Source organism: Plectrocnemia conspersa, unplaced genomic scaffold (genome assembly GCF_051122295.1).
Source record: "Plectrocnemia conspersa isolate PC_06_02 unplaced genomic scaffold, ASM5112229v1 ptg000001l, whole genome shotgun sequence".
NCBI classification, from domain to species: domain Eukaryota; kingdom Metazoa; phylum Arthropoda; class Insecta; order Trichoptera; family Polycentropodidae; genus Plectrocnemia; species Plectrocnemia conspersa.
In genome coordinates this window covers 7966745-8108739 of record NW_028277165.1, presented here as the reverse complement: position 1 = coordinate 8108739, position 141995 = coordinate 7966745, and the positions used below count along the sequence as shown (strand labels likewise).

The window sequence follows — 141995 nt, the reverse complement described above, 5'->3', positions numbered from 1 at the left end:
AGATTTAGTCATTATCAACAAGAACGGTTTAGTTAAGCTGCCTTTCCGTATATATGTATGTAAAATTTTCAAGAATTTTGGTAAGCTTGGAACGTTTCAAGTTATGGATATCAATATAAATTGCTATATGGTAAATTCAGAAAGATAGCACGGCCATATAGTTAAGAATTAACAATTTTATTAGCAGCCCTGCAGAAACAACCCGAAACCCATTAGGATTCCACTCTTTGATGTGCCACTCGCGAGTCGAGGCAAAATTAGCAGACAATCGCGAATTCCGGAAGCCCCTTAACACAACAGCATAGGCGATGAGCCGAAGAGTTAAGCGAGTCTGGTAGTTAATTGTTATCCTGTCAAAGCACCCCGACGGATAATTGCATCCACCGCCGATTAACTGCCTTCAAAACGCATTGGGAACAAATCTGTGGCTCAATTGAGCGAATCTTATAGTACCATGCACTGAGAGGAATTCAGAAGCGTCTACTTTAATTGGAATGCGATTAATATGCTATTTTTGTTTGGTGGATGGAGATTGATAATCCTTGTTAGAAATTTACGATGTACTAATACTTCGTAGTAAAAAATATGAGTCATTTAGTTGGCATCGTTTTATCTAACTGTTAATTCTGTAGTTCATACATAATATGATAAAAACTTTAATGTATATAAATCATTTACATTATTATAAAACTACTTATATTTCAAAATATATCAAATGTGATTTTTAATATACAATTAGTATCAATTACGTTGAAACATCAGCAGTCAGTACATACGCCTAAGCTATAAAGGAATTCCGGCTGGTCGTTTATATACATACATATATATTACAAATATGTTTTTTATTTATCAAAATTTTTCAAGAAAAATGATAAGTAATGAACAATGAAAAGCCTCATCTATTCCTATAATAATGTCATCTACAAATATTTTTATATAATGTTTAAGTACTTTTTCTATATTAGTTGATTTGTATATTTACGACTGAAAATCGTAACGAAATCAGTATCAATAAAGCTTATTTTTCTTGTGTTTTCTATTCAAAAAATGATGAGATTCTCTCTCAAGATCTAAGGAAAAAAGTGTTCAAATAAAACATCTTATTCTAACCATGGTGATTGATACCCTTACCGGAAAAGATGAAAAGCTTTTATAGCAACGCCACGAATGAAAACAAATTATGGGTTCACGCCTATTATCGTAACATAGTAAAATAATCCTTCGTAGTAAAAATAATGAGTCATTTCTCGGACATCGTTCTCGTCTGACTGTTGATTTATTTTACTACGGCATATTATTCGACTATGAGTTATTTCAGCCGCGATAGTCTGCCACCTCCTAGTACGATTCGAGAATAGACTCTTGTAAATATAAGCAGAAGTGAAAGAAGATCAAATTGGACGCTACCAAGAGAAGAGATTTACGAGCTACGAGCGGCTATACAAAAACAAACCGCGAAAGAAGAAAGATCGCATTGTTCTTTCTCAACACAACAGAGAAAAAATAGTAACAATCTATTATAAAACTATTTTTATAATGAACGGCACGTGTCTCTGTAAGAAGGTGTGGTTGCCAAAAGTCAAAACTTTCATTTAACATTCTCGGATTCTACTTATAGATGTTGTTTGTAATATAGTTTTAATAAGCGCTTGGGTTGATTTTCGACGTGAATCAAAGATCAAGGACTTTTTAATTCATATAAATTATTTATATTTTTTCATTGAATTGTATAAATAGAAACAATGCCTTATTTTAAACGAACAATGCTCCTGAAGTTGCTAGACCGTGGCTCGTAAAATATATCTAACAACGAAATAGCAAAAAAAAAAAAACGGAGCTATATAAATGAACTAATTCGACTATGTAATTACAAATATAAATATCTCGCGGCTACCATATAATATTATATTACACTATATAGCAGGGTGCAAAAAATTACTTCTCGAAATAGTATATTTTAAAAGATTAGTTAATCCCAAAATAAATGTTTTTTTCTTAATGAAGCATAAAAATCACTTTTAAATATTAATTTTAATGATTTAAAATATAATTTTATTCCTTTACCTTTTAGGCATGTTTTTATGTCAAAGAGTACAAACTGTTGGAGGCTTAGATGCAAAATAATTCATCGATGGTCCCTTTTTCACATCATCTGTATTTTAATTTATTTTCCATCTAGAACGTTTTGCAACGATCGAAATAAATGGTAGTCGAAAAGAGCAAGGTCTGGGATATAAGTTGGATGAGACTAAAACTTCTGACTTCTTCTCTCGCAAGTCGTTTGCGTTCCACGATAATATTTTGTTTGTTAATTTTGAGGTTAGTTACTAATATGAGATAGTATCGTGTCCCTAATACGACTTATCTTGTATTAGGGACACGAAGAGTGAATCATCTTATGTTGAAGTCACTGTCAGCAAGTATTATCTTTTTATAAAGAACATACTACATAAGTTTGACGTAACTGAATATCCTGAATTTTACTATTCCGAAAGAGTAATGATGCCATAGAATAAAAATTTATTAAAAACCATGTATACATATTTTGCCACATCGGAATTAAATATAACCTAGTCTTAGATATTTTGGTATTGGTATTTGGTAAAATCATTGTAAAATGTCGTCTATTAAATAACATCCATAAAACTACACGTATGTATATAGCGAACGATCTAGGTGACTTTTTTGCTACAATAATGGTTTTAATTTATTTTGCTGTAACCAAAATTTTTCAGCTAAACCGACTGAATCACAATCACTGTCACACGATAGTCGTGAAAGATAGTATCCCCAAATATCAATAAAGAAAAAATACGTTTTATTAGCATTTATATGGTTTGATTGACATTAGTCTCAATCTCAGTATGTACTGAGTATATATTACATGTTCACGTTTAAAACGTGCCTGGTTTAGTCAAATCTAACTTATATGTGCATTATGATAATGTTTATGTATGTATTATAAAAGGAAAAACTCACTTTTCGACCTCGGAAGCCCGTCGACGCAACACAAAATTTGAAGATTTCAACACAAATATTTTTTTATGATTGTTTATATAGTTTAATCAGTGTATTCTTTTAATCCTCGACACATTATATATATAGTTATAGCACTCTTAGATAATTTGCAAACCGATTATTTATATTTAGTCAAATCGAACAACACACATGACGAATTAATGAAAATTATTGTCGCTTAGCAAAATTATTTAATAAATAATAAATATTTACAACTGTTGTCATGTTACTATCAGCCATCTTGTTTTATATTTGAATGCTTGTTTTTCATTGGTCGACAACAAAAGAATTCATTAGGCTCAGAAATCATCGATCCAACTATATTTTTATTAATTATAATTAAATACATTTCCTTTGTTTACGTGTATTTATTATACACCGTTCATACAGGATGATACGATTTATAGAGCAGAAAAAAGTACGTAAAATGTTTCATTTTTAACTGCACGCGTCGGTAAGCGGCTTAGAACAATTATATATAAGATAAACCGAAAATAAAAAAATACTTAATATTATAATTTATTTCTTAATGCATGTGTTTGCATATTCCATTAAGAAAAGTAGCTACATTTTTTTGCGGATTGTCTTCGGAATATTATTATAAAAATTCACATCTCCATACATTATTCCCTTGGCCGTACTCGTTTTCTTATAAAAAACTAACTTAAATTGTCTTTATTTCTAGTATTAAATCTATGTACATCTTTATTTATTATTAAATACATATTAAAATACTCTTGCAACATATTATTTTCTAACTTACATATATATATATATATATATATATATATATATATATATATATATATATATATATATATATATATATATATATATATATATATATATATATATATATATATATATATATATATATATATATATATATATATATATATATATATATATATATATATATATATATATATATATATATATATATATATATATATATATATATATATATATATATATATATATATATATATATATATATATATATATATATATATATATATATATATATATATATATATATATATATATATATATATATAAATTCTAAAACATTTTCAATATTTATCAAACATTCAACCATTCCAATCTATCAATCATACTACAACTAGTAACACTATTTTTATTGAAAACTACTCTCATTGCTCTATTTTGTAATTTTTGCAACATCATTTTAAGCATATCTAATATTTTTGCATATTAATTAAAATGGGGCAATATAAAACAATTTTAGATTCTTTTTTTGTGTTTATATATAACATATTTTTCCTCCTAGATAATATACCTATTTTTAATATGTAATAACAATGTTTTTATCTACAATTACTGCTAAATATTTTATAATTTATTTCTATAATAGAGTTAACTATAACTATCTTTATGTTATCTTTATAATTAATAAGCATACATTTAGTTATATTCTTATTTAGTTTAAGTACATGTTTTTTAACCACATTTCTATTACACTTAATTCATTATTTAAATTATCTACAACCAGTGGCGTAGCTAGGGTATGTGCCGCTCAGGGCGATCCTTAAAATCGCCGCCCCCCCCCCCCATACAATTTTTGCAGGGTCATAAAATCAGCATTTCTTAAAATAATAAATTGGTTATTATTAAGCTCTTGTTATTCGTGGATTTATATATGTTTTAGTGCTTTCAGGGTTAAGAACCACACTAGACGATCTCATCGCGAATATGCCGCCCCCAAGCAAGTGCCGCCTGGGGCGGCCCGCCCCCTCCGCCCCACCATAGCTACGCCACTGTCTACAACTTCTTTAACAATATCACCCCTGCAGTATATTAATGTGTGTTCCGCAAACGTATGTATTTTACATTTCTTTATATTATTAATTATATCATTAATATATAATACAAACAGCAATGGTCCTTATTCAGATCCCTGTGGTACACGGTGAGATATTTTTTCACTTTGGAATACGCATAATTTATTTTAACTTTTAGATTTCTCTTTTTTATATAATTATTAAACCATCTAAGACATTTTTAATTATATTGGATCTAACGAAAAATCATTTTTGGTATTAATAAGAATTAAAATTTATTTATAAATGCAAACCTCCCTATAATTCTGTTTTATTTACTGATAGAATTGAAATACAATACTGTCAATTTATGTAATATCATTTTAAATTATTAAGACCCTTTTCCTTTCTATAATTGCTTTACGATTTCACGGGTCACGTTACATCTTTTTTTAATATCGTCGCTATTTTTTTTTCTTTATATTAATAATATGTAACTAATTGTCTATCACCTATTAACTGATACATTTCCTATCATTTCTTACTGAGCTTTCACCCTTTCGTGGTTTTCACCGAACAGATTTTTTAAAACAAAGTTGCTTATTTTCTTTTTTTATTAACGTTTCTGACTAAGATGAGCCTTGTCATATTTTATACATGATGTTTAATACAATATAAAAATATCAGTTTTAATTAGAAAATATTTTATGTATAAAATCATATGAAAAAAACTAATGCAAAATGCTCTACGAGTTGTTCGTCGTGGTGTGCAATATAGAGAAGCAAACTTTGAGTGTTAATGTTTATAAATTTTACCTAGGTATTTTACTTAATGTATTTAAAATTAGGAGGGGGCTGATAATTATTTTTGCGAAGTTCCGCCACTGTTCACAATACTCTCCGAGTGTCATGAAAATAAAAAGGCCAGAACATTGTTAGATAACAGATTACTGCAGTATACTCCAAAAAGAGTTGGATTTCTGGAATACCACATTAATTGAGAAACAGTCTAGTCAGCGAATTAATCAGCAGCGTCGAAAAGCTGGACACACATGTTCCATCTAACACACAAAACGACCACCAGATAAAAAACGATGACGAATCTGATGACTAAACCAGAATTTCTATCGCCGTAAGATTTCACACATTCGCCGACGAATGTAAAACAATTCTAGGCTCTATGACTCAACGGAGCGCTTTTACTGAAATCTTCACCGCTGTTTACAAGAAGTCATCGACACTACATTTACTGAACACTTAAAGACGTGCACATGTTTCGCGTAAAACACTCCATTGAAATTACTCACGTATTCCTAAGATCGCTTCCTTGAAAGTGCACGAGTGCATCTAATTGAGTCAAGGACCATTTTTGCAACATTCTGTTGCCACGTGATGCTATTCGTGGTTGTTTATGTATTTTTTTAATTTAGTCTCCAAAGTGACAAGGTCGTAAGAATTTAACATGTTTTTTCAACGGGATTGATGTTCTCCAATTTCAAACGTGGTGTTTTTATCAGTCTGTATATAATTATTATGTACATAAAAGTGTATAGTCAAACACAGAAAATAGCCACACATGAAGCGATAAGATTTGTTTATATATGTACTTTATATGTGCAGTATGTAAGTGGGGCAACTGTAATGTTGCAGATAATATTTTTACTAAATATTTTCATTAAAGTCGCGACAATTTATAATAGTTAAAAAAAACACTTCAATATCGCTAATATCACTTGCATTACGATTATGCATGAATTTAACCCCGAACTTGCATCCAGTGAAGTCCATCAAATTCAGAGAAAACAACCACTTCTACTGCAATAGTAATCAATTGCCCTGAATCTTCAAGAGCTTTAAAAATAGCATAATTTACTTTACATTTTTTTCGCCGATAAAATTTTATGATTAATTATATATAATACTACTAATAATTTCTTGTGAAAATATACATATGTCATTTTAAATCGAATCAAATGAAACTAATCGCTATCTGTGTTTCAATACAGATTACGTTTGCATCTCGAATGACAGAATCAATGCAGATGTTTTGAAGCTTTTGTTAGAATCTAATATATGATATGATTTGCTTTTAAACACATTAACAGAAACTTGACACTATTTATTAAATTGCAATAATAACGCGGTATTAATTTATATGAAATATCGTTTAAAAATGATTCATGCATATTTATATGTATGCATCATGCACATTATGCACATATGGCTTAAAATGTAAATTTGTGTGAAAGTTACTTAACAATGTCATCTTGTACCTTATATCGAAAAATTACTATTTCAAAAATCTCACTACAAACTTGAAATATTGTTAAGTTGTTTATTTGTTTTTTTTGTTTATCCTGTAAATTTGTTAAATATGGAGTTACATTTTAAGCCATCAATATGTACATCTTATAGTTAATGTAAAACAGTAAAAGTGCTAAATAATTTATTTTAAAATTGAATGATTTCTTTTGAACATATGTTTTCTTTTAAGTATAAGTATTTATGCGCAGAATTGTGTTGCTTTTTGATGTGGCGGCTGATATGTGTCACACAGAACAGAAAAAAATAATTCCAAAGGCCCAAATTTAAGTTGTCTTTGAGAACGGACATATTAATAATATGTCCGTCCTTAGCTAAAAGACCTAAGGTAATTATCATTAATACACGTGTATCGTATTAAATATTTATTATAAATATGGAACGGTTAAAATAAATAAAGGCCATTAACCAGTCGTCACAACGACACACCGTCAAATTATTGCCGGGCATCTACGCCTTACTTATTCCTGGTTTCTACTACCACAACGCCCCCCTGGAAGACGGGCGCTAAAACTAGGATCTAGGCCGATAGCTGTTTCGCACTATAAGGCATTAGTAACGCAATTTTTACTAATTTCCGCTTTCTGGGAGGAGCGAATTAAAAATACTTGTCACTTTAATCTTTGCCGTTCAACATTGGCCATTTTCACTACGGAGCCGAAATAAATAAAATCGTTTATCTCAGATCACTCCTCGTGCGGCATGCGATCCTTATAAAAAAGTTTTTTTTAGATGTTATCGGTCAAGAAAAATGTGGTAAAAGCTTACCTTTTTTAGATACTGTTTCATTTTCAAAAAAAATATATTATATACATACATAAATAAAATAAAATAAAAATTTATTTCGCACCAAAGATTGTATAATAATGTAGATTATATAAATACAAATCTCGAATCCCGGGAATTCACAGGTTTTATTTAGGTATTCCATGCCGAGAATCAGCATCCCTAGTGTGTGTTTTGTTAAGCTATTTGTCATGAAACTTGGCTATTTCAAAAATCACAGACAAACACAAATTGCGTTTTACATAATATTATACATTTTTATTACCTTGACTATCTGACCTATAAAAATGCCTTAACATAAAAATACCCCAGACCGCATTCGCATTCAGACTGACCACAGTATACAAGCACAAGGAAATATTTTCATCCTCAGATTAGATAATAACCCCAGACGAACGTTCGTAACCTCAGCCGCAATACTAAGGACAATCGTGACCGGTTCGAAAATTTCCGAAAACCTCGAACTTGATCTCGGTTTTTGCTCCGAGGGTGGCCAGTCCCATTAATTATTATAAACTCGGCGAACTCTTCAAGACTTCTGAATAGGCTGTGGGAAACTTATGCGATCGATGGTGCTCCACGTCAATGTCCTAACATGGTCATCGTTGCAGATAGATATAAACGACATGTGCATTCCTTTTGTTTACAAATCGAACCACCTACCGATCGAGACCAAAATGGAAGACGATAATCCCTTTTAAGGCGTCCGGAATGATCAATGAAATCCTCGGGTTCGTTCAGCAAACGCGAGATGCTTACAAATTGAGTTGGAGAGTAAGTAAGAGTGATCTTGATGAGCTATTTCTACTTTGTGACAACAAAAACGTTAGATTGCCGATTAATATCGTTAGAATTATAATGTCGTACAACATTCTATAATCGCGATATCGTCTAAATCAGATTTCCGAGCCTTCCAAGTTTATTGGAAAATATTCATGCTCGGCGGGTATGCTCGGCAAATTCTTAAAGGGCAACTTATCTTCAAGACGAATGTTTATCTCAAATCAGCGTGTCAGTTACACGATTTAAATTCACAATTGTTAGTGAGAGTTGCCCATAAAACTTATTTTCAGCGCACATGTAAATTTATTATCAGGGGTATTAAATAAAAATTATTAGTATTAGTATCAAATTATTGTTTGTATGTACCCCATACATTAAACGTATACCAGTGATTGATACTTATAATATATTTGCGTTAACTTAGTCAGTTCGAGAGCTATCCATTTCATAATTTTTCATAATTTAGAAAGAAATTAGCTCTAAAGCACGCGATACGGATATACGTTCGATATACTTATCATTACTCCGGTTTATTTTTGAACAAATTTATAAAAAAAATCTATAAATGTGTTCAAAAAATAAACCGAAGTATTATATCAAACGTATAGTGTGCTTTAAAGCTAATGGGCATAATATTGTTGAAATGGATAGCTCTCGAACTGACTGTGTTAACGCAAATATTGTGTAGGCGTTTATAACAATTTTTTAATGGATCTGTGAATTTTTAAATTTATATATATACATTTTTACTTTTTAACTAATTTTAATAGCAAATAATAACCATTTTAAATTTTTTTAACAGAGCTGAAAAAATTATTATTCTTTTAAGTCATATTTTAAAACGATTTTAGGATTTATTTTAATTTATGTTTTAAAACGTATTTACGAATTTTTAGAATAGCTGCCATTTTTAAAAAATATAATTTTTATTCTATATTTTAAAAACATGTTTAACCTCTTGACTTTTTTGACAAAGTTGCAATCTTTTTTATGTTTTTGAATAAGGCAAAGATTGTAATTAAAAAAAATATATAATTTCTGTACAAAGTTTTAAGACCACATCTTCTGTAGTAATGATCTTAAAACTTACTCTATCTTCGTTATATTCGACAGATTTTTTTAATACAAAAGCCCACGGCGAATCTCTGACATAACTTACTATCGTGATACTAAAAAAATATATATATATATTAAAAATAAAATAAAAGCAACGATAATATAGCAATCTCGACAATCATACTTTGAGAACAACAAACTAATACTGCCCTGTGTCCTTACACATACCGTTCATCCTTCCCAGCAAAAAAATAAAACAAGGCAAAAATTTAAGAGCTGTAAGACTTACAGAAAAGAGTATTAGAAGTAATTATTTTTAAATTTTCCAAAATGTGGAAAAGTTGATTATCATTGGGAATAAGAGTACGATTAATCATTTCCAATGTAACAGGAGATGAACCAGCAAGAAGTCCATTCAAGCGGTAATTGTGGGTCAAGATTCCCTTCCATTAGGAAACGATGAAGAATAATACTATAATCAATACGCTTATAGAGTTATTTATTATTCTGTTAATCATCTAGATGGGTGGCTCTCATCTTTATTCATTACACCTACTTTTTCTAGTCGAGCTGATGATTGGAATCCATAAAATTATCTCACTGCTGCAACAAAAAGCATCAATAGTCTCTGGAGAGTCTGGAGCAGTCCTCGCTGAATGCAGATCAAATCTGGGCACATTTTCAAAACTGGGGATAAAAAAGGGGATGGCAGATCGCCGTCGGGCGTCACGTGAGCATTGCCCGTATATGGGCCCTGTGGCGATTGTTTTATTCCCCGATCGGGTTTTTGTGTGTAACCGACCGAGACAATGGCCATTGTGAGCCCTTTAAGGAGACGGCCACAATTTTTTACTCGAGCCGGTGGGGACGTGCTCAAGACTTCATTCATTATACAGTGTACTGCTGCTCACTGCTGTCAGTCCGCTTTGCCATATTGGCAAAACTGATGGTGGAAAAGGTCAGCGACCTGAGCAAGGTCAAGGTCAACCATGGGAGCTTTTGTATGAGCTTCTGTGGGGGCATATTAGTAATCTTGAGGTTGCTATAAGAACAGCTTTTATTGATTAGTAGTATTTATATACCTTCGCTTTTAAGGCCCTGAGAATGGAAGGTGATACATAAAATATACTACTAGATATAAAAAGGGCTACATAAAAATGCTAGAAAGTCTTCTTAAAAGAGCAGTGCATTGAGATTAAAGTGCCTGATTAGAAATGACTAATAAAATATAGGAATAAATGGTGTTTTGTAATTAGACAGATCGGTTGCAGCGCAAATTACAACATCAATGACTAAACTGTTATTTAATGTATGACCTATTTTTTTATTTGTTTGCCATATTTGTGGAAAATAAGTTAAAAACTATCTAATAAATATATCCCAAGAAAGAAGCATATAATTGTAGTTTCTTATATTTTTTATTACAAATCTGATCACCGTGACAAATGCGCCATGATGGCCATTATACAAAAAAATATACCAACAAATATTTAAAAAATAACCCTGGTTACCTATTGTTCGTATTAAGATATTTAATAACAATATCACTAATTACAATAAGTGAGAATCGAATAAAGCACATTTAAACCGAATTTTGACCAACAGGAGAGCGCAAAAAACAATTAGCTTTTCTCAGAAGTCAAAAATTCACGTCAAAAGCAATAAAATCGTGTCGGCACCGGGCGTTGCCATTGCCTCGTATAACATTAGCTACAGTTTTAATATGTACAATGAAAATTTTCTAACTGCTAGGCCTAGCTTTAGAAAGCAAAACCAAACATATATCTATTTTTATTTAATACTACTTCCATTGCCCTAATTTTTAATTTTTACAACATCATTTTGTCTAATTTATTTATACATATCTAATATTGTTGCACAATAATTAAAATGGGGCAATTTAATACTATTGTGTATTTTTTGTGTTTATATTTTACATATTATTCAGAATAAAGTATTATTCTATAATATAGTTATCTATAATAATTTTAATATTTTTTATTCAGTTTTATTCTCATTTACTTTAAGTTATTTTTTAATCATATTTCTATTATTGCTAATTCATTATTTAAATTATCTACAACTTCTTTAACATTATCACCCATGCAATATATTAATGTGTCTTCCGCAAACAGGTGTATTTTCCATTTTTTTATGTTATTAATTATATCATTAATATATAATATAAACAGCAATGGTCCCAATTTAGACCCCTGTGGTACACAGGTGATATTATTTTCTCTTTGAAATACGCATAATTTATTTTAACTTTTTGCTTTTTTTAAATAATTATTAAACCATCTTAAAAGTATTTAACTTAAACCGATATTACCTATTTTTTTAAATATTATTCTTTTGTCTATTGTTTCAAAATTTCTCTTGAAATTGAATAAAACTGCTCCGATGATTTTGTTTGTATTCTTGGCTAGCAACCGATCATTTATAACTACTTGTAATGCAGTCTCAGTGGAATGTTTTTCTCTGAATCCCGATTGTATTTATTTCACATACAACGTTTTTATAAATAATGAAATCCAAATCTTCCAAAATCATAATTTAAATTTGTGCACACGTAAGTTTTTTAATTTAGTTTTTCTGCATTCCCTATGCTCTCAGTTAGCTCTGAGTAAATTTCGTAAAAGCATTCACACCAGTTTAAAAATAAAATAAAAATCCTAAATTACAGAATAATTTCAATAATAACGATAATACAATACCAATTGGTTTATTTTTAGCGCCCTTTCATTTTTTCGCCCCGGGCAATGGCTCGCTCTGTGCTGTTGTACGTTTCACGTTCGTGCAAGAATTTTAAATTACATACTTATACACCTCGGGATGCGTATCCTCGATTTCAATTTTACAATTTCTCACAGGCGGGAGCTAAACCTTTTTCTAAATCATTCCACCGAGCAGGCGCCTACAAAGGAGCGTCACTAAAGTTTGATCACCTGCTTTTGGTTCGTTTACAAATGGTGGGCATTCACGAGTGTCGAGGCTTATAAGCGAAGATTTATATATTATTTATGCGTCTTCGGTGAGCAAACGGCTCCCGTGCCGACGGTTAACGAGACCTACCACTCATGGATGAATAAAACCTGTTGGACTCACTAAGCGCGAGTAACGTGGATCGTGGCCAGACTGGTCACTGGAGTAAAGGCAGGTGTGTCAAATTTATTAATAAATAATAATTGTGTCTTTGAATCGGTAGGCTACGCGGTCGAATCCATAAATTACTATATAGCCATAACAACTTATTCCCAGCACTGTTAATCCATATTTTGATTGGGTTTACAAACATGTTTTTAATGTAATACAGACTAGTTTATAAACTTTTACATACTATTTTACCTCAAAATTTGTGGATTAAATTTAAGGGAAACCAACCGATTTTTTTATGTTTTTAATGTGAAAAAGAAAAAAGAAACTATTCGAGTCTAATTAAAATATATTTAACTAAAGATTGAAATGTGTGCTTTGTCATTTGGTGCTTCTATTTTATTATACGATACTAAGTGGGTTCTTGTGGTTATAGTTGTACATTGTATAACTTGTAATTAAAAAAAGGTGTTACTTAAGGTACTCCACATCTAGCAAGCATATGTATCGTGTCGCCCACTCATAACCATCGCGATGAAGCTAACTTGAACAAGTTCAGAATAAACGGGTCATGAGAGTAGGGATTTTTTTCGTTTAAGCATTCTGCACAGTGGCGTAGCTAGGGTATGTGCCACCCAGGGCGATCCTTAAAATTGCCCCCCCCCCCATACATTTTTTGCAAGGTCATAAAATCAGCATTTCTTAAAATAATAAATTTTTTATTATTAAGTTCTTGTTATTCGTGGATTTATATATGTTTTAGTGCATTCAGAGTTAAGAACCACACTAGACGATCCCATCGCAAATATGCCGCCCCCAAGCAAGTGCCGCCATAAATTGGCAATACTATCGCTTTTTAACAATTAAAACCTGAAATTATTAAAGATTTCTAAAAAGGTGCATATTTTAAAAAAACGATTATTTTGACCGATCAATGCATTGTATATGAAGTGTGAGTAAAAAGTCGGTGGATAATAACATTGTTCAAAGCGTGCTATTGTCTACCTTGTAATCGGTCGTTCGCCGGGAGGGATGCACCAGTACGTGTAAGGACATAGGGCAGTATTTTTTTGTCTTCGAGGTACGGTTTTCAAATTTTATATATATTTTAATCCTTGCCTTGCTCTACGTATTTTTTAATATAGACTTATCATGTAACTATTTTAGATTTGTCATAGTTGCACAAACTGACGGACAACGTGCTAGCTAGCGTTTCTCAAGCTTCAAGTATATATTACATTAATTTTAATATTATAGACAGGGAATCTACTTGAGAACGAATAATGTTGCATTTCGCATATTTATATTTTATTCATGTTAATTTTATAATACAAACGTGGTTTGGAATACCTGATCGCAATGTTTGCGTGCGTGGCACGCTAACGTAGTTGGATGCTGCGACGCCGTTGCTAGGAGACACATCCATCTTAATCATTGTGTCCATGATTTATACTGTTGTAATTTATTTTTTAATGAAAATTTATTGTTATCGTTATCGGTTTGCGAAACATCACTATCTTTCAATGCAACTTTATGTCTGCTTAAAATAACTTACGTTCGTACATCTGTATGAACATAATGTTAATAATATGTAAACTTTAGGGTGAATCATTAAAGTAGGAAATATATGTAATTAAGAAAAAATGAGCAACATAACGATCTTACACTCCTTTATCTTTTTTTATAAATCTGGGCAATTTAAAGCGAAACTAGAATTACTTTTTTATATTTTACATATCTTATTATTATATTGCAACTATTTGTGTTTTAGTCCTGTGTTGCATAAATCTGGCAACACCGGAATTTGTAGTTTAATACAATATATTAGTGATTGGTTTGTCCTTTTATTACTTCCACTTTATACAGGCCGCTAAAACGCTGTTTTATCGCACAAAAAATCATTACTTCGTTTATTCGGAACTTGTACAAGTTAGTTGCACAATTTCAATCTCAATTTCATCGCAGCACATCATGGTCATACCAACATTCAGTGTAAACCGTGATCAGACTCGAGCTTCGAGCCGCCCGGTAAGTGAGAGCTTTTTATTTGCCTCGCAAAGCTATTCTGAGAAAATGAACTATGAAAACAAGTCACAAGTCAAGAAGTCTGGAGCTTCGCGTGCTTTTGAAAGCGATCCACATCGGATACGAAAAGGACTACAAGGATGGATGGAGTTAAAAAAAAAGTAACGACGGAACGAGCAACAAATCTACTACGGTGAAAAATGCGGTTCGAATCCGATCGCTGAAAGTATTCAATGAATGCAAACTGTAAAATATTAACGGCTGGTTGTAACATTTGTCGAACATGTTTGGAACGCGATCCAAATCTGGTCGATTTTTACAAAAAATGGTTAAGATCAGTTACATGTGTATTAAATATATATTGTAATATATAATTTAAGACACGCTTTACATTATCTGAATACTGGGTATTGAAGAGGAAGAGCTGTTAAACAAGTAAGTAGAGAGCAAGAAACATCCTATGTTTGTTTGTGAGAGGTTTGCTTAGGTCACGTTGAGAATCGTATTCATATTTGAAGAGGATTGCAGGTATTCTTATGTGGTGATAATTATATTATAAATATATTATAAATAAAATTCTTGAGCCAAAGTTAACAGCTTCTTTCATGATGCTAAGCATCCTCACATTGGCAGCCAGTTGAGTGGCCACTAGCGATATTTTTACAGCTTCTGCGCTTGAATGGGCGAGACGCTGTTTCAGCATTCCTAGAGTAGGCGTCCGTTTTGGTCCATGAATGACTACTCCAGTGATTGACGAGGCATTTCAACTTTGCATTTTTACGTAACCCATCCAAAGACGCGACGCCGGCGTCGTTTTGTCGCGAGTCGTCAACCTTTCACCGAGGCGCAGTATATTTTAAGCACGTGCTTTTATTATCCGTTCCAATTGTCACGTTTGCCCATTTCTTTGTTCTTGTCGGTTCATTGTTTTGCCGCTCCCCTTTATTTATACGACGAGAAATTAAATTAGATCCTATTAGAGGCATGCATTATGGATTTATCGCTGGTCTTTGAATCGGCAATGAAGACGCCTGAGATTTGCTTCTAAAAAATATTCCACCTCAAATTGATGCCACGCTTTTGACATACACATACATAAGAAGATGCAAATTTGTTCTTTGCAATAATGATATTGTGCTTATCAGCTTAAGAAGCTGTCGAATGTGAGGACTGCAAAACGAAATGTGTTATAAATATTTTTTTTCAAATTGTTTCTTAACGGCGCTAAATTGATTGTTTATGCAGATGTCATTAACAGCTAGTTAGCTCCCAAAGAACTATTTAATACACAAGTAATTGAATAAATATAAGTTATATATTTACAATACATATACAGTTGTCAGAAGAGCCGGTTCTAAAACTACGCAATTAAAAAAAATTGATAAAATTCAGCAAGATTAGCTTTGGGAGATAGGAGGGCTTGCGTATTGTGCTTTTTTTCTCCCTTATCAAATATATAAATCCGGCCGACGCAAAATTGTATCGTCTTCGACTCGATCTTGATTACCAATATTTATAGATATATAAAAAAATGATAAATCAATTTAGTGAAAATCAAGTTAAAAAAACAAGCATTGTTTTACTCGCAAATAACTTTAACTAGTGCTAATAATATTAATATTAACAAAAAAAATATTAGCATATTTTCCATTCTATAAATAGTTAGCTGTTAATGCAAAACAAATCTATGAAGCAAATAAAATTTGTACGAATTAAGTAGTGAGATAATTTATACACATTGCCTTTTTGTTTTCTGTGCCAATGGCTTCCATTTGGGTATTGAACATTATCTTCATAAAATAATTCTTCCGAAATCCTAATTGCTCTTCGGTTAAATGTTATTTCTTCTCACAAACTCTTAATTCCACGCAAATTCCCCAGAAATGTGTAATAAAAATAGCGGCGATAAAAAAACTAAATAAATCATTTATCGGTATCGAAATATTTTCAATCGTTTTATTACAGTAATATAATTTTAATGTCAAATTATATATTTGCTTGGTATATTTTCTTTCTTTACAATAGATAGAATTATTTATGTGTACCATTATATTATTTATGTATAACATTGCAACAATCAAAGTCATATGATTAAGATACGGAAAATATTGATAACGGAGGATGTTTTTAAGGACCATAAATATCTTATTACCTTTATGTTTTATATATTATTATTAAGCTATGTATTATTGGTTTTATACCATTAAATAATTGCACTGTTCCGTTCATCCCTAATATATGTTACACACTATCTTGATGGAGTGCCACTAAATACACTTTTATAATTTTTCACAATTTTTTAAAATGCCCCACCTCCTTGGCAATATAAATATATTAATTGATACACTACAGGTTACAATATGTACCATCAATTTTTCATCTCTACAATAAGTATAGCTGAAGATTCAGACCTTATAAAAATACGTAACAAATTTGGTTCCCAAAGCACAGATAATTATTGTCTGCCCACACGCTACACTTTTTAAACCGTCGTCTACTGAAATTTTATAACGCTAATTTAGCAGATTTCTCCCACGATTACCTGCATTTCACGGGATTCCGTCGAATGTTTGATAAGGGTCGTTATGCGATGTCGTGACCGATTTTAAAAACGCATACCTGGACGGATGACCGCGATCGTTAGCTGTTTTTTTCTTATCTTACTCTATCGCTCTTCTCGCCTTTTATCTTCTCGCTCAGCAATAAAAATTATTATATTATTAGTTGAAAGATGTACATGTAAAAATACACGTCGTGGGAGAAATGAACATCGCTTTTCTTATGGAAAATCGCTAAATAGATTTTAGTTTCAATATTAAATTAAATAAAATAATCTGATGTTTTAGTATAATAATAGGTCAGTTATAAAGGCGTGTCTTTAAAACGCAAAAATCTCGACCCTTTTATATGTTTGGAATTTATATTTAATTGCAGAAAACTATTCCGGTATAGGAGCCGTGGGATCTGAGACGGAGGTTGAGAATGTGTGCTATTTGCAGAGAATACATTTAATTATTATGTGTATATTTTTATTATTCATTTATAAAGGACTATTATTTTCGTTGTTCAAAATTTTGTATAAAGTTCTAGTTGTAAATTATATTCCTATATTATATCTCTGTAATATTCCTTAAATAAGCCGATATAAGATTTTGCGTAAATTGAATATTTACGACCGAAAAGTTTTCATTGATATTGTATTGGTGAGTGCCCACACAAACTTTTATAATTATCAGTAGCGTAATTTTAATAATATGATAATTTAAAAATTGCGATTATTTGGCACATTTTTCGATCGCGCGCAAATATGCCAGCTGTACGTGACAGCAGCCACCGTGCGGACATTATTCACGGCCGCCGTCCGGACGGCATATGAAATTTGTGGCAGCGTTGCCGCTACTTGGAAGTCGGCGTCCTCGGTCAACTTCAGTTGAACTTCCAGAGAATGTAGTGCAATCATAAAAGTGATCGAAAGAATTTGCCATGACGAATTAGACCAAGATCTCATTTAATCGTTGATTTATTCCATGCTTTTTTATGTTTTCCCCCTGGGAAAATAAATATATACGCGTCTTATTAGATTAGTAACCTATAAAGGTATAATTTAAATATTATATTATATTTTATTATTATATTTAGCTAATCTAGATAATTTTTTTTACTACTTCGTGTTTTTCTTAATACACGAAGATATTTCTTTATTCTATTGGGGAAACCCGCTAGATTTTATTTTTGGTGAATTGTCCTAGGAATATTATTATACAAATTCACACCTCCGTACAATATTCCTCTGGCCGTACTCATTTTCTTATTCTTAACCATCCTTTTTTAATAAAAACTGGTCGTGTTTATGATCAACAATTAACTTTACACTATTTTCACCTATTGGAGTCTAAAGTTTTTTTGTTCTACACTTCACCATCACCAATAGTAAATGAGTTTCAGAAATGCTAATTAGTCCAGTTCGAATTGCTTATCCTCATCAGCCCTCTTTTCAAGTTGTCCACATTGAGGAGTTTGTTGCCTCGATGTTGACGCGCTGTTGGAGCCTCGCTTCATGTTTAGCAGCAAAACATTTTATAGCACGGTCTTTAACGCGAACATACCATGGAGCATTTTGAAAGTTTTTAATCATTTTAACATGGCACTGTTTGGCACATCAGAGTTGTATGTACCCAAACTAGTTTCAGGATTTGCTTGTTTATCTTGATAGTTTTGTGTTTCTTCCCATGAGCTAATATAGCTTTCTATGTTTTATTTCAAGTTCAAACATCGATCCATATTATTTATTTATTTAGCAAATATAGATAATTGTTTATACACTAAACAAATATAAGCAAAACATACATATAAAATATAATATAAACATAAACAGAATACAAAAAAAAAACACTTTAATATTTTAATTTAAAATGTTGTAATGCATGAAGGTGTTTCTTTATTCCATTGAGGTGTTTAGCTATATTTTTATTTTTGCGGATTGTCCTAAGAATATTATTTTACAATATTCCCCTGGCCGTACTCTTTTTCTTATACTTGTCTTTCCTTAAATTACCTCTATTTATAGTATTAAATCTATGTGCATCTTTATTTCTTATTAAAATACCCTATTTTCTAACAACATTAATATTCAATATTTCTTGAATATCCAACCATTCCAAACTTCAACCAATTATACTTCTACAACTAGTTTATCAATTTTTATTTAAAACTACTCTCATTGCCTTATTTGTAATTTTTGAAACACCGTTTCTTCTAATTTATTAAGCAATTGTTGCATAAAGTGGGGAAATATAATACTATTATAGATTATTTTTTATATTTATACTATACATATTTCTGATCCTAGATAAATATATCTTTCTTAATTTAACTGTGATTTCTGAATCAATGATTTTATTTATATTGAAATTGTAATAATGATGACCAAATTATTGTTTACATTTAACCATAAACTGTATTAATCAATCTACTAGTAGATCCTTTTAATCTTTATAACATGTATATAAGATACATACATGAATATTTACGTACAGTTAAGTCAAAATCGAACTATCTATTACAAATAGAAAACGAATTTGAATGAACCCTCGTCAGATGAAATATTCACTTATTCATATTACACCTCAATAACCTGCCACGGCAGTTGTTGGTGTTTTTTCCTTGCCATCGGCGCCTGTGACTCCACCTGACGTCCCTTTTGTACGTTTCGAGTGGCATTGTTCAATAACGAATAGATGAAAGGACAATGGTGCCAAATGTCCATTTAATACACTCCGCAACCTTTTATGTTCTATTGACTGCTTTTTTTTGTTAAGGCTTTTGGACTTGCATATGCGTCCCTGCTCGGGAGAGCCTCAGTGAACAGGTTGAGCCTTTTAGGTGGATTTAGAAAATATTGAATTAGCAATAAATTTAATAACGTGTGATATTGATAAAAGCTTTGGATTGTGGATATATCCACAGGTTGATGAAATAAAATATTTCATCTATCTGAGATATACCCCTAAAGCAACAAGTCTACACAAGCTCAGGTAGAAAGGCGTCTGGCGCGTATACTACTACTATTACTATTTACTACGAATCTCGTGTGTTTTTTTGTCCTTTACTCATCGACGGGACTCAGAACCCAGACCTTTTTTGTCCCACGGCAAATAATAATGGAAGAGTCCGAGAATTCCTTTCATTTGTAATTTATACACACAGCAAATGGTTTTTCGGTGCATAATGGCGAAGCTATTGTGCCTGTGAAAAAGAACGGCTCATCGTTTGACAATTACATTTTCACCGGCGTTAAAAGGACGCCTACCGGAGATCAAAACAACATTGAAGAAGAAAAAAATATGTCGCCGCTGGCGCCACGCTGTTAAACGAAATTGATTTTCCTTGAATAGTATCTAAAACGATTTTTTTCGGACTTCTTCGGACCGGTCTGCTTTCTCGAATTCTTAAACGTTCGCTTCGAGACGAAGTGGACAGATAATACGCACTCAGAGTCCTAAAAAATCTTATAAGCGTGTTCGAACAATAAAAACGTGAATTGGAATCATTTTGTATCAGAAGGTTTCAATGGACTTTTTTTATATTAATTTTAGTTGCTACCTTTCCCATTAGTTTTTATACATATTATTTGATAATAAAAATTCCTTGCCAATATTTTAGTTATAAAATATAGTACACATTTTTTTTTTTTTTTTTTTATTACAAATCTGTCCATTATGACCTTAAGAATTATAAAAGTAAATATAAAAAATATGGTGCTCACTTAAAATAGAAGAAAATCATCATATATACATTTTTTCAACTTCTCATAGATATCGTTTAAAACAGGGCAGCTCAACCTTTTTGTAGTTGCGATCTACTTTTTTCTATAAAAAATCATCGTGATCTACCAAAATGCAGTGGGAATTAATATTTTATATAACGTTTAAAATATAGAATGTTTATTAAACATTTCAGTGTAAGAAAATACAATTTAAAATATGATCATATTAAAAATTAATAAAAAAAATAGTTTAATTCTGCGTCTAACTGACTAAATAAGTCACACCTTCGTCACGCGAAATCCCGGGGAAAAAATGTAGTTAAATTGTATTTTTTTTTTCTTAATTAATAGTTATATGTATTTTTCTATTGCCCTTAGTACATGAGATATTCGCTCATATTTGGATCACATAATTTCACGATGGTCAAAAAATTGTCAAGATGAAAGCTTCATTCATCGCCGCGTAGTTATTTTAAAGCAAACTGCCATCTTCTTCTTTGTTTACATTTATTAATAACATAACGTTATAAATAGGGTAAGTTTCTTTGTTCCGAAGACATTACCATAATTCATTCTGTTCCATACGGTCCATCAGGACACTAATAATATCAATCTTATCCGAGTATGTTGTTATTTTTCTTGAAACGTTTTACAATAAACTTTGAAGCTATCAACATGACACATCAACAGCACGCAAAATAATATAAAATTAGTAGAATCAATAAAATTCATCGAAATTTAAAACTTTTGCATATTTTATAAATTAAACCATAATTTTTCACACGCTTCGCTACTGAGTTGATTCTTTGAAATTAATTCCAATCGTAAATGTCTCGAATCAGTGATCTGGAATATTCCAATCAAATTCGATATGGAGACGAAATATCCAATCAAGTAGAACTCACTGCACCTGTCGGTGTATTTTAGATAAATCTGCTCAAAAAATTACACGGTCAGGTCAGCGGCACGTGACGCTTCCCGCCAAGTTACGATTCGAAACACGTGTGCGAAAGCATCAAAATGTGTTGTAAATTGCGTCTGACAAACTAAGCAATCCTATTACACATCGGTTGCTACGCCCACTCTACTACTACTATACTACGACCACAGATGCAAATACTACAGCAGCAGAAACAAAGAGCCCTCTACTACTCACGATGACGCATCTTTCAGAATTACACACAAACGAGTTTGTTCCGGGACAAAGTGATACAAGTGATACAGCACAATAATAACACCAAAAGCACATATGAATACATATATCATGTATGTGTACAATATGTCACAGTCCATACGAAATATTTATTACAAAAATAAAATATTATTAGTTAATGTGAAAGATTAAACGTGTACGTATTTTTCTTATAATACTCTATAAATATTTGATTTGACTGTAAAAACTGTATTCCAATAACGGTAGTAGCAACCAATTTGTTTATATATTGCATTTATCACATTTTTTTAGATAAATAGATGGATACAGGTGAGTCATGATTACAGATAACAGAAAGGAAGTAAACAAAACTTCATTCAAATGCTAATTATATATAGTCCGCAGCCTTCAAACATAATCAAATACCACACAATGCCTTACTCTATTTATTATGCTCTTATCTTTGGTGGATCTTAAGCTATTGTGTTTTTTTTCGGTCGTCATATTATAATGAATTTTGGAAATCTTGAATGGCATAAACGGTATAGTATTCATACACTTGCTTATATAAAAGTCTATTATATTTTTGGTGATAGCTAACGTAAGGACAGGGAGGAGGAATTGATTGAACGAAATACTTGTAAATGAAAAAACGCATTTCTTATGTGACGATCTTTAATGGATTACACAACAACAGTACCTTATTGTTCTCCGTATCAAGTATCAAAATTACATTATAGACTCATCGCAAAGTTCATACGAATAATACAAAAAGCAATCCCTTGTTTACACTGATTACTTATCTATAAATAAAAGTTTATATAACTCGATTCCAAATTAACAAATTACATTACAGCAAAATAATTGCGTTTTAATCATATTAAGTTATATAATATTAAAAATACATATATTATAAATCAGAGTATATAACACTAATAGAAAATATAGTAACCGCATATATTACGTTAGAATATTTTAAACCATAACTCGCAGATATACACGTCCGCAGGGAAATTGGTGCATACGTGTTTTACGTTTTGAAACGTCCGCGGGAGGTAAGTGGTTAATATTTTAACAAAATTGCACAATGGCGATTATTTAAATTACGAATATATACAAGCTATCTACCTTATACAAATATGTGATTTATATATAGTATGCAAATATTATGTACATAATATTCACAGGGACGTTATTTGCGAGGAGTGGAACAAGTGGGGACATTTGGCGCCCTTAAATTTGACCAGAAAAATGTATGTCATTTAATGAAATACTATGAATTTCAACGAAATCGAAATATTAAAAAAACACTTTTGCATCATCAAACCATCCCCTTCCCTGGCCATTTATAAAAATCTGAAATTACGTCCCAGATTCTAAACCAAAAATTCTCGGGTTATCCCTAAAACAAAAACTTGAATCTATCCCGAAAATACTTTTTAAAATATGTCATTTCAATGAAATTATATTGGAATACATTTTCACCAGTAAATACATATTATCTGGAAGGTGTTAGTAAAATTATATGATTTCAACTTTTGACCCCTCTCCCCCCCAATACGGAAGAAATGACATTCCTGACTATCCATTAACAAAAAAGCATCAAACTTGTAAATCAATTCTGTGCACATGCAAAACCATTGGATTGTAATAATATTGTTTTATGTTACACACACTTTCTACTTAAATATTATGAACACCCTCCATCGAACTCCAAAATTCTTGAATGAAACATTCTGGTTACAATAAAAACAACATTTGCATTAAATAAAATAGTTTATTAGCCCCAGTTTCCAAGTACAAAAGGTTGAGCAGAAAACAAATATATAACCTAAATAAATTAAGCTCAGCTCTGTATTTTTATTATAATAAAATATAAATAATTTATATCCGGCCAAGTTCCCCCCATATGCTAACTCTTCGCTATTATACGCTACTGTATATAACAAAATACAGCGTAAGGTTTAATTATTTTAATACAATATTTTCATTTCATGCAAATATATATATTTAATTTTGTGTTTAATTCTTAAATAAACACAAACGTAAATTTTATTTTATATTTTTCCTCCTTAGTATTTTCACAAAACGAGTCGTTAACAAAACGAAAAGAGCGAAGCTCGTTAAGCGCGTCGTTTTGGCCAAATGCGTGCTACAAAAAAATACTATACTACGTATTTTTTTTCTTTTGACAGTTCCTTTTTTACGCACGCGCCGTCTCTTTCTAGTTGCGTAGGAACGAAAGAGACGGTACTACGTAAATAAGTAAACAAGTCCAAATGGTGCGCGATTCTGTCGTCGGAACGTGCAATTTTATTTTTATTTCAGCAGAACAACTTTGAGATTATTCTTTATGCACACCGTGTGTGTAAGAGCGATGATGTTTTGATTTACAACTCGTGCGTTAATAGGCGAGATAACGTATAAAGTACGTCAGTATTCAACAAAGCATTGCAGAAGTACAACGTGTCGTGCTGCAAAGAATCAAATATATTTTTTATCATTACGGTTCACTGGTGTCAAATATGAAAGTGCAAACAGGTAATATCATATATTTAATAATAAAAAGTATGATTATGCAATGTAATCATTTTTATCAATGTTGCCATGTTGCTGCACAATCTTAGACGTTATTTATTGATAAAACAAATGTTCTATTTCTATCAAAAGTAAAATATATAGTATGAGAATAAGATATTATCTTTATAATTATGTTTAATCTAGACAGCTTAAAAACGGGGGGGGGGGAAGTCGTCTCAAATAGTTATGGTGGACTCGAGTTAAAACTCTAAGCTTCCGTACATCTCTGATTGAATTCTGAATTAATGAGCTGTACTGATATACTGAAAATGGACCTTTTATCTTGAGCACGTGCTCTGAACCGATGATAATAAAAATTAAATTAAAGTCAGACTATATTTGCAGTCATGAAAAGACTTCTCTAGTGAGAAATATATTTAGATACCTACGATTAATATTATAGATTTTTACTATAGATTATGTTCGATATTTTTGGTTTTATTATTATTATTTAGTTTATTTTACGATTTTTATTGGAGGTGGTTACTGGCTTGAGCTTAAAGCACAATCTAGCCTTGCTGGTGGGACGTCACATGCCACTTGCCTGGTAGGAAAAGGTGCTGAAAAACCAATACATAAAAACGGCATTTTTAGGGTCGTATAAAACTACTTAAATTATTAAAAAGTGTCTAAGCTGTAATGTTAGTTTATAATAAATAAAATATATGTGACTGGTTTTTCACTTTGGTTTAACGCATTGGGTCAACGCCTGCCATTTAAAACGGAAGAATAAAAAATATCTCTTAAAACAAGCGGCTTTTCACAACTGCGTAATTGCTTTCTCTTTCGAGTATAAGAAACCACGCTTAGCCAGCGAGTAGGGTACTTGGGCGGCCAAAAGTTTATATTTCACATTATTGACCATAAATAGAATAATATAAAATACGCTAATTGAACGTTAATAATAATAAAATTTTGTCCGATTGACAATTTGCTTTTGGATGCTCTCATTTCGAGTTGTAAAACATGAGATGACCTGACGTCCTCATCAAAAGTTTTATCCTCCCTTTCTCAATTGTAATCAAAAATTTCCAAAAAAAAAATTTTTTTAAGCTCCTGCATCAATTTTTCCACTTAAAAAAATTTTGGAAATAACAAAAAATCAGAGATGGTTTTTGAACAAAAATTTCATTGACGACATTTTTTATCTCCTGCAGCAATAATAATGTCTTCCTTTGATATTTTCAAAATCTGGTCACCTTATAAAACATATACTGAGAGAATGTCTATATAAGCAACTTTTGGGCTTACTTAAATTTTAGATCGTTTAAAAATCCCCAAGATTCAATTCTAAGACTTCCAAACAAACCGCATAGAAATTAAAAAAAAAACAGGAGCAATAACCGATGCCTTAGTATTACATTTTCATGTTATTGGGAGATCCGCTTTGGTTTTATTTTTGAGAGCTCTAGAATTTTCAGATCAATAGATCAAAAACAGCACTATTTTACCAACAACAAAAAATATTCTTGGAGCAATACTGTCCTCACACATTATTTATAGTTTAAAACTGTTTTTCAGTCTTCTCTGTATTTTCCGATTTCTCTTTCAGTCTTATAATATATATATTTTTTGTAGCAAATGAAATTTTGATTTACAAGAACATTCTTCACTTTATTTTTATCATCATGGCAAATTGCTACGAATAATATTCGTAAACTATTTATCACTTCTGTGAGAATATACTTGGAGGATAACTAAATATAATTATGGAACAATCAATAAATTTTACACATTTGATTTTTTTTAAATATTTCTAGTTCTTGGATCAGTGGCTCCTGATGATTTGGGCTACACGCTAACGCACGAGCATATGTCGATGGACTTTTCTCACTTCTATCGACCTCCACCTCAACATTTAAGCGATAGATTCGAACAAAGCATATCGCTGAACAATGTTGGTTTCGTGAGACAAATGCCGTATTCTTCAAGAGAAAACCTGCAACTCTTCGGCATCGATACTGATGCAGCTGTATTGAACGATGTTATCGCTTACAAAAAATATGGAGGAGGTAAATGTATCAGATATCGTATAAAATATTCTTAATATTAATTTAAAATTATTCATAGGAACAATCGTTGAAAATTCAACTTTCGGGCTCAACGGTAATGTTGCGTTGCTAAAGAATATATCTGAAAATACTAAGGTCCATGTCCTAGCTGGGACTGGATATTATATAGCCGATGTACAAAATCAAACCGTTTTATCTATGAAGAAAGAAGAAATTTATGATCATATGTTGAAGGAATTGACTGTAGGAATGCAAAGTGATGTATCGGTGAAAGCCGGTTTTATGGGAGAAATTGCTAGCGTTTATCCAATAAAAGGTTAGTTTTTATATATTGTAATGAATGTGACTTGTGTGTATATTTTTAATATTTAATGATTCAAGAGTTTGAGAAGCGAACTATACAAGCTGCTGGGGAACTTCAAGAAAATGTTGGATGCGGAGTGAGCTTTCATCCACACAGAGAGCCAGCAGCTCCATTTGAAATCATGCGGTTGTATTTAGAAGCAGGAGGACGAGCAGATAAAGCTGTCATGTCACATCTAGATAGTAATTCTTATTTATAGATCAAAATATCTGTCTCGATCGATTGTAAATATAAATTCTTATTATAGGAACACTGTTTGATGATAATGTTTTGTTGGAATTCAGTAACATCGGTTGCTACTGCCAATTTGATCTATTTGGCACTGAAGTGTCTTATTATCAGCTGCATTTGCAAAGCGATATGCCGTCTGACGCTCAGAGGATTGACAAAATACTGAAATTGATAGAAAACGGCAAAGTTGAAAAGATTTTAATGTCTCACGATATCCATACAAAGCACAGATTGGTATGTTTTAATTTTTTCTGGAATACCCACGAGTTTTTAAATAATTTTTTGTTTTAGATCGATTTCGGAGGACACGGGTATTCCCATATAATCAATTCTGTTATCCCAAAAATGAAAATAAAGGGAATTACCGATTCAGATATTGAACAGATCACAGTTAAAAGCCCTGCAGAATGGTTAAAATATGATTATTAATCTTCATTTTGATTTGAATAAATAAAACATAATCTCAAAGTATACTTAGCATTTTTTATTTTAAAAAAATATCATAGAACAATTTAAAGGTGTTTTGATAAATAATTTACTATGTAAATAAAAATATAAAGTTTGAATTTATAGCTTAACTATTGTTGATTTGGTTCAAGACAATTTTTATAAGCCACAATTAAGATAATATAAATTCTTCCTATTGTTTTGAAAGATAAATATACAACACATATTAACTCACAATATGCATTTATTTTCAATCCTTTTTAATGATTACATTGATATTATATAAGAATCTTATTACATTGTGAAACCAAATTCATTTTGAAAAAACGCAGTATTAATATAATATCATAACGTTTTCGCACTTAACCGACAATAGGACTCCCATTCAATTTTATTTATCGAGATCCAAATTCTCTAACTCTTCATCTAGGTCATCGTCATCCAAGAATAAGTTTTCATTTATAGGTCCCGTGTCCGCTATAACGGACTCTGAGGTTGTGGGATCTGTTTCATTACCGTTGGTAAGCTTATCGTTCTCGCTACTCGGTGAATCGTCGAAGAGTCTTTCTTTAGCAATCGTGCCGGAATCGTCCACCTGAATCAAACCGACGATTAAAATAAAATACATATGACAATTTACATTTGTACAATACTAACCTCAGTCGCTTCCAAAGTGATTAAGTCCAATTGTAATTCTTTGTATTGATCTTCCTCTTCGTTGTCTTCTCGTGCGAATCTAGAAGAGTCTAAAGTCTGACCGCCTTCCTCGTCGTCTTCATCGTCGACGGCTAAGTTAGGATTAAAGCTAAACATTTCTCTTCCGGACAATCCAATATTACGGCCTGCCTTAAATTCGGATCGTTTCTGTTCTTCGTCTTTACACATGGTATCCTGAATTATAAAAAATGTATTAATTTACACAATAGAATACATATTTTACCAACAACCATTTTACCTTTTTCTCTTGCAGTTTCCGTTTCTTCCATGCAATGAACGTTTCTAATGTAATTTTAGTTTGCTTAGGACCTAGAGCGGCTCGCTCCCTTTCGATCAAGTCCACTAAAGAAATCTCATTTTTCTTATCTTCCATCTTCTTTTTGTCTTTCTTCAGAACAAATCCAGGGGGAAGAGCATGCCTGTATATACATTTTGAACTTAATGGACATTCCCAAAACCAACCGTATTTCATTTTTTCGACAGCTTCTAAGAAGTGTTTACAAATCTGTAAAACAAAATGATTATTTTTTTTAATACAATATCAATTATTATATAATATTGATGCAAAATAAACGTACAATATCAGTAGTGGGAACGCTTTTAGCTTGTCCCTGTTTCTTTTCGACGACTTCTTGAAGCTTCTCTTCGTTCCAAGTGTCCATTGTATCTTCGTCGTCTCTCATATCGAAGTACAACGAACGTTTCTCAGCTTTTCTTTCAATTGTCAAGTCGTGAGAGAACTTACATTTTTCACCCTTCTGGCAGAGATTTTGCTTGAAAAAGGCGCAAACAACAGATTTTGGATCAGTACCTGAAAATACACAGATAAATATATATCATTATGGTCATAGATCATTTGTATATATATGTGCAAACTCAGCGTTGTTCTGTCACTAATAGACCAGTAGCTATTATTATTTTATAATATTATTTTTACATTTACAGTACTTAATATCAAAATCGATATGCATATTTTTTAAATTTATATTCATAATCATTTTCAAAATCTCAGAAACTTTACTACCATTTTTGGCCTGGAATCTTCAAAGAGCATTTTTGATGGTATCAATTCCAATAAACACATAAAAGGTATTTATATTGTGTATGTATTTTTCTCATTATAAACGAATGATATCCAAACATCATTGATAAAAATATATACCGTCGAGACAAATAAATAATTGATCGAAATTACAAACGTTTACTAAAAAATATGAATAGTGCGTAGGTAATATTTAAAAATTTTACGATTTTTTATCCCTACTAAATACAGAATAAATTTATATGATAAAATGGAATTTACAAACATGAAATAAAAAATCACAGACGTGTATGCGCATCGATACTAGTGTTAAAGGGTTAATAATTTCCATAAAATGTATAGATTTGTGTCCTTCGAATTTACTAAGAATCGGAGTTTTTATCAGCGTAAATTTTGTGAAAATAAAATAGAATTATCATTCAAATTATTCCACAACAAAATATTGTTGTCAGACGATATATATATATATATAATTAAACTTTGTTTTTCTTTCAACTGTATTTAGATTGTAAAAAAGTTTTAAACAATTACCTTTATCGACCTTTTGCGACGGTAACGGTTTAGTGACCATCCCCAATGCTTCCATCTCTTTTTGTTTTTTGTCTTTTTCTGCTTTCTTCGCTGCCAGATCAGCGGTAGTCAACGGATGGAAGCCGCCAGTTTTGACTTGCTTTTCAACTTGTTGGATGAACTTCTGTTGTTTGGCGCCTTTTTTATTTTTCAAACCAAACGTCTTATCCTGTCAATCATATTAAACGCGTCGATTAGATAGCGGTACTAATTATTAATGGAAATACTTGTGCAATGAAGCGTAATGAACATACTTCGATGATTTTCTCCTTCTTTTTTTGCTCCGTCTTTTTACTTGGCGCCGCCACTGGCTTTTTTGGCGGCATGATTGTTTTATTTGCTCTTCTGGAAATATGTAAACACTTATTAATAATTATTTTATTAATTTATAAGCATAGAGATCATGAAAGATCAAACGTCAGATTGATTTTTCATACTTAGTCGTCTGACAGTTAACGAATTGATTAATGTTACTTTACTAAACATAATAAATTCAATAAGCCAAACAAATAAACTGAAAATATAGTCAAAACACGAGTTACTAAAAATTAGAGCAAAATAGAACGTACCACACAGATGCAAGAAAGTTAGGTTAAGGATCGCTATCAGGGTTACCAACGTATAAAATGCAAACGTGTCCAAGTTAATAAAAAAAATGGTAAAAAATGATATAATCTCGCATCATCTATGAACGCTTTCACCGCGGCTGATATTTTGCGCGCCATTTCAAAATTTGTTAATATGTAAGCGGCACCTATTCATGTCATATTTTTTTAAATATTATGGTTCAATAAATTCAAGTGATTTACAGCCTTAAATTATACTAAATAACCATATTATTAGGCTCAACGGTTTATGGCACTTTTAGCTGCCCAATGAGTACTGGCGATTTTATTGCTGACAAATATAGAAGCCATCCGCGGTAAAAGGGTTAAAATCTGAAAAATTTTCATAATAAGATACTTGTTAATTATATCGGCGAAACCAGATTGCAATAAATATTTTTTTTTGTTTTGCCCCTAACGGTCACGAATGTGACCAACAACGTTTTGCTACATAAATGTTGCTACATTAAAATTTAAAACTGATTTTTTATCGTTGTGCGCGTATTTATTCCCCAAACATCCGTTAAAAATCGTATATTTTTTTACATGCGATATTTCGTCAAACAGTTCTCTTTCTTCTTTATCAGCATCAAGTAAATCTAGTTTATAAAAAACTATGAAGAATATGTAAAACTTTTATCATTTTGAAGCAATTAATGTGTTCATAGTAAGTAAGCAAAGATCTGAATATTAGATTAATTTTTGATAAAAGCTATCAACAGTGGATTTAAATAATATTCTTTTGGTCCAACCATTCTCTTAGCTCTTGAGAAGTCCTCGAAGAGATTAAATATCTTCTTGACGATCAGCCGTTATAGGTTAAATTTCTCTAAGATAGATCAAATAACTCAGGAATAATCGAATTAGATCATCTGAGCAACCGAGTGGTATAGTACTAAATTACAACATGAAAGAACGTTAAAATATTTTAGTTTTTAAAAAAAGAATATTTCATTATAACTACACGACTTTTAATAACCCAATACAATCTTTGTCGAAGGCTTTTTCAAAATAATTTTTCTACGCACTACACATATTGTAACGTATATCTATGTAGTACCATTCTTATAGCTTCGAAAAGTAAAAGAGTGTCATATCTAATCAACGCACAAAGGCCTAATATTGCAGCTAAATAATATGTTCTATTGGAAACTAATTAATAAATATTTAAGTTATTTAAAATCCTAAATAAAAATGGAATTCTTTTATTATTTAATCAAATATTAGGTGCTTGTTCGTTGTCATAAAAATACATGTACATATTTTTTTTATATTTAGCATTTTAATTATTTATATTTATAAGGTAGACAAATATGTTGCTAAGATCAAATATCATTATGAACGCAAACGTCAAAGGCATTGACAAATGTCACTATCTACTTTGTTTTTTGTTGTGTCATGAAATTCTCACCTAATAATGCCAATAGATATAATTATATCAGTGTTCTTTTTCTTAATGCAATTTTAAAATAAAAATATCGTAATTTAGTCGCAAATATGAGTAAATCGTCAGAGTTTGAATCGCAAATAACGCACCTTTCTTTGTTGAGTCCGGAAGAAAACGAAACTGGCGTATCTGCGCTTTTGTCTAAATTCTTCAAGTTCGGTAGAAATTCTCCTGCACCGGAAACCGATGCAGCTCAACCCGCACCGACGGAAACCACAAATTTAAATAATCATAATGATACGACACAAGATGACATTGAGAACGCAGATATGAGCACAACGTCTCAATATTCAGAGGATTACAGCGAAGGACGCAGTCTTCAAAAGGTGTTGAAAAGAATCAGCAGCTTAGTTGCGTTAAAGACAACGGTAAGTCTCGAATGTTAGTTGTTAATTTTCACTTTTTTTACGTTTTTGTTTATTTTACAGAGCGGAACGAGGTATGCCGACACAGAGCAAGCTAGGTATTGGATGCCCGATAACGTGTCGAGGGAGTGCTACGAGTGTGGCGCTCGTTTCAGTGCCTTTCGTCGCCGACATCACTGTAGAATTTGCGGTCAAATATTCTGCGCTCACTGTTGCTCTCACCGCGTTCCCGGTCATGTATGCGGTTGCGCCGGTGGACTCAGAGTCTGTACATATTGTTGCCGAATAGTATTAGGATGCTTGCAATCCGTAGATAACGGCACTGTACTCTCTGACGATTTAAAAGCACTCCAGGAAAATTTAAAAGTACGTCATTTGTGATTTATTTCTTTATTGAGTGTTTAATTTTAATTCGATTATAGGAAAAACTAGCTAAAGATAATTTAGCCGGCTTGGATCAAGGCTTTCTGTTAGGCGGCGGAGGTGAAATTATCAAAGACTCCTCGAGCGATGTCGCCAGTGAATTGGGTCTCGCTCGTAACGTATCAGTCCAAGATACTTTTAGACATCTTTGTCTTTCACTGCCATTGCAACAGCATAGGTACATATAGTCTATTTATTTTTAACAGTCAGTGTACAAAAACAGCGCCAGTCGGTCGCCCTGAGGGGCAGTACCGGTATGTGGAAATGCACATGGTGGTATTGGGTTTTTATTCTTGTAGTATGGATGAAAGGATTATCGTATAGCCCCTTCAACTATTTTATAAATATATATGTTTTATTTATTAAACATGGGTAATTTTTAATTTTATTTATTATTGAAATTATTTCTGTTTTATTTGTTTTTAATTCATCTGTGCGTATTTGTTTTTGTGCATTGACTCTTAAGTGTAGATTTATTATTAAAAATATTTACAGTATAAATATTGCTAAAATATAATTTCAGATATCGATTGGTCAGATATCCTAGCGTTTGGCGTGGCGGTGATATTTTACAATGGCTCACAGAACACGGTAACATACAAACGAGGTATGTAATACTATAATACCATTCGTATATTCAATCTTTTTCCTATATTTAATATGTAAAATACATATTAATATTTCATAGAATTCAAGCCAGCGATCTATGCATGTATCTAATCAGAGAAGGATTGATGGAATGCGTGACAGAACACGAGGCATTCACTGACTATGCTCTCTACCGTCCTATTAATCTACCAGTGTTATCTGCTGCTGAAAATGGTATTTTTATAATGTATTATTATTCATTTAAACATGAAACATAAAAACCAGATCGTCATAACTGACATTGAACAGATCAACAAAACATCAGAGAGTAACGATTTTTGTCCACTAAAGAAGTTGTAGTAGCTGTAACGAAATATTTTGCAGACCAGGACAAAGCAATTGAATAGGCTCGGATAATTGCATAACAGCATTGATACTTGAAAGGATGTTTAAAAAAATACTATAAATCTACCTTTGTACTAAATAAAATACTACAGTTATTCTCATGAGTAATACTTGATTGTGCGGATTTTAAATTGTATGTCGACACATCACAAAAAATCAGTAAAATTTTTGAATAAAAACAGCCTTATAAATATGGGACGTATGGCAACCCTATGTATATACAACAATACGGTTAAGGTTAACAACGTTAACTAATTCTGACCTGACACCCAGGATGGTTCTTCGCCTTCTTAAAGAATCTCCTACACCTCATCCTGTACTACACCATACTTCATTCTGATATTCAACTGTCAGGTCTGTTGTCCAGTAGTGGTTTTGACAGATTCATTCAAGCTGTTTTTTTGTCTATGAATGTAAAACAAAATAAAGCTTCTGGTTTATTGTCTTTTTTATAGCATCATATATCCTGTGAAGTACTATTCTCTTCGCTGATATAATAAATGCTCTTTACTGAGATTCCAATATACATATATGAAGCAATTAACTGACTCATTCAAAAATATACTCATTTATTTTTATGTTTGCAAGATACTGTTCTTATTAAATTAAAACCACCATGAATGTGTGTTTTTTGGTAAAGTTATATTTTCACTAGTTAAGTTCAAATACATTTTCACCAGTCCATATATATTTCTACTAGCGAAAATATAATTTAACTGATTGGCGCTAATATGCTGCTCTAAAATGTCTATGAAGCTCAATTTGACAGTTGCGAAACATTCATTTGCTGTTCAAACCCAAACCTAACCTAATAAAAGTTTTAAAACTAATTATATATAAAGAATGTACGAAAACATTTTTCTGTTTAAGTCTGTTTAATGTATGTGCATTTGCCAAGTTTTACCATAGAAATTAGTTTCTTTGGCACATCTAATTCATCCATGGCAGCAAATAATTCTATATATACATAAATATGTTTCTCAATATTAAATTCCGTATTTAGTAATGTTGTATTAGTATTAAAAATTAACAGATCTCTTTATTTATTATCATGACAGATCAGCCTCCAATGACCGGAAGCACGTCTTCTTATTGTTTGAATCTTAATTTAGCAGAAAATTCTGCACATTTAGTTCGTGGACAAAGAAATGGTAGTATATATTATTTTTATTCAAATTGTATTGAAAATATTAAAATGCAAATATTTCAGGAGATAATAATGAAGAATTACAAGGAGATAACGATAACCATATTCCTCTACAATCTGAAAGTAATCGTTCAATATTTGTGTTATATTTATATCATTAATTAAATAGAATGTTTGATGCATTTTTAATAATTTAGCAGCTGATGATAGTAAATCTTGTTGTGAGAGCGTTGTAGCAGCTGGTGCAGAGCACCTTAGATTATTATTAGTTCAAGGACTAGCTCGAGCCGGTTTGAGCTTATTATGGGCTCCGATCCTGTTGCCGCTGTGTCAGCAAGTTGCCAATATGATAACACCAGGTATATGTGTATTGTATAATAGATTTAATGCAAGTATAAAATGTTCACTAATTTTATTATATTTATAGACGTTAACTGTCCGGAATGGGATATTCGTAAATGCGTTCGCGTAAAGCGAGTAGCTGGAGGCACTATGCAAGAATCAAGAGCTATAGGTGGTGTAGTTTTTTCTAAAAACGTGGCTCACAAAGGCATGGCTAAGAATCTCGTATCTCCGCGTTTGTTACTGTTGCGCGTTTCGTTAGTTTATCAACGCGTTGAAAGTAAGTTAACGTCTCTGGAGCCCATCATAATGCAAGAGAAGGAGTATCTTAAGAATAGCTGCGCGCGAGTCTTGGCTATGGAGCCAGACGTAGTGATCGTTCAAGGAAGCATTTCTCGGATAGCTCAAGATGAACTGAGGAATCACGGTAAAGTTTTAGTCATCGGAGTGCGTGGACCGACTCTCCAGCGACTATCACGCGTAACGCATGGAGATATCCTCACTAGTATTGACGCTCGGGTCGGAACTCCTCGTCTTGGTACTTGTAAAGGCTTTTATCTGCTAAATTGTAAGTTTATTTTTTGTTAATTATATCGATTTTACAACACTGCGACTGAATTTAGTTTATTTATAGATGAAAGTAAGACTTTGATGGTGTTCGAAGGCTACGAAAAAGACTTGAAGGGGTGTAGTATTATATTGAGAGGTGGTTCTATGGAAGAATTAGCCAAAGTGAAGAGAGTCACCAGTTTAGTTTTGTTGGCTGCTTATAATTGGCGGTTAGAGACTTCTTTGCTAGCCGATATGGCTGCCACTCTTCCGATCTCTAGTGCTCCACTGATGTTCATTGATAACTCACTAGAGAATTCGCCCGAAAAGGAAATTATAGAAGACATGTTAGATGATGACAATAAGAAATCTTCGAATGAAGATAATAAGTTGATCTTAAAAGAGAAAGAAATTCATAAGAACGACAACATAAAAGAATCCAAATTGTATTTATACCACTCAAACAGCAATCTAATATTTAAAATATTAAATTATAATTTTGTATTACAGATCTATAGCTGTCGTAGATCCTCTGACTTCTGATTCATTTTTTAAGTCGATTCTTAGTTCGAAAAAGATCGAAAGTGAAAAAGTTTTGAGTTCAGGAATAGCGGTAGACGATTTCAGTGATCCTCTTCGTTCCCGACAAATGTCGATAGACGATGACGTATTCTTACCGCAAGACGTGTCATATAGATGTAATAATTCCACTCAAGTTTTCGACATACACAGTGATACTTTAAGAAATCGGTATAAAACATATTTATTATTTAAAAATATCAATCGCTAATCTGAATATTTTTTTCTATATAGATGGAGCGCTGATGAAGTAGTACTTTCAATGTCACCGCACGTGAGAATCTGCGTACCTCATTTAGAAAGCGATATCGGTAAACGTTGCCTTCTCAGGCAATACTTTTGCACGCCGTTATTTCCGCCTCCCCCAGTAATCGCCCCATCTACTCCAAGATTGGCAAATAAATTCAGAAAACAAAGCATCAAAACTACATCCAAAGATCTAAATTTATTGGTATGTTATATCTTAATAATTTTAGGATCTATATAAATTAATATGAATGAACTATTGTAGAAACCTCATCCGTTCATTGATCGAGCTTTAGTACAAGGGGCTGAGAACGCTGAAGTGCGTAAATTATTAGCTCATTATAGATCCATTGGCGGGCAATTAACATGCGGTAATTTTTATTATCTTGCTATTAAATATTAAGTGAATTATTATTACAGTTTTATCATTTTCAGGTGATTTTTCCAACAAACAAGATTTTGCTAAAGTGTCTGAAGCTAACATAGCTTCCGATGTGTTAAAATCTGATACACCGCCAGATCCATTAGATCCGGATCATCATCAACGAATGTATTTGCTGTTTTATAGTTACAGTAAAGGATCACCGAACGTGCCAGACTTTTGTATTAATCCATCGTAAGATTTTACAAATATTTACATAATACACCCGTTCTTAGATTTACGCGTTTTTCATAATTAGCAAAATCACACGTATGCATTTGTGTATGAATTAACCAATTGGGAGTGCCATTTCACGAAATTGAATGCAGCACTGTGTGGCGACTCTGCACTTATTATATTTTTCAAAGATTAAAAAAGTTAAAAGTATGCATTTTATTTCAGGATTGTAAGGATGGACATGTACGGCAATAACGATCTATCGCTAGGACAGTTCTTGGAACGGCATTGTTTCGCTCAACAATACACCTGTCCTTCTCAAACTTGCCAAATACCTCTAATGCAACATGTTCGAAAGTAAGTTTTACAGATGATCTTTAAAGTGAATTATTCTAATGATTTTACTTTTTCAGTTTTGTACATGGTGATGGATGTATAACAGTGACATGTGTGGCCGTCGAGAACAGTTCAACGTTGAATGGTTCCCAATTACTGGTTGATGATGAAGGAAAACAGGTTCGGAAGATGGTAATTGTTTTATTTATAGGATGAGATTATATTTTACATTAAATTTACAGAACGTTATGTGGTGGTGCCGTTGCATGCAATGCGGAGAACGAGGCGGTGGGGGCGGAAGCTCATGTTTAAGACCGAACTCTCTAGCTTTATCTTTAGCAAAGTATCTAGAGTTGAGATTGAATGCACCGAGATACATCAGAAGTCGCTCTTGTCAGCATTCCCTTCATCAGCATTACGCTCACTATTTCGCTTGCGGTAACGTTACAGCTTGTTTCAGGTATTATAATAAATATTTTATTAATATATATACAGCCTTGGCCATAATAATGGTGCACCCCAATAAATGTGTTATATCTTAAAAAATCGTGAAAATACAAATAAAAAACCGATTAAGGATGTTTAAAGTATTTATTTTTAATATTTATTAGGCACACCCGTAGCTTTAATTACAGTTACAACCCTTTTTGCATATTGTCAACTAACGACTTGTAGGTGGACTGAGCTAATTTTCTCCATTCCATCTGCAATTTTTCTCGCAGTTCAATTTTGGATTTGCAATTAATTGTATTGGGCAACCTTTCCTATCAATTTTGTCCATAAATGCTCTATAAGATTTAGGTCTGGTCACTATGGAAGAAATTCTAAAAGCGTCAAAGCCTTTGACGCAAACCAACCCCTGCTTTTTAGCGAAGAATGGTATCGAGCGTTTTCTTCCTGAAATCCGATGATAGCGGGGTCTGTTTTAGGAAATATTTTCCAGTAGGAATCCATTAAAGTGGACTCCAATATTGAAATATAAATATCACTATTCATATTCATATTTGACTCTTCGACGCACATGTACTACACCAGGGGTCCTAAAAACTTAAAAAATGTTTAAAAAGGTACGATTATTTTAAAAAACTATTGTTTTAAATTTTTTATAATAAATCAGTTTTTTTATATTAACCAATTTTAGTTTAAAATTACCTTAAAGTTGGATTTATCGGATAAAATGACTTCTGCCTAATCTTCAGATGTGCAATCACGGCGTTTTTGGGCCCATTCTAATCTTCGAGTTTTATTTATTTCTGAAAGCCACGGTTTGTGTCGGGCTTTATAACCTCTGAATCCCACATCATTGAGCCTTCTTCTCACCTCGAAAAAATGGATGACCCTCTGCCTGCAGAAACTTCAGCAGCCAGATTTAAAGACGATTTTCGATAATTTTTAAGGGACTTGCGAACCTACAGTCGATCTTCCTGGACAGTTGTTTTTCGTTTTCTTCCAATTATTGGCTTTGCTTTGTAAGAACCACATCAATTAAACCGTTTCAAAGCATTTTGGATAGCGTGCCGTGAACAATTAATATGTTTACTAATTTCCGATATATTCAGTCAATAATATGCGAATGCAATCAAATTATATTCGCTCTTTTAGCTTAACTTAAGTCGCGTTTTTTTTGTTATTTTTTAATGTATTTAATACAAAAAGAATTATAACAAATAAAGGCCGAAATCACACAACTAAACATAACGGTCACTTAAACGAGACTGAACAATTAGACCGGCAATCAGTTTTTAAAATTCAAGTGAGCAATTAAAAACGACAAATTCCTTCGTATAGTTCTCCGAATTACAGTTAAAACTACCTGCTAAAATATTTCGGTCAGACTGCGCTTGTAAAGAGTCACACACCATTTTAAGGGGTGCCCCATTAGTATGGCCTATGGATAGAGGCATGCACTGCATGCCTCTATCTCTCATTCGCTCTAGATACTTAACACGCGAGCGATCGAGAGGGAATGTATTTCACCGACCGGCACTGATATATATATATATATACATATATACACATATATATTATAAATAATATTTTTGAACACATACAGATATAAGAAGATTAAATCGTGGGATATTTGCCTACCGCCGCCGAGTGTTGCAACTCATTACAACACTCGTCAAATAAGAGACTGTCTCATCAATCAAGTCAACGATCTGATATTGAAAGGTCATGAAACTTTCAGCAGTTTTGGTGAGAATGAACACGAGAAGGAACAAACGTTCTTCAAACAACACACCGAAAAGATTCAATTAGATCTGACGTCGTCGAGTTTACAAGAGCAAGCAAATAAAGCTGGTAATTTTTAATGTAAATGTCGAATCCTGTAACACAATTACTTCTGTTTATGTTTATTTAATTCTAGGAATCGTTCGTTCTTTATGGGCCATATCTGATGCTTTGGTGATTGGAGAAAAGATACTCCAAGACTCGATGGAAAAGTATACAGAGAAGCATACTAAAGAAAAGTTCAGCTCTAAAATTACAGTAGAAAATATCGGTTGGTAAATTAATGAAAAATATTATTGTATCAGTGTATATTATTATTTCCTATTTTTTTTTATAGTTGATGGTAAGGTTGAAGCTGACGATAGTTCTCATATGGATGTCAGCTTTTCTGAATCAGTTAATGGTAAGATTTTTTTTATTACATAGCTATATTTTTTGACACAAAAGAGCTTTTATATATATAAAATTACATGTATATTGCATATTTAACCCTTTCGATACTACTGACATCAGCTGTTTTACAAGTGTTTTATTAGATTTAGGGAGTCATATTAAAAAAATAATATAAAGAAATATAGTGCCATTTTTGGTGAAAAGATAAAAAATTTGATATTAGATTTAGGTTTTATATATTTTTATTTTTGTCATGGCGCTTCCATACAAACTTTGCGCATCAGTGTTACCATATGTGAAAAAACTCCGCCAAATTTTTTATCATTTTACCTCAGCCAGTATGCGTTTTTCCTTTGTCGTGACTTTATTTTTGTTTGCAGTGTATATTTTTGTAAATACATTTTCAGTAGTGACTTTTTATATTTTTGTAATTACTTTTTCTAAATATGGAAGGCAGTTTTAAAAGTTGACAGATTGATATAAGAGGATAAAAAGATAATTTCTCTAAAAATGCACGCTTCATTATCACTTATTTTTTAACTTAGTACCCAAAATATATTGATATATTTATTTAAAAGGATAACTAGGCCTACGGCAAAAGGATAACTACGCCTTTAAAATAAATAATTGATTTTGAATTTAGTCATCTATGGTGTGTAAAATGTGACAGCAGTTTTAGATGAAATTGGAGATAAACAATCACCAACGATAAAAAAAATATTATAAAAAATATTAAGCAAATCAATTCACTATATGGCAGCACCGAGCAAAAAACAAATCGCCTAATTATCAGTTAAATATTATGGGTAGACATTTTTAATGCCTAATAAAGTAACATAGAAAGGGTTAAATAACTGAAAACCTAATTTTGCATCCTAGATTATAATTATGGATTTTTTTAAATGTTTTAGTACAACAAAGAGTATTTTTATTGCAAAATGATTACATTTTTATTATTTTATATTTGCATAAAAAGTACTAAATTTTACCAAAAAATGTATAAAAAACGATTGCAAAAAATAGACAATATTATTACAATACAAAAAAATATTACATAGTAGGAAAAGGTTTTTGAGGTGAGAATTCACAAAATACAAATTTCCAAGTTAACTCGGACATGACCGGGAAGGGGTTAATGCATTTTTGCACATTGAATCAAATTATCTTATCGTTGTAGAAATAAATCTAGTTGTTATTAATTATTCATTTACATATTTCAGAGAATAAGTCATTCCATTCAAATTCATTGGATTTGGAAAATATTGGTAATTATTTTATATTATTATTAAAAAATAGTATGTAAAATATCAAAATAAAAATCTTACAATACTGATTAAATATTTTAAAAAAATGATTAATCAATAAATTTAAAAATAAATGTTTTTATACATTTTTATAGTAAGCGAAGAAGATGAGGAAAAGGGAGAAAGAAGAGGATTGCGGACTATATTATCTCAGTTATTAAATAGTTCACAGCCAGCTCACCAGGTAGTTTTAATAATTATATCTGTCTATATATATAGTATATAAATATATTATTATTAAAATATTAAACTTATTTAGAACGGAGTCGTGTTATGTGGAGGCATAGTACCAGTTGTTGTGAGAGCTAATGAAATCAGCTCCTTGATTGCAGCAGCATTAGCGTCTCCTCAGTATCATCAGCAATTACACCAACAATCGGCTCAATCTAAAGGGTAAATTAATACATAATAATAAGGTATTTGGAATGTTTTAAATATTTTTATGTATGGTTGTAGATACTGTACTGATGACGAACGAGAAATTGGTAGTTCTCGCGAGAAGCTAGAAACTGACGGTAAATCTAAGAACTCCAAAAGCTACGAACATATTGATATTCAGCTGCAAGATGGATTGTTTTGCTCTATTTATTGTCCAAAGCAGTTTTTAAAATTGCGCGCTTTACTTTTGTGCTCTTTACAATCGAATCCAAACATAACTAATGATTTTGAGTTAAAGATTAATGAATCGAATACAGAAGCATCTAATCATATGAGCGATAAAGAAAACGATGGCGAACCATCGAAACAAACCTTGTTGTTAGAACGAGACGTCATCAATAGCGTTGAAGCTTCTCCAATTATGTCTTCGAAGAGAATATCGGAAGACAAAAGTAGAAAAGCAGGAAAAGACAATCAAGCGAAGTTGAATAGTAATATAGAAATCGGCGAGATCGAAGAAGCGTTCATCAGATCTTTATCGAGGTGTGTGCCTTGGGCTGCTAGAGGTGGAAAGTCAGGCTCTACGTTTTGCAAGACTAAAGGTTAGTATTTGTGAATGATCATAACATGTGATAAAGCAATATTTAATTATTTTTTTTGTAGACGATAGATTCATCTTGAAAGAAATGTCTAAATTGGAGCTACAACTCTTCGGTGAATTCGCTCCTCATTATTTCAACTATATACAATCTTGCTATCAAAATAATTTACCGACATTATTAGGTATTTTACCAATATCTCAAAAAGCAGTAGTTCTCAACCTGTTACACATACCACTATAATATATTTTTTTACAAAATATTTTGTTGAATTCGTGAATTAATAATTCTGGTTTTCTACGGATTTTAAATGAAGACATTGTTTTATTTCATTTACTTATACAGTTCTTCATTTTTCACTATGGAATCAGTTAAAAAAATTGAGAAACAGTAATAAAATACGGTACATAGGGTCCTTATCTTTCAGAATACATTCACCACGGATGGAGATAGGTCATCTGTTCTTAACTGCTGGTTTTATGGATTTGCTATAATTTATGTATATACTAGTAGTTAAGTCAATTACTTTTTCTTATCTGTCCCTATCTACAGCTTAAGATGCGTGATCTGTTCATACGGAGTCAAAAGATACTACTCTTCTTGCAAGTTATTATTTAATGTATATGTAATTCTAGTAAATACTAATATATTCATTTAATAATTATTAAAATAAATAATTAATTTTTATTTATTTGTCTAGAATTGATTTCTTGTTTGTCAATTAATTAAATAGATTAAATTATATGACATGATTGTTGTATTTAATAATTATTAAATATATTAATTTAATAATTTAAATGTACAGGCGACCCCCCCCCCCCACTATAGCATAGAGATTGGGACTTCGTTATAGGAATACTACGTTATAGGGGACTAGCCACCCATACAAAATTTGAGGTTAGGTTCTTTGAATTTTATTTTGTGAATTTAACGAAACCAGCAAATCCAAGTTTTTTTCCATTTTTATTAAATTATCTAGTATTTAGTTTTTAAACAAGAGCTCGTTCCATATTTTCTTATTGCGACATGTGTGCGAAGAATGTCGTTGATTTTGCGAATTCCAAGGGAGTCAAACGCAAGTTTTTTGAGTTATTTTTTAAAATGCGTAAGCCTACAATAAATAAATAATAAAAAGTAAATATACATTATCTATAGATAATAAAAAGTAGATATAAAGAAAATACAATAAAATTTAAAAACATAAAGTATTGAATTCTAAATCAAAGAAATCGACGTTCACGGGGATTATTATATATACAAGGGTTTTGCATTTAAATTTTAAAATAAAAAATTAGCTAAGTTTGAAAAATTTACGTATTATTTTAAATGCACTAAAATTTGAACATTGGATAAAAAGTGTCTTATATCATATATCTAAATATATATTATGATTCAATACTTTTTAAGATTTGTAGTAGATATTTATTACATAATTAAATAGTTTTGTTATAAAATATTATGCTTCCTCCACACTCTCTGGAAGTAGGCCATGGTTGGGCAAGGATGGAAAATATAATGTGTTAATTCAGGGCTACTTCGGTCGAGCTCGGGTCTGCCCGCTCTAATGTCTCGGCGACCTCGACCATATTCGGTAGACCTTTGGTTCGGTAACTTCCAGAGAGTGTAGAGGAAGCATTAGAATGTTTGAGACCAACTTGAAAAATGTATACATAATGCATTAAAAAACGTGTACATTGCTTTGCTTGATCATAATTTTTTCCATAGCTATACAAAAAGAAATATTTTCTTACTGTATTGTGATAAATATCCCTGGAATGATATAGCGTAGAAGCGTTTCGCCCGTCACAGAATACATTTAGTGAAGTCAAGGGACAAACAGTAACAAAAACTACGCTATAGGACGGACTACCGCGTACGCTATAGGGAGATTTACTGTAATTAAATCTGAAAAATAATTTTCAGAATTGAGGCAAACTCGAACTGGGGATCATAAAGTTAAAATCTTAATAAAAACAACCTATATTTTTATAAATAAATGAATAGCAAATAGTAGCCTTTGAAGTTTTTAACAGGTGGTACAGAAATTAAAAAGGTTGAGAACTTCTGCCATGATGGATTTAATATTAATATTTTCTTTGTTTAATTACCTTATTATTTATTCGCTTTAATAGCTCGTATAGTTGGAGTGTATCGAGTTGGCGGAGTTGAAGGCATCGGAGGTGGAGTTTTAGTCATCGAGAACTTATGGCATGGGCGTACTGAATTGACTCGAAGGTTTGACCTGAAAGGAGCTCAAAGAAACCGTCTCGCTGAGCAAGGAAGTCCCGATGTAGTACTCCTAGATGAAAATTTACTCAATCGTAAGTCAGATTTGATATTGTATAATATGGAATTCTTTTCTATAAATTTCTCTGGCGTTTGGATCTTTTCCACTACCGCATTCGCACATCCCCTACTAAGCATACCCCACTCTTTAGAAAAGGCTTGTACAGCAGCAGACTGAAGTCTCAAAAGGGAATGGGGATAACCTTCATATGGAAAGACTGTTACAAGTTTCAAAGTAAGAACAAGATTACCCTCTTCTTGGTTCTGAAAGACTCGCTATCTCAACTGAGACCAGTAATCCATTTCTCAGTCGAAATCGTGGCCGCACCTTTCAGCGTGCTAGAGCTAAAGACAAGACTGCAGTTTACAACACACAGGGAGGCACGGAGAATTCTGATCAGCCATAGTGAAGTCTGGTGATTCCATGCAGCTAGTGGATTCTACTAATAAATGTCGAATCTTAGTAGACTAGATTTTTTTTAAATTTACCCACGACCCAATTTTCTGTTGTTTAATTAATAAGATAACTTGTATAAAAATGTTTTTTAATATAATATTATAATAATTATAGTGAGATGGGAGAGTCCAATATTCGTACAATCTCATTCAGCCGGCGTTCTATGGGCTGCTGTGGAGCAAGATACTTCATTTTTGACATCACATCGGATAATGGACTATTCTTTATTGGTTGGCTTGGACGAAGAAAGACAAGAGTTGGTTTTAGGCATAATAGGTAATAATCATGTTGTATTATATTATTGTTGCTTACTAATATTGTGTGTTATTTTATAGATTATATCCGCACATTCACATGGGATAAGAAATTGGAGCATATAGTTAAAAAAGGTTTGGGTTCAGGTTTGCCAACGATAGTCCAACCTGAACATTATAAATCAAGATTTTGCGTAGCGATGAAGAAGTACTTCTTGCAAAGTCCGAATCAATGGGAGCAGTTAGATAGAGGTTTGATCTGTGATGCTGATAGTTGACGATAGATTTAAGTTATTGAGCAATATAGAATATGTTATTATTTTTTTTATTATGTAAGTAATGCAATATTATCAATGTACAACATTAGCAATCATACAAAAAACTTTGTTATAATCTAAATTTTTGTGATACCACGGGTAAAATGTGATTGGGAATATTTATTTATTATTTTAAATGTTTATTAGATTTTATATTGTAAAGGTTGATGCATATGAAATAGTGCAATACGATAGTAGTCTAATTTTTGTAGTTGTTTTCAAGTATAAAGAACAAACCAGGCTATTAATTTCAATTAGATAGATAATAAATATATATAGTGATTTAATTTAAATTTGTAAGCAAATTATGCATTCCGATTTTGGCCAGATATTTATTTTATATATGTATTTTTTTCAAAGGATTTTACACTATCTTAGTTGAAAATAGTTTATATTAACCATTTATTAATTTATTCAATGATTTAACTGCACTTTTTTGCCACAATGAATAACTCGATTTATATGAAAAATTACATGTGTGTTTTTAAATATCATTGATTAGGTTATGAAGTAGATTTTTTAAACTAGTAATTCATTTTTTGCTTGTAGTCATACTTTTATTTATTATAGTCGATTGTATCAACAATAAAAAATATTTTTATTATAATAGTCTGCTGTAAAAAAACTTGAAGCTATACATTGTTAAAAAAATAATCTTATAAAAAATCCCATTTAAATTTTTACTAGTTGATTTTAAAATAAAACGACTATTACTAAAAAAAATTATAAATACTAAGCAAAAATAAACGAAATCATCTTTTCATAAAAAGACAATATTTTTGACATGTGAAAAGGTCATAATTATTATCTCAAGCTTAAAAGTCAACTAAAATTAATTAAATATACACTACCTATGTATCATGATACTACATCACAATCAATGATAATTTTTTTTTGTCAAAGCCGATTTTTAAAAACCATAAGTTTTATCAAAAATAAGACCAGCCGTAAGCTGCAAACATGTAAAACGAGTTATCTTATATTTGTTACAAAAATCTATGCCGTGTTGTCTAAACATAAGGATCATATATATTTTCTATTGAATTTTCTAATTTCTTTACTTACACAGACCAATTGTTTACAACAAAAGTTAGTTAAAGTATTTTAATAAATAAATTGATATTTTATTTATTTGTTATTTTTTTAATTATATTATTATGCAATATGTAAATAACTGTTACACACAGTTTATATTAAGTTTAAATCGATATTTCAAATAATGTATGAACAATAAAATAAATACTGATTATTTATTAGCGTATTGTTTTAATTTATTAAGTATGCAGCGTGTGTGTATTTATTTATAGTTTTTATTAAAAAAATCATACAATAAAATTGATTATGTACAATATTCCAGCACTATAAATAATGTGAAAATATATATATTATATACGAACGAGGTGGTATCTAAAAATTTCCGGAATACATCCAAAATAGATTAAATGAGATGCGAAGATTGCTACAGCAGCTCTTGACTAAAAATAAAATAGTCACTCTCTTACCCACCACTTGTGACTTCAATGAATATCGTCAGTTGTAACGTAATTAATTATGTTTGCTGTATTAAATCATATATGTACTCGAAAGGAAGTTAGTTTTAGAAAAGTAATTCTAGAAACTTTCAGATTCCACTTGACTTTACAAGTCATAATAATTGATTGTTGTAAAGTTTTTGTATCATTACTTGGAACTAATATAAAAGTTCTGCAACAATACAGATTTAATAAACGATACTATATTCTACTCTATAGATCGTTGCTCTGTCCTGAAGTTGAGAATAGTAACTACTGTATTATTGTTTTATTCTTACACATTTAAAGCTAAAGTGATTCTGTTTCGAAATAATATATATAAAAATATATTTTTTAGCGAAACACTGGCAATGAAAATATTAGTTGCGTTACGCATTAGTAACATCTTAATTAATAACAAGTTGATTACTTCTATTAAATTTATTAAACGAATAGATATGCTACATATATCTAAAAATAATTTAAAAGACTATAATTAGGCAGAGACAGCAAATTAATCTAAATATACATATTCCATATAATACATTATGAGTAGTTACTATAAACATGCCAGATAAAGCATAATTTAATAAATTCATTTTAATGGCATGAATTAAATAATAATTTAATATTTTTCTCGCGTATAGACTGAAAAATAAATGTAAAATTTGTATCAAACGTTTCAAAGCTGTCTTTGGCATATTTATACACACGAGAAATTTGTCAAATGTTTATATTTTTGCGGAGGAGGCACTGGTCACTTCCTGTCGACATTTGAAGAAACATCTAACGCACAATAAACAGGCTGCCTTATTGAATGTAATAAAAAATAAAACAGGCACTGAGCACTTTTAAACATCGAACGATTGACATCAAGGCGGATCTAGAGAAGAAGCGAGGCCTCTCAATTGATCCAGACCGTTCAGCAGCTCTCTAAAATATAATAATAAACACAGTAACAATTTGTGTAATTATATTAAATTGCATTTGTATTAATTATACCTGAGTGAGTTTTCTGCCGTATTAGTTGCAAGATTCAACGATCTTGCTGCATCACGTCTACTACCGTGCAAATCTTCAATTTCTCTTTGAGCAACAGACAACTCATTCTAAACAAGCAAATTGACAATTAATATTATCTAAAAATTTGCAAAAATGTATCTAGCAAACGACAGGATACAACTATATAACTAATGTCTATGATTAGCAATGAGCATGACGAGACTTGTACAATTTTGTAAACAACCTTCATATGCATTTTTAAGTTAAATTGAAAATATGCTTAAAAATTATACTCCAGTTTTATGGTCTCATTCTTCAGGAATTCTAATTAACTCGGTCTAAAAATCAAATTGCATACCCTCAAATGTGTTATTTGTGATTTCAGCCTTCCGGCATTATTTTCATCGCTGGAACTTTGTTTCTGAAAATCGAACACCAAAACTTTATTATAAGTATATTAAAAAACTAAGAAGTAAATAACAACTACGTATATCATACAGTGGTAAATCTATCATCTTCTTCCACGAGAAGCGGAGAGCTCAACGACGGCGCAGAAGCAACAGCCGCCGCTGACGAACCGCCAGATCCACCCGTTCTTCCGGCACCCCTTAACTCTCGAGCGAGCCTCGTCGAAGCCGCTCTCGTTTCCAACAATTCCCTCCTAGCGTTTTGTTCAGCCGTTCTAGCTGCTTGTAACTCTCGACGTAAACTGGCTGCAGTCTGAAGATAAAATGAATGTAAAAGTTTTGATTCAAGCGATATATTCATCATCATCATTATATTTTAAATGAGAGACCATTATTTTATTTGAAAATATACTAATATTGATTGCCCATGTCAAATAGTGGCAGGTAAACAACACAAAAAGCAGATTTTTATACTGAATTAAAAATATTTAAGAGGATTTTTTTATACTATAAAATCTCACTTGAAGAGCTGCCCGCAGTTCCCTCTCAGCAGCCATTCTCAATCGTCTTTCTTCGGCGAGATCATCCCTGTTGGAGCCGGATGAACCAATATTGCTAGCGCCCGATTGAGAGGGTAAGAAATCAGGGAGACGTGATGATTCACCGCCACCTTAATAAATAAAGTTTAATATACAATTTAAAGAAGAAACTATTTTTCATATATACTACTGATCAAACATAATAATTAATATCATTATTAAAATATAGCTATGCATTTGATTCATTTCATTTAGCATTGAATTATTGAATCGTAAAAAAAAACTGATTTTATAATCAAATATAGTTGGTGAAAAGGGCAATTTTATTGCTTAAACCAGGGGTTCCTAACCTTTTTGTGTCCTAGAGCGCATTTTACAATATCGGTAGGGTGGCGGGCACCACCTGACTCGTCAAAGATTACTTTTTTGCCACTTACAGGAGCTATAATCGGAAAAAAGTCGGCGATCTCGGCCGATTTCAGTTGTAGCTTCGGTTCGGACAACTTCGAGAGAGTGTAGTAGAGGCTTAAGAAATAATTAAAAATAATTTAAATTTTTAATTAGTGTTTGTGAAAAAAATTCTATTGCGGTCGAATAGTGGCGGGCGCACACAAATCGGTCCGCAGGCGCCATGGCGCCCGCGGGCACGGGGTTGGGAACCCCTGGCTTAAACCATGTGCATCTTTTGTAAAAATGCAAAATCACCAATATCGAGATATTTTGAAATTTCAAAAAATCATTCTCCTGACAATTTAGCGAAAAAATATCCTGTAATATACTATACGTCCTGAAACGGATATATTATATACTTTCTCCCATTTTTAGCACTGTATTATAAAGAAAATCCATTTTAAGAATTACAAAAAGGTTTCGAATCTATGAAAATGCATCAAATACTTTTATCAATAATAGTTCTAAAAATATATTGTCATATGTTATCTATTTCTGATTTGTCAGCATGAGTGTTGTTTGAAAATAGGGAATTTTATTAGTACATTTTTTTGTACCATTTATATTCATAACTCTGATTTAAACTTCAGTTTTCTTTATGAAAAAATGTCTCGTTCAGTAGCAGTACCTGATGTAGAATTGTCGTTTCCGGGAAGATCCAAAGGAAACGGAATTCTAGATTGATTATCTCTCCTTTTCAAATTTAAGTGATTCAAAGAGTCGGTAAGATCCAAAGATAGATTGTTGGGTAAGTCCAACGGAGAAGGCCTACATCTTCCCTCGGCCCTTTCGTTGCACTCCGCCCTCTCTTCGATGAAGCTGGGAAGATCTAAAGGAACAGATTTACAACTGGCGATTCTGCGAGCGCCGGAACCGCTCGACGCATTTGTGGAGCATTGAGCGTTGTCATAGTTAGAGTTGAGAGTGAAATCGGGCAGATTGTCAAAGTCCACGGTGAGCGGCCCGTTAGATCCTAGATAAGTCTGCTCCAGCAACAGATGGTCTTGAACGAAGTCGGGTAAGGAAGGTATCCCTAGAGGGGATCTTCTGAACGAAGACACGTCGCAATGGTCCATGTGAAAATAATTATCTTTGGGTTCGCTGTTGGATCCTGGGTTCATTATCATTTCTATGGTGCTGTCCGAAGACGCGTTACCGGGGCCGGCCCAATTTTCGCGCGTTCCTAGCTTGCCGTCTTTGCGATAGTCTTGACTACTACTACTCTGACTCGTCTTCGCGGGCGAAGGATGAACCGTGTTGGAATATATCTTAGGTTTCGCTCCGGTGCTCTCGTAGGACGTCGACGTCGTCGGCAGAGAGAGGTCCCGCTTCAAGAAGTGTTTGAACGAGAAGGGGCTCTCTTCTTTCCTCGGCTGAGCGGGTTCTGTAAATACACTTTTAAATTAGACAATGGCTGTATAGTACAAGGGGTCGTTCGATAAAGGAGTCTCACTGGAGGCGGAGAGCTGTTCTTCGGGGGGGGGCAGCTCCGAGGGACTCGCGTCCGAAGGGAGCGCAGCCTCCCCGCCCTCCCCGCCCTTTCCGCTTTGCTCGGCGCCTCCTTCTTCCTGCGACATCACAACCTCATATTTGACATTTCTCACCGACCAGCCACTTTTAATTACTCGCGTAAAGGTCGTAACGCCATTTTTATCGACCGTTAACTAAAATTTAACCAATAATTTTATCTTTTTTTTAATTCAGTGCCTGTGAGAGTAAACTAATCAATTTTACCAAAAAAATATAAATCTATTTTATGTAATTTACAAATTAAAAAATAGTACTAGTTATATCATTTTACCGTTATTATATTCGCTTAGGTTAGGTTTGGGTTTAAACAACAAACTGAAGTTTCGCAACAGTCAAATTTAAGCGTGGTATCGTGCTAATTAACGAGTACCAAAAAAAAAAGTTTAGAAATACCTTTTTAAATTGATTTATTTTATTTAATCCTTTAGACGCGTTAATTGAAAATAATATTTAATTGTTTATTTTTTTAAATGCAAATTTTACCTTGATACTGTAATTAAATGTTCTGATTTTTTAATTTTTATTTATTTTAAAGTGATATTTTATGTTTATTAACAAAAAAAAGTTTTTTATTGAAAAGCGTTTTTTTTACTTATTTTTGCGTAAAGAGATAAAAAATCAATTGGGCGACTTTAGTCGATTTCCGCGTTCAAATAGTTAAGTAATACAATATTTTCGAAATTTAATAAGTAAGATTTTTAATTAATGGTTTTCATTCCCTTCGCAGTATTTACTTTTGGTAATCGGATGGTGACGGGTGGCGATTAATCACAGATTTAAGAGAAAACAACACTTTCTCTTCGGTCGTCAGATTAATCACAACCAAAGACACACTCTTCTCAATGCGACTCGGCGGACGGTGTGTTCTCCGCCGCACTTATTAAACATGTAACTTCATCAAATACTCAATAAAATACTACTGCAGCGGCTCAATCTGTGTCTAATTGCCACCCATCACCTCCTGTCGACAATTTTTTTTTATTAAGGGCTGAGATTATTCATAATTAAAAAAATGATTACTGTTTTTACGAAAAGCAGCAAACTGTAAACGTGGATCAAAAAGCAAATTTGTTTAAACAACCATTTCGAACAAATAGTTTATATTTCCTTTTTTCAGTTATGCTAAGAAATTCGCTATATTTGGACCAAACATCAGTTTTGAGGCATTCTAGCGTCGATTGACATCTTCAAGCGGTTACAATGGCGTTTATCAAAACCGGTATAAACCATTTTAATATTTATTTTCTGATTTCAAATAAAAGTTTAAATGTATTCTTGACTAACAGTATCACTACTCCGTAAAATTGCTTCATGTTAAGAATATCAATTAGAAACGAAGCTTATTGATTTTCCTTTATGACATACTTTTAACAGACGAATTACATAGAGTTTTCACTTTTATACTTTATTTTTACAGAAGCTGGCATAGAGAACGATGAAGGAACATTTACGTCCATTAACATGATACAATGTAAAGACGAGGTAATGAACTGCCATATGTGACACAAGTTAAAGCATATAATGTTATAAAACAATGTTTTCTTTTCAAGTTCTTAAATATTAAACGCGAATATGATAACAGCGAAGATACGCACATAGATGACATGTTCGAAACAGGTTAGACATTAAACAATATACAGTAACATTTCAATATATTTCAACAAAACAATTATATGACTTCAGAAATGCACGATGTTAAGGATGTACTTAAGGCGAATACTATCAGTTCGGACAATTTATCTTATGAAATTAGCAACATCGCGGAAGTAATAGTCCAATCAATTTTGTTTTTCATATATTTCGATAGCTTAATTAATGAATACAATTTTAATTTTAGGAACTGAAAAAAGAAAATTCTACTAGATTTCAACATGAGGATTCTTATAAAAATGAGTGTGACATATATGGTAAAACATTAAATTGTAATTTGATAACTCATAGTGTCATTCGTGATATTGAATGTGAAATATGTGGTAAAGCATTAAAATCTCAAAAAAATCTTTCATCACATATGCAAATTCATAGAGATGTTCCTGCCTTTAAATGCGAAAAATGTGGAAAAGCATTCAATTTTAAAAACGCACTTGCAAAACATATGATTACTCATAGCGATGTTCGTGACTTTAAATGTGAAAAATGTGGTAAAGCATTTAAATCTCAAAAGAATCTTTCATCACATATGCAAATACATAGAGATGTTCCTGCCTTTGAATGTAAAAAATGTGGAAAAACATTCTATTATAAAACTGCACTTGCAAAGCATATGATTAGTCATAGCGATGTTCGTGACTTTGAATGTGAAATATGTGGTAAAGCATTTAAATCTCAAAACAATCTTTCATCACATATGCAAATTCATAGAGACGTTCGTGCCTTTGCATGTGAAATATGTGGTAAAGCATTCAATTATAAAGCCAAACTTTCAATACATATGCAAATTCATAGCGATATTCATGTCTTTGAATGTGAAAAATGTGGAAAAGTATTCCATTATAAAACCATACTTGCAAAACATATGATTACTCATAGCAATATTTATGACTTTGAATGTGAAAAATGTGGTAAAGCATTCAAATCACAAAACCATCTTTCATCTCATATGCAAATTCATAGAGACGTTCGTGCTTTTAAATGTGAAAAATGTGAAAAAGCATTCTATTATAAAACCGCACTTGCAAAACATATGATTATTCATAGCGATGTTCGTGCCTTTGAATGTGAAAAATGTGGAAAATCATTCTATTATAAAACCGCACTTTCAAAGCATATGATTACTCATAGCGATGTTCGTGACTTTGAATGTGAAAAATGCGGTAAAGCATTCAAATCTCAAAACAATCTTTCATCACATATGCAAATTCATAGAGACGTTTGTTCCTTTGAATGTGAAAAATGTGGAAAAGCATTCAATTATAAAGACAAACTTTCAATGCATATGCAAATTCATAGCGATATTCATGTCTTTGAATGTGAAAAATGTGGAAAAACATTCCATTACAAAACCGCACTTGCGAAGCATATGATTACTCATAGCGATGTTCGTGATTTTGAATGTGAAAAATGTGGTAAAGCATTCAAAACTCAAAACAATCTTTCATCACATATGCGAATTCATAGAGAGGTTCGTGCATTTAAATGTGAAAAATGTGAAAAAGCATTCTATTATAAAACTGCACTTGTAAAACATATGATTACTCATAGCGATGTTCGTGCCTTTGAATGTGAAAAATGTGGAAAATCATTCTATTATAAAACTGCACTTGCAAAACATATGACTACTCATAGCGATGTTCGTGACTTTGAATGTGACAAATGCGGTAAAGCATTCAAATCTCAAAACAATCTTTCATCACATATGCAAATTCATAGAGATATTCGTGCCTTTGAATGTAAAAATTGTGAAAAAGCATTCTATTATAAAACTGCACTTGCGAAACATATGATTACTCATAGTGATGTTCGTGACTTTGAATGTGATAAATGTGGTAAAGCATTCAAATCTCAAAAGAATCTTTCATCACATGTCCAAATTCATAGAGACGTTTTTGCCTTTAAATGTGAAAAATGTGGAAAAGCATTTAAATTTAAAAAATACCTTTTAAAACATCTAGTAACACATAGATAGCCATGTTCGTGACTAAATTTAAAAATTATGGAAAAACATTCTTATATAAACACAAATAAGAAGAGCATATGAAATTTCATAGCAATATTTGCGACTTCAACCATAAAAAATGTGAAAAGGTATTAAAAATATAATCTCATTTTCACAGTATATGGAAACCAAAGATCTTCCTGATCTCATTCCTACGATAGATTATTTCTACAATAGAAGTGGAATCATTCTGGGAAACTTTAATTAAAGTTCTCGGAATCTCTTTTGAGAGAAAGTGGAGGTTCTATCTCTTTATGTACACAACGTCAATTCTTCCAAATGCTCAGCTTTTATTATGAGAACGTGTTTCACTTTGACAATCTATCGTTTATTCGTATCCTATGTCACATTGGTTTGCAGCATTCTTGACTTTGTATTTATAACTTACAATGCCTCAATACTATTCGCCGTTTTCTCGCAGAAAGTTGTTTATCGCTAAACATTTCTTCAAACTACTGAAGAATGTTGCTGGTACTCCAACTATTCTCTAAGAAATCCAGTCGCGAGTCATGATCGCGCCCTCTTGTTACACTCGCCTAAGGATGTAGCAATCCAGCTCCTTAATATACTGGAATTGCACATTGATTAATTTATTAATGTTAACTATGAGGAGCTAATCTTGTGAGTATCATTAAATTTTAATATTTTACAAACTTTTCCTTTCTATGTATTATTTTTTGGCCATCGTGATGCATCGACGTAACCTGTTAGGTCACGATGGTCTTAATTTAAATAAATAATTTAATACTATTTAAAACTTGCTTTTTTTTTGTATTTCCTCACCATTTGGATAATCACTTAAAATCATTCGATCATAATTAAACAGAGCAAATAATATTTATAAAAGCTGTAGGGATGTATAAAAGAATCTAGCGTTAAATATAATACCTAGGCTTACACTTCGACTCATTAACCTTCGCGACACTTAGTAGGGTACATTTGTACCAGGGGTGTACGGTGAGATACTTTCCCTTTCGCTCACTCACTCTCGTCACATACACCCTTAGTACCCTGCAGCGAAACCGAAACGGAACCGGACCGATACGAAACGATATCGGACAGCGAAACTCTGTCTATGATGTTTTTTAATGACTCGTCGCACGCGGACCAAAAGCGGACTGAATTCATCTCGCTAGGTGTCCGTAACAAGTCCCGCATCTCGACAGATTTTCGCAGTTTCGCTCGTACTTAAAAATGGACAATTTAATTGAAAAGCTGATAGTAGCTGTGAACATTTTTGTATGATATGAGTCACAGTGATTATAAAAACAATTTTAAAAATACGTTGGTCTGGAGAGAAATGTCAAATGAAATGGGAGGTAAGAGTGGTAAGTAAAAAAAATGTTTTATTATGATAAGCATGTGTGTATTCCTAACCTTTATTATATATATATTAACTTTTTTATTGACTATCAAAGAAATTAACAAATTGTTAGATCAAAGTCGGTTTGTCGTAGTCCAGTGAGCGTCACATCTTCCACTTTTTATCCAAACACAGACTCTGGAACTAACATAACCATACTGTAGGAGTTGCCAACCAGTTACTGTGATATTACATATATATTATTTTTTTATTTATTTTGTGCGAAATGGGCCGAAATATTTATTTTTATAGCCGGATGTGACACAGACGAAAAACCTTGAAATAAGCATTGTCGTTTCAACATGAACAAGCGAGATAATGAATATTCTTACGTGCATGTATCGCTTCTCCCTCGCCTTCACAAAAAGAATGCCGATGCACTATTGCAGTACGAATTTTTAATATATCAGTCAACAGCAAACTGTCTTTGGATTCAGTACACTCACAAATTTTCAGCGACTTTTTAAAAATTGAAAATGAACTACCAATCTTCTTTTACATCATTAGAAAGTGATAGTATTGTTGGAACAAAACCAAAGAAAACTGTATTTTTTTTTATTTTTAAATATAATTAATTGTATTTTAAATTATGTATATTTTCTATGTATGTAAATGTATGTATATCTATTATATGTATGTAATTTGTATCACTATATAAAAAAATATTTTATAAAGTTTTGAAATGTTTTTAATTGCATTTTTTAAATAATATCATATATGTAACATTGTTATCGACCTCTGCTAAACTCGCTAAAATATGCCGATACGCTGCAGTCTCCCGATATTGCAGCGCAGATAAAAACAAAAACAACAATCGTATTTTCGTGCGATGTATACGACTTTATTCTTGTGACTAGGCTCTAGTTCACTGTTGTAGTCGGTCGAGATGCTTGTATCACGTCTTCCATTTGCATACAACCACGTAGCCGCCTTGACAGTTTTTATTGTGTTTCTAACATCCGTTCCATGAGGTCGTAAAAATACTCGAAATTTTTGCCCTATAATTCCAATCGCGCATTCTACTACAACGCGTGCCCTGCTGAGTCTTTGGTTAAATGTTTTCTTCTTCGCGTCATTTGTTATCGATTCTCTTGCAAAGGGTCTCATCAGAAACGGTTATAATTTAAAGCTGCCGTCACTAATAAACACATAAGTAATGGTTTGCCGGATGGTATATTCAGACAACTGTTTTTCACTAAATTATATAGGTCACACCTTTGAAAAATATCACTGTCACTATCTTTAACATAACTTCCAACATTTATTTTGTGCGTCCACAATTGCAAGCAATACCAATGAAAATCGTTTTTTATAACAGTATTATACACTACCGCCATTTGGTGGACAATTTAAGGTGATATGTTTGTCATCGGCACTTATTAGACAGTTGGGGAAACTACAATTGTATAGGAAGTGTCTTTTTCTAATCTTCTTGATTTCGTTTAGCCATATAAAGCGGCTGTAAAACATTCCATATTTCTTCGCTTACGCTATACAATCTTTGATACCAACGGAAACTACTTGGTATTGTTTTGCATGAATCGCCTGTGGTCAAATATCTGAAAATTTAAAATAAATATATTGTTTCAGCTGAAGCTATGAAGGAAAAGTGGAGGAATTCACGAGACACATATAAAACACACAAAAAATCCCTACAAAGTTCAAGTGGACAGACATCAAAAAAATTGAATAATTGGGTTTGTGCTCAACATATGGAGTTTTTAGATGGTTCTGTAATAATGAGAACTACTGAAAGCACTCCTCTGAGTGATGATCATACAAAACCGAAAACAAAGGCAGAGTCGCAACATCCAACTTTTAACCAAACCATCCAACCAACCAACCAAATAAGTTTATCACCGAACACACAGAAAAATATTACAAATAGAAGGAGGAGAATCATGGATCCCTCCGACAAAATAATTGAGTATTTTAAAACAAAGAAATTCAAACAAATGTCAACGAAACCAGAATTAAATAATATTGATTATTTATTTTTAAATTATGCGGAAACGTTTAAACTTTTTAATCCGCGAAGACAAGCATTAATTAAATTGGAATTGGCAAAATTATTCGCCGAGGCTGAATTAGAACATTTAGACGAAATAGAACAAAGAAATACTAAGGCATACACAGTAATTAGTAATTCGTCTGATTCTGAACAATTTATAAATTTAACAAGTTCGAATCCAAATGTATCAGAATCATTAATTACTCTTTGCACTGCCAATAATGTAGATTTTGTAAATAATTCCATTATTAAAGATTAACTCCCACATTTTTAAAAAACCAAATACCCAGTTTTTTAACTGGTATCAGATTATTTTAATTTCAATATAATATTCTATTAACCAAAACATTTCAAGTTAAAATATTTAACTTAAAAAAAAATATTTAGTCTTGTAGTATGTAGTAAAATATAAATGTATAATATTCTTGTTTTTTATATATCTATTATTGTCCATTGTTTATTTGAACAATATGTGTGTACATTATTATTTTGATTAAATATAATATTAACATTTATACATCTGTTTTTATTTTATATTTACACATTTTTTATTTGTATTATAATATACGTATGTAATATGAATTATAACTCTGTCAATTAATTTATGGAAAAATAGCCGAGAACCGGGTATTTGGATGCCCTAATATCAACCAATGAATATTGTATCGATAGTTTAAAAATATGAAAAATAACAAGTTTTTCGAAAGCGATACAAAATGGATTGGTCCGTTCCGTTTCGGTAAAGGGAAAGTATCTCACTGTACGCTTCTAATTTGTACCCCAAAATTATTTTTATTTCAACCATTTGCTAATTAATAATGGCTATCTGATATTTGTTGTAATTTATAAAGAATACCAATGAATGGAACGAAATACCAAATAACATATTATTGCTTTAGATGCAGAAGCGCACATTCAAACGCTACCACACTTTTTCAACTACCTATTTTTCAGTCATGCTCAGAAATTCGTTTTTTTAAAGCAAACATTAGTTTTGAGACATTCTGGGCTCTGGCTCAAAAATCTTCTTTCATATTCCTTTTTTAAATCGGTGAGGCACGAGTGTAGACCGTTTACCTTTCCCTTATTGTGCTGTGTAGTAAATACACATGCAAAAATGAGGGATTTCAAATCGAAATATTCATAAATATCATAGTTGGGGTCAACATGTAATAATAATTAAAATTTAATTACTGAAAATAGAAAATATCGTCGGCCGAACAGCACTAATATGCGAAAAGACAGCTTTAAATGGACGCCCGAGAGCTACTGATAAGTTATTACTGAGTAAGTTATTTTCCCTTTCGCTCGCTCGCATATTAAATGACTAGATTGAGTGAGAGATAAAAGCGGCGTCCCGCACGCACGACATGTGTCATCTAGGTCATTGCTGAGGGTTGAAAATCATATAATATTTTTTAACATTAATTAATTAAAAAGTATGTATACACAAAAAATATATCAAACAACATATTCAAATTTATATTTATTCAACAAATTCTATAAATTAACACAGCAAAATGACAAAATAAATAGGAAAAACTTAATATAAATTACTTTTAATTAATTATTTACTTATTTTCTCAGCAGCGATATTACATTGCCGACGTCTTGGAGACGATGGTGGTAATGATCTCCATTCAAACCATGCCTTGATACGAGTATTTCTCCTTCATCCTTTACAGGGATTTTATTTCAGCTTTTTTCATGGGAGGGAGGGCAAAAGTTGGCCAGTCAGTAGTCGTTTTTTAACATTTCACATTCATAGTATTTCATTAAATGAAATACATTTTTCTGGCTTAATTCAAGGGGTCCTTGCTTAGTCCACGTTGAAAATAATAAATTCGTGCCGTTGCCGTCACAGTGGATACACTCAGTTATTTAGCGTTCATATTAAGACGTTTTATAACAATATTACAACTTATAATAAGTAAGCATTGAATGAAGTATATCTAAACCGAATTTTGACCAATAGGAGAGCGAAAAAAACAATTATATCTTCTCAGAAGGCAAAAATCCACGTCAAAAGCAATAAAATCGTGTCGCCACCGACACGATTTTATTACTTTTGACGCGATTTCTTTCTCTATGTAAGTCTTCAATCTTGATTTTGTCCCATGATGAGTCAAAATATCCTTTTTCGTTATTCAAAAATTCCACCTTTTTTTTATTTCACTTGAACAATAAGATTTGTTGAATGTTTTTTTTTACAAAATATTGGCAGAATTAAGTATGGATGAAAATAGATTGAGATAGAAATAAAATTCTAAATCTTGTAGACAGCGTTTCATAGCATAGAATCCCATTGATCTTCATCTTCGATTATTTAGAGAAGAAATACTCTTCTTGAATATTTACAAGAAATTGTAATTTCAATATTTAACAAAATCTTGTGTTCCTAATGACAAAGTTCATTTCAAACTCGATATCACTATCATATTCACCATATTTTTTTCCTAAAATTAGAAAATATTTTGAAAATATAATTAAAACTTAAAAATCATAGCAAAATAAAACGTCAAATATAATCATTGCCGAGAAATAATAATTCATTTTTGTACCCTTGCACACATCGAAGTACACAACACCACTGAATCCTCTCTGACGCAGCAAAATCTAAAACGTTTCTAAATCTCCCTTGCCATGCTTGACGATTTGCCGTATTTGGACCAAACATAGTTTTAGCAAATTTTGACGTCAACTGTCAAATTGACGTTAAGTTACGATGGCGTTTATTAAAGCCGGTATAATGCATTTTAGTATTTTATTTTTTCAAAACGCAAATAAAGTTTGCTTTACAGCTATGAAATTGATCTATGTTGAAAATATTAATAAGAAACAAAATACTTTATTTACATGTAAGAATTTAACTTTACATTTGTAGAAGCTGACATAGAGACCAACGAAAGAACATTCGCTTCCAAGGACACGATGGATTGTAAAGTCGAGGTAATGAAACATAATATGAGACACTCGTTAATAAAGTTCGTAATCTTAAATAGTGTTTCTTTTTAAGTTCTTAAATGTAAAACGCGAATACGATAACAGCGAATCTACTCACATAGACGACATGTTTGAAACAGGTTAGACATTAAAGAGTTTTTTCAATAACATTTCAGTATATTTCAACAATTATTTGACTTCAGAAATGCACGATATTAAGGATGTACTTAAGACGAATACTATCAGTGTAAACAGATCTTATCAAATTTGCAGCACCACAAAAGTAATAAAATGGATTTGTTTTTTTTTATATATTACGAAATTTACAACTTAATTTATAAATACGATTTAAATTTTAGGAACCGGAAGAAGAAATATGTAATAGTTTTCAACACTATAATTCTAATAAAAATGAATGTGCCATATGTGGTAAAACATTAAATTCTAAAATGCGTCTCACAAGACATTTGTTAACTCATAGTGATATTCGTGATATTGAATGTGAAAAATGTGGAAAAGCTTTCAAATATAAAAGCAAACTATCTGAGCATATGAAAACTCACAGCGATGTTCGTGACTTTGAATGTGAAAAATGTGGAAAGGCATTCAAATATAAAAACAAACTTTCAGAACATATGAAATATCATAGCGATGTTCGCGACTTTAACTGTAAAAAATGTCAAAAATCATTTAAATATAAAATCGCATTTTCACAGCATATGAAAACTCATAAGGGTTTTCAAGGCTTTAAATGTAAAAGATGTGGAAAATTATTCAAATTTAAAAGCAAACTTTCAGAGCATATGATAACTCATAGTGATGTTCAAAACTTTGAGTGTGAAAAATGTGGAAAAGCATTTAAATGTCAACTCTATCTTTCTCAACATATAAAAACGCATGGCGATGTTCGTGACTTTAAATGTGAAATATGTGGTAAAGCATTCCTAACCAAAACCATTCTTTTACAGCATATTCAAACTCATTGCGATGTTTGTGGTTTTGAATGTGAGAAATGTGGAAAAACATTCAAATGTCAACTCTATCTTTCACAACATGTAAAAACGCATTTCGATGTTCGTGACTTTGAATGTGCTACGTGTGGAAAAGCTTTTAAATATAAAAGCACACTTTCACGGCATATGATAACTCATAGCAATGTTTGTATCTTTGAATGTGAAATATGTGGAAAAACATTCAAATATAAAATTTCACTTTCACGTCATATGAAAAATGTGGATGAGCATTTATAACTAAACCAAACTCATGGCGATGTTTGTGACAAAAATGCGGAAAAGCAATATAATATATAAACAGATTTTCAGGGCGTATGAAAACGTAGCGATGTTTATCACTTTGAATGTGGAAAAATATTGAAATGTAAAACCTTTTCATTAAATATGCAAACTCATATAGAAGCACTTATATATCAAAATGCATTATAAGTTCAGTGCAGCAAAAATGTAGTAAATGACAAAATTGATAGCTCTTTTTGAATTATTACATTTGCTTCTCTGTATTTTTAACATTATTGGTCAGACTGCTCAGTTGTCACTACCGGTTAAAAATTTAAGACCAAAACCAGCAACGATGTTCATAGTCCTGAATTCACCCTTATTTTTTTTAACTATTAAAAATATCGTTACCCAATTAAAGAATGCACTATTTGCCATAATAATATTGGGAGTATTTGCTGGACGAACATTCACCGAAAAAGTGAGCCCCAACTGTATTGTACAAACTATAAGGCAAAGTGGAGATTGACTTATGGTGTGGGGTTGTCTCTCAGCAACTTCTTAATAATAAACGGGATTTTTCAAATAAAAAAATTTAAAGCAATTTAAAAAATTATACAAGTTTGACCTATGTGCAGATATTTAAACAGATCAGGTTTTATTTTCCAACAGGATAATGCTTCTAAACACTCTTCTTAATTTGGTGCTATACAAATAAAAAAATAATAAGGAATATCGAAAAATATGATTTGGCCACACCAATTGCCAGATTTAAATCTAATTGAGCTTTTAGGCAATAAGTTCTATCAGAAAATTCCCAAAAATCCTTATTGGAACAACAGAGTGAGTGGGTTAACATATCAACCACTACATTGAAAAATTTAGCTATTGGAGTGCCAAAAATAGTTTTAGCCGTTTTTCTTAAAAAAGGCAATTATAGGATTTTTTAATTTTTTTTTTAAATATTAAAAATTATTATTTTGCGTTTGATGATAAATATGTATTTGATCTTTCATATTATATTAAGAATATCAACAAAAATTAGTTGAAAATGTTTATATGTATGTGTTATTTTGTAATAAAAAAACGTTTCCTCTATATGTTATTATTTATATAAGCTTTCCACTTGTATGTCATAGATCATCTCACTCTTTGAGACAATTTGGAATGTAGTAAAAAAATTGAAGAGACTAAAAGCGATAGAGATAGAGAAAGGCCTGTTCATTATTGTGGTGCCCGTTCAGTCAAGAATATTGCTGCTGTAAATGAAAGTGTGACTGGAGGCCCGGAATTGTCGAATCGACAAAGTCGACGTTCGTAGTTTTTAAACCTTTCCTATGGTTCCCTTTAGCGCATTTTCCATTTTAACTTGCACCTCCACCCGTATAAAATTCAGATAACACAAGCACTGAAGCCAAGAGACCATATACAGCGAAAAATTTACGCAGATTGGGTGTTAGAGCAGCAAAAAGTTAATGCTGTTTTTTTAAGGAAAATTTTCTCTGATGAGGCACATTTCCAACTTTCTGGGTATGTTATTAAACAAACTTTAAGCATATGTGGCGAGAAAAATCTGAATGTAATTCACGAAAGACTGTATAGTGCGTATTGTGGTCAGGCGGCATCATTTAAAAACGATGAAGGTCGGACTGTAACAGTCAATGTTGAACGCTATAGGCAAATATTAACCGATTATTTTTGGCACAAAATTGAAAATATTTATGTCGAAGACATATAGTTCCAACAAGATGGGATAACTTGCCACACATCGAGTGCAACGTTGTATGTTTTGCGTGAAAAGTTCCCAAGTCGTATTATTTCACGTTTTCGTGACATCAATTGGTCGCTAAGATCATGCGTTTTGACGCCGTTGATTTTTTTGTAGAAATACGCTAAGAATCGTATCTGCGCCGACAAACCCGAAACGTTGGAGCACTTAAAAACCAACATCCGCCAAGTTGTAGCTGAGATACTGCCCGAAATGTACGAAAAAGTAATCGAAAATTACATCGACAGGATCGGGTGATGCAAAAGATCCAGAGGTGCATCACAATGCGCGCTAATTCAGGAATATGTTAGTATTGTGCTCTCTTTACGACTCTCTAGTCCGCAGCATACTAAAAACTGGCTCTATTATATGGATTCCAGGCGTAATGAGTCAATGTAATGAATTGAGACTAGAAAGAGTTCAGCGTAAATTCCTTCGATATTTATACTTGAAGAAATACGGGTATTATCCGCTCCTATTTTCCAGTGCTTTTATTTTGCGATTGATGGAATACGTTTCGTTGTCAACTCGTAGAAATGTTTATATAATTAAACAGTTTTGGAAATTTCTCAAAGGCATAGTAGACAACCCTTCGGTGCTTGAACAGCTTCAAATGTGGGCTCCGGAAGGTGGTTATAGTTCATTGTTTTTGCGCGTGAAGTTTAAGACTGGAGCACTTGCCAACTCTTCTCTGGCAAAGAAGAGTTGGTAAGTGCTTTTTCTTGTGCACATATGGGGTTTTTATTCAATTCGTATGGGACAATGCACATCTGTTCAGGTGATTTGTGTCTGTTCTTTTATATTGTTTTTGTGTTTTTAGTTATACATATGTATACGTATGTATTTGTATGTATGTATACGCATATACGTATATATTTTTAAATTTTAATGTATTTTATACTTTTGCTCATCTTGACGCACTGGTTTAACCTGTCAGGTTATGATGGTCTTAATTATATAGATAATAATTTTTTTTAAATTAAAAATCAAATGTTCGATTAATAAAAACATCTGGAGATATCCTTTAAGTTGTGTGTTTTTTTTGAACAACAAAACTTTTTACTACTAGAGATGTCACATTTTCACAAAAAATAATAATGCTTATGGAATTAAATTACAAATGAGAGAATCAAACATAATCCAACAAAATTTTTGAGTATGCAGCTAGTACAAGAGAAGAAGTCAGATTTAATTTTATAAATAGAAATTATTATTGTATTTATTTGATTTTTTCAATAAAAATACTTATTCTACAAATTTTCATTCCAAAACTTCCGGAATTAAAAACTCCACGGGAACAACACTTACTAGTTGGGTTTCAAAATACAGTACTACTTTCTAGCGCTTAAGGGATCAAGGACTATTGGGGGCTTATTTTTTTTTATATTTATATATGATATACTAATCAATACCAGAAAAATCTGACAACTCTTAAGTCGACTCAAATATATCGTAAGAGCGGATATCGATATTTTCCGTTACCGCGTCTCTCAAGATGGCAGAACTCTTATCATATTTTTTTAAGAAATAAATATTTTTAGGAACTTGTCAATTACATCGGCGCCATATTTAGAAACCAGATTGTTATGAATATATTCTCTGTACATTTGTAAAAGTGGCCAACAACTTTTGCTACATAAATACGTTTTAAAATTTAAAGCCTAGTTTTTTATTCTCCAAATATCGGTTAAAATTGCAATTAACCGTATATCAGTGTCGTCGATATCACTGAATTACACACTATGACACTGATAAACGGATAATTGCGACTTCACCGATGTATGGTAAATAAAAACGTGCACGTTGATCAAAAACTTGATATTAAATTTTAAAACATATTTATGTATCAAAACGTTGTTGGCTACTTTCACAAACGTTAGGGCCAAAAGCAGAAAAATTGTTCATACCCATTGGTTTCTGAGCGTGGCGCCAATATAATTATCAAGTACCTTTTGTAATAAACAAATTTAAAACGTAGATTAAAAAAATATTTCATTATTTTTTTTAATCCACGATTAAAAAAAATTGATTTACTAAAAATAAACATTCCAATCGAAAGAGTATTTTTAAGTCCCCAATTTTTCCATCATGCTCGAAAATCCGTCGTTTTTGAACCAGCCTTTATTATGAACGATTTTGACGTTGACTGTCAACTCGAGTTACAATGGCGCTTATAAAATCCGGTATAATCCATTTTATTATTTTTTTCTGAACACGATTATCAATTGCAATGAAAGTTTCCACTTCTCAGTGAAATTAATTTATATTAAACATACAGTGACTGCCAATTAGGCATTTAAATAATTATTAAAAATCAGCATAGAAAATCGAAACGGATAATAAAATTACCACCACATTGTTTTCGCATAATATTTCTACTTATATATCATTTTTCTACATTAACCAGCTTTTATTCATATTTTTTTTTATAGAACCTGAAAATATGACTATTTTTGTCCAAAATAACATGTTTTTAACATGTCTATAAATGTTAAACTGAATTTAAATATTAGATGCATAATTTCTACACAAAAAATGAAAATAATTTTAAATACATGTGAAGCTAACTCCCTGTGTTCTTATGTATTGAGTCTAATAGTGCTAATTAAATATGTCACCTTGTAAATCTAAGAGTGTTTTACGTATTTTTTCAATCAAAGACAGCATGTTAAAAGTACCCTATTCAGTAAGCCACCACTGTATCTGTTAGTAACGAAACTTATTGTATTTTCATCAATAGCTAAATTATTTGGATAACTTAATCTTTGCAGAATCGGACGTAGAAAACGAGGAAGGAACATTTGCTTCCGATGGCACGATGAAATATGAAGTCGAGGTATTGAATTATAATATTTCACTCTTGTTAACGCATGTAATGTTAAATAATGTTTTCTTTTCAAGTTCTTAAATGTTAAACGCGAATACGATTGCATTGAAGATACACAAACTAACTACGTAGACGACATGCTCGAAATAGGCTAGACATTAATATTACTACAATATTCTGTTACATTCCAATATATTATATTTATTGATTATTATATGATTACAGAAATGCATGATGTTAAAGATATTCTTAAAGTGAATACTATCGGTGTGGATGTTTTATCTCACCAAATTGACAACGCCACCAAAGTAAAAGTGATATTGATTTCTATTTTTTATGTATTTCAATATTTACTTCATTATATATTTAATTTTAGAAACAAGAAAGTGAAAAATGTACTGCGAATCAATGTTTCCAAGATATTGGAAAAGCATTCGAATTTAAAAACAAACTTTCAGTACATATGAAAACTCATAGTAACAATCGTGCCTTTAATTGTGAAAAATGTGGAAAAGTATTCAAATTTAACAATAAACTTTCAGAACATATTAAAACTCATAGCGATGTTCGTGACTTTAATTGTAAAAAATGTGGAAAAGCATTCAAGTTTAACAACAAACTTTCAGAGCATATGAAAACTCATAGTGATGTTTGCGACTTTGCATGTGAAAAATGTGGAAAAGCATTCAAATCGAAACGTGCAATCAAACATCATATCCAAACTCATAGCAATGTTTGTGACTTTAAATGCGAAAAATGTGGAAAAGCATACAAATTTAAAAGCAGACTTGCAGAACATATGAAAACTCATAGCAATGTTCGTAACTTTGAGTGTGAAAAATGTGGCAAGGCATTTGCAATTAAAGGAACTCTTTTTATTCATATGAAAACTCATAGCGATATTCGTGACTGTAAATGTGAAAAATGTGGAAAAGCATTTAAATATAAATCATCACTTTTAATACACATGCAAACTCATAAAACTGTTGGTGATTTTGAATGTGAAAAATGTGGAAAAGCATTTAAATATAAAAACAGCCTTACAGAGCATATGCGAACTCATAACGATGTTCATGAAGGTGAAAAGAAAGCAAAAGCATTAAATTGTGAACTCTACATTTCACAACATTTAAAACAGCATATCGATGTTTGCGACTTGAAATGTGAAGTATGTGGGAAAGCATTCAATTATAAAAGTACATTTTTACGACATGTTCAAACTCACAGCCATGTTCGTGACTTTGAATGTGAAAAATGTGGAAAAGCATTTAAACGTCAACTCCATCTTTTACAACATATGAAACAGCATATTGATGTTTATGATTTTAAATGTGAAACATGTGGAAAAGGGTTCAAATATAAAAGAACATTTTTACGACATATGCAAACTCATAGCGATATTAGTGTCTTTGAATGTAAAAAATGTGGAAAAGTTTTCAAATGTCAACTTCATCTTTCACAACATATAAAACAGCATATTGATGATTGTGACTTTATATGTGAAACGTGTGGAAAAGTATTCAAATATAAATTATCACTTTCAGTACATATGCAAAGTCATAAAGACGTTTGTGACTTTAAATGTGAAAAATGTGGAAAAGAATTTAAACATAAAAGCAGCCATATGCGAACTCATAGAGATGTTTGTTCGTTTGAATGTGATATGTGTGGAAAAACATTTAAATATAAAATTTCACTTTCACGACATTTGCAGACTCATACCAATACACGTAACTATAAAAGCTGATTTTCATACTAGTTCTATGAAATCTCACAGAATTTTTACATGTGATTAATGTGAAAATGTATCCAAATATAAAATAAAGTCTGAAAAGCCCTCTCCAGGTGTTGATTTTCTCAGGATACTGATCATGCTTCAAGAGATCCAGCAAGCTGCAAGTGCGCCAGCAAAGTATAAATCACCCTGATGATAATGATGGTGAAATACCTATGTATAAACGAGGAATCCGATGTAAAACTAGAGAACTGGTACTTTTGATTATTGTATACAAAATAAATATTATCTTATACATGTATAAAATTTACATTCCCAAGACCAAAATAAAATTTATCACATGGTATATTTTTCTGTAACGCGAGCTAATTAGTTGTGATATCAATGCTGTGTCTGGAATTGAAAGCTCGGTGATTTTAACAGTTGAGTTCAATGAAGAACTAATAAAAACTAAAGCCGCCAAACAATTTATTATGAAAAATAAGTAAATCACTTAGAAATACACAGAAATTCCACTATTAAAAACTGGAAAGAACACAGCCAATACAAACAAAGAGATGTTGGCTAGCGCAATTTCTTCAATGTATGGACTTATGCAATATTATTAACATAATAAAACTAAATTTACAAAGTTGTTTTATAATAAATTCAAATTATGTTACAAATTCCTGTTTTTACTGTATGTCGATTGATTTTAAATTGTTTGGATGCGTTCGATCTGTTACGACTCTTTCTCTTACAATATGATTCAGATTCTCGATGGAGATAAGCTTCTATCAACTGTCTGCTCTTTAGTATAGAAAAATTTTATAGTGTCATTTTCCTGATCTCATCCCCCATTGGAGTATTCTTATGATCTCAGTGAGAACGCTCTAAGTAGAGAAACTTACACTAAAGATCTCGTAATTACTTTTAAGAGCTAGTGAAGGTGTCTACATGTAACGAATAATCTTACAAGGTTTTGTCATGAGGAACTACTTTTTTGATTAATTACTTTTTTCTATTTCTTCACCATTTGAACAATCGCTAAAATCACCCGATTCAGAAGGCGCAATAATTAATTACTTGCTATCGTTAAGTATCAAAAATAATTCTTTTGTTTTAAAAGGAATCTTTGGTGAGAAAATTAATAATTTTAATGTAAAAAATACTGTGGGAGCCTATTTATGTATTCGTTCGTTAAGGCCAAAACTTGGCGGCACTATGATAACACTGAGGCAGCGGAGGGCAACACGTTCTTTTGGTAGACCTCGACAGCAAAACAATGGCGGGTGGTGTTTCGTCTACCGTTCACTTACATATATTATCGTGTAACATAATTTGTAAACTATTATAAACTTCTTAATAAAAATAATACTGTAGTGGCTCAATCGGTGTGTAATTGCAACCTGTCACAATACATCCTGCAAAATACTTTAAAAACAGTATGGCATGACGGTTTGATTTATAAGCCTTACAAATATAAGGCCCCCGACTATTTGTTACGATGGTTAGAAGCTATATTGCTTTTCTAAATCATAAACCTTCGATACTGCATAAACTCTAATTTCCTGAGCAAGTTTGCTCGGGCCGTTTCTCTCCATCTTGTATACGAATATTATCCCAAAATATGTATTTATGCTGTTTATAATACGCTAACCAGAAGTAAAACTAGGATATTTTGTAACTATTAATCCCCTTCTCTTCCTCCCATTTTCCATTTATTTCACATTTTTCGAATACATACTTGGATCAAATATTAGTATAAATATTAATAAATTAAAACACTTAATTACAGTTGGTTCTAACACTTTCTGAATCTACAGGATCATATTGTTTATAAGCACGGTAAATGCATTTAAATCCTCTCTGGAAATTGTATATGGAATTAATTAAATTTTCCAAATTTAAAAATGGTAATAGAAAAAGTATTGCAATTGAAATGCTACCACCATTTTGGTTTCTTTTTGCAAGAATTTAATTCCAGATTTAAAGAATTCTACGAATTTAAGGCATTTTTGGCAATGTGACTAATTACATTACAGTATTAAATTATAAGTATATATAACAAATTACATTAAATTAAAATAACAAAGAATACTTTTGGAATTTAGAAAATATAAATAGCTTCCCATTGTTGAGAAAATGTGCTGTAAATTGAACTCTCTGCGCGTCGACAATACGTGTAAAGGTTTGTTTTCCAATATTAAAAATTTACCGATAATAAATACTTACAAATAAGTACCGATCAAACCTACTCGCGCTAATTTAGACCAATGTCTGAGAACTGGTAATTCAATTTATGTGCCACATTACAACGAGTTGGCTGCAGATTTTCAGTGGAAAATATTGCATCAATAATCAATTTTAAAATTAGGTTCATTAAATTGAAATTTGAATTTATATATTAAAGTTTTCTGTAATAAAATTATGTTGCATTAAAAAATGTATGTGTATATATTACTCCTGCGCTAGTATTAAAACAACCGGGAGTAATAATTAAATAATTAAAATAAATATTAGGAAAGTTGGAAAAATAATCATAATTAAATAGATTTTTTGATTAAGGTTAATTATCAATACAACTTTAAGGCTGGGCAGTTAACAGGTTATTCATAATAAACATATATATATAAAACTGTTTATTTTTTAAAACTTATAGTGTAGATTAAAAATTAAATAAGTATTTATTAGTGATTTTTAGTCATACTCAGAAATTCGTTCTATTTGGACCAAATATTAGTTTAGAGACGTTTTGGTGTTGATTGACAACTTGAAGCTGAGTTATAATGGCTTTTATCAAAACCGGTAACAATTGAAATGTTTGCTTGGCTGACAATATCACTTCTCCATGAAATTTATTTATGTTGAACATATCAGTTAGAAGCAAAGCTTCTTGCTTATGTTATTAATTAGACACTTGATCTTTGCAGAAGCCGACATAGAAAACGACAACGGAACACTTGCTTCCATTGACGTGATACAATGTAAAGTCGAAGTAATGAACAATGAACCTTAATATTTGACATTTGCTATGTTATATTAAATAATGTTTTCTTTTTAAGTTGTCAAATGTAAACTGCGAATACGATTACAGCAAAGCTGCGCACATAGACGACATGTTTGAAACAGGTTAGACATTACACAGTTTTCAGTGCCGTTGAATATATTTCAATAAGTATTTGCCTTCAGAACTACACGATGTTAAGGACGTACTGAAAACGACGGGTAACACTATAGGTGTGGACGTTTTATCATACCCAATTGACAACTCCACCAAAGTAATAATAATATGGATATCGATATTTACTCAAATTGTTTCAATATTTACTCAAATTTCAATTTTAGAAACCAGAATATGATTGTGACAAGTGCGAGAAAACCTTCAGTTCTAAAAGATATCTTATACAACATCTGATAACTCATAGCGATGTTCGTGATTTTGAATGTGAAAAATGTGGAAAAGCATTCAAATCTAGACACAATGTGTCATTACATATGCGAACCCATAGTGATATTCGCGACTTTAAGTGTGAAATATGTGGAAAAGCATTTAAATTTAAAAAGTACCTCTCCTACCATATGCGAACTCATAGCGATGTCTATGAATGTGAAAAATGTGGAAAAACATTTCATTGTAAAGCCGTAATTTCTTACCATATGAAAACTCATAGCGATGTTCGTGTCTTTGAATGTGAAAAATGCGGGAAAGCATTCCATTATAAAGCTGTACTTTCACGACATATCCAAACTCATAGTGATGTTCGTGATTTTAAATGTGAAAAATGTGGAAAAGCATTTAAATTTAAAAAGTACCTTTCACACCATATGCATACACATAGTGATGTTCGTGACTTTGAATGTGAAAAATGTGGTAAAGCATTCAAAACTCAACACAATCTTTCATTACATATGCAAACTCATAGCGATGTTTGTGTATTTGAATGTGAAATGTGTGGAAAAACCTTCAATTCTAAAGCCAAACTTTCAAAACATATGCAAACTCATAGCAATTTTCGTGACTTTGAGTGTGAAAGGTGTGGAAAGGCATTCTATTATAAAGCCCTACTTTCACAACATATGCAAACTCATAGTGATGCTCGTGGTTTTGAATGTGAAAAATGTGGAAAAGCATTTAAATGTAAAAGCTATCTTTCACAACATACGCGAACTCATAGCGAAGCTCATAGCATCTTTGAATGTGAAAAATGTGGAAAAGCATTTAAATCTTATTTTCATCTTTCACAACACTTAAAAACTCATATCAACGTTCGTGACTTTGAATGTAAAACTTGCGGAAAAGCATTTAAATATAAAATCTCACTTTCACTGCATATAAAAATGCATAGAGATGTTAGTGGAATTAAACGTGAAACATATGGAAAAGCATTAAAATATAAAAGTCAACATTCAGAGCATATGATAACTCATGGTGATGTGCGTGACTTTGAATGTGAAATATGTAAAAAAACATTTAAATATAAAAGCAAACTTTTAGGGCATATGATAACTCATAGCAATGCTCGTGACTTTGCTTGTGAAAAATGTGGAAAGGCATTCAAATGCCAAGTGTATCTTTCACAACATACTAAAACACATAGTGATGTTCGTGACTTTGAATGTGAAAAATGTGGAAAAGCATTTAAACTTAAAAAGTGCCTTTCAAATCATATGCAAACTCATAGCGATGTTCTTAACTTTGAATGTGAAAAATGTGGAAAAGCATTTAAATGTCAACTCCATCTTTCACAACATTTAAAAACGCATATCAACGTTCGAGACTTTGCATGTGAAAATTGTGGAAAAGCGTTTAAACTTAAAAAGTATCTTTCATTACATATGCAAACTCATATAAATGCATTCAAAAATAAAAACTAACTTTCATACCATATGTAATCTCATAGTACTTTTGCATGTGATTAATATGGAAATTTAATTCATTTGATCAATTTTTTTTTCATCGGTTTTGAGTTCATTTGAAGGAATCGAATATCGGATGATGAATACGTTTTCTAAATAATATGCATATACCTCAGTTTTTCGTTATCGCTTCTCTCCCATGAATTATAAACTCTGAATTGGAGGTATATGAGCGATTAGTCTTTCCAGGTATTGAGTGGCTTTCCAAAGTAAATAATTGGTATCCTCTTTATCTGTTAATTCTTGTAAATAATTAGATATTCTTTCATTCTTGTGTTCATTGATAATTCTTTTAAGTTTTTGGTCAAATTTGTTTAGAATAGTTTTCTGCAAAATTACGAGTTTGTTGCTATTTTCTGCGTGCGATTCTCTTTTTTTGCTTCCACAGGACAGTGTTTCTCACCATCTTTTTGTTCCACCCTCGTGATATTGTGCTTAGCTGCTAGTTACATCCGTTCAGTTAACAGTTTACCTCACTCGTAGACAGGGCCGGCCCGAGGGGCAGGCAGTACAGTCGCCTGGGGCGCCGTTATACTAAATAAAGGCGTAATATTCACTTAAAATTATCAAACAATATTGTTGAAGAATATAACCTGATATTAGTATTTTTATACACTACTGTGTACTCTTTAAATTATTTCATACATCACGACGAAAAATAAACTACAAATTCTTAAATACCCACAATCGCAAAAAAGAGTATGGTGTCAAATATAATATATTATTAAATTAATTTGAATTATATTTTTGCGCTCATCAAGTATTAATAGGGGGAGGGGCGCAAATTTAGTTTTTGCCTGGGGTGCAAAATAACCTAGGGCTGGCCCTGCTCGTAGATAGATTTGGAATAATACGTTTAACACTAATACACCTTCTAGTTTTATCTTAAAATTGTCCTTATCTGTATGTTTATTCTGTGATTGGATTCTTGCATTTGTTGTGTTATTATATTTTGTAGTTTATTATCTTTTCGTCCATGATATATATTGTTTGACATGTATTGTAATTTCTGAATAAACTATGAATAAATAATATATTTTTTTATTAATTAAAGTAATACTACAACGATACATCTAAGTTGTCCTATTTTATTAGAGAAAGATTATGCATATTGACAACCTAAAATACAAATATAATAAAAATTATACACGGGATAAAATTACGCAGCATAAAATATGCAAGGAAAAAATACACATAGCAATAAATTTCACATTCTCTGATAACACATAAAACTCTTTGGGTTTACAGTGTCATAAGAAGAGCATGTCCGGACAAATAATTATTTCTGGCAACGGTTAAGTCAAAACCTTTCAATGAGCAGGTAGAAGGACTCTTCCCCTACGATGCATTAGGATGGGAACTCTTCCCCTGCAGATGGGGTCAGTTATTTTTAGATATTTTACGATAAGTTCCGTATACGCCAAACGAGTCAAAATATTATTTTTTGCACAAATCCAAAAGAACCGAAAATGTCCCTTGCATCAAAAAGTCAAAGGCGTTCGTAGACAAGTGAATACAGAGGTTTAACACACCAAAACCTGTCGTTGATCTGCCGGAATACGGAGCGAAAAGGAAGACATCGAAAAAAGAGAAAAAGCAGATTACCAAGTTATTTTCTATAAATTCTCTTTTATCATTGCGACAAGGACAAGCCAAATTAAAAAATAAGGGTATCAAGATATCATGCGAGAGTATTCAAACGTGTTTACGAGCTTCCAACCTAAAATTTCGGAGCACAATGAAGAAACTGTTTCTCTTAGAGCAACACGTCGTAAAAATAATTACTTGGGCACAAGAAAACATTAAAAGCGATTGGGACAACATAATTTTTCTAATGAAGCCTCTTTTTGGGGAAGAAGTGCCATAAACCAAACATGGTCTACTACCACCAGCAGGCTTCTCCAGCGGACAGTTAAATTTATTTTTATTTATTATTGAATAAAATTACCAATTCAGACAAACCTCAAAAAAGTAATTTTCTTCAATTTTTCAGTCATGCTCAGAGATTCGTTCTATTTGAACCAAACGTTTGTTTTGAACCGTTCTGACATCGACTGACAGTTTCACACCGAGTTATGATGGCGTTTATCAAAAACGGTATAATCCATTCTAATAATTTTCTTTTCTCTAGTAACATTCACAATGTTTACTTGACAGATAATATCACTTCTCCATGAATTTGATTTATGTTAAAAATATCAGTCGAAACCAAGTTTATTGTTTTCATTAATGACATACATTTCACCATGATATTTTTAATAGTTAATTAGATATTTCATCTTTGCAGAAACTGATTTAGAAAACAATGAAGCATCATTTGCTTCCATTGACTCGGTACAACATGAAGTCCCGGTAATGAACCTTAATACGTGACACTAGTTAAAGCATGTGATATTAATTAATGGTTTCTTTTCAAGTTGTTAAATGTAAAACGAGAATACGAAAACGACGAAATTTCGTACATGGACGATATGTTTGAAACAGGTTAGACATTAAGTTTAACAGTAATTAGTAACAATAAATTACAACAATTATTTGACTTTAGAAATGCACGATGTTAAGGATATACTTAGGGCGAATACTATCAGTTCGGACAATTTATCTTATCAAATTAACAACACCACCAAAGTAAGTCGAAAAGATTTCGTTTTTCATATATTTCGATATTTACAACTTATTTAATCAACACAATTTTAATTTTAGGAACAGGAAAAAGAAAAGTGTAGTAGATTTCAACATGACGATTACAATAAAAATGAGTGTGACATATGTGGTAAAATATTAAAGTCTATAAAACGTCTCACACAACATTTGCTATCTCATAAGAACATTGGTGATATTGAATGTGAAAAATGTGGTAAAGCTTTCAAATCTCAAAAGAGTCTTTTAACACATATGCAAATTCATAAAGATGTTCCTCCCTTTGAATGCAAAAAATGTGAAAAAGCATTTTATTATAAAACCGCACTTGCAAAACATATGATTACTCATAGTGATGTTCGTGACTTTGGATGTGAAAAATGTGGTAAAGCATTCAAATCTCAACACAATCTTTCATCACATATGCAAATTCATAAAGACGTTCGTGCCTATAAATGTGAAAAATGTGGTAAAACTTTCAAATCTCAAAAGAACCTTCTATCACATACTCAAATTCATAGTGATATTCATGTATTTGAATGTGAAACATGTGGAAAATCATTCCATTATAAAACCGTACTTGCAAAACATATGATTACTCATAGTGATCTTCGTGACTTTAAATGTGAAAAATGTGGTAAGACATTTAAATCACAGAACAATCTTTCATCACATATGCAAATTCATAGCGACGTTCGTGCCTTTGAATGTGAAAAATGTGGTAAAGCATTCAAATCTCAAAAGAATCTTGCATCACATATGCAAATACATAGAGACATTTGTGCCTTTGAATGCGAAAAGTGTGGAAAAGCTTTCAATTATAAAGCCAAACTTTCAAAACATATGCAAATTCATAGCGATATTCATGTCTTTGAATGTGAAATATGTGGAAAATCGTTCCATTATAAAACTGCACTTGCAAAACATATGGTTACTCATAGTGATGTTCGTGACTTTAAATGTGAAAAATGTGGTAAAGCATATAAATCTCAAAATAATCTATCATCACATAAGATAATTCATAGAGATATTCGTGCTTTTAAATGTGAAAAATGTGGAAAAGCATTCAATTATAAAGCCAAACTTTTACTACATATGAAAATTCACAGAGATATTCATGTCTTTAAATGTGAAAAATGTGGAAAATCATTTAAATATAAATGCAAACTCTGATCATTTGAAAATTCATAGTGATGTTTGTGACTGAATGTGAAAATTGTGGAAAAGCATTTAAATACAAAAAGTCTCTTTCACTTCATATGCGAGCTCATAGCGATGTTCGTGCCTTTGAATGTGAAAAATGTGGCCAAGAATTTAAATATAAAAATACCTTTTTACAACATGCGCGAACCCATAACACTGTTCGCGACTTTGAATGTAAAAAATGTGGAAAAGCATTTAAATGTAAAAGTTACCTTTCACAACATCTGGTAACTCATAGCGATGTTTGTGACTTTGAATGTGAAAAATGTGGAAAAACATTTAATTACAAAGCCGTCCTTTCAAAACATATGCAAACTCATAGTGATATTTGTAACTTTGAATGTGAAAAATGTGGTATGGCATTTAAATCTAAAAAATACATTTTAAAACATCTAGTAACTCATAGCAATGTTTGTGACTGAGTGTAAAATATAATATAAACACAAACATTCAGAGCGTAAGAAATATCATAGTGATATTTACGACTGACTGTAAAAATGTGAAAAAGGATTAAAATAGAAAATCTCATTTTCACTGCATATGAAAACTTGATAGAACTTCCTGATTTCATTTGTACATTAGATTATACCTACAATCTCGTTCAATGGGATCGTTCTGGCTAGAGAACCTTTAATGAAAGATCTCGGAATCTCTTTTGAGAACAAGTGGAGATTATATCCTACATGTGCATTACTCAAAATCTTCCATATTGCTCGGCTTTGGTATAGGTAACGTGTTTCAATTTGATGAACCATTAGTTATTTGTGTATTCTGTCACATTAGTTCACATCGTTCTTGAATCGGTATTTATAATTTGGAATCCCTCAATAACAAAATACTCACTCATGATCAAATAATTCTCGAAACACCGTTATTATTTTATATTTGATTATTTTCCGTTCTTGTATTCCAATGCCATATCTTTAGTATCGTTAGGATACGGTTTGCCGTGTTCTCTCAAAAAGTATTTTTTTGGCTAAACATTTCTTCCAAATATCAAAGAATGTTTCTGACAATTCAACTATTCTAGAAAAATTCCAGTCATGGATTCCAGAACCTTGCGAGTCACGAAGTGTTTGAATGAGTACAGTGCCGCACTGACGAATCGGTATACACGTACGGCTACGTCGCGCTGGCGAAGACTCAGTCAAGCGCGTTCGTCCGGCTTACGTCAGTCGACCGATGTGCTATGGAGGCATATACTTGCATTCAGTGCGGCTGACCGAGTGACCAATCATTCGCATGTCCATAAAAATTAATATCGATACTGATCGTATAATAACAGGTGTATATATTTGTTCGCCGTTGTGGAACCTCTCTTTTGATTTATACAAAAACAATGATTTCAAATTGAAAGCTTGGCTAGAGATCTGTCAAGCAATTATTCCAGGTTTTGACGATCCCTCTGACAATGAGAGAAAATTCACAGGTGAGTGAATAAAACAGCATTACTGTATTTTATTAGTTTATTTTTAATTAAAATATACAAGCATCTTGCCATGACACTCTACCATCGGGAGAAACTAAATATTTGGCAAATTTATCCCTTAACATATAGTCTGCTCTGACACTACTAGTCAATTGAGATTAAGATCTTCTAATGTAGTTATATAAAATGCAACAAGTCTTTATGATTGTTATTGTATTCGGCATGGAAGTGTTTATTGGTCTATGGAATATTCTGAATTTATTGCTCATTATTCCGAATGTAGACTCAATATACCCCCTAGCACGACTTAATCTGTAGTTGAATATTTTCTTTTTATATGTCACATTACTGCGTGCATAAGGTCTTAAAACTTTGTTCGATATTCCGAACGCAGCATCACCGATAATCATGTATGGAAGTGGTTCGGTGGTATTAGGTAGTGGTTTTGGTAGAAGTAACATTATTTCTCCATTATGTAATTTGGTATACAAAGTAGTATTCTTGAAAATATTTGAATCGGAATCTGTTCCACATGAACCTACGTTTATATAGGTGAAGCGATGGTCAGAATTACACACAGCCAGTAGTGTTATGTGTTTCCCATCTATACAACCGATGCAATTAGGAATGTTTGCTGCCTACTCGAAACTGGCAGCGATTTTGATCCACCCTTTCCGTGACTAGTATCGAAAGACGCTCTTCATGAAGTAGTTCCAAACAATAGTGCACACTTCTTTGACGATACTATTGATAGTTGCCATTCCTAGACGATAACTAAAATAAAGTTCTTCGAATGTCTGTCCAGTAATAAGGTACCTGAAACGAAAATAAATATATTATTATTATTTTACAGAAAATAAAAAAATAAATCTTCACAGGGCGCCTATGTAAGGTGCAAAGCTGCATCTAAACACACAAAATCTAGATCTGGAGGTGGAAACAAAAAAAATATTTGCATTTTGATTGTATGCAATTTCTTGACAAAAAACGGATACTGAAGATTTAATTTCAGCAAGCCAGAACACAATGCTTCAGAAACAAATAGCCTGCCATTGACTACCCAAAACACGAGAGATGTTTCTTTGTCAAACAATGTGCCTTCACCAAACCAAAATACATCCAATGTTGACGAACCAAACTATACTGTGCTATCAACGACCCGAGGCGCCGTCACTTTCCAAACAAACCTTGCTACTGTAACTAACTTACAAGAGCACTGGCGTGACAGTTTTTTCTCTCCACTGGCAATCATCGATGCATTTGGACGCGTGCTCCGTATATTATATTTATAAACATGTAAACATTATCAATCGTCAATAAAATACTACTGCAGCGGCTTAATCTGTGTCTAATTGCCACCCGTCATTATCCCGTGGCCAAATTTTTTAGCACCCTGTAAATATCTAACTAATAAGCAAAAAAAATACCTTAAAGTCACGGCCAATCTTTCTGCTGGTGGCACTGGAGTTCGAAATATGTTTTGATGTTTCAGAGAATCTTGAAGTTTTGCTAACAGCTCGTCAAAACTTCTGATAGACGTCCTGAAGTAATCAAAAAAAATTCCTCGTGTTCTCGCAATTTCAAAAACAGTACAAAATTCTTCTTCAATTAGCCTGTGTACAATAATTGGGTGGACATGGTATCTTCTTTGTCTTTAGTTTCGTAATCGTTTGGGCCACCATCCATCCGCTAAAATACAAACAATTAACCCTCCGATGGTCGCAATATGTCTTATAGTTGCATGCGTAATTTTTTTCTTTGCCACCCTTATATTACTACATTCCTTCATAGCTTCCTAGATCTGGATAACACATCTGTTAGTCATCATTGCGATTTCGCTGCGTGATCACCTGTGGGTTATTTGAGTGCAAAGCATCTGTGAGATGCATTGCGATCGTTGTTATGTTTGTGATTTTCGTTTTTTTCTATTTTCAACATTAAATATTATTTCTAATTATGTATTTATATTGGAAATAATCTACTTATATTTCTTAAGAAAACTATCCAATGAGTTAACCAAAGATCACCTACAACGACGAAGCTGATTAAAAACAGGAATTCCGACGAATCACCAATTAAAATTACAAAAATTAAATCCTTCTACATCAACTAGCAAGCAAACTAAAAATAAAGCTGAACAAATTGTTTCCGAAAGTAAAAAAAAACGTAGTGTACCTTGTACAAAAAATAAAATGTCACAAATGGCAAAATATAGATGTAAAAAATGTGGAATGTTTGTGTGCTTGAAACACTGTTAATGCTTGCAAAATCTGCAACAATTCTTCTGAATTAGAAGATAAAACTGATTCTGATTAAAATAAATAAAACGATTTCTGTAAATATTTTAATTTTACCGATTTTATTGTGTGGTTCATATAATAATTGTTAAAATGTTGTAGATAGTATTCTTATCAAAAGTTTGATTATGTTTCTCAATTTTTAAGTTTATTATTGTAAGTTGATACATTATATATTAGATATTCGTAATTATATTTTTCACTCATTTTTTAAGTGAATAATATTAAAAATTGAAAGTGCATCTTCCAGATGCATTGCGACCCGCGGTGTTCCATTTAGTATTGCGACCATCGGAGGCTTAAATAAACTCATTTTAAAATATGCTTTCCCATTGTGGAATTTATTTTTAGTATCGTGAACACGCATTTATATATTTATTTAGGTTTTATTATGATCAAAACTTGGTGGCACTCTGGTAAAACTGACGTGACGAACACAACTCTTCGCGGGCTTTTAACGGTCGGTACTGCTTCATGCACCGTTCACTCATTTTTATATTAAAATATATACTATATTTCAATCAATATTACTGCAGCGGCTCTATCTGTGTCTAAATGCCACCCGTTACCATTCGTCCGCCAAATTTTTTGAGAAGGACAATTCTTAAATGTGAACATCTGGTCACCTCAATTAAAACAATCTAAAATATGAATATAAGCCCAAAATACCATAGAGCATATTGCTTTAGATACAGAAGCGCATATTTTAGTATTTTACATAAATATATTTAAATAAACTTTTATTTCTTTGTTTTAAAGTCGTTGTTTTTATTTATTTATTATTCGGTAAAATTACCATTTCAAGCATACGATAAAATATGTACTAGTGTTTTTATATATTACAGTCATGCTCAGAGATTCGTACAATTTGGACCAAACATTTGTTTTGAGCCGATCTGACATTGACTGACAGCTTCACACCGAGTTACAATGGCGTTTATCAAAACCGGTATAATCCATTCTAATATTTTTCTTATCTCTAGTAACAATCGCAATGATTACTTGACAGATAATATCACTTCTCCATGAATTTGATTTATGTTAAAAATATCAGTCGAAACCAAGTTTATTGTTTTCATTAATGACATACATTTCACCATGATATTTTTAATAGTTAATTAGATATTTCATCTTTGCAGAAACTGATTTAGAAAACAATGAAGCATCATTTGCTTCCATTGACTCGGTACAACATGAAGTCCCGGTAATGAACCATAATACGTGACACTAGTTAAAGCATGTGATATTAATTAATGGTTTCTTTTCAAGTTGTTAAATGTAAAACGAGAATACGAAAACGACGAAATTTCGTACATGGACGATATGTTTGAAACAGGTTAGACATTAAGTTTAACAGTAATTAGTAACAATAAATTACAACAATTATTTGACTTTAGAAATACACGATGTCAAAGATGTACTTAAGGCGAATACTATCAGTGTGAACAGTTCTAATCAAATTAGCAACACCAAGGAAGTAAAAGTCAAATCAATTTTGTTTTTCATATATTTCGATAACTTATTTAATGAATACAATTTTAATTTTAGGAACTGGAAAAAGAAAAATGTACTAAATTTCAACATGATGATTCTAATAAATATGAGTGTAATGTATGTAAAAAGAAATTACATTCAAAAAATCGTCTTACACGACATTTGCTAACTCATAGCGACATTCGTGATATTAAATGTGAAAAATGTGGAAAATCTTTCAAATTTAAAAGCAAACTGTCAGAGCATATGATAACTCACAGTAATGTTCGTGATTTTGCATGTGAAAAATGTGGAAAAGTATTCAAACGACAATTCTATCTTTCTCAACATATAAAAATTCATAGCAATGTCCGTGACTTTGAATGTAAAAAATGTGGAAAAGCATTTAAATTTAAATGTTCTCTTTCTCAACATATAAAAATGCATTGCGATGTCCGTGACTTTAAATGTAAAAAATGTGGAAAAGCATTTGAATTGAAATGTTCCCTTTCACACCATTTGCAAACTCATAGCGATATTTTTGTCTTTGAATGTGTAAAATGTGGAAAAGCATTTGAATATAAAAGCAAATTGTCAGAACATATGATAACTCACAGCGATGCTCGTGATTTTGCATGTGAAAAATGTGGAAAAACATTCAAATATAAAAGCAAATTGTCAGCGCATATAATAACTCACAGTGATTTTTGTGAGTTTGGATGTGAAAAATGTGGAAAGGTATTCAACTGTCGATCCTATCTCGCTCAACATATAAAAATGCATGATCATATCTTTGAATGCGAAAAATGTGGAAAAGCATTTAAATTTAAACAGTCTCTTTCACACCATATGCAAACTCATAGTGATGTTTGTGACTTTGAATGTGAGAAATGTGGGAAAGCATTTAAATTTAAACAGTACCTTACACATCATATGCGAACTCATGGTGATGTTTGTGACTTTGAATGTGAAAAATGTGGAAAAGCATTTAAATTTAAAAAGTGTCTTTCCCGCCATATGAGAACTCACAGTGATGTTCGTAACTATGAGTGTGAAAAATGTGGAAAAGCATTTAAATGTAAAAGCTCACTTTCAAGACATCTGATAATACAGAGTTGCTCATGATTGAATGTAAAAATTGTTGAAGGCATTCAAATTTAAATGCAATCTGTCAGAGCATATGATAACTCACAGTGATGGCTACATTCTTAGGTGGACCACGACATAGGCGCGATGCCTGGCGGGGCCTTGTCTGCCCACAGTTCGTATCATTTGCAATTACTATGTAATTATAACTTACATCAATAAAATGCTACTGCGGCGGCCCACTTTTGTCTGATTACTACACTTCACCATCCATTCGCCAAAGTACAAACAATTAGAGCCATTTTAAAATATATTTTTTATTTAACCCTTTGACACGGAAATCGTTCAAAGTCGCCCAATTAATATTTTTATCTCTGCAAAAATCAGTAAAAAAAATGTTTTTGAAAATACTTTTTTTTTTGAATAAACATAAATTATCATTTTAAATAAATAAAAATTAAAAAATTAGAACATTTAAACACAGCATCAAGGTAAAATTTGCAGATTTAAAAAAAAAACAATTTTATATTTATTTTTGATCAACGCGTCCAAAGGGTTAAGTTAACAATAGTAATATTATAATTTTCGTCAAAAATCAAGCTATAAAAACGGAATATAATAAATCATCTTATTATACTAATTTTTAAAAAACCTAATTACAGGAAACCAAATACAACTAATATTAGTTGCAATTTTCGCAAATATTTACTTGTGTTTTGATTAGCACATTCGTTATTGAATTTAATAATTTTTTGTTAAGAGAAACACCACTAGTAATGTAATATATACTCATTTCATCTCATAAATCGTCAATCTTTGGTATGTCTAAGTTGCTTATTTTTACATCTGAGTTCGTAATTATTTTGCAATTCTAAAAAATGTTTTTGATTTCTGTATTTTTTACAAGGGATGTGAACGAAAAATAAATCGTGAAGAGATTTTGTTTCTATGGTTTGACGTCGCGTTGAATTTTACGCAGGTCTTGACGGACTTCCTCCGTTGCCACCGGTGTTAGTCTGTCTATTGCTGCCTCTAAGTTGCTAATAATATCTAGTGGAATACGTTAGGGTGCCACCACAAAATTAAAACCTTTGCGTTGATAAAAATTTTGTAAATAAAAATTCGAGTCTACTACTGTGGTTCGAACTTGAGGCCTCACAGTTACTAGTCTGAGATGTTGCGATGTTGCGAACTGCGCTATCTTGACTTAAATTAATATAAAAAATAGTCACAATTATATTATGTACACCGTGTGCGCCACAGTTTCCATTTTTTACACACATACATTCACGCGTGCTAGAACCGAGTAACAAGAAGAAAGTCGTAAACATCGCACGAAAATACGATTGTGTGTTGTTTTTGTTTCTACCTGCGCTGCAATAACGGTTATTATCGGGAAACTGCAGCGTATCGGCATTCTTTAGAGAGTTAGCAGAGGTCGATAACAATTTAACATGTATGATATATTAGTTAAAAACATTTCAAAAATTAATAAAATATTTTTTTTATATAGTGATACAAATTAAATATATATAATAAACATACATTTACGTACATATAAAATATACATATTTTAGAATACAATTAATTACATTTAAAAAATAAAATAACGGTTAATTCGGAAGTAAAATTACTAATCTTTTTAAGTCATACATTTATGAAAATCTACAAAAAAAATATTAGACAAACAATTAAAGCGTTCTGGTCGTGGGTAGCAGCTTCGATGTTTTCGGTTGCGTTAGTTGATGATTTGTGGAGGACGTTTGTACAATATGACCCATATGAATATCTACTTCTGGAAGGCGTCAGTGCGCGCGGGTCCTGGAGGTGATTACTTGTACAGGAAGCGAGGCGTAAAACCGAGGTCGATGAAGTTTGATCAGCGAAAATGTTCTTAGAGGAAAAGGGTAGTCCGAGGTCGAAGGTGACCTCACTTACGGCACTTAACGGACAGACCCTAACACCATCCCCCACAAACACAAACGAGCAAAAGCTATCGTAATCCGCCAACTACCAATTACATCCCCACCCATTACCTCAAATCTAGTCTAATCAAAGCTTTAATTTAACAATCATCAATTATCAAACAATCAAAGGAACACCAGAAAACATCAAGGCGGGACCTCAGATACGTGTTTGATGCATAAGAGTCGCTACACAACTAACTTAATTTTGTACAGAATCGATCAATCTTTTAAAAGTTAAATTGAACGATAATTTAATTACTGCATATTCCTGGTGTAACGTGAGTAGGGATTTTCAATACCCGATGAGTCCCGGGATTATAAAACATAATCCCGAATTTTTCGGATTGGTTGATTTATCAAGCACAATCGAATTATTATTGACAACATCGTTATATTTCGTGTACAAACTTGCGCGAGTTGCACGTGTCATCTGTGAATCTTTGAGGCTGTGAGTCTGAACGTGCTTTTTCAGCAGCAGGCTGCTTAGGAATCAAAATCAGATCAAGGCTAAATGATAAAACACTTGATGCTTTGATGTAACTTCGTGAGTTCTATTCAAAATAATGTTTTCAATTAATTGTGTCTATGAATGTACATACCTATTACATTCATAGACACAATTACAGAATAAGCATTGTCAAAAGTTCATTTTTTTCTTCTCAAATAAATATATAACCTTCCCTTTTTTATTTTTATTATATTATTTTCTATTTTAAGTCCAAGACTAAAATTATACGTACTTTATACATTGTACGTTATAAAAAACAGATGTAAAAATATATTGTATTATTCATTTTAAATTATTTTTATCGATAAAATAACATGAAAATTATCCCGGGACTGGTCCCGGGATCCCGGGATCGACTAAATGCAATACCGAAATCCCGGGATCAAAATGTTGGCCCGGGATTGGAATCCCTAAACGTGAGTGATTGAGCTATTTTCAAAACAATCGAAGTGAATAAACTGAAACCACCCACAAATATCCTATACGCGGATGATTTTCAGAAGGGAAATATTTATTAAAATTATTAAAAAGCATTTTTAAATGCTTTATAGTTATCTGAATAATATTAGAATCATCACAGTTTGAATTAATCGTTGTTGCAAATACAGAAAACATAAAAACACTTCTTCCATTTTTCGTTTGCCAATCCAGGATAAAATAACTTTTGATCCTTTGGTTTAAAATCTTTATTTTTATTTCTTTATTATTCGGTAAAATTACCATTTTAAACAAATGATAAAATACTTCTTAAATTTTATATTTTTCAGTCATGCTCAGAGATTCGTTCTATTTAGATCAAACATTTGTTTTGAACCGTTCTGACACCGACTGACGGCCGATTCACGCCGAGTTAATGGCGTTTATCAAAACCGGTATAATCCATTCTACTATTTTTGCAATGTTTACTTGACAGACAATATCACTTCTCCATGAATTTGATTTATGTTCAAAATATCAGTCGAAACCAAGCTTGTTGTTTTCATTAATGACGCGTTTCACCCATGATGTTTTTACTAGTTAATTAGATATTTCATCATTGCAGAAACTGACATAGAAAACGATCAAGGAACATTTGCATCCACTAACATGATACAGCATCAAGTTCCGGTAATGAATCCTAATATGTGACACTACAAACTCTATTTGCTTCAACGATCATTCCACCCACGCATACTATTTCAACAGGGTAGTATTGGTTTGTTGTTCGCGAGGTTCGGTTGGCGCGTGCGTACGGTTGTCGAATTTTTTCGTGTAAAAATGTCTTCTACGGACACCGATACTAATATTAACTTCTGTAGTACTCCAAAAAAACGGACTAAAAAATCATATAAATATTTTTGAAAAAATACATTATTTTAAATGTATATAATAGTGAAATTTTGGAAAATCCCAACTTAATTATTGACCAAATTGTTGAAAAAGTATCAACAAAGGCAGGAGCGTGCAAAAGAACAATTTATAGGATTATTCAAGAATATAATGATAAATTAAGCTCGCCAAAAACCAATCAGAGTAAGAAATCCCATGTTTTAGATTCAGTTGATGATTTCGATAAAGAAGCGATTCGTCGTAAAATACATGGATATTTTTTTTTTAAAAATGAATTACCGACAATCAACAAAATTCTTCGTGTTGTAAATGAAGTCAATAATTTGCCAAATTTTAAAAGGTCGACTTTATATAAACTTTTAAAATCGTTGAATATGGAATACAAAAAACGTGGGCGAAACAGAAATAGAAGAAATCATTGTATGGAGAATAAATTATTTAAGAAAAATATTATCTTATAGAAACAAAGGTAGAAAAATGTATTATTTAGACAAAACGTGGATAAATGCTGGACACACGGTAAAAAAAGTATGGGTAGATAATACTGTAAAATCTGCCAAACAAGCTTTTTTGTCTGGCCTTTCGACTGGATTAATGAATCCCTCAGGTAAGGATATTTTATCTATATGCAAAAAAGTTATGTTCTATTATATCTATTCTTTTAGGCAAAGGAAAGAGACTTATTATTTCTCATATCGGAAATTAAGACGGGTTTGTCCCAGATTCGCTATGGGCATTTGAATCAAAAAAGTCGGGAGATTACCACAAAGAAATGGACGGGAAGTCGTTCGAAAGCTGGTTTTCAAATGTTTTACCGATGCTAGAAGATAACGCAATTATTGTTATGGACAACGCACCGTATCACTAGAAAAAGTGAAAAAATTCCCATTACCGCTAGTACAAAGCATGCTGTAAAAAATTGCTATCTAAAAAAAATATTAATTTTGATGAAAATATGTTAAAAGTAGAATTATTAAATATAGTGAAGAAACATAAACAAAAATATATAATTGATGAAATGGCAAAATAAACTAGTTCAAAACTTTCTCCATATCACTGTGAACTTAATCTTATAGAATTAATCTGGGCGCAAATTAAAAATTATGTAGCAAATAGAAATATTAACTTTAAATTTTCAGAAATGTATAAATTATTTTATGAGGCTTTGGAAACAATAACGCCAGAAATATGGAAAAAATGCGTTGAGCATGTTAAAGATAAGGTTGAAATTAATATGTGGGAATTAGATAATGTGGTAGAATTAAATATTGAATCATTTTTAATAAATGTAAACAACGAAAGCGACAGCTATTCCTCGAATTGATTTAATTTGTTTTTTTATTATTTTTTAAAAAGTTATTTTATATTTAGTATTTAAAATATGTTTTATTTATAATCCTTGCCTTTCGTACAAGTTTTTACGTTTTTTTAATTGTATATATTTGTTTCTAAAATTAAAGTGTTTTATTTATTTAAAAAAAAATCGTTTATTTGTTCTGATTCAGCCCAGTCCTCAGCGATCACGTGAACCCCGCATTTGTTATTGTCGACTGACTGTTGGAAAAAATAGACTACTTAAATTCATGTGATGTTAAATAATGCTTTCTTTTTAAGATGTTAAGTGTAAAACGAGAATACGAAAACGACGAAGCTATGCATAAAGACGACATGTTTGAAACAGGTTAGACATTCAGTAAAAGAGTAATTACTAACATTTCAATAAATTATAACAGTTATTTGACTTCAGAAATGCACGATGTTAAGGATATATTTAAGGCGAATACTAAAAGTTCGGACAGTTTATCTTATCAAATTAGCAACACCACGGAAGTAATAGTCAAATCAATTTTGTTTTTCATATATTTCAATAACTTAATTACTGAATACAATTTTAATTTTAGGAACTGGAAAAAGAAAAATGTACTAACATTCAACATGATGATTCTAACAAATATGAGTGTAACGTATGTAAAAATATATTAAATTCAAAATATCAACATTCGTGATATTAAATGTGGAAAATCTTTTAAATTTAAAAGCAAACTGTCAGAGCATATGATAACTCACAGTAATGTTCATGATTTTGCATGTGAAAAATTTGGAAAAGTATTCAAACGTCAATTCTATCCGATCGTTGGTTGGTTTATTTGTGATTTGCCAACAATCGGCCCGGCGTTTACACTAGGAGAGGGTAGGATCCAAAGGCCAAACCTTTGATGTTACCGCAACAATGGCCAATCGCTTCATTGGCTCTGATTTTCCTCCCGTACATACTACCAAAAACGAAGCGGTTGGATGTTGTTCGTTGGCCAAAATTTGCTTAGTGTGTACGCGCTTGTCTGTTAAACAGAATAATGTTTTGAATAATGCTGGAGTTTGGAGTGGAATAATGAGACTGCATTAAAACTGATATATTTTTATCGTGAACGAACTGTGAACATAAAAACGAATTGAAAAGATTAGACAGTTGGAGGGAAATAAGTGAGCTTATAGAAAGTAATGTGCACAATGTGAAAAAAATAATGAAATCTTTTCGCCATGAAAGACAAAGAAAATAAAATAAAACTGGGAGTGGTGCTGATGTAGTCTACAAATCCACATAGTTTGCTTTTAGCAGTATGGACTATCTGCAGGATAAATTCGTGGTCAAAAAGACAGAACACAAAGGTAGAGTACACTCGCGATAAGGATTCCTCTGTGTGAATGTATCGTATACAGATATTCGTTATCTCGTTTTCTCTTTTAAGTACATTCATTGATTCGCCGTCGCTGTTATTCATTTTTGAAGTGCAGTGTGATTGTTCTTGATCTTCTTTTCTAGGATTTATTTTAAAAAGAATGGTAATTATTATGAAAATTAAATTTATTGTATTATAGTGTTTCGATTAGGCTAATTAATTATGGTTCATTTAATATTTTAAAAATAAAGTCTAAACTCGGAAAAGGAAAACCACTTTCCGCTCATTCCAAGGAAATAAAATATAATGTCGACCAATTTATAAAGGACTCTTTATAATATCATAAATGCATGTTAAATAAACATGTATTTTCTTTTTAAATAAAAAAATAATTAAAGATTCTGAGAAAAATCGTATTGAGCCACAATGTACATGCATATGACCACAAACCGGAATGCCTATCACGAGGGTAGTGAATACTTTTTATTTAATTTTGTATTTTTTAATTTTTATTTAAGTTCTGTAGGCGTTATTTTTATTATTTTAATAAAAATCATATTACACGTAAAATGCGTTTTTGCACTCATTAGAAAACAGAAAGTGTAAATTATATCATTTTTAAGTATTGTAAAAAAACACAGAATTACATAAATTACGAAACTCATTTAATTTTGAATGGATATTTTAAAATTACACTTTTTTTTTTCTCAGATTTTTCAAACATACATATCTTGCCATTCTACTCTGCCTTCCGAATAAAATTCCCTGATTATTTCATTTTTTTATGCACTTTTACTAACTCTTTTTGGTAAGGAAAGAAAAGATTGTTGATCGCTGTTTCGGTTCACTGTTTTCCAAGTTCCAGGGATTATTACTTCTGCATCGTCTACATCAAAACTACCAGGCAGCGTATATACATTAGATGATAGTTTGCTTTTTCTTAAGAAGTTGTGCAAATATACACATGCCAGAACTACTGTTCTTGTTTTGTTTGGGGTCAGTAGCATTGATTTGTGAAGAACTCTAAAAACAGCAGACATAATTCCAAAAACGTTATTGATAATCTGACGTGCTCTGATCAATCTGTAATTAAAAATTCGTTTCTTCGAACCTTTTTTTTGATCCTCTGGATAACCTTTCATTAAATTCTCACATAGAGCAACAGCATCGTCACCGACAAATAAGTATGGAATCTTCATTTGCCTATTTGGTAGCGCTCTTTAGGAGGCAGGTTAAGCTTATTATTTTGTAATGATTTCCATACGTGTGAATGTTTTAGGACACCTCAACAATAATCTGCATCTGTAACACCTAAAAAAATCATATCAAAATATATATATCCAGCAGAGAAGTCATTGTTTACTCCAATTCCTGGTAAAATTTGGAGTATGAAATTATGTTATATATATATATATATATATATATATATATATATATATATATATATATATATATATATATATATATATATATATATATATATAATTTTTTTACCCTGGCTAGTAATAATGAAACAAATGCAAACCCAACAAAACTATGCTGAAATTCTGCTTATAGTTGTAATATTCACTTCTGCTGTTTATCAGTGCTTGTATTGAGCAGTTTCTCCCATCAGTGGCCCCAATGCAGTTGGGAAAATTCCATTTACTTTTTAACTTGTGAGCTACCTGCGTCCATTATTTTACAGTGGAAGGCATCTGTTGAAAACAATGAACAATTTTAAACATTGAAGTCCTCCATATGTAAACTTGACTAACACTTAACATATATCAGAAAAATATCACTCGCTCACATTAACATATTTAAAGTAGTAGAAATGCAACCTCATCCTATTTTAAATTATCGCTCATTTCATTTCTGTTTCAGGAGCTTTTGTACCAAAACATCGAGACAAAGGAAAATTGCAACCCTATTGCAAAACCAAGCCAGAATCAGGAGCCAGATGGTGTGAGTACGGGCAAAGATGAATCAACGATAACATCAAGCAGCAATAGACGAGAAAAATCATACTTCATAGATCCTTCTGTGCGGAATCAACGTAACCAATCTAGGGTAGACAAGGCTTATGCATTGATGATGGAAATCAACGAAAAACGATGTTCACCAGACGAAAGCTTTACTTATGGGGATTATATTGCAGCCAAGCACAGAAAATATAGTCAGCATACAAGAAGTGTAATAGAGCATTTGGTCGGAGAAATTCTTTTCAAAGCCGATATGGGTTTATATGAGAAATAATTCACTACACCACATTCACAAACCCAGAACAGGTTCTATAATTCTTATAAGCAACATAATATCAGTAATACCTAGGCTTAACATACATCCCGGTTTAACCGGGATTGTTCTGGTTTCACAAAATTTCTGAAATGACATTTTTTAAGCATTCTGCCATCCAGTTTACACATCTGAAAATCCCAAAATAAAACTTTCCGTGATAACCTTTTTTTAACTCTCACTAGCACTCCAACCTAGCACATCTCAGCATCCCAAAATTTAAAAATTTCCGGAATAACAGTTAAAAAGTTTCATAAATATGGTAAGCCTAGTACTTAGCCTTCTCCTTCGCTGTCATACAAATACAGTTCCCAGTCCCCATCCCATAAACTGCTTCCCAAACCAGCTACACAGCAAAGCTACACCATCATACTTATGCACCTGCAATCGAACTACCACTTTCACAATCGATTCATAAAGTTGCACCAGTCCCCCCTGAAAACTCAGATTTCTCACCATTGGCACAATTTATCAATACGTTCTCACCAGAGTGACCAAATACTAAAAAAAGTAAAAATGCCCACTAGGATGCTCAATTTTGTAAAATAAAAATCTTACACTTACTACAAATGTACAGTGATACTTCATTATTTTTTAGTAATAAATAAATATGCTTCCGTGTACTTAAAAGTAAGTATGTATTATGTTGTGTTCGGTTTCATGAATAAAAGTAATATTACTAAACATTACAAAAAAATGTTAACATATTCCTGTAGACTTTCAATTATAGCAAAACAAACTTCAGGTACAATCTTGCAGATGAGCTGTTTTGATATTTTAAAAGTGTACATTAAGCTGGTGTATGAATCCTCAAAAGCTGAATATCTCAGAGTGACCATAAATCTTTCTGATGCAGGAATAGCTCTCCTAAAAGGTGTGTCATCTTTGGAAATTTTGGATCCTATGCAATTCAATAAAAATTCGAAATCTGTAAATCTTTGGGCGGCACTTGCTCGTTTCTTTTTTTTTAACTTTATCAATTATTTTCGAATAATTTAATGAAATAGTGTGTTATTTAATTTGCTTTTTTTAATTAACTTTTCAAAATAATATAGTTTCGTATATTAATCCTTTCAACGCCACGCGCATCATATGATGCGTAAGTGAATCGACGCTCTAACGCCATGCACATCATATGATGCGTTCGTTAAAACCTTCGTTTTTTAAAGAAACGGAAAGGTAAAAATTGGCAATATATGTTTTAAAAATCAGTTTAAATTCCTAGTAAACGATTTCAGTGATTTTATATATAGAATTTGCGATGAAACAGCGGTATATTTAATTATAAAGTCACGCCTTAATTTTAGTCGTTTATATTTTGCGCACAGTTTCGATCGTGCTACTGTAGGCCACTTTTAGGGTTACACAAACGGGTCGCGAAAATTTGTTTTTTTATACTTTAATTTATGAATCGAAATTAAATTATGTCATCAATATTTCAATGATAATTGTGATTTGTAAATACTTGTGAATATATTTATACGTTATTTCAACTGTTTTTGTGATTGGTTTTTATTGTTGTAATAATTAAATAATGATAATAATAATTACTATTAAATATTTATTAATAAATAGAATATAATTAATAAAATATCAATAATAACTCTTAGTAAATAATAAATAATAATAATAACAAAATCGATTCCTTGTCGTTGAATCATTATATTTTACTTGTTATATTATTTTACTATTTATTTTTAATATATTTATTTAATTAGATTAAATTAAGACCATTGTGATCTAACAGGCTACCCCAATGCGTCACGATGGCCGAAACGTTTATTATTTATTGTATATATATGTATATGTGTGTGTGTAATATATATTACATTTTCCGCCTGGAGTGTAGATATGTTGCACTCTTGCCGGTTCCAAGCCCGGATAAAGGAGGAGGGTTTTTATCGTGGAGCAAACCAACCAACGTGGATAAATCCAAATAGTTACGAAAAATAAATAATTAATTATAAATAATTATCTAAATGAAGATATATTTAAAAATTTCATTATAACTTTTAAAGAAAATCACCAATAATAAAAAACACTATTTTATTTACTTTATTATTTACTCTTCATTCATATGCTATGCAAAGCTTTAAAAGCTATAATAAAAAAGTCACGTGTCGAAGCGAGTTAAACATCCAACAACGAATGACAGCTGATTTACATAATACCAGTCACTGGATACCAACAATTAGCACTGTAAACGCTTAACGCCAGTCACTGGAAAAGCCAATGCGCCACTGGCAAGCAGAACAAATATTTTTGTTTTACTGGCATGCCAGCTCCCCCTTACACTACATTACCGTACTGGCGCAAGGTGAGTGGCGCTTTTTCGCAACAATAATTCTTTCAGTTGTTGGCACTGTGTAAACGGTAAGGCGCCAGTGGACTGGAATGCCAGTCGCCGCGTGCCAGAAACTGGCAGCGTGTAAAGCAGCCCTGAATGTGTGTGCAGTGATGCCGACTAAAACAATATAGCAATAAAAGACGATAAGACCCTATATTACCCAATTTATAATTGAAAAAAATAGCAGCAACTTTGCCAAGTTTCAAACATTTGTTTAGGATTAACTTAAACAAAAAGCATCGGCGCTCAGTTAAAAAGTAAAAAAATAGTAAATAATGAATGGAAATAGGGCGGTACCGTACCTGTTTGTCGATACCCAAATAAGAAGACGACATCTAATGCAAAATAATGTTGGTTTACAATGTTGTTAATATAAAGCTCTGAAAATAAATCGGTCTGTATGTGAAAATATAACATAATTTAAATTTATTTTGATAATATACGAATCTCTAATTCCGGGATATTTTCCGGGGCATAGAGTTAGAACCGGCACTGTCCCGCATGATCTGGGACAAATAGTCACCCTACTAATATCGGTAAGGATAGCTATCATATTTTTAAAACTTAATGTTCACCAGTGAAAATATAACTTCACTGTAACATTTATACATTGCATGTAAATAAATAATGATTGGTATGTAAATGTATATATCACTACGTATGGAAAAGTTAAAATCACATAATTATACTAGCAATAGTCATATAAATTAAGTGTTTACACGAGACATCACTCATAAATATTTTTTTTGTATTTTCAGCAATTTAATTTCAATTTTTATTACATGTTGACCCCAACTATGAATAATTAAAGCAATATTTATGAATATTCCAATAGAAAATCATTAATTTTTGCATGTGTTTATACTACACAGTACAGCGTGGATTTATATGACACAGTAAGGGGAAATGTAAATCATTCAATTAATAACTAATATTTTTAAATTCCATATATTTCAGTAGTGCTCAGAAATTTGTTCTATTTGGACCAACAATTAGTTTTAAGTCATTCTGACATCAGATGACAGCTTCAAGCTAAGTTACAATAATGGCGTTTATCAAAACCGGTATAATCCATTTTAATGTTTTTCTGATCTCAAGTAACAATTGAAATATTTTCTTGACAGTCAATATCACTTTAGAAACTAAGCTTAATGTTTTCATTGATGACATACATTTCACCCATGATGTTTTTACTAGTTAATTAGATATTTCATTTTTGCAGAAACTGACATAGAAAACGATGAAGCATCATTTTCTTCTATTGACATTGTACGACGTGAAGTCCCGGTAATGAACCTTAATACGTGACACTAGTTAAAGCATGTGATATTAAATAATGCTTTCTTTTCAAGTATTTCAATGTGAAACGAGAATACGAAAACGTTGAAGTTACATACATAGACGACATGTTTGAAACAGGTCAGAAAGTTAGTAAAACAGTATTCATTAACATTTCAATAAATTACAACACTTATTTGACTTCAGAAATGCACGATGTTAAGGATGTACTTAAGATGGATACTATCGGTATAGACGTTATATCACAATCTCACCAAATGGTCAACACCATCAAAGTAATAGTCCGATAGATTTTATATATTTTTATATATACTTAACTTAGCTAACGAATCAAATTTCAATTTTAGAAACCAGAAAAAGAAAATTATATTAGAATTCAACGCATGCCAGATATTTTTTACAAAAACGGGTGTGTAGAGTGCGGAAAAACCTTTAGTTCTAAAAGATATCTTTCACAACATATGGTAACGCATAGCGATATTTGTAATTTTAAATGTGAACTATGTGAAAAAGCATTTAAATTTAAAAATGGACTCTCAGCACATATGTTAACTCATAGTGCTGTTCGTGGTTTTGAATGTGATAAATGTGGAAAAGCATTTAATTCTAAGAAATATCTTACACAACACATGGTAACTCATAGCGATGTTCGTGATTTTGAATGTGAAAAATGTGGAAGAGCATTCACAACTAAAAGAATACTGTTGGATCATATGAAAACTCATAGTAACAATCGTAACTTTAAATGTGAAAAATGTGGAAAAGCATTCAATTTTAAAAAATATCTTACAAAACATATAGTAACTCACAGCGATATCCGTGACTTTAAATGTGAAGTATGTGGAAAAGCTTTCATTTTTAAAAAATATCTTACAAAACATATGGTAACTCATAGCGATGTTCGTGACTTTAAATGCGAAAAATGTGGAAAAGCATTTAAATGTCAACTCTCACTTTCACGACATATGCGACTTCATAGTAATGCTTGTATTTTTGATTGTGAAATGTGTGGAAAAGAATTTAAGTGTCAATTCTATCTTTCACAACATATTAAAACACATACTGATGCTTGTGATTTTAAATGTGAAAGGTGCGGAAAGGCATCCAAATATAAAAGTCAACTTTCACAACATATGCATACTCATAATGATATTTGTGGCTTTGAATGTGAAAAATGTGGAAAAGCATTTGCAATTAAAAGCTCACTTTCACAACACATGAAAACTCATAGTGATGTATGTAACTTTGAATGTGAAAAATGTGGAAAAGCTTTTAAATGTCAACCCTATCTTTCACAACATATTAAAACACATACTAATGCATGTGATTTTAAATGTGAAACATGTGGAAAAGCATTCAAATATAATAGCCAACTTTCACAACATATGCATACTCATAATGATGTTCGTGGTTTTGAATGTGATAAATGTGAAAAAGCATTTAATTCTAAAAAATGTCTTACACAACACATGATAACCCATAGCGATGTTCGTGACTTTAAATGTGAATTATGTGGAAAAGCATTTGCAATTAAAAGCTCACTTTCACAACATATGAAAACTCATAGTGATGTTTGTAACTTTGAATGTGAAAAATGTGGAAAAGCATTTAAATGTCAACTCTATCTTTCACAGCATATGAAAACGCATATCGAAGATCGCAACTTTGAATGTGAAACATGTGGAAAAGCATTCACAACTAAAAGAACACTGTTTGATCATATGAAAACTCATAGTAACAATTGTGACTTTAATTGCGAAAAATGTGGAAAATCATTCAATTTAAAAAAATATCTTACAAAACATATGGTAACTCATAGCAATGTTCGTGACTTTAAATGTGAAATATGTGAAAAAGCATTCATTTCTAAAAAATATCTTACAAAACATATGGTAACTCATAGCGATGTTTGTGACTTTAAATGCGAAAAATGTGGAAAAGCATTTAAATGTCAACTCTATCTTTCACAACATATAAAAACGCATATCGAAAATGGCAACTTTGAATGTGAAATATGTGGAAAAGCGTTTAACTATAAAAGCACACTTTCGCGACATATACATACTCATAAGGTTCGTGACTTTAAATGTGAAAAATGTGGAAAAGCATTCAAATTTAAAAACAAACTTATACTACATATGAAATCTCATAACAATATTTGCGAATTTAAATGAGAAAAATGTGAAAAGTCATTTAAATGTCAACTCTATCTTTCACAACATTTAAAAACGCATTGCAACGTTAGTGACTTTGAATGTAAAACTTGTAAAAAGGCATTTAAATATAAAAGCACACTTTCACGACATATTCAAACACACAGTGATGTTTATGACCTTGAATGGTAAAAATGTGGGAATGCGTTTAAATGTCAAGTCCATCTATTACAACATATTCAAACTGATAGCAATGTTTATGTCTTTGCATGTAAAACGTGGAGAAGCATTAAAATATTAACTGTTTCTTATGCAACATTTAAAAACGCATATCAATGTTAGAGACTTTGAATTTGATGTATGTGCTAGAGAGTTTCCAATTAAAAGCACACATTGTAGTAATATGAAAATTCATTGCGATATTAGCATTCAAATTTAAAAATTTACTTTTCACACATTTAATAACTCGTAGCCTGAGGCCTGAGTGCACGATCGCTGTAGTGCTGTGCACGGCGCACGCTAATAATCTCATGTTTTTGTATGCAAGCGGCCTAAGTGACATCTATCACACGGATAAATATTATAAAAAACATATATATACTATCACACTAATATCTAGTATTAGTGACTACTACGAAAAATGAATAAATTTACACAAAATATAAAGTTTGCTGATTAATTTGACCTAGAATTTTTAATTATGTATAGCTTATTATAATATTTTTTTTCTTTTTTGTACTTTTAAAAGGTTTTGTATTATCCTTAACTTAAAGTAAATTAAAAAACTATTGTATTTTATTTATTTGTAAACAAGAAAATGGTTATAAATCAGTATCTTGTATTTCATAATGAATCATGTGCAAATGTAAATCTTATTTATGGAATAAACAATATATAAAAAAACAATTATCTAAAAAGCATAAAAATTTTAAGCTTGAATTAAAATCTAATTTTTAATTAATTTCTCTCAGGTGGCCTAAATTTCTTACCAATTAGCCTTTTACTGGTAAATAACGAGATTTTGTAGTCTTTCAGTAAGACGTTACGTTTATATAAAATAATTAAATTGTTTCTTCTGTGTCTCCAGAAATATTAAATTGTTATTATATTCCGAAACTATTTACATACATGCTTTCCTTTTGTGAGTGGAATTATCTAATAGTGGGCTCCTATAAAGCCACTTTATTTGGACGTTTCCAGTGGTGGGGGAAACTGGACGTTATATTGGAATATCACCAATTGAGAAAGACGAAAAAAAAACGTTTTTTCGAAAATATTAACCCTTTATAGGGCATAAAATTTTATTGCTGATTTTTAAGGGAAACTAAATTTAATTAAATTAACATTAGTCTATGGAGCAAGGAGAAAATATTTTAAAATGTTTTAATTACTTGTATAAGGCTCCATGAGGTGGTCAATTATAATGCCACCGAACGTTTAAGTAAACAATTGCGTGTGTATGCATGGTGACAAATATATTGACTATTTAGTTATTATAATGAAATGTAATTGTTAAAATGATTTATATCAACTAAAAATCAAATAAAACCGATTTATTAACAATATATTATATTGTATAATAATTAGTACAGAAAAAATATAATGATAAGAAATAATAGTTAAAAACTAAAAGTAAAACCAAAAAAATATTGTTAACATATTATATTAGGTGTAAATATTTAATAAGTTATTTATTAAATTATAAAAATATTAAAACAAGACTCCCATATATAAAATTAACCAGATTGGTATGGAGCAAAACATTTTTGGCATAGTGCAATTTTGCATGAAGAGCATATTATATTACTATGTTTAACTGCTTTTTTCATGCTGCAATCTGCACATCTCCAAATGCCAGTAATTGATAAATGACTACCAACGTTTACATGTCTAGTGGAATTTTTGATGACTGTTCGACTCGTCGATTTTTTATTCACACCTTGCATTTTTGACACCCGTTTTCGGCCCGAGAAATCTCCAATTAACTCATTGGCCATCAAGCTTCTAAATATGAGATGGAAAATCGGGGTTTCCTTAGAAATTTTCATCGTTTCTTTATACAAAATATAACTTAACAATACTGGCATTGATGAAATAGTTGAATAATTTCATCCATCTAATTTAAATTATTTGACCAATAGTGGCGTATTGAAGGTTATTTATACAAACCCCATAATTTATATTCCGATAAATGTATTTATTTATTCAAGAGTTAGGTTTAGGTTGTGTTCTCTTTGGGTAGCATATAAGTTACTTTGGTAAACAATTTCAGATAAATACATTATTTTCAATAAACCGTTGAAAACTTTTATCGGGCTTTATGTATTAACACGTATATAGCACCAAAGCCTTGATGAAAATTTGTTTGGTTCTCCTTTGATCTTTGTCCATGTAAATTCATTGGTAATTTTTGAGTTACCACTGTCGATAGGTGTATTTAGTTCTTCACTGGAACTACTGCTATAATCTAGACTCTAAGAGTCTAGATTATAACAGTAGTTCCAGCTATAATCTAGAGCAGTGATTCACAAAGTGGTCTATATCGACCCCCAGGGGTCTATGATAACTTGCAAGGGGGCTACGTCAGCGAAAAAAAATTTGGGGATCCATGAAATAAAAATGGGGGTCCACTGAAGTGGATCTCAACAAACACTGATAGTACCTATCTACTTACATTATAATCTTATAAAATAAAGACATATACATTATTTATAAAAGTACCTATGAAGTAAAAAAATCATTATATATGTTTATAAAATTGTGTAAGTTGTAGGATCTAGGCATTCGCTTTGTGGTCGCAATACATTTTGAACTTGTAAAATCCTGCACATAATGATATACCACCGTGATTCTCAAAGTGGTCTATATCGACCCCTAGGGGTCGACGACGACCTGCAAGGAGTCCATGTCAGTGAAAAATAAAATTGGGGATCCATGAGATGTAAATGTGGATGACTTTATTTTTGGCTTTCAATGAATGGAATAATCCACATACATAGATAGAGAAATCTTTCAAAGTGAGTAGCACGATACCAGCTGTCAAAAACACATTTGAAGTTGATGAATTTGCAAAAAATCAATATCAAGCAAGCAGGGGGTCTACCCAAAACCGAAAAACATGGCAAGTGGTCTACGAGACAAAAAAGTTTAGGGACCTCTGATCTAGAGTCTAGATTATAGCAGTAGTTCCAGCTAGGTCTAGGTCTAGATTCTAGACCTATAGTCTATTTTTTTCCAACAGTCAGCCGACAATAACAAATGCACGCGGGGTTCACGTGATCACTGAGTACAGGGCTGAGTCAGAACAAATAAACGATTTTTTTTTAAATAAATAAAACACTTCATTAATTTTAAAAACATATGCAATTAGAAAACACGTAAAAACTAATATTAAAGGCAAGGATTATAGATAAATCATATTTTAAATACTAAATATAAAACAACTTATTAAAAAAAAGCAAATAAAATCGCTTTGAGGAATCAATTCTAGTTTACATTAATAAAAATGACTGAATATTTAATTCTATCACATTATCTAATTCCCACATATACATTTCAACCTTATCCTTAAGATGCTCAACACATTTTTTCTATATGTCTGGCGTTATTGTCCCAAAAGCACCATAAAATAATTTATACATTTCTGAAATTTTAAAGCTATTATGTTTATATACTTGAATAATTCAATAAATTGTTTTTTTACACACTCCTGCCTTTGTTGATACTTTGTCAATAATTTGGTTAAGATTTTCCAAAATTTCCCTTTAATATATCATATATTTAAAATACTGTTTTTTTTTTAAATATTTATGTGATTTTTAGTCCGTTTTTTTGGAGGACTATATGGGTTAATTTTAGTATTGGTGTCCGTAAAAGACATTTTTACACTTTAAAAAATTCGGCAACCATATGCACACGCAAATAAAATCTCGCGAACAGCAAACCAATACTACCCTGTTGAAATAGTATTTGGGGGTGGATCCGTTCAAGTGAACAACCAATTAGAAGCTTTCTGTGAAGAACACGTGATTGTTGAGCTTTGTTTACATGCGCTGACTGTTAGAAAAAATATAGTGTAGAGGCATGGTAAATTTCACAGTAAATTTTTGACTTCTGAGAAGTGATAATTATTTTTGCGCCCTCCTATTGAACAAAATCCGGTTTTAATACACTGACCAATACTCTCATATTAGACGTCCGTATTAATATCGGTAAGGATAGCTATCATATTTTAAAAACCTAATGTAATATCGAAATGCAGACGAAATATGGAGTAATATGCGATGTCTGTCTGTACTTCTTCCGCTTATTTTTCACTGAGAGATGGGTTGGCTTAGTTTGTATTTTGAAATTGCCCTAATGAAAGTTCTAAAAGTATAATTAGTTTTAAAACTTTCATTAGGTCATGTTGGATTTGGTTAATTCATGAAGATTACGTTTGGGTTTTAACAGCAAATGGATGTTTTACAACTATCAAATTGAGTTTTATATATATTTTAGATCAGCAAATACTGATGAATATTTATTGGAAACTCTGAGGTTGTGGGTTTGACCCCGACAGCGGCACTTGAATTTTTATTTATAAAAATGCGCTATTATTTAAAAAATCCGGCTCCAGCTGCAGTTTTATCTATTGATTATATATTGTATAAAACATAATATTTTATAATTAATAATATAGTTGTCATCGATTCTCAGACTTTCAGTCTGGTGGTCATTCATTATGTCTAATTGACTTACTCAGTTGGTACAGATTTACTCGTTGTAACACATTGGGCATACGCCTATCAGATTAAAACGGAAAATTTATAAAAAAAAATTACTTACTAAAAACTCACTATAACAATTATACATTGCATGTAAATAAATAATAATTAGTATGTAAATGTACATATATATTTATTACTATGTATTGAAAAGTTGAAATCGTATAATTTTACAAGCAACTGCCAGAAAAATGTATAGTGCTCACACGGAATAACCATTTTTTGTATTTTCAGCAATTACATTTCAATTATTATTACCCGGTGACCTCAATAATGAATAATTTAAGCGATATTTATGAATATTCCGATTTTAAATAACTCATTTTTGCATGTGTATATACTATACAGCACAGTAACCCGCGTATTTATTTGGTACAGTAAGGAAAAGGTTAAATATTCGATTAATATGATTTTAAATCCCATATTTTTCAGTCATGCTCAAAACATTATATTATTTGGACCAACAATTACTTTTGAGCCATTCTGACATCGAATGACAGCTTAAGCCAAGTTGCAATAATGGCGTTTATCAACACCGGTATAATCCATTCTAATATTTTTCTTATCTCTAGTAACAATCGCAATGTTTACTTCACAGATAATATCACTTCTCCATGAATTTGATTTATGTTAAAAATATCAGTCGAAACCAAGTTTATTGTTTTCATTAATGACATACATTTCACCCGTGAAGTTTTTAATAGTTAATTAGATATTTCATCTTTGCAGAAACTGATATAGAAAACAATGAAGCAATCATTTTTATGTTTTTCTGATCTCGAGAAACAATTGAAATGTTTGCTTGACAGTCAATATTATTTCACCCATGACTGATTTTTTTACTAATTAATTAGATATTTCATCTTTGCAGAAGGTGAAATGGAAATCGATGAAGGAACATCTGCGTCCATTGACACGATACCACATAAAATCCAGGTAATGAACCTTAATATGTGACACTGGTTAATGCATGCGATTTTAAATAATGCTTTCTTTTCAAGTTGTTAAATGTAAAACGAGAATACGAAAATGACGAAGCTACGCACGTAGAAGACATGTTTGAATCAGGTTAGACATTAAGTAAAACAGTAATTAGTAACATTAAATTACAACAGCTATTTTTCTTCAGAAATGCACGATGTTAAGGATGTACTTAAGGGTAATACTATCGGTATAGACGTTTTATCTCACCAAATTGACAACACCACCAAAGTAATAGTCAAATAGATTTTATATTTCATATATTTCTATATTTACCTAACATATCTAACGAATCAAATTTCAATTTTAGAAACCAGAAAAAGAAAATTATATTAGAGCTCAACGCATGCAAAATATTTTTTATAAAAATGCGTGCGAAGAGTGCGGAAAAACCTTTAGTTCTAAAAGTTATCTTTCACAACATCTGATATCGCATAACGATATTTGTAACTTTAAATGTGAATTATGTGAAAAAACATTCAAATTTAAAAACGGACTCTCAGTACATATGTTAACTCATAGTGATGTTTGTGGCTTTGAATGTGATAAATGTGAAAAAACATTTAATTCTAAAAGGTATCTTACACAACACATGGTAACTCATAGCAATGTTCGTGACTTTGAATGTGAAAAATGTGGAAGAGCATTCACAACTAAAAGAATACTGTTGAATCATATTAAAACTCATAGTAACAATCGTGACTTTAAATGTGAAAAATGTGGAAAAGCATTCAAATTTAAAAAATATCTTTCAATACATATGGTAACTCACAGCGATGTCCGTGACTTTAAATGTAAAGTATGTGGAAAAACATTTATTTCTAATAGATATCTCACAAAACATATGATAACTCATAGCGATGTTCGTGACTTCAAATGCGAAAAATGTGGAAAAGCATTTAAATGTCAAGTCTCTCTGTCACGACATATGCGACCTCTTAGTGACACTTGCGATTTTAAATGTGAAATATGTAGAAAAGCATTCAAATGTCAACTCTATCTTTCACAACATATTAAAACACATACTGATGCTTGTGATTTTAAATGTGAAACATGTGGAAAATCATTCAATTATATAAGTAAATTTTCACAGCATATGCAAACTCATAGTTATGTTCGTGATTTTAAATGTAAAATATGTGGAAAAGCATACCAATATAAAAGCCAACTTTCAAAACATATGCAAACTCATGCCTTTGGAGACTTTGAATGCGAAATATGTGGAAAAATATTTGCAATTAAGAACTCACTTTTAACACATATAAAAATTCACAGTGAAATTCGTGACTTTAAATGTAGAAAATGTGGGAAAGCATTTGCAATTAAAGGCTCACTTTCACAACATATGAAAACTCATAATGATGTTCGTAACTTTGAATGTGAAAAATGTGGAAAAGCATTCAAACGTCAACTCTATCTTTCGCAACATATAAAAACGCATATCCATGATGGTAACTTTGAATGTGAAACATGTGGAAAAGCATTTAATTATAAAAGCACACTTTCGCGACATATGCATACTCATAGAAATGTTTATGATTTTAAATGTGAAAAATGTGGAAAAGTGTTTAAATCTAAATTAAAACTATCCACACATATGAAAACCCATAGGGAAATTCGTGACTTTAAATGTGAAAAATGTGGAAAAGCATTCAAATTACAAAATTATCTTTACCAACATTTAAAATCTCATATCAATGTTAGTAACTTTAAATGTGAAACATGTGGAAAAGCATTTAAATATAAACGCACACTTTCACAACATATTCAAGCACACAGTGGTATTCGTGAATTTGAATGTGAAAAATGTGGGAACGTCTTCAAATGTCAAGTCCATCTTATACAACATATGCAAACTCATAGCGATGTTTATAACTTTAAATGTGAAAAATGTGCAAAAGCTTTCAAATTTCAATCAAATCTTTCCCAACATTTAAAAACTCATATCAATGTTGGTAACTTTGATTGTGAAACATGTGGAAAAGCATTCAAATATAAACGCACACTTTCACAACATATGCGAACTCATAGCGTCATTTATAACTTTAAATGTGAAAAATGTGGAAAAACATTCAAATGTCTATCGTATCTTTCCCAACATTTAAAAACTCATTTCGATGTTAGTAACTTTGAATGTGAAACATGTGGAAAAGTGTTTAAATATAAATTATTACTATCCCTACATATGCAAACCCATAGAAAAATTCGTGACTTTAAATGTGAAAAATGTGAAAAGTCATTCAAATGTCAACTCTACTTATCACAACATATAAAAACGCATAGCAATGTTAGCGACTTTGAATGTGATGCATGTGGAAAAGCATTTAAAGATAAAAGCAAACTTTCACGACATATTCAAATACACAGTGGTATTCATAACTTTGAATGTGAAAAATGTGGGAAGGTGTTCAAATATAAAGTCAATCTTATAAATCATATGCAAACTCATAGCGTCACTTATGACTTTGAATGTGAAAAATGTGGAAAAGCATTCAAATTACAATCGTATCTTTCCCAACATTTAAAAACTCATATCGATGTTAATAACTTTGAATGTAAAACATGTGGAAAAGCATTCAAATTACAATCGTATCTTTCCCAACATTTAAAAACTCATATCGATGTTAGTAACTTTAAATGTGAAACATGTGGAAAAGCATTCAAATATAAATGCACACTTTCACGACATATTCAAACTCATAATGATGTTCGTAACATCTTACAAATCATATGGTAACTCACAGCAATATTTATGACTTTAATTGTAAAATATGTGAAAAAGCATTCGTTTCTAAATAATATCTTACAAAACATATGGTAACTCATATATAAGCACTTAAAATAAAAGCTAACCGTTATACCATATGAAATTCCATTGTGCTATAAAATAACAGAATTAATCGCACATATATCAGAAATAAGCACCCTTACTAAATGTACCAGAAGTAATATATTTGAATGTCAAATAAAAAATTTCGTTTAAAGAAAGCCAGCATGAAGCAGGTTTTGTATTTTCTCGGGAACCTGACTACACTCACAGTCCTTCATTCGGTTCTCAGAAGTTAGTTTTATGCCAGCTTTAAACTAGAGCACACTCGCACGAATGAGCCGCTCTAGTGTGTACATTATGCCGGCTTTAAACTAGAGTACGCTCACGCAAATGAGCCGCCCATGCGTGTGAGCTGAGCGTGAGCACACAAGTCTGTGCACGCTCGCCACTGTTTGTGGTATGGTTAAATTAATACCTATGTAGATATGTTACGTGAAGATAATAAATTTGTATTGCTTAATAATCAAATTTTATATTTTAAATAATTATTTTTGTGGGAAAAACCTAAGGATGTATTTGTGTTTATTCTGTATTTTTTTGTAAATTTTTTGTAAATATGTTTAAATAAGTTGTCTTTGCTCCTGCTGTAAAAAAGAATAGGTTATATTAAGATTTATTAAAATTGTGTACTACTTTATTGAATCAAATTTTGTAAGTTTATATACTCAAAATATATTTTGTTAAGACTTTTGTATATTTTTAAACATGTTGTTAACAATAAAAATTTATATATCTATGTATAAAAATAAATAATTTACTGAATGTATATTTGTTTTATTAATGAGATGCTATAGGCAATAGGACCTGGATACAGATCTAAGTTTTTTAGACCCGGACCCGTCGGGTCCAAAAAGCTCGGGTTTTCCCAAACCCTAGTTACCACCTCAATCACCCATGCCACTAAAACAAAAATGCCTGATTACAACTTAATAAAACTGATTCAGATACAGCTATGTTATAGGGTTTATAAGTTCTAAAAGACTTGCAAAGATGCTAATGACCCATATATTTCGTATGCCTTTCATATTGCGTACGAAATACGAAAATATGATAAAATTACTTTGTCATGAGCGAAACATGCAATAAACAAGGTTTTGTTTCAAGCAGGCATGGGACAGCTTGTACAAAAGTATACCTACAATCATGGAGTAGAGAATACACCACAGAGTAATCATAAGTACACAACAGGAAACCATTTCTTCGCAAAGTGACGAAAGCAACAATAGTCAGCACAACCAAGTAATTCAGGATGCCCAAGATGTTCCATGGACCTCTGCTTTTGGTTATGGTTATAATTAATAAATGATTTTAATACTTACACTGCAATATTCTTTCAATGCGTCGATAATGGCACTGCAAACCTCTCTGTCTGCCGCTGTTATGGATTTACGAAAATTTGTATCTATTTTCCTTATTTTCGGCTCGACTAAAGATAAAGTTCTTTAATATCTTCTCTAGACATACGCGTAAAGTTTTTATAAGGTGCTTCGTCGCCTTCGAACATTAATACTTTCAGAAAATTAATATTACTTTCATCACAATGTCAGTATCTTTATCTGATCCACCATCGTCTACTTTTTTTTCTTTTGTCAAAGCATTAATTAAAACAAGCTGCAGTGGCTGTGCGTACAGACAACATGCTAGAACCGATCACGCAAAGTAACTGATTCAGTTGGCTCACTGCGGTGAGTGTATGAACGGCTCGTTCAATTAAATCTTGCAAATAATTCGGTCAAACTGTCTTGAGCATGCTCAAACGCATGAGCAGCTCTAGTTTAAAGCCGGCTCTAGGTTGTGTTATAATCACGAACCTGCTCACCTATATAAAGGCGAACATAAAACCTTTTTAAAAATCGTGAATTTACTGAAATAGTACCTGAACAGAATAGTTTTGCTGATAAATTTATCACACGCTTGTCAACAAACAAAATTAGCTTATTTGACCAATGGACACATATATACGTATTGTATAATTCATATTAATCTAGATAAATGGAATGCTGAAAACGTTCCTGTGTCGGATAGAGGACTTCATATTTTTACTGAAATGTGCGAAAAACATTTTAAAATTTTCAGGATGTGAATAATATAGAATTGATTATTCTGTAGGGAGATTTTCTATAATGGTATATCAGGTTAAACGGCGGGCCGGATCTGGCCCGCACTGAAATTCTATCCGGCCCGTGAAGCATTTTAGAAATTACTTAAATTTAAAAAATATGTAAGTATGTATAATAAAAAATAACATTTTGGTTTTGTGATTGTGTCCTGCCAAAATGTTACTTAAGTCATAAAATAGCGGCAACAAGAAAGCATTTACAGCTTGGATGACTATTCAGAAAAGGTATGTTAATCTTACGACCCACATTCTAGGTAGGTACTGGGGAAACAATACAACATTTTCACCGCCAACCTGAAGATTGAAATCTCAAATGAAATTTGTCACATTTGCACCGTATCCTTTTGATCAGTACTGGCTGTCATCATTGCATTACTTACATACACACTCAGTCGTAGTTTGGCTTTTAACCCGCTTCGATTCGCAACTCAGCCATAACCACCCTACAAACCCTCGCTGCACATTGCAAACGTGCTTCTCTAATCGACTTGGCCAGCCACCCAAAACCATCGCTAAGGTAACCAGACGTAGGCCCATCATAATTATGAAGCTTTTAGCTGGGACAACTAAAATATTGTTTTTGAAATTTTGTAAAAGCACGACGTATGTTAAGCCTAACCAGATGTATTCCTTTGAGGATAATTTTCCTCTGTTTTTTTTTCAGAATAACATTTTTTTAGCTCCCGCAGCATTTTTTTCTCCTTTATTCTTATAACAAAAAAATCCTGATGGCCTTTTTATTTTAAGTGTCTTTTGATATGTTCAAAATCCTGTAACTTTATCATCACTAACCCACAAACACCAGGGACGTCATTTAGAGGAGGGGGGGGGGAGTTAGGTCATACCCCCCCCTTGAATTTTGCCAGAAAATTGCGTCATTTTATTAAATACTGAAATGCAATCTTTGATTCTAAACCGGAAGTTCTCAGATTATCCCTCAAAGAAAATCTAAAAAGTCTTGAATTTTTCCCGAAAATATATTATTTCAGTGAAATCATATCGTAACATATTTTCAGTGATAGATATATATATTTTTACCAGTGAAAATATAATTTATCTGGATTATTAATATGTATTTATTTAGGTTTATTATGGCAAAAACTTGACGGCACTCTGATAACACTGGCGTAACGGAAACTCTTATTGTGGCAACTCTGGTGTGTCCGCTCACACAATTAAGTCTTAACATGTAACTAATAATATTCAATAAAAATTCTACTGCAGCGGCCCAATCAGATATTCATGCCTCAATTTGAGTTAGTGTAAGAACTGTAAGAAATACAAACAACTTGGAAGGCCCTGGTGTAGGACATAGGAGTTGAAAATGGACAATTTTATAAAAACAATAACTAATAAAGAATGATTTTTTTATTACAAAAATAGTATATAATTAACCAGTTATGATATTTGAGCAGTTTATGACCAATTATATAAAAAATAAAGAAAAAAATGTCAACATTTGGAAGAACACACTCATTGAACTTAGGATGCACAAGTATTTATTTTTGAGTGCATGTTTAGTGAAAGATAGGATAATTGTCTATAGTTTTATGTAGTTCACTATGTTTTTCATATTTTTTGAAAGATTGTACTTAGTTGTTAACACTTTTCCTCATTTTTCGCAATTAGTAAAGAACATCGCTGAGTTTTCATATGCCTGGAAAGCCTGCATTTATATTGGAATGCTTTTCCACATTTTTCACATTTAAAGTCACCAACGTCTTTATGAGTTTGCATATGTTGCGAAAGATAGATTTGACATTTGAATAGTTTTCCACATGTTTCGCATTTGAAGCCATAGACATCACTATGAGTTTGAATATGTTGGGAAAGATTATATTTAGTTATAAATGCTCTTCCACATTTTTCACATTCAAAGTCACGAACATTGCTATGAGTTATCATATGAACTGAAAGTCTGCTTTTATATTTGAATGTTTTGCCACATATTTCACATTCAAAACCACGAATATTGCACTCAATTTTAATATGCTCTAAAAGTTTCTTTTCAAATTTGAATATTTTTCCACATTTTTCACATTTAAAGTTACGTAACTTGCAATGAATTTTAATATGCTCTGAAAGTGTTCTTTTATATTTGAATGCTTTTCCACATTTTTCGCATTCAAAGATACGAACATTACAATGAACTTTAATATGCTCTGAAAGTTTGCTTTTATATTTGAATACTTTTCCACATTCATCACATTCAAAATCATAACCATTCCCATGAATTTTCATATGCGTTGAAAGTGATATTTTATATTTAAATGCTTTTCCACATTTTTCACATTTAAATTCACGAACATCACTATGAGTTTTAAGGTGCATTGAAAGTGAGAGTTTATATTTGAACGCTTTTCCACATATTTTACATTCGAAGTCACAAAAATCACTATGAATTTCCATATGTTGTGAAAGTTTGCTTTTGTATTTAAATGCTTTTCCGCACATTTTACATTCAAAGTCACGAATATCGGTATGCGTTTTTATATGTTGTGAAAGATGGAGTTGAGATTTAAATGCTCTTCCACATTTATCACATATAAAGCCGTGAACATCACTATGAGTATTCATATGTCGTAAAAGTACGCTTTTGAATTTGAACGCTTTTCCACATTTTTCACATTTAAATTCACGAATATCGATATGTGATTTTATATGCTGTGAAAGATAATGTTGATATTTGAATGCTTTTCCACATTCTTTACATTCAAAGTTACATACATCACAATGAGTTTTTATATGTACTGAAAGTCTGTTTTTAAATCTGAATGCTTTTCCACATTTTTCACACTCAAAGTAACAAACATCACTATGAGTTTTTAAATGCTCTGAGAGTTTACTTTTATATTTGAATGATTTTTCACATTTTTCACATTCAAAGTCACGAACATCGCACTGAGTTTTCATATGTTTTGTAACTAAGCTTTTACTTTTGAATGCTTTTCCACATTTTTCACAATCAAAGTCACGTACATTGCTATGAATTATTATATGCTCAGAAAGTTTGCTATTATATTTAAATGCTTTTCCACATTTTCCACACTCGTATATATAACTATCATCATGTATATGTAGAAAGCTGGTACATTTTTTTTCTTCCAGTTCCTGAAATTTAATGTTTTGTAAATATCAAATAAGTTGTAAATATCAAAATTCATAAAAAACTAATCTTTCCGACTATTACTTCGGTGGTGTTGATAGTATTCGCCTTAAGTACATCCTTAACGTCGTGCATTTCTGATCAGAGATAATTATTGAAATATATTGAAACGTTACAGAATTCTGTATAATGTCTAACCTGTTTCAAGCATATCGTCTACGTCATCTATAAGTGTAACTTTGCTGTCATCGTATTCGCGTTTTACATTTAAAAACTTGGAAAAAAAACACTATTTCAGATTACATGGTTTATTAACAAGTATTACATATTACGTTTCATTACCTCGATTTTATAATCCATCGTGTCATTGGAAGCGAATGTTTCTTCGTCGTTATCTATGTCAGCTTCTACAAAGACCAGGTCTAATTTTTACATAAAATACAGTATATTTTGTATTATTCACAATTAATGTACACAGTTGTGCTGTATGAGTAGATAATTAAATGAACATAAGATAATTAATTAACTGAAATGATAAAGAATTGTTCCGAATCCGAGAAAACAAGTGTTTATTATAATTTAGGAATAAAAACTTCTTATGACTATTTTCTACTTCATCTAATAAATAGTCAGATTCTGAAAGTTTTGAATTCATAAAAAAATAGGGATGAGTTCAAAACATTATTCTAATAAAAATACGAAATCTTATATTGGGAAAAAAATCGGTCGACTGTTAAAGCTGTAAAGATTGTTGCTCTGAATAGTAAAAACGGGCGAGATGAATGAAATCCCAATCATACAAAAAAAAAGTCTCGTCCTCGTATTCTGCTAAACCAAGTTCTAGCATAGATTAATTTCACAGTTAGCCTTTCTAATGACACGAACCACGTATGAGGCTCAGTTGCGTTGCGACCATGTTGGCAAAATTTATTTAAAAAAAACTCTCACTTATGCTACAAAATAATATTACGAGAAACGTTTGAAACTATTACCACTTAAGTAGCTTTTTAAACATGGCTAAAATAATGTGCTTCTTTTCAATGTGCCAATGCACTTGCACTATTTTAATATATGAAACGTGATTTTTAATAACAATTGATTTTTTTAAAGGATATTTGGATGAAGCAATAGTATCATTAAGATGACGAGATTTTGAAAATATCAGATAAAACAAGAACAAAATTTTTGAGGACAATCCTCCTGAAAGGAGAACGTCTGGTCACCTTAATATCATACATTGTGACAACCCTAGCACTTCGATTTTTAACTGCCGAAAATGGTGTTCAATTGACCGGAAATGGCACCCAGAAGCTCTTTTTGGTTTATAAAAGCCCTTGACAATTATTCAACACTTGACAACAGTTGATTTTTTTTTAATTCTAGAAATAGGTGGCATTCAGATGACTTACAACACAGTTACTTTGGCACATAAACAGATGACTAATATTAGCTGCCAAACAAATATTTTAATTATTAGTTGCGATCAGAGAAAAAGATGATTTAAAAAATAATTATACCAGTTTTAATAAACGCCATTGTATGTGACAATTTGACAGTACAAGTGGAAAAGGTTTAAAACTGACGTTCGATCCAAACACGAACAAATGTCGACCATGACAAATTAATAGAGAATATAGAGACGCTTCAAAATTAAATAATTCTTTTGAAATGGTTATTTACTAACAAATATAATCTTTTTCGATTTATAATTTAGCTAATGATCTATGCTTTACATTTACCTGTTAAAAAATAACTGTTTAATAAAAAAGTATGAATAACTTAATCAATTTAAGCTAAATAATTATCTGAACTCTTACTTAAATAATTTAAACAAAAATTGGGATAAAAACTAATTCGTATTATAAAAACTTTAAGCTATTTGCACAGATATTGTTTTTTGTAAATTTTATTTCAAGGTAATAATTTAAGCAATTTTTGAAGCACTTGAGACCCTTCTCATACAGGGTGACTGTTTTGCAATTCGAGTTGCAAAACAATTGAGCATGGAACTGGTCCACACACGAGTCGACTGAAACCAAACAGATTTCAAATAAGTTATCAACTGGTTGCGTGCGATTGGTCGATTGATCCGCGAACGGGATAGGTAGAGGGTAAGATTTTGAGCGATAGATCGTTACAGATCGCCATAATTGATATTCAAATTATTTAACGAAATAAAAATATTAAATACACTTGTTGAATCGAAAAATAATTGAGAAGCGCAGGAATATTCTGCGCTACGACGACAGGTAAACAAATAATGAAGTACGATTTAAACGCCGACTGTTGCGTGCGTCAGAGCGAGTCAGAGAGTGAGGCATTTTGCCATAGATCTCTCGTTCTATCAAACACACAAACACATACAAGCGAAACCATAAGAAAGGAAATGGGATATACTCACCGTCTTATATACTAACCCATCTCACTCTTACGAAATTCTCTGACAAAGCGGTATAGCATGGGCGCGTAAAATTAAAAATTGGACAGGTCTGATTTTAATAAAAAAAATGCGTTTTTTGTGTGCCACTGTATATATATATATTTAAATAATAACAATATTTTCACGCAAAGGTTAGAAAGTATTGATAAATATAAAATATTTAATATACGATAAATATTTTTGTCATGCTCAACAATTCGTTGTATTTGGACAGTTATTTTTGCGCCATTCTAACAACTGTCAGCTTGAGCGGGGCTTCGATGTCATTTATCAAAACAGGTATAATATATTTCAATATTTTCTTTTTATTATATCACAAATTAAAAAGTTAAGTCTCTTGTTGTAACACACTCCCATCCAAGATTATATCGAACTTACATAGAATATCTTATAAGTTGAAAGTTTCGTCTGTCCCAACCCATTATTCTACCCTATTTTTTACTAGCACGATAGATCAGTGGTATAAAAGTGTTTTTTTTTTGTTAATTTTGGGATTAATATATATAATCTAGATCTCCACAATAGTTTTGCGTCTGACCAAAATTCTATTATATTTATGCTTCCAGTCATGAATCTCAAACGATAATATTATATAATAAATCATTTAAAGAAGATGCTACGGGTCTTATTTCCATAATATATGGAGTAAACTTACAGTATAAAATATACTTTAAGATACTAACGAAATTGATAGTGAAACTGGCATTCTGACAAAGTGTAATTAAAAATAAAATAACGAAACAAGCTATCCTATAAATAAAATATAAATCGAACTAGAAGAAAATGACAGCAATTGAAAAACAAGCTGGATTAAACTCGTTCAGGTATTTTTATGTTATGTAATTCATTTTGTTCATCCCTATTTAGAACAAATCGACCAATTCTCTTAACAATATCAATGATGCTCAATCCGCTAGTTAATGGCTTTAAATATATTAGAGACTCTTGTATTTTATTACTTAATTTAAATTCCATTTAATAATTAATTGTTATATTTTCAGAAGCTGACATAGAGAACAATGAAGAAATGTCTGCTTTCATCAACATGATGGAATGTAAAGCCGAGGTAATAAAACATTGTATGTAATGCTTGCACTTCACTCTCCGAAAGTAGGCGACGGTTGGCCAAGGACGGAGAATATAATGGGAAAATTCGGGGTTACTTCGGTCGAGCACGGTTGTCCCCGCTCTAAAATCTCTCGGAAGTTCTCCGAGGTTACCGCGAACGGGAGGTAAAGTGGGGGTAATTTAGGTCGACGTGGTCAACTTTGAGCGCCTCCAAAAATTCCGAAGACGCATTTTTCTATCGAGCGCGACCAGCGAGATATTTCCCCTTTCGCTCTCTCGCGTGTTAAGTGACGAGAGAGAGAGATAATGATATCGTGCTTCGCAAACTGAGAGAATGAGTGACCCAATTAAATTTCAGTATGCGCATAGGCATCCTGTGAAATGCACGTATGATGAATGCTACAATGTGGTCACAGCAACAAACGATGTTATTTTTGGAAAAAATTCAATCGGAACCATGTATTTGGGACCCAACAAACAGCGCACATAAAGATAAAAAAAAGTCCACGATGCCTGGGTGAAGATACACCTATCAACTCAAATGGAAAATTTAAGATTGGAAGATTTAAAAAAAAAAAGATTCCCTTTTCGCGACGTACAGAGGCTACAATAGGAAAATTGTGTCGTCGCTAAAATCTGGAAGTGGTGTTTATCGTCCGATTTGGTTTGCATATGCATTTATGGACAGCTTTTTGGGACCATCGTTCAAATGCAAGGATACAATAAACACAGTAAGTAATATCATATTTTTTTATTTATTTATTTAATTAAGTAATTAACATAGCAGATAGAACATCAGAGATATATAATTAAATAAATATCATCACACTTATATATTTGCATATAACATTTTTTTCTTCATTTTAACACTCGTTTAAAAAGTAAATCCTATATTATTAATCTTTATTTAAATATATTGTTCTACCCAGATAGGACAAAGTTTACCCCAAGGCTAATACTTGCCTAATTAATAATGTATAGTACAATTAATTCCTTCCAAAGAAATATTCAGTGAATTTTTCTCTTATCTGAACAGCTGACAATGCTGGATTACGTGGTGTTTGTGTCATATTTCTGAAAGCACAGTTATTATCAACCTGTTGCCGCCAACTGCCAGGTTGGAGTAAACTTCCGTTTGCATCATAAGTGTCTACCTTACCGACCGGCATATAAATAAGTAATGAAGTTGTACTTTTTCTGAGAAAGTTGTGCAACAAGAGACATGTCATTGTAATAACAGAAACGGTGTCAATATCTAATTTAATAGGCTTTTTAAAAACTCTAAATTTTGCAGCCAATATACCAAAAACATTTTCAACTAAAACTCGAGATCTCGACAATCGTGTATTGAAAGTTCGTTTCGGTAATCCAATATTATTAGTACCGGGATATGGTTTCATTATATTAGTATGTAAAGCAAATGCTCCGTCAGCCAGAAAAACGTAGGGAATATCAGTATTATCAGTACCGGGCAATGGACATGGGGTAGGCAAATTAAGAGTATTAGAAATTTAGAAATTTTTTGCCACAATAAACAATTTTTAAATACACCTCCATCACTGATCCTCCCTTGGCTACCAATGTCAGCAAACATAAACTCATAGTTGCTGTTAATTAAAGCCATAAGTACTATACTGAATGTCTTTTTATAGTTATAGTACTCAGATCCAGAGTTATCTGGACATTCTACAACAATATTGCCTGGAATCTGTGAACAATAAAATTGTATTTACCATAGATATTTTTTTCAGGTGCAAAATACAACACAGATAAATACAGAAGAGGGAAACAATGAGTTGTCGCAGCCTAACGATCCAACGGGTACACCTGATACAATAGGTAATAAAAAAAAAAACATTCGCCGTCGTCTAAACCCACCAGAACTGCATGAAACCAACATGCAAATAACTGAAGCATTCAAGATACTGAGCAATATCATCAATCAAAAACCAGCTGAAATTGAAGATGAATGCGACCTATTTGGCAAAATGATTGCAAAAATACTTAGAAAGATGCCCGAAAATGAAAGGGATGATATAATGTTGGAAATGCATTCATTAATTCATAGATCACATAATATTACTAGATCCCCATCTATTGAATCATTCCGCACTTCTACATCTAGACCCCCCCACTCATATTCAGAGCATTTCAACCCTACATCTTTTAATACCTTAAAGCGACCTTCATCAGAACACAATTCATATTCAAATGCAACAAATACATCTTCCAGACCTAATTCCTCATTATCAGAGCCAACCAACCCATTTGTAGAATTTTCAAATGAAACCCAGTCATACAACTTACATATTCCAAACACAAATAATACTGTGCCAGATACTCGCACTTTTTCAAACGTTAAAGCTCTCGGTAACGAGAATACTTCGAAGTTACATCATTTAAGCAATGAAGTTATTACTACATCAACAATCACCCCAACTGAAACTCAACTCAATACTACCTAGACACAAACTCAATCAATAATATAATAAGTTAAAGTAAAGCATACCATTAATTGTAATCATTACCATGATAGATGTAATCAGAAACTCATACTACTAGATTTTACTGTTAATAATGTTAAGAAATTTACTTACTTTACTTTTTTATATGTTATTTTTCTCATTTCGAAATTGTATATTAAATAATGTGAATTGATTTGATGTAAGAAAGGGATTGATGATCTATGTTTTTGTGTTTTATATATAAGCTAGATAAAAATTTGTTACCAAAGTATTTTAATAATTATATAATAAGAAATAGTAATATTTATGATTATACAACTAGAAATAAGGATTTTTTTAATAAATACATAAATAATATAGTTTACTTATATTTAGCTTTATTTCATTCTTGAGAACCTCATTTAGAGCTTTGCAAACTTCAAGTTCGATTTTTGAAATTATCTGGCTTGAAATTTTAAATAAATAATGCAGACTTCTGTAACTATCACCAGTTGCTAAAAGCCTCAAGGTGATTGATAAACGAATCTTGGCAGGTATAGCTTTCCTTAATTGAGTATCTTGTTTGGAGATCATGGGTAAGACTTTGGACAGCAAAAATTCGAAATCTTTCACAGACATTCGATGAAAATTTTTGAATTTCCCAGATGGTTCTTGTGTCAATTCAGCAAATTAATTTTCCATACTTTTCCTTAAAAAATAATATAAATTATTTATTAGTTGCACACTTGAACGTTTCCTGTTTATTATTTATTAGTGACAGTGAAGCCTCGATTCAACATAAAATGTCTTATTTACTAACATTGATCTATTCCGGTGCATTGCAATCATCCACCATCTCCTTTTTCTCCATTTGGTTTTAACTTTTTTTGTGTTTAAAACACGCACGTAGTTATAATACGCGAGAGCACATAGGGCGGTGACAGCGGCGGCCTGTACGTCCTCCATGTCGGGAAGCGCGCACGCGTATGAAATTCCCGGCTGTGCGGACGCTATTCGAAAAACGGCGACCTTGACCACTTTCGGAGAGTGAAGTGCAGGCATAAAACTTGTTAAAGCATATAATCTTAAATAATGATTTTTTTTCAAGTTCCCAAATTTAAAACACGAACATGATAATAGCGAATTTACACACATAGACGACATGTTTGAAACAGGTTAGACATAAAACAGTATTCAGTAACATTTCAATATGTTTCAATAATTATTTAACTTTAGAAATACACAATGTCAAGGATTTACTTATTGCTAATACTATCAGTGTGGACAGTTTAACTAACCAAATTTATAACACCGCCAAAGTAATAATCGAATGGATTTCGTTTTTTATCTATTTAGATATTTACAACTTATTTAATTAATACAATTTATATTTTAGGAACCAGAAAAAATTTGTCTAAAAAATATTATTATTCGATTGTGTTGTCTCATCATGTCCCCTTAATTCTTACTTACTTACATACTCTTGTTAATGTTTATCTGTTTTTATCATCCAAATTATTATGCCTCGAATTACTGAGACGATATCTAGAATCAGTTACAAATTAAATGGTTATTTTGTCTATTATTGCTCATGTCATGCTTTTGGATGTATTTAGTTTTTTTTTAAATATAGCATTTTTTTCTTATTGTCTTATTTTATTTTTAGATTGATATATACCAAGTTTTTTAATTAAATTGGATCTTCAATGGGTCATATACTTTTTAAAATACAGAATGCAAAAATAAATAATATTATATATAATTGTTCTAAGGCTAAGAAAAATATGTGAGATGCTGAAAATACGTATTAATACAAAAATACAAGAAAAAAATGCTTAGAGTGTAACGTAGGACTGCATGTTGATTGTATGAGAGAATAGCATAAATAAATTTTACTGTTAAATATGTTTTTATTTTACACACCATATACTGTGATCTCCAATTGGGAATATTTATAAAAATCTGTTTTTTAAAACGATTCAAGTATTTTACTGAACCTATTTTTCAGTAAAAAAAACAATCTGGCAGGTAATGGTTAAGTGGGCTCATGCCCGTGTCTGATCTGCATGGCCACTAACGGTATAAAAATTAGCTCCAAACGCACACTCGGTTTGGTTCAAGCATCTTTATCCAAATAAATCAGAACAACTTGAAAATACTATTTTCAATATAAACATTTATTGAAATTTAAAATAATAAGAAAACAAAATTACATAAATATAACAATTTGTTATACTAAATAAAATCAATAATATATTCACATTAAACCCTATTCAAATATTACTACTAGTATGGTAAATTCGAAAACAGGGGACAACACATAGAGCTACGTTGCAATCTATACAGAAATATCGAGTCTCAACGCGTTTTCTCTTGTTTTGAGCGTCCGGTTTGCAACACACGTAGCACCGCCTCGATGGGTTTGTCTTCTTTCCAGTCGAGGGAATAAATTCTGGGAAGTGTCTCTCTCTCAATCTAGAGGGTTGTGGGACAGAGGATGGGCAATCGGAGAGGGCTAGATCTACGTTTGGCAGATGTTTTTCTACAATTTTTTTTATCAAATTCAGTCTAAAATCTAAATATGTATCGGTTTGACCGTTTTTTTTAAATAAAATATACGAATCCCAAAGAGCTATCTCAAATAAATGAAAAAATATTTTTCTATAGTATTTTTTTCCTCTTTTGCGAGGAATCGGATAGTCCGCCAAATGTTGGACTACTCGATCTATCTTTCCCGTTGTATCATCATAGTCGAGAACTACGCACGGTTTTATTACAGGATTACACCTTTTAATTATACTTTTAGATGCGTTGTTATGAATCGTGGATAACATGAACACATCTTTTTTATCTTTCCAATGAAGAACCATTACTTTATTCTTTCTGTATGCTACCATACCGCCTTTTGAAATTTTTTTCGTTGAAAAAGTTGACGGTAATCCTTTTTTATCTTTACGAATTGTTCCATAAACATCTGTTTTCCGGGAAACTAGCAGTTCCGCCAACCGTGGAGTGTTATAATAATTATCTAAGGCTAGACAATACCCTTTATCTAAAAGCGGTTTCAGTAGTGTTAGAATTACTTTTGCAGACACGGGTTCAGATTGAAAGTCCTTGTAGTATAGAATCGATTTACTCGAATAAATGATCGTAGACCACACATAAGCACTTTTGGACTCGCACAAAGCGAGAGTTTTTATACCGAAACGGGCTCTTTTAGAACCAAAAAACTGCCATCTCAATCGACCTTTGGAAAGAAGAGAGCTTTCGTATATTGCGATGTCTCTATCTGGAGTGTAATTTCTTTTAAATTTCTCCTCCATCATTTGGTGTATGTCCCATATTTTATTCAGATCTGGATTAGGATGATTGGCCGGATCGTAGGCGTTATTGTTATTAAAATGTAAATATTGTCCAATTTTATCAAATCTTGACCGCGACATCAACCTCTCAAAAATTGGGGTATAAATTATGGGCCTTTTAGACCAATAATGTTTTTCACTAGGTTTTTTTAAGACACTCATAATCATTTTGATAGCGAAATATAGGTACATCTCGCTACAACCGATATCGCACCATGTACTTGCCCTTGTTGATGATGATGAAATTTCAGCATTGGCAAATCGATTTGTCTCATTGCATATGTATTGTACTAAGTCATTATCGATAAACTGTTCAAAAAACTCCAAAACACTTTTTTCACCCTCGCATTCGCCGAATTGTGTTCGTAACCCAATAAAAGGAAACCGGGATGGAGGTTCCTCGAACGGCGGGTCAGACGAAAGCTCCCACCATGCACCTGATTGAGAGTCGCTGCGCTGTGAAGATTGATCCGATTCCTCATCGGAGCCAGAATTTGATACACTCGAAGACGATACTTCCGGGTCGTTTCCAGCTTCGATCTCGTATTCAACACTGTCATAATTCAATTCAATTTTTAAAACAATAAATAGGTGTTAGCTCGTTAGAGTATAAATTTCAACTAAAATAATTAATTATCGGAGAGGGCTGAAAGCTATATATCACACGTATTTCAAATAATAAAAAAAACTAGTACACGCATGCATTAAATGTTTTGAAAGAACTTTTTTAGTTCTAAATGCTTTTACAGTTTTCATATGTTTTGTAACTAACCTTTTAATTTTAAATGCTTTTTCACATCTATCACAATCAAATTCACGTACATTGCTATGAATTATATGCTCTGCAAGTTTGCTTTTATATTTGAATGCTTTTCCACACTTGTCACACTCATATTTATCAGAATCACAATGCATACGTAGAAATCTAGTACATTTTTCTCTTCCTTGTTCCTAAAATTAAAACTGGTAATTAAATAAGTTGTAAATATTGAAATACATAAAAAATAATTTATTCGACAATTACTTTGGTGGTGTCGCTAATTTGATAAGGCAAACTGATAGTATTCGCTTTAAGTACATCCTTAACATCGTGCATTTCTGAAGTCAAATAATTCTGAAATATATTGAAATATTACTGAATACTGCTTTACTGAATGTCTAACCTGTTTCGAACATATCGTCTGTGTGTGTAACTTCGCTGTTATCGTATTCGTGTTTCACATTAAGGAACTTGCAAAAAAACACTATTAAAGATTATATGCTTTATTAACAAGGGTTACATATTACATTCCATTACCTCGACTTCATAATCCATCGTGTCATTAGAAGCATATGTTTCTTCGTTGTTCTCTGTGTTAGCTTCTACAAAGATGAAGTTAAATATCTAATTAACCAGTAAAAAAATTAACATGGACATATTTCATAAAAAAGTGATATTTCAATTGTTATTTGGGATCAGAAAAAATATTAAAAAAGGATTATACCGGTTTTGATAAACGCCATTGTATCTTGGCGTCAATTTGACAGCTGACGTTTAAACGGCTCATAACAATTGTTTGCTCCTAATACGACAAATTGTCATGCATGACATTAAACTAGTAAATTTAGGAACGCTTTAGATTTTAATCGTTTTTTTTAAATAGTTGCTAATAATTTAATTATTTTATTTAATTTACGCTTTAAGTTTGCCTGATTCGTGTAAAACGTTTAATGTTCTTTGTCAAAGGTTATATTCCATTATCAAGGTGACGGGAAGATAGCGAATGCATTTGCTAGTTGCTTTCAAAGCCAAACCGTCATAATGGTTTGCTGCTAAAATTGTATTAATCGTCTCGCATCTCAGCACACCCACCTCCCACTTCCCCTGTCTCCAAATAGAATTTGTGCCGGAGACCATCAGCAGTTAAATCGCGACGGTCTACCCGTCCAGGTCGTCTCTCGTGACCTGGCCTAGCGCCTGAATGCGCAGTATGCGGGCGCGAAAGCCAGGCTAGATAATATCCGGTGATCCGGTAATAAGCGACCGTGGGAGGAGGGCGTGGGCCCAAGGACCTTCCACACTCAACCTTCGATTTTTTAATAGCGTTTAAATTATTATTTACAAGTGGCAATTATACACATATTGAGCCGCTGCAGTAGTATTTTATTAAATATAGTTGAAGTTATATGTTAAAATATATAATGCTCGGTAAACGAGGCAGCCAGTCGGACTCGCAACCTTCCGTTGCAAGTCCGCCAAAGTCGCCAAGAGAATGTGTCCGTCACGCCAGTGTTATCAGAGTGCCGCCAAGCTTAACCATAATAAAACCTAAATAAACACATACATAAATGAGCCCCTGCAGCACACTCCCCTAGCAATTTATAATTGCGAAATTCTACTAAGAAGAAAAAAGGGGGGCTTGAAATTGCTGCTCTACACACGGTGAGGATGGTGGAGCTGATTTAAAAAAATACTGGAGGTACAAAGGTAACAAAGTCGTGATGTATGGTGCGGCGTTGTGGCGCCGCGAGTCTCAGCTATCCGATGACAGCTTGGCGATGATGTTTGTAGATGTGGGGCGCTGGTTTTGCTTTTAGGGCTCCAGGGGTCCGTGTAAGTCTCCATGAGGTGCGATTAGTGGCCCCAAGGTTCGTCGGTGCAGCTTCACGGAGCGCGCGCGAAGGGCCCTGGCATTGAGTAAATAAATAAAAGAAGCTGTGACGCGTACTAAAAATATATTAAGGTTAGTAATATTATACACGTTTTTTAGATTTCTTTTAGAACAAAAAATATTTATTAAAAACTACAGGAATCTTGGTACCAAAACTCGACCAATTTTTATAATTTTATTTCCAAGGGTCCATGGAAATATTAAAGAGTTCTTATTGGCTTTTATTATATTTTTATCATTCAAACAATGCCAAATAATGAGATTGAGAAAATCTTTCTTTATTCCTATGCTCACTCCTGATTCACACCCTAATATGCCCCCCTCTCTCTTGAATTATATCAGAAAAATGCATGTGATTTAATGAAATACAATGAATCTGAATGATATCGAAATTTAAAAAAAACGACCACTGACTGGCTAATTTTTGTCCACCCCACTGGAAATGTATGACCCATGATGAAAAAAGCTAAAAAGTAACACCGAAACAAACTGAACTTAGAATTAGACTTTCGAATTGCAGAATCAGAAAGCATCAAACCAGATTTTTCCGATATAATTAAATACATGAAACAGAACGTATGTTCAGTAAATTTATAATACAATACAACTAAATGTTAAAAAGAAAGAAATACAACAAACACATAGGCTTTATTTACAATTGTTGATATAAATACATTGAAGATATTTCGACTAATTCATAAGGTGTTCTTTTTAAATATATTTTTATAATTTTATGTTCGCCATCATATAGGAGGGCAAGTTATTAATTATAATATAACCTAGAACCGAACTATGGACTGTGAGTGCAGTCAGGTTCCCGAGAATATGCAAAACCTGCTTCGCGCTGGGTCTCTAAAAACGATATTTATATTTGCCATTTAGATATACATCTGGAATATTTATGTAGTAATGGTGGCTATTTTTGATATAGGTACGATTGATTTTGTTATTTTATAGTGGTATAAGATTTTATTCGGTATATATGTAGGTTGGCTTTTATTTTAAGTAAATCAGTGAGTTACCATATGTTGTGCAAGATATTTCTTAGAACAGAATGCTTTTCCACGTTTCAGTCATGAACATCGCTATGAGTTTTCATATGTACCGAAAGTCCGGTCATGCATTTGAATGATTTTCTACATTTTTCACATTCAAATTCACGATCCTATGAGTTTTTAAATGTGCTGAAAGTCCACTTTTTAATTTGAACGCGTTCCCACATTTTTCACATTCAAAGTCACGAACATCACTGTGTGTTTGAATATGTCGTGAAAGTGTGTTTTTATATTTAAATGCTTTTCCACATGTTTCACATTCAAAGTGACTAACATTGTTATGCGTTTTTATATGTTGTGATAGATAGAGTTGACATTTAAATGACTTTTCGCATTTTTCACATTTAAAGTCACGAATATCGATATGAGTATTCATATGTATGGTAAGTTTGCTTTTAAATTTGAATGATTTTCCACATTTTTCACATTTAAAGTCATGAATTTCTCCGTGTGTTTGCATATGTAAGGATAGTAATAATTCATTTTTAAACCCTTTTCCACATGTTTTACATTCAAAAACGTCTCTATGAGTATACATATGTCTCGAAAGTGTGCTTTTATTGTTAAATGCTTTTCCACATGTTTCACATTCAAAATCACGATCTTGGATATGCGTTTTTATATGTTGTGAAAGATAGTGCTGACATTTGAAAGCTTTTCCACATTTTTCACATTCAAAGTTATAAACATCATTATGAGTTTTCATATGTTGTGAAAGTGAGCTTTTAATTACAAATGCTTTTCCACATTTTTTACATTCAAAGTCACGAATTTCACTGTGAATTTTTATATGTACTAAAAATGAGTTTTTAATAGCGAATGTTTTTCCACATATTTCACATTTAAAGTCTCGAACGTTGGCATGAGTTTGCATATGTTGTGAAAAGGTGCTTTTATATTTGAACACTTTTCCACATATTTTACATTCAAAATCACAAACATCACTATGAGTATACATATGTTGTGAAAGTCTGCTTTTATATTTAAATGTTTTTCCACAGGTTTCACATTTAAAATCACAAGCATCAATATGTGTATTAATATGTTGTGAAAGATAGCGTTGACATTTGAATGCTTTTTCACATTTTTCACATTTAAAGTCACGAACATCCTTATGAGTGTGTATATGTCGAGACAGTGCGCTTTTATAGTTAAATGTTTTCCCACATGTTTCACATTCAAAGTTGCCATCTTCGATATGCGTTTTTATATGCTGTGAAAGATAGAGTTGACATTTAAATGCTTTTCCACATTTTTCACATTTAAAGTCACAAACATCCTTATGAGTATGTATATGTCGAGAAAGTGCACTTTTAAGGTTGAATGTTTTCCCACATGTTTCACATTCAAAATTGCTATTTTCGATATGCGTTTTTATATGTTGTGAAAGATAGAGTTGACATTTAAATGCTTTTCCACATTTTTCGCATTTAAAGTCACGAACATCGCTATGAGTTACCATATGTTGTGAAAGATATCTTTTAGAACTAAAGGTTTTACCGCACTCGTCGCAAGCATTTTTATAACAAATATCTTGCATATATTGAACCTAAAATTAAAATTTGATTCGTTAGATGCGTTAAGAAAATATAGGAATATATAAAATCTATTTGACTATTACGTTGGCGGTGTTGTCAATGTGGTGAGATTGAGATGAAACGTCTATACCGATAGTATTTGCCTTAAGAATATCCTTTACATCGTGCATTTCTAAAATGAATATAAGTCAATAATTAAAATAAATGAAATTTAACGGAATGCTGCATTCTTAAGAATTGCTAGCCTATTTGTAACATGTCGTCTACATTGTCCAGGTGTGTATCATCGCTGTTATCGTATTCGCATTTTACATTTGAAAACTTGAAAAGAAAACATTATTTATTATCACAAAACAAGTGTCACATTTCACGGTTCATTACCTCGATTTTACATGGTATCATGTCAATAGAAGCAAACGTATCTTTGTCGTTTTCTATGTCACCTTCTGCAAAGATCGAGTATTTAGTTGAAGTAAAAATTCAGTCACTTGTCATTAATGTAAACAATAAGTTTGGTATATTTTTAACATAATAGATGTGATATCGATTGACAATTAAACATTTCAATAATTAGTTGGGATCAGACGATTATACCCGTTTTGATAAACGCCATTTTATCTCGGCTCGAAGCTGTCAGTCTTTTTTAGAATGGCTCGAAACAAATGTTTGGTCCAGAGTAGAACGAATTTCTGAGCATGACTGAAAAATAACCAATTTAAAAACAATACTTTTTAGTTGTTTCTTTTAAAATAGTTATTTTATTACACTTGATTTTTAATCCACCTTTTAAGTTTGCCAGTTTTTTTAACAAGCAGTATATATATTTTTATATTTCAAGAATTATCTGTTAGCCGCAGTCATATTAAAAAACACTAAACCTAATTCAAATAATCTAGCTATGAACACCTTCGCATTTAACATACTTTTCAAGATGATAATTGTATAAAATATGTAAAATTTATAAAATAAGGTAAAGAATATAAAAAATACAATAAATGTTATTGGGGCCTATTTATTTTCAAATTTAGATTTCATTATGGCCAAACTTGACGACACTCTGGTAACACTGGCATGACGGTTTCTCTCTACTGAAAACCCTCGGCGCGTTTGCATGCGTCGAGGGCTCGTGCCCCTCATTTGTATAAATAACCATGTAAATAACTTTAATTCTCAATAAAACACTACTGTATTAACTGGTCCCAAGATAAGCTTTGCGCCCTGTTAATTAGGATGGATCACAGAAAATTAACATTTTTTTCGAACCACTATAGTACGGAAAAGTTGTCTCCTGTAATAAAAATCGGTTGACTCTCCAGTCCTGCATCGTATTAAAAGTTTAGAGAAACTGTCGAGATTGAACTTTCTTCGTATTTTTTTATTAGTATTTAAAATTCTGCAATAATATCTAAAATAGTTTGGTATGCTTATTTTATGGTTCAATAGAGTTAAATAAATTAAAGCATTATTAATATTTCAATGTTTTCCAGCCGCGCATTGTGGTGACGACAAAAACTCTACTGCCCAGGACATTGCTTAAATTTGTTAGTATCCCTGACGTTTGAAAGAGGAAGGGGTCTCGCAACCAACACCTACCAGAAAAGTAATTTCTATTTATAGATTAGTTTTTCTGAGAATCACTTCTTTATCCATTTTCGGAAAGGTGCTTAAAATATACATATAGTAGTAGTCATAAAAATATTAATAAATATATTTAAAATAAAAATCTAAAAGTAACTGTTTAATTAAAACCCAGATATCAGTCCTAATATTAACATAATTATATAAATAATGAGCACGTCCGGAAGCGGAAGCGACGGCTTAGAACAATTATTTATAAGATTCACTTTATTTTATACAAAAAATACAGATAAAACTAAATAAAATAATTTTAATAAACACTAACCAATTTTTATTACATACACATAGATATATAGTATACATAAAATAGATAAGTTAAGATAAATTTTATTTATTTATTGTAAGGATTGTAACCCGTGATAGAATTTTGACCCTCCACGCACAACGCATATACAGTGATATATAAATTTAAGCTTAACATTTGTAAGGGTCAAATGTGAACTGAATTGTTAAAATGCGAATTAATTTGGTTAATTTAGTCATAGCGTTTAGTGTGAAAACAGTTTTGGACACGGAATAAAGTCTAAGGAAAAAATGTTGAAAAAAATAAGTAGATATAATTTATAATTAAATTTTTTTAATAATTATAAGATGATAAATGATAATCTTAATTTAGATTTCAGGAGTTTTTACAACTTAAATCGAAGCATTTCAACCGAAGTTCCCGAACTGCCACCAAGTGATTTTGTTCCAGATAAATATGAAGTAATGTTTTACGGTAGTGTATTTTATCGTAGTTGTATTAATATTGATTTACAATTAAGGGCAGCGATTATGCAAAAACGCTTCAAATCAGACAGAAGCATTTGGCGCCATGTATAACATCTTTATACAAGAAACCGTTCATTTTGCACCAAGGTCATATGCAATGGTTGTTCGATCACACAGGCAAAAGATACTTAGACATGTTTGGTGGAATTGTCACTGTATCTGTTGGACATTGTCATCCGTAAGTAAATCTTAGATTATTCATGTAAGAATTATAATGAAACAATTGAATAACTAACAGAACAGTCGTCGAAGCTGTTACGAAGCAGATAAATAAATTGTGGCACACAAGCAACATTTATATGCACCCTAACATACACGAATATGCCACAAAGCTGACTGAGAAACTGCCCGGTGATCTAAAGGTTAGTTACTGTACATATTATCATATCACTATATAATTTTAATGGATATTCTATTTTAAGGTTGTATACTTTGTAAACAGCGGGTCAGAAGCTAACGATTTAGCTGTAATGATGGCTAGATTACATACGGGTAATAACGAGATCATATCCTTAAGGAACGGATATCATGGAATGACAAATCAAACAATGGCAGTGACGGCTCAATCTACTTGGAGATATAGTGTTCCGTGTAATAATGGAGTTATTCATGTAAGTATCGTTATAAAATAATATAATATTAGTAGGTGTAGTATAATTTTAAATGACTGTCATAGGCTATGAATCCTGATCCATATGGCGGCGTATGGGGCGGAAGACATTGTAGAGATTCGCCCATACAAACTGAGCGCTCGTGCAATTGTAAAGATGGCAACTGTGAAGCTTCAGATATGTATTTCCAACAATTAGAAGAAGTAAGACTTGCGGTATATGGTATTATGATTATGAATGAGCTATTCATAATGAATGTTACAGGTTTTTAAATATTCGACACCGAAAGGCAAAGTAGCGGGAATGTTCGCTGAATCTATTCAAGGAGTCGGCGGTGCTGTTCAATACACAAAGAACTATTTGAAGAAAGCTATTGATTTGGTGCATTCTAACGGAGGAATATTCATTTCAGATGAGGTTTAGTTTATTGTATATTATCTAATTACATTCATGTTTTAAATGATTGTGTTGTAGGTTCAAACTGGATTCGGACGTACCGGTGAACATTTCTGGGGATTTGAGTCACATGGAATAACGCCTGATATTGTAACCATGGCAAAGGGAATCGGAAATGGTTTTCCATTAGCTGCAGTCGTTACTACACCCAAAATAGCGGAGTGCTTAACGAGAGCTTTACATTTTAATACATACGGAGGAAATCCGTTGTCTTGCGCAGTTGGTATTGCGGTTTTGGATGTTAGTAAATCATTATTGAATATTAAATGAAGTATAGATGATTAATTATGATGTAAATATTAAGGTTATGGAAAAAGAAAGGACCCAAGAATTGTCCAAGAACATTGGAACATACTTGTTAAAGTTGTTGGCTAATTTGAAGATCAAATGGCCGATGATCGGTGATGTTAGGGGCAAAGGTTTGATGATTGGCGTCGAGATGGTTCAAGAAGGTACAAAAAAACCACTGAATGCAGTTGCAATGTCCAACTTTGTGGAAGATTGTAAAGACATGGGTCTATTGATCGGAAAAGGCGGATTATATGGAAACGTAAGTTGATTAGATCTTATAAATATTATATTTTTATCTCTCTAGTTACAAGAAAGGAAAAAATATATTTGGAATTCGATATAGTGATTATTTGTTGTATTGAATGTTTCTACAGAAAGATCTACAATTATAGTTCAATAAGTGACTTCTGGCAATTAGTATCCATATAAATTATTAACATTCTATAATACATATAAATACACGAAACACAATGTCCAACATTGATTATTATCCGGAAATAAAAAAATGTAGGGCATCGTATTTTTATAGCTTAAAATAATTGTCATAAATTAAGCGTTTTCTTTTTAACGCACTCACTGACCAATAATTCGCACAAATTTGTATTATCCACATTTTATAAAATTAAAATAGTTTTACGACTATGAAAGTAATTAATAATAAAAAAAAAATATTAACCCATGTGGGGGCCCATTTATTTAGGTTTTATTACGGCCAAAACTTGGTCGCACTCTGGTAGCACTAACATGACGGACTTGCAACTGCCGGTGCTGCCTCGTACACTAAACAACATGTAAACGTAACTATATTTAAATAAAAATACCAGTGCAGCGGCTCGATCCGTGTCAAATTGCCACCCGTGACCATCGTTCGCCAAAACAAATAATTATTTTTTAATTAAATAATATTTCACTAGCAATTGATTGAATTTTTTGCACCAATTGGTTAAACAAATTAATATCGGTGAAAACCGAGAAAAAAAATACGAATATATTCAAATACTTCATCTATTATTTATTCAATATTCGAAAACTACAAATAATTGAGAACCCTAGAAGTAAGTAATAAAAAAGGGTTTCATATGTATTTATTACCTAGAGACACAGTGGAGATGAAGAGGATGGTATCATTTTTTCATATATTAGTGACATCTTTAGCAGGACTGGTCAGTGAGAACATTTCCTTTTGCTCGCTCGCGTTTTAAGTGACGAGAGTGAGTGAGATATAAGAGCATGTAATTGTACGCTCATATCTCTCATTCAGTCTCGTCACTTAGCATAAATGTTGTGATATGAAATTGAAATGACGAAAAGCATACCATTATACACGCGGTATTTAATGTGAATTAAATGCTAATGATTATTTAAATACTAATAGTGGAAAATATTTATTGGCGAAATAAAAAGTTGGAGAGGGGTTAGGCTAGGAAAATTTATTTTCTGTCTGAAGTGCTCGACGCCTCCCTATGGTATACTTTGTCGTAGACTGTAGCGTGCAGTCTTGTTGTGGCTCAAGTCTCTAGCGCTACCTTGCTGAAAGGCACAGTCTCAATCTCGACTGGCGGCGAGTCTTTCAGATTTAAAGAGAGGGTAGGGTCTTCTTTCTAGGATCAGACTTCCATCGACCCAGGGTTGCACCCACTTTAGCAAAGAAGACAAGTGCAACGACTAGTAAAAGAGTTAGTATTTCCATACCACTTTGACAACTTTAGTCTGCCGCCCTAGTGTAGTGCAAGCTCTTATATACCCTCTTCCAAAATGGAGTGGGAAATATATTAGTGGACGAAAATACATGTTACAATATCAATTAATAACAATTAGATGAAATTTTTCATTAATCACTTTTTTTATAATGCAGATATTGAGGATCAAGCCTCCGATGTGTATCACGAAAGAAGACGCAGACTTCACAGCCAATGTGATCGAGTTAGCTCTGAAAAAAACCTGCAAACAGTAATGATTTAAGTTTTTTAAAATACGGGTGGATGGTAATGAAACATTATTTTTAATGTGAAGTTTTATTAAAAATTCAACATTTTCTTGATTATGTGTACATTATTAAATATTACATACTTGATTTGAAAAATAAAACGGAACTTTATTTAGTCCCCCAATAACCTACATATCACACGGTAAGTGCATTATTAAACAATAACGATGACAAAATAAACTGACTGAATTCTCATGTGTTAGATGTTTGAATTTTTTTATTTTGGAACATCACATAATCTATGTATATTCAATCATTGAAGACTATTTATACAAGTATGCAGCAATTAAATCTAAAGAATTATTAATATTTGTGTAATTTAAAATAGAGATCGTCGTCGATGGTTAGTTAATAAAAATAAGGAAGAACTATACTTTCTATGAACAATAGAGACTTTGGAATATAAATTTAATCGTCTTCTTATGGAAGACTGCAATGCGATAATTGAGTGACATAAAGTTTTAACGTTTTACCTTACATGGACTATGAGCACCATTCTCTTTTTATATAAATTATAATAAAATATACTATATACAGAGTGGGTAAAGAAAGACATTTTTTAAAGTAGATATTCAACAGATAGTTGCAAAATATCTCCATATATAAGAAAGTTTTTTATATTTTAACCCAAACTGTGTAACAACATAGTTTCACCTTACGTTAATACAATAATAAATATAATAACAATTTTATACATACATACATACTGCAATAATACAATAATGTGCAAAAACAGTAAAAAAAGACCAGTCCATTGTGAATAGAGATATATAATTTTGTAATACTGGACGAAACTACATCAGACGGAAAAGATTACAACGCTTAACAATAATTTGGCACGATAATAGTGTAAATGCATAAATATGTATATAAATTAAAAAAAATAGTAAAAAACTTGAGCAAACACGCGACAGTAGAAGAATGCGCAGAAGATCTCTAGAGATCGACGGACAAGAATTATTAAAAAAACAAACAAGAGATTCGTTTTGATCTTCCGACACACGACTATAAAATACATTAATGTATATCACACCTAATTTAATCATCGTTATACAAGGTCACTTTGATTCAATGTGTTCTAAATTATAATAATTTATTTCTATCGTTTAATAACGTTGTGGAAGAGTGATGGTTTAATTGTTTAATATCTATAAGTAAGTAATCTAATGCAATTTAGAGATACGAATCATTGGGAAGTGTAGATTATTAAATATTCTAATTTGCTTCATGCATGATAAACATGCTTCCACATTTTTATCAAAAACAGTGTTAAAATTTCTTAATCTTTTCGTGTAGATAAACTAAATACACATGGCTAAGCAAATTTCGACGAAAATAGCTATTTATTCCAATGGTTTAACAAAAAACTATGGCAAGTGAGTAAAATCGCACATAGGAAATCATGAGGTAAGATGATATTCTATTTGCGAAATACATTCATAACCAGATGCTAAATGATTGTGGTGTATCAAGGTTATCATTGTAATGTAAAATAAATTCATACATTATAAAATATTATGACATCGCTGTAGCTAGAATTAAATATTTTTATTTCTGAAAATGTATTTATAATAGGATTAAGAATGTATATAAGGTTTGACTTTATATTTCAATAATAATTTTCAATTTAAATTATATGAGCGATTTTTAAACTGCATAGCTAGATTATTTTATATAAATATTGATTACTGATTTTAGATGAGATTTTAATCATTAATATACACCTGTAAATTATATTAGAAACATCATAGACTTAATAATTCTACGGAAGCAATGTTACAATTTCAAGTTATTGATTTTCTCAAATATTATATACATCTTTACATACAACATCTACGTCATGGATTTTCATATTGACACGCAATTACAATCGGTTGACTTAATCTATCTTTGGGAGCCAAGGTCTTCCAAATATCGCATTCTAAGTTCCTAATTTTATTATCACAAGCGCTCAGAAACGCTTCAATATTTACTCGGCAATTTCAAACATATTTTCTCTCCGCCGCTAAAACATGGAATGAGATTGAGAAAACGAAAAATCAGTACAAACATAATATAGTCACCGAATCACAAATGGAATGAAACAGAGAAGCGGAAGTTTTTTCCTTCAAAGATGCAATTTTTAAAACTAAAATCGTTGTACATAGATTAGTTGTTACTAACGGAAACAAAAAAAAAACATCTAAAGCGAAATAAAAACAGACTAGAACTTACTTGATTAAAAAAACTATATAATATAAAATATATGTATACTCATAAAAAATATGTGTTATTAAGGTAGTAATTACAAGAGTCACGTATTCGATATTGATTTTTGCATTATGCAGTGACCTTTAACGCCTTGTTACGTATGTTACAAAACACACAAGGCTTTTAATTAATTTATTTTGTGTGAAGAAAAAGTGGAAGACCTTTCGTATTAAAGGCGATTGAATCTATTTAACAATAAAATATGGTAAATTGTAAAGTCAAAGATAATGTCGTTTTTAAGCTTAGAAGATGTAACACAAAATAATAAAGAAAATGTTTTTTTCAACACTTTGCCTTGTTATATTTCAATGACAAACACGTTGTTTTAGATCGAGTAAGACTTGATAATGATCTAACTGGAATCTATATTGATATTTAAATTATTTTCCTGCAATAGTTGATTTAAATTATGCATTACTTAGCTATTACGACAAACAACATTATTTATGACCTTATCTAATAACATAACACATTACGGTATATTTTTTAAATATAATGTTATAATTCTCATGTCATTGTTATATGTATATGTTACAGCGATTTGTACATTATAAAAAAAATATGCACTATTTTTTAACAACCCACATATTTTTACCTTCCGTGCCTTCCAAATATTTTTACAAAAGTATAAAACATGTAAACAAAAAAAGCGTAATTGTCAACTTTTCTCACACAGTAATGAATGTAAATTGAGTAATTAACACCCAGTTCGAGATAATTATTATTATTCTTTATCTTTCAGATTTAAAATATTACATATACATTAACCGTAACATATAATATAAAATAACGCATAAACTTTCACTGTAATTAATACGCCCAAAATTGCAGTGGTAACCCTGAGCACGTTATTACTAATGATCATTGTGAATATCATAGCACGGACATAAATTAAAATTTGGTCAAATCAACAATCATCAGCGCTTAATTATAAGACGAGTGTCATACAACAGTCGGACCTTCGGCTTCGCTGTGACACGAAGACTCAGGCGTTTCGGGCCTCAAGAGCCCGACCGCCTGCTAGCTAATCAGCGACGCCGAACTGCTGGAAGCCGACAGACCTCCCTCTCGTCCTATGTCTGCTTCGAGAAGAATTATGGTCAGCTCCTTCTTGGCTTTCTGTATCACCCATATCATCAATGATATACCGATGGTTATCTAAAAATGGAATAAATATTGATAAAGCCCTTTTTATTGGAAGCAGTTATTTTATTGTGTGCGAATAAGTACCTGAAAAGCAAATACGATATAACCAGTTACGTGCGATTGCTGGAGCACGTCGTGCATGGATCGGAGAGTGGATCCTAGATAAACGTTGATGATCTGCGCCGGTAGGAGGCCAACGCACGAAGCTACGTAGTAACGAATACCGCTTACGTTACCTAACTGTATAAAAATAATAATCTTGATAATTAATTTAATAGATTGATACAAAAGTTAAGGTTAAGAATGAATTTTTTTTATCAATATTTTGATTTTTATCTATAGCTTTAATATGTTTAAAATGTATTTTTGATACAGGCTATTACCGATAGATTATTATATAATAGTAATCAATGACTATAGAGTGAATTCTTGTAACAGTGAAAATGTAAGACTACTCAATTCAACAGTTATTCGGAAATGTCAGACTTATTTCTAAACATTTGGTGTGATAATAAAGTTAGATAGATCAAAATTAAATATGCAACAAAGCCAATATATTTTTTAAATGCCGGAAGAGCAATCTGGATACACCGAGAATGTTTAAATTTCCATAGTCAGCAAAAGGCCAATTTGACAGATTCAAATCTTCGCTGCAATTAGCACAGCATTGAAGGAACCAAGGTAGCTGCGAATGCTGATTGAGAAGCTGCTTTGTCTTTCCCCAAAAACTTGAAGAAAATAATAGAGGATAAACAGTATTTTTAATGTTGACGAAAGGTAGCCATTCTGGAAAAAGAATGCCTAGAAGAATGCTTGTAGCTTGCAAGTCAGATTTTTTCCTGGATTTAAAGCAGTTAAAAATCAGTGATTTTATTTTAAGCCAATTCTAATCCAGCAATCTGAGAATCCTAGAGCAAATCTAATCTTAAAGTGATATGGAAAACCAACGATGAGGCATGGATTACAGCTACCATCGTGAAAAATATGTAGTTATCTACAGAAGATCGAGTAGCAAATATTAAACAAAACGTTAATAAGACTAAGACCTGTCACAAAAAAATCTTTGTCCCATCTGACTTCACTGCTACTTGTATCAATTCGCGTCGACATATCAAAATTACCTAAAGGTATTGGACACAATTTTAGATTTCCTCTTCAATTTTGCCGCCATGCAATTATTAAAAAAATAATTAAGTGTTAAATACTCATGTTTTAGGACCAGATTTTTTTATTATTTTTGGTCAGAATTTGTACAAAAAGGTCAGAATATGAGCAGCCAGAATAAATATTAGATGGTTAGAATTTTAATATACGGTAGAAATTTATATTAAATGGTTAGAATTTAAATTGGACTTGTAAGAATTATTTTGACAAATGGTAAGAATCGTTTATTTCAGTCAGTATTTATTACAGCTCATTGATTAGTATTTATGATCTGTATTTTAATCTGAAAGTCAGTTTTATGCTGACATATGGTCAGCATAATAATACACGGTCATTATCAGTGTTTTACGCCCAACTTATTTGGTTGGGCTAGCAACATTGTCAGATTTTAACACAACGAGCAAAGCTTGCTCTCTGCCGCCGTTCTGTTGTTATTCCCAATTCGGTCGTCGCTCCTACATACTATTAAATAGATTCGTTGAGAGTTATTCATGGGGTGTTCACTGTTCTGACAAACGCTCGCTCCCACCTAACCCATCCAACAGTTCAGGTGCGAGAAAGATTTTTCTAAAATAAATAATTTATTGCCCATTCATATTTTATGAATGTTATATTTTTTTAATTCACATGACTGTTTTATATTTTAATTCTGACCGTATACTATTTTTATTTTAACCATTTTTAACCTCTGAATAATATATGACCATTCATTATTTTAATTCTGAATGTTCTATATTTTTATTCTAACCGTTTGATATTTATTCAGACTCTTGAGTAAAAAAATTTTGACCGAAATTTGATTTTTATTCTGACCCTGATAAGTTGATTTAAATTCTGACCGTTAAATATATAATAGTTTTGTAACCGTTGGTCAAAATCGATATTACATATTCGGTACATGACATTAAAAATAGGTACATATATGTGATCAGATTTTCAAAATAAGTTGCCGAAAATAAAAATAGTCGTAATATATTTGCATTATTCAAATATAAAAAATCGTAGAAAAAATACTGTCTGATACAAATCGAATCAGGAAACGCTTTTTCTTATCTATAGCTTCAATATGTAGAAAACCAGTAGCTTGCGGTGTTATTTACCTTTCGTATAATGAATTGATTTGTAATCTTATCTCGCATAAAAAATATATTGCACATTAAATGAAAAAATACGAGAATCGGTCGATTAACTTAGATATGCCATTAAACCTATGAATAGGACAATAAACTCGTGGCACTATTTTTAGTACTTGTTAGTTAACACGTACTAAATTTTCTGTTCAAACTCAAACCTAGCCTAAATGAATGTAATAACGGTTTAATGGTACATTTGTTTAGGTTAGGTTTGAATAGCTTAGGAAACGTACTAACAATTAGCGCATATTTTTATAAAGGGAAATTGCGATAATGATACAAGTCTTTCCAAATGATTAATTGGTTTAATTGGAGGCCATAAGCAGTTGAACGTGTACAGAAAATGCTATTTTTCCCATGAAAAATTTCAATACCTCATTTGAACAGTTAACTAAATTTAAGAAGTGTTATGTATTTAATTGAATCTGTTGATAAAACAACAATACCATATTGATCTTCTTAAAACCCTCAATATGGAAGAGGACGAATTGATACAATTCTTGAGTTTGTTAAAAGATGCTAAAATTGAATTTGTTTAACACAATCAACGACCGCTAGTAAGTAATAAGATACCAGACTAAAATCATGGTATTTTTGCGGTCAGAATTATTTATTTTATTTGGCAATAGTAAGACTGGTCGATCTGGCATTCGCATGTCAGCAGTTCATTATCAATGTGTCATATGGTTGGGCTCGCAACATTGTCAGAACGAAGCGTGCACTCAGCAGCTGCTCTGTCGTTATTCCAGCTTATTTAATTTGCGATAGAGATTATTGATTAATGTAATATATTATATAATAGGTTTGAGGATATCGAATGGAAGAAATCGTCAACTCACGGCAAATATAGTATTCTGCAGACCGAACGGCACCGGCGTCAACCTCGCCAGGAGGACTATTCGGAAGGCGTGGGGCCCGGATATGACTCTGAGCAGCGCTTTGGCGGCGTCGGAACGCAGCAGGTTGCCCAGCGGAAATCTGCGAGCGACGAACCTGAGGACGGCGTGGGCGAAAGCGGCCCCCGCGTTCGCCGCCGCCACCACCGTCGCCAGACCTCTGAACGGCCCGAGCAGATAGCCGGCCGTCACCAACAGCAGCAGGTAACCGATCGCCACGGGGAAGCTGACGAGCGTGAACAGCAACAGGAAAACCAGGAACACCAGCCAAGGCTCCTGCGCCTCGACCCAGCGGAGCGCCACCTGGAGCTTGTCCCTCAGCGAGTATGCCGCGGCCGCCAAGAGAACCAGCAGAACCAGCGCCACCAGCGCGTGCGCTAACGCGTGAACGATCGACGCGCCGGACCAGCGGCGGCGGCGCCCGAGGACTTCAGCGCCGCCCGAGACGCCGCCCTCCAGCACCGCCTCCATCCAACTGAACGTTTACCATGTCAACATACGGCTAGCCGCTAGTGCGCACGTCATCCGTCACCCGTATGAGCGCTACTCCCGTTAATAGCGACTAGCGTTAGCGTGGCGCTAACTTTGTTCCGTAAAACAAAAGTTTATACAATAACAATAATATTATATATCTTTAATAAAAATTAATTTGCTAATTATGGAAATTTACGAATACATTTTCTTATGGAGGACGTCTGTTCTAATCTGAAATAATAACAAATAGGCATTAAAGAAATGCATAGATTAAGTAACGTTTTATTTGTGGTGTGTTAATGTAGCAAACGACCCATGATGAACAGCATTGGGTGTGGTCTGGAATAGTTTTTTATGTTTTGAAATAATGTTTAATTTCAGTTTATTATAATAATATAGAGTACAATTTAAATGACCAATATATAAAATAAAATGTGGATATTGTAAGTATTTTATAATTACCCTCTGGATTTGCACGTGCGATATGAAATATGTTTTTTGCTTCGGTCGAGCTAATTATTTATATTAATATTTAAACAATAATTATATAACGAATAAAATAATAAATATAAGCTATAAAAAACGCACTTTCGATAGCTTACAAACTGTTCTGTATTATCTTATAATTAGTTAATGGGTGGGGTTGATTTATTAGGTTCAATGTTAGTTATTATAGAATACAAATGAAGAACACTCTTGGATTTTAAACAATTGATTGCAGAATCATTGACAAGACAATAGCATTAAATTTTACTCCATTGACTCATGGACGTCCAAGAAACGATGAAAATGTACCGTTTTTTAAAAGAAATTGTAGCAAATAGGGTTAAACATTTACCGGGGTTGACAAAATTTAGATAAAAACCTTTAATTGCAGTGGGAAATGGTTTATAAATAAATATGTACTAGATGTAAAGGGTGTCTCTGCATAAACAAAGATATAAATTGTTTATGGCGTATCTTTTGTTTTTACATTTATTCTTGCTTTTATGCCACTTACGGCTTGAAAAATAATATAGATACTAATGCTTGCAGTGCCATATAAGGCTTAATTTAATTTTTGTTGATAAAATTTCAAATTAGAATCAAACAATGCGATAAAAAATTAATTAATATCATAAAATATTTATATATGTATATTTATATTTTATTAAATTGATTTGAGTTTATTTTTGTTTTTTTCTCGGTCCGTAATGGACGCTCGATATATTCGGAGTGTGGCAACACACACTCAGCTGTCAGCTGGCGACGACGGCGGCATGGCCGACCGCCAGTGGGAGCCGCTCGCAGAGCTGGTCTTCAGGACTCCGCAGCCCATCTTTTGTCTCTGCAGTCGCGTTTGTCTTAGGTATCATATATATGCATTTCACTCGTTATTACTCGCTGACGCTTACTCCAATTTTATATCAATATCTTTGATCGTTTCCAAAATACTTAGGGATGATTATTCAAAACTATATTCGTCGATCGAGCAACGTCGCATAACTATCAGAATACACTATTTATATCTTTATTGTATGTTTTTTACTACTTTTATGACGACTGGCAGTAGCTTATGTTTTATTTTTAGAAACGGTTATGAATATTCATCAAATCTCACCGACAAAGAAGAATTGAGTCAGAGTGACGCCGACGAAGTAAAAAATAAGCACTTCAAATGGAATAACATCACTCAAGTACACTTTTCGGATGAGACATATTACAAAGAAGTGAGTGTTTAAAATAAATTCTTTTTTTCTTTGCCTTTTTAACTCTTTTACTGTTAATTTCAGAAGGATGATGTTGCAAGTTGTTATTGTAGCGCATCTCACACCGACAACAATTATTCAACGGACGAACACGACGTAGCGAGCGCTCCCCAACACATACTATCGTCGCTCAAAGGACTCCAATTGAGCGACAGCGGCGCTGACCTCACATATTTAGAAAGTTGTAGTGAAAATTACATAAATCCGACAATCGACGAAGATTCGTCATCTGTCGGGCGATTGTGTAATCAAACTAATTTTAAATTAAGTCCGATCGAGAACGAAATAGACAAAGATATTGCAGACGATACTAAAATTGCAAAATATTGTTCCCAAGAATATTTGACCGACGATCCTTGGGAAAAATTTTGGTCGATAAATGGCGAACGTTTGATTTGGGCGTCGTGGATAGAT

At 31.8% G+C, this 141995-nt stretch overlaps 18 protein-coding genes and 2 long non-coding RNA genes across 58 annotated transcripts in view; 13 read left to right on the top strand and 7 right to left on the bottom strand.

The window, feature by feature from the left end:
• Positions 1-24720: 24720 nt before the first annotated feature.
• On the top strand, positions 24721-27943 carry LOC148238670 (phosphotriesterase-related protein). Its single transcript, XM_088196524.1, has 6 exons — positions 24721-24826; positions 26626-26877; positions 26936-27193; positions 27259-27423; positions 27489-27706; positions 27764-27943. The coding sequence occupies exons 1-6, from the start codon at positions 24811-24813 to the stop codon at positions 27899-27901; spliced, it is 1047 nt and encodes a 348-aa protein (XP_088052650.1). The 5' UTR covers positions 24721-24810; the 3' UTR covers positions 27902-27943.
• LOC148238669 (zinc finger CCCH domain-containing protein 15 homolog) lies at positions 27936-30846 on the bottom strand. The gene is made up of 7 exons (XM_088196512.1): positions 30818-30846; positions 30503-30593; positions 30210-30417; positions 29215-29447; positions 28875-29141; positions 28577-28810; positions 27936-28514 (listed from the first exon to the last, which is right to left on the bottom strand). Exons 2-7 carry the CDS (start codon positions 30572-30574, stop codon positions 28311-28313), a joined length of 1218 nt encoding a protein of 405 aa, XP_088052638.1. The 5' UTR covers positions 30575-30593; positions 30818-30846; the 3' UTR covers positions 27936-28310.
• Positions 30847-32180: 1334 nt separating this feature from the next.
• On the top strand, positions 32181-47354 carry fab1 (1-phosphatidylinositol 3-phosphate 5-kinase fab1). 4 transcript variants are annotated; one of them, XM_088196489.1, is made up of 28 exons: positions 32181-32650; positions 32729-33031; positions 33088-33266; positions 33612-33695; positions 33777-33910; positions 35140-35232; positions 35292-35351; positions 35429-35587; positions 35656-36138; positions 36205-36565; positions 36630-36869; positions 36933-37149; positions 37210-37315; positions 37380-37560; positions 37768-37899; positions 37956-38058; positions 38121-38338; positions 39932-40179; positions 40247-40381; positions 40448-40513; positions 41724-41768; positions 41903-41991; positions 42067-42200; positions 42264-42787; positions 42849-42968; positions 44917-45105; positions 45642-45803; positions 45863-47354. In XM_088196489.1, the coding sequence occupies exons 1-28, from the start codon at positions 32351-32353 to the stop codon at positions 46057-46059; spliced, it is 5262 nt and encodes a 1753-aa protein (XP_088052615.1). In that variant the 5' UTR covers positions 32181-32350; the 3' UTR covers positions 46060-47354. The 4 variants fall into 4 exon arrangements, with proteins under 4 accessions (XP_088052615.1, XP_088052606.1, XP_088052597.1 ...); XM_088196480.1 differs by having other exon boundaries at positions 35426-35587; XM_088196471.1 differs by having other exon boundaries at positions 32181-32668.
• A 681-nt stretch (positions 47355-48035) lies between these two features.
• Positions 48036-51634, bottom strand: l(3)04053 (lethal (3) 04053). The gene is made up of 7 exons (XM_088196501.1): positions 51461-51634; positions 50636-51391; positions 49540-49688; positions 49110-49331; positions 48970-49032; positions 48612-48718; positions 48036-48542 (listed from the first exon to the last, which is right to left on the bottom strand). Exons 1-7 carry the CDS (start codon positions 51582-51584, stop codon positions 48482-48484), a joined length of 1482 nt encoding a protein of 493 aa, XP_088052627.1. The 5' UTR covers positions 51585-51634; the 3' UTR covers positions 48036-48481.
• A 1054-nt stretch (positions 51635-52688) lies between these two features.
• On the top strand, positions 52689-59081 carry LOC148238666 (uncharacterized). Of its 2 annotated transcripts, XM_088194570.1 has the most exons (6): positions 52689-52756; positions 52955-53019; positions 53088-53154; positions 53221-53303; positions 53375-53444; positions 58146-59081. In XM_088194570.1, the coding sequence occupies exons 1-6, from the start codon at positions 52738-52740 to the stop codon at positions 58823-58825; spliced, it is 984 nt and encodes a 327-aa protein (XP_088050696.1). In that variant the 5' UTR covers positions 52689-52737; the 3' UTR covers positions 58826-59081. The 2 variants fall into 2 exon arrangements, with proteins under 2 accessions (XP_088050696.1, XP_088050689.1); XM_088194563.1 differs by lacking the exon at positions 58146-59081 and having other exon boundaries at positions 53375-55949.
• Positions 59082-61176: 2095 nt separating this feature from the next.
• On the top strand, positions 61177-63837 carry LOC148238665 (uncharacterized). The gene is made up of 5 exons (XM_088185655.1): positions 61177-61310; positions 61451-61515; positions 61583-61649; positions 61713-61792; positions 61869-63837. Exons 1-5 carry the CDS (start codon positions 61292-61294, stop codon positions 62757-62759), a joined length of 1122 nt encoding a protein of 373 aa, XP_088041781.1. The 5' UTR covers positions 61177-61291; the 3' UTR covers positions 62760-63837.
• Positions 63838-66632: 2795 nt separating this feature from the next.
• On the top strand, positions 66633-70441 carry LOC148238664 (uncharacterized). 4 transcript variants are annotated; one of them, XM_088194465.1, is made up of 5 exons: positions 66633-66692; positions 67281-67345; positions 67411-67486; positions 67562-67644; positions 67713-70441. In XM_088194465.1, exons 1-5 carry the CDS (start codon positions 66674-66676, stop codon positions 69081-69083), a joined length of 1614 nt encoding a protein of 537 aa, XP_088050591.1. In that variant the 5' UTR covers positions 66633-66673; the 3' UTR covers positions 69084-70441. The 4 variants fall into 4 exon arrangements, with proteins under 4 accessions (XP_088050591.1, XP_088050617.1, XP_088050599.1 ...); XM_088194473.1 differs by lacking the exon at positions 66633-66692 and adding an exon at positions 66942-67214; XM_088194482.1 differs by lacking the exon at positions 66633-66692 and adding an exon at positions 67094-67195.
• A 620-nt stretch (positions 70442-71061) lies between these two features.
• On the top strand, positions 71062-75002 carry LOC148238663 (uncharacterized). Of its 3 annotated transcripts, none has more exons than XM_088194439.1 (5): positions 71062-71241; positions 71984-72048; positions 72116-72182; positions 72243-72331; positions 72399-75002. In XM_088194439.1, exons 1-5 carry the CDS (start codon positions 71196-71198, stop codon positions 73926-73928), a joined length of 1797 nt encoding a protein of 598 aa, XP_088050565.1. In that variant the 5' UTR covers positions 71062-71195; the 3' UTR covers positions 73929-75002. The 3 variants fall into 3 exon arrangements, with proteins under 3 accessions (XP_088050565.1, XP_088050572.1, XP_088050579.1); XM_088194446.1 differs by lacking the exon at positions 71062-71241 and adding an exon at positions 71752-71858; XM_088194453.1 differs by lacking the exon at positions 71062-71241 and adding an exon at positions 71793-71858 and having other exon boundaries at positions 71984-72037.
• A 999-nt stretch (positions 75003-76001) lies between these two features.
• On the top strand, positions 76002-80583 carry LOC148238662 (uncharacterized). 4 transcript variants are annotated; one of them, XR_015810982.1, is made up of 7 exons: positions 76002-76067; positions 76258-76322; positions 76388-76454; positions 76516-76598; positions 76674-79242; positions 79795-80054; positions 80121-80583. XR_015810982.1 is itself a non-coding variant. In XM_088194497.1 (5 exons), the coding sequence occupies exons 1-5, from the start codon at positions 76046-76048 to the stop codon at positions 77781-77783; spliced, it is 1347 nt and encodes a 448-aa protein (XP_088050623.1). In that variant the 5' UTR covers positions 76002-76045; the 3' UTR covers positions 77784-80583. The 4 variants fall into 4 exon arrangements, 1 of the variants encoding a protein (XP_088050623.1); XR_015810983.1 differs by lacking the exon at positions 79795-80054 and having other exon boundaries at positions 80096-80583; XR_015810981.1 differs by having other exon boundaries at positions 76674-80054.
• LOC148238661 (uncharacterized) lies at positions 79950-80769 on the bottom strand. Its single transcript, XR_015810991.1, has 2 exons — positions 80670-80769; positions 79950-80058 (listed from the first exon to the last, which is right to left on the bottom strand). It is a non-coding gene; the product is annotated as an uncharacterized LOC148238661 (long non-coding RNA).
• A 1653-nt stretch (positions 80770-82422) lies between these two features.
• Positions 82423-107995, top strand: LOC148238659 (uncharacterized). 14 transcript variants are annotated; one of them, XM_088194329.1, is made up of 9 exons: positions 96178-96268; positions 96427-96491; positions 96557-96623; positions 96690-96778; positions 96851-96967; positions 104294-104358; positions 104424-104490; positions 104552-104634; positions 104714-107995. In XM_088194329.1, the coding sequence occupies exons 6-9, from the start codon at positions 104302-104304 to the stop codon at positions 107138-107140; spliced, it is 2634 nt and encodes an 877-aa protein (XP_088050455.1). In that variant the 5' UTR covers positions 96178-96268; positions 96427-96491; positions 96557-96623; positions 96690-96778; positions 96851-96967; positions 104294-104301; the 3' UTR covers positions 107141-107995. The 14 variants fall into 14 exon arrangements, with proteins under 14 accessions (XP_088050541.1, XP_088050557.1, XP_088050489.1 ...); XM_088194415.1 differs by lacking the exons at positions 96178-96268; positions 96427-96491; positions 96557-96623 and adding exons at positions 82423-82488; positions 82679-82743; positions 82809-82875 and having other exon boundaries at positions 104552-104730; XM_088194425.1 differs by having other exon boundaries at positions 104552-104730.
• Positions 87339-93562, top strand: LOC148238660 (uncharacterized). Of its 5 annotated transcripts, XR_015810989.1 has the most exons (7): positions 87339-87445; positions 87616-87680; positions 89517-89583; positions 89650-89732; positions 89804-90569; positions 90650-90743; positions 92447-93374. XR_015810989.1 is itself a non-coding variant. In XM_088194517.1 (6 exons), the coding sequence occupies exons 1-6, from the start codon at positions 87427-87429 to the stop codon at positions 92816-92818; spliced, it is 669 nt and encodes a 222-aa protein (XP_088050643.1). In that variant the 5' UTR covers positions 87339-87426; the 3' UTR covers positions 92819-93562. The 5 variants fall into 5 exon arrangements, 3 of the variants coding, with proteins under 3 accessions (XP_088050643.1, XP_088050660.1, XP_088050651.1); XR_015810988.1 differs by lacking the exon at positions 90650-90743 and having other exon boundaries at positions 92447-93562; XM_088194517.1 differs by lacking the exon at positions 90650-90743 and having other exon boundaries at positions 89804-89866; positions 92447-93562.
• Positions 107996-110702: 2707 nt separating the features above from the next.
• Positions 110703-114056, bottom strand: LOC148238658 (uncharacterized). 3 transcript variants are annotated; one of them, XM_088194293.1, is made up of 5 exons: positions 113976-114056; positions 112801-112880; positions 112657-112732; positions 112543-112595; positions 110703-112463 (listed from the first exon to the last, which is right to left on the bottom strand). In XM_088194293.1, exons 1-5 carry the CDS (start codon positions 113992-113994, stop codon positions 110952-110954), a joined length of 1740 nt encoding a protein of 579 aa, XP_088050419.1. In that variant the 5' UTR covers positions 113995-114056; the 3' UTR covers positions 110703-110951. The 3 variants fall into 3 exon arrangements, with proteins under 3 accessions (XP_088050419.1, XP_088050426.1, XP_088050435.1); XM_088194300.1 differs by having other exon boundaries at positions 112801-112865; XM_088194309.1 differs by lacking the exon at positions 110703-112463 and having other exon boundaries at positions 112477-112595.
• Positions 114057-115116: 1060 nt separating this feature from the next.
• LOC148238655 (uncharacterized) lies at positions 115117-120053 on the top strand. Its single transcript, XR_015810932.1, has 5 exons — positions 115117-115177; positions 115900-115964; positions 119519-119585; positions 119647-119729; positions 119807-120053. It is a non-coding gene; the product is annotated as an uncharacterized LOC148238655 (long non-coding RNA).
• LOC148238656 (uncharacterized) lies at positions 116536-118568 on the top strand (the record flags this gene model as incomplete). Its single annotated transcript, XM_088186976.1, has 2 exons — positions 116536-116697; positions 117718-118568. Coding segments are annotated over 2 exons (876 nt in total), but the record flags the coding sequence as incomplete, so codon positions are not given.
• On the bottom strand, positions 116765-117686 carry LOC148238657 (uncharacterized; the record flags this gene model as incomplete). The annotated part of the gene is given in 2 exon segments (XM_088188346.1): positions 116765-117363; positions 117366-117686. Coding segments are annotated over 2 exon segments (732 nt in total), but the record flags the coding sequence as incomplete, so codon positions are not given.
• A 3503-nt stretch (positions 120054-123556) lies between the features above and the next one.
• On the top strand, positions 123557-132871 carry LOC148238653 (alanine--glyoxylate aminotransferase 2, mitochondrial). Of its 7 annotated transcripts, none has more exons than XM_088194220.1 (12): positions 123674-123784; positions 128288-128434; positions 128504-128616; positions 129271-129359; positions 129419-129603; positions 129664-129787; positions 129848-130036; positions 130102-130239; positions 130301-130453; positions 130511-130732; positions 130797-131042; positions 132639-132871. In XM_088194220.1, exons 5-12 carry the CDS (start codon positions 129518-129520, stop codon positions 132735-132737), a joined length of 1257 nt encoding a protein of 418 aa, XP_088050346.1. In that variant the 5' UTR covers positions 123674-123784; positions 128288-128434; positions 128504-128616; positions 129271-129359; positions 129419-129517; the 3' UTR covers positions 132738-132871. The 7 variants fall into 7 exon arrangements, with proteins under 7 accessions (XP_088050380.1, XP_088050368.1, XP_088050346.1 ...); XM_088194231.1 differs by lacking the exon at positions 128288-128434 and adding an exon at positions 124324-124495 and having other exon boundaries at positions 123674-124239; XM_088194254.1 differs by lacking the exons at positions 128288-128434; positions 128504-128616 and adding an exon at positions 124324-124495 and having other exon boundaries at positions 123557-124239.
• Positions 125053-127681, bottom strand: LOC148238654 (uncharacterized). Its single transcript, XM_088194179.1, has 5 exons — positions 127611-127681; positions 127398-127462; positions 127262-127337; positions 127100-127188; positions 125053-127027 (listed from the first exon to the last, which is right to left on the bottom strand). The coding sequence occupies exons 1-5, from the start codon at positions 127627-127629 to the stop codon at positions 125540-125542; spliced, it is 1737 nt and encodes a 578-aa protein (XP_088050305.1). The 5' UTR covers positions 127630-127681; the 3' UTR covers positions 125053-125539.
• Positions 132783-139889, bottom strand: LOC148238652 (transmembrane protein 64). The gene is made up of 3 exons (XM_088194270.1): positions 139303-139889; positions 136251-136406; positions 132783-136178 (listed from the first exon to the last, which is right to left on the bottom strand). Exons 1-3 carry the CDS (start codon positions 139828-139830, stop codon positions 136041-136043), a joined length of 822 nt encoding a protein of 273 aa, XP_088050396.1. The 5' UTR covers positions 139831-139889; the 3' UTR covers positions 132783-136040.
• A 1051-nt stretch (positions 139890-140940) lies between these two features.
• Tgs1 (Trimethylguanosine synthase 1) overlaps positions 140941-141995 on the top strand; it is a 9410-nt gene continuing 8355 nt past the window's right edge. The window contains exons 1-3 of one of the 2 annotated variants that reach the window (XR_015812620.1): positions 140941-141181; positions 141404-141542; positions 141606-141995. The exon at positions 141606-141995 is cut by the window's right edge and continues 1031 nt beyond it. Coding sequence is in view for 1 of the 2 variants with exons in the window: in XM_088205152.1 (XP_088061278.1) it covers positions 141093-141181; positions 141404-141542; positions 141606-141995 (618 nt within the window). In the remaining variant the exon portion in view is untranslated. The remainder of the gene's footprint in view (positions 141182-141403; positions 141543-141605) is intronic. The other variant, XM_088205152.1, reaches the window with a different exon arrangement.

What these genes read in the sequence shown, in the direction of transcription:
- LOC148238659 (XM_088194321.1), top strand. An exon ending in CGATACCACATAAAATCCAG is followed by an intron (nt 104,359 to 104,423) that starts GTAATGAACCTT and finishes TTTCTTTTCAAG; the next exon opens with TTGTTAAATGTAAAACGAGA. An exon ending in AAATTGACAACACCACCAAA is followed by an intron (nt 104,635 to 104,713) that starts GTAATAGTCAAA and finishes TTTCAATTTTAG; the next exon opens with AAACCAGAAAAAGAAAATTA.
- LOC148238669 (XM_088196512.1), bottom strand. Translation starts at nt 30,574, where the DNA reads ATGCCGCCAAAAAAGCCAGTGGCGGCGCCAAGTAAAAAGACGGAGCAA. An exon ending in AGAAGGAGAAAATCATCGAA is followed by an intron (nt 30,418 to 30,502) that starts GTATGTTCATTA and finishes TATGATTGACAG; the next exon opens with GATAAGACGTTTGGTTTGAA. An exon ending in GGAAACTGCAAGAGAAAAAG is followed by an intron (nt 28,811 to 28,874) that starts GTAAAATGGTTG and finishes TTTATAATTCAG; the next exon opens with GATACCATGTGTAAAGACGA.
- LOC148238663 (XM_088194439.1), top strand. Translation starts at nt 71,196, where the DNA reads ATGTGCTGTAAATTGAACTCTCTGCGCGTCGACAATACGTGTAAAG. An exon ending in TGATACAATGTAAAGTCGAA is followed by an intron (nt 72,049 to 72,115) that starts GTAATGAACAAT and finishes TTTCTTTTTAAG; the next exon opens with TTGTCAAATGTAAACTGCGA. An exon ending in CAATTGACAACTCCACCAAA is followed by an intron (nt 72,332 to 72,398) that starts GTAATAATAATA and finishes TTTCAATTTTAG; the next exon opens with AAACCAGAATATGATTGTGA.
- LOC148238666 (XM_088194563.1), top strand. An exon ending in TGATACAATGTAAAGACGAG is followed by an intron (nt 53,020 to 53,087) that starts GTAATGAACTGC and finishes TTTCTTTTCAAG; the next exon opens with TTCTTAAATATTAAACGCGA. An exon ending in AGATGACATGTTCGAAACAG is followed by an intron (nt 53,155 to 53,220) that starts GTTAGACATTAA and finishes ATATGACTTCAG; the next exon opens with AAATGCACGATGTTAAGGAT.
- LOC148238664 (XM_088194465.1), top strand. An exon ending in CGATGAAATATGAAGTCGAG is followed by an intron (nt 67,346 to 67,410) that starts GTATTGAATTAT and finishes TTTCTTTTCAAG; the next exon opens with TTCTTAAATGTTAAACGCGA. An exon ending in AAATTGACAACGCCACCAAA is followed by an intron (nt 67,645 to 67,712) that starts GTAAAAGTGATA and finishes ATTTAATTTTAG; the next exon opens with AAACAAGAAAGTGAAAAATG.
- fab1 (XM_088196462.1), top strand. Translation starts at nt 32,351, where the DNA reads ATGAGTAAATCGTCAGAGTTTGAATCGCAAATAACGCACCTTTCTTTG. An exon ending in CCAAAGATCTAAATTTATTG is followed by an intron (nt 37,150 to 37,209) that starts GTATGTTATATC and finishes GAACTATTGTAG; the next exon opens with AAACCTCATCCGTTCATTGA. An exon ending in TACGTTTTGCAAGACTAAAG is followed by an intron (nt 42,788 to 42,848) that starts GTTAGTATTTGT and finishes TTTTTTTTGTAG; the next exon opens with ACGATAGATTCATCTTGAAA.
- LOC148238652 (XM_088194270.1), bottom strand. Translation starts at nt 139,830, where the DNA reads ATGGAGGCGGTGCTGGAGGGCGGCGTCTCGGGCGGCGCTGAAGTCCTC. An exon ending in TGCAGAATACTATATTTGCC is followed by an intron (nt 136,407 to 139,302) that starts GTGAGTTGACGA and finishes ATTTTTATACAG; the next exon opens with TTAGGTAACGTAAGCGGTAT. An exon ending in ATATCGTATTTGCTTTTCAG is followed by an intron (nt 136,179 to 136,250) that starts GTACTTATTCGC and finishes TTCCATTTTTAG; the next exon opens with ATAACCATCGGTATATCATT.
- LOC148238670 (XM_088196524.1), top strand. An exon ending in TAGCGTTTATCCAATAAAAG is followed by an intron (nt 27,194 to 27,258) that starts GTTAGTTTTTAT and finishes TAATGATTCAAG; the next exon opens with AGTTTGAGAAGCGAACTATA. An exon ending in TCCATACAAAGCACAGATTG is followed by an intron (nt 27,707 to 27,763) that starts GTATGTTTTAAT and finishes TTTTTGTTTTAG; the next exon opens with ATCGATTTCGGAGGACACGG.
- LOC148238665 (XM_088185655.1), top strand. An exon ending in CGATGGATTGTAAAGTCGAG is followed by an intron (nt 61,516 to 61,582) that starts GTAATGAAACAT and finishes TTTCTTTTTAAG; the next exon opens with TTCTTAAATGTAAAACGCGA. An exon ending in AGACGACATGTTTGAAACAG is followed by an intron (nt 61,650 to 61,712) that starts GTTAGACATTAA and finishes ATTTGACTTCAG; the next exon opens with AAATGCACGATATTAAGGAT.
- LOC148238660 (XM_088194517.1), top strand. An exon ending in AGACGACATGTTTGAAACAG is followed by an intron (nt 89,584 to 89,649) that starts GTTAGACATTCA and finishes ATTTGACTTCAG; the next exon opens with AAATGCACGATGTTAAGGAT. An exon ending in AAATTAGCAACACCACGGAA is followed by an intron (nt 89,733 to 89,803) that starts GTAATAGTCAAA and finishes TTTTAATTTTAG; the next exon opens with GAACTGGAAAAAGAAAAATG.
- LOC148238662 (XM_088194497.1), top strand. Translation starts at nt 76,046, where the DNA reads ATGATGGCGTTTATCAAAAACG. An exon ending in GATGGCGTTTATCAAAAACG is followed by an intron (nt 76,068 to 76,257) that starts GTATAATCCATT and finishes TCATCTTTGCAG; the next exon opens with AAACTGATTTAGAAAACAAT. An exon ending in AAATTAACAACACCACCAAA is followed by an intron (nt 76,599 to 76,673) that starts GTAAGTCGAAAA and finishes TTTTAATTTTAG; the next exon opens with GAACAGGAAAAAGAAAAGTG.
- LOC148238653 (XM_088194194.1), top strand. An exon ending in TTGTTCCAGATAAATATGAA is followed by an intron (nt 129,360 to 129,418) that starts GTAATGTTTTAC and finishes TTTACAATTAAG; the next exon opens with GGCAGCGATTATGCAAAAAC. An exon ending in AAGGCGGATTATATGGAAAC is followed by an intron (nt 131,043 to 132,638) that starts GTAAGTTGATTA and finishes TTTATAATGCAG; the next exon opens with ATATTGAGGATCAAGCCTCC.
- LOC148238658 (XM_088194293.1), bottom strand. An exon ending in CGATGGATTATAAAATCGAG is followed by an intron (nt 112,733 to 112,800) that starts GTAATGAAACGT and finishes TTTTTTTCCAAG; the next exon opens with TTTTTAAATGTAAAACGCGA. An exon ending in ATACTATCAACACCACCGAA is followed by an intron (nt 112,464 to 112,542) that starts GTAATAGTCGGA and finishes ATTAAATTTCAG; the next exon opens with GAACTGGAAGAAAAAAAATG.
- LOC148238654 (XM_088194179.1), bottom strand. An exon ending in TGATACCATGTAAAATCGAG is followed by an intron (nt 127,338 to 127,397) that starts GTAATGAACCGT and finishes TTTCTTTTCAAG; the next exon opens with TTTTCAAATGTAAAATGCGA. An exon ending in ACATTGACAACACCGCCAAC is followed by an intron (nt 127,028 to 127,099) that starts GTAATAGTCAAA and finishes TTTTAATTTTAG; the next exon opens with GTTCAATATATGCAAGATAT.